Raw genomic sequence first — 121,896 nt, 5'->3', positions numbered from 1 at the left:
CTATGGTCATTTACTATAACGTAATTTATACCTAAACTACTCCACTGATCCATACTCTGTTTCTTAGCCAGTACCAGATTATTTTGATTACAGCTTTATAATACAATTTGAGACCTGATAGGGTGATATCACCTTCTTCTGCATTACTTTCATTGATTCCCTTGATATCTTTGAGCTTTTGTTCTTCCAGATGAATTTTGTTATTTTTTTCTAGCTTTACAAAATAATTTTTTTATAGTTTGACTTATGTGGCACTGAATAAATAGATTGATTTATGTAGAATTGTTATTTTTATTATGTTGGCTTGGCCTACCTACAAGCAACTCATTTTTCCAATTGTTTAGAGCTGGCTTTACTTGTGTGAAAAGTGTTTTATAGCTGTACTCATATTGTTCCTGGGTTTGTCTTGTCAGACAGATTCCCAAGTTATTTTAAATGGGATTTCTCTTTCTACCTCTTGCTGTTGGGCTTTTTTGGACATACGTAGAAATGCTGGTAATTCGTGTGGGTTTATTTTGTATCCTGCAACTTTGTGAATAATTTTAAGAAGTTTTTCAGTTGATTCTCTAGGATTTTCTAAGTATAATATCATATCATCTGCAGTTAGTGATAGTTTTGTTTACTTATTAACATAGCTAACATTTCTGGTACTATATTAACTAATAGAGGTGCTAATAGTCATCATTGCTTTACCCCTGACTATACTGGGAAGGCCTCTAGCTTATCCCCATTACAGATAATACATGCTAATGGTTTTAGATAAATATTACTTATCCTTTAAGGTAATCTCCATTTATTCCTGTGTTGTCTAGTGTTTTTGTGGGGATGAGTTCTATGTTTTGTCAAAAACTTTTTCTGTATCTATTGAGATAATCATGATTTTTGTTGGTTTTCTTATTGATATGGTCAATTATGCTGATAATTTTCCTAATATTGAACCAGTCCTGCATTTCTGGTATAAATCCCACCTAGTCATAATGTATGATCCTTATTATAAATTGTTGCAATCTCTTTGTTAGTATTTTATTTAAAATTTGTGCATCAAAATTCATTAGGAAAATTATTCTATAGTTTCCTTCCTCTGTTTTGGCTCTTCCTGATTAAGGTATCAGCATTGTACTTGTGTCATAAAAGGAATTTGGTAGAACTCCGTCTTCACTTACATTTCCAAATAGTTTATATAGTATTGGGATGAATTGTTCTGTACATGTTTTGTAGGATTTGTTTGTAAATCCACCTGGTCCTGGGGATTTTTTTCTTTTTTAAAATTAATTAATTAATTAATTAATTTTAAATGTTCAACATTCATTTCCACAAGATTTTGAGTTCCAAGTTTTCTCCCCATCTCTCCCCTCCCCCCACCCCAAGGCACCATGCATTCTGATTACCCCTTCCCCCAATCTATCCTCTCTTCTATCACACCCCTCTCTTCCCTTATCCCCATCTTCTCTCTTTTCTTGTAGGGCAAGATAGATTTCTATACCCCATTACCTGTATTTCTTATTTTCCAGTTACATGCAAAAACAATTCTCAACATTTGTTCCTAAAACTTTGAGTTCCAACTTCTCTCCCTTCCTCCCTCCCCACTCATCCCCACTGAAAGGACAAGCAATTCAATATAGGCTATACATGTGTAGTTATGCAAAAGATGTTCATAATAGTCATGTTGTGAAAGACTTACTATATTTCCCTCCATCCTATCCTGCCCCCCATTTATTCTACTCTCTCTTTTGACCTTGTCCCTCCCCAAAAATGTTTACTTCTAATTACTCCCTCCTCCCATTTGCCCTCCCTTCTATCATCCTCCCCCACCCCACTTGTCCCCTTCTCCCCTACTTTCCTGTAGTGTAAGATAGATTTTCATACCAAATTGAGTGTGCATGTTATTCCCTCCTTAAGCCAAATGTGATGAGAGTAAGCTTCACTTTTTCTCTCTCACCTACCCCTTTTTCCCTCCACTGAAAAAGATTCTTCTTGCCTCTTTTATGAGAGATAATTTACCCCATTCCATTTCTCACTTTGTCCTCCTAATATATTCCTCTCTCATCCCTTAATTTTATTTTTTTATATCTTCCTTTCCTATTAAACTCACCCTGTGCCCTCTGTCTATATGTATATAATTCCTCTAACTACTCAAATATTGAGAAGTCTCAAGAGTTACAAATATTATCTTTCCATGTATGAATGTAAACAGTTCAACATTAGTAAGTTCCTTATGATTTCTCTTTGCTGTTTACCTTTTCAAGCTTCTCTTGATTCTTGTGTTTGAAAGTCATATTTTCTATTCAGCTCTGGTCTTTTCATCAAGAATGCTTGAAAGTCCTCTATTTCATTGAATGACCATTTTTTCCCCTGAAGTATTATACTCAGCTTTGCTGGGTAGGTGATTCTTGGTTTTAATCTTAGTTCTTTTGACTTCTGCAATATCATATTCCAAGCCCTTCAATCCCTTAATGTAGAAGCTGCTATATTTCCACAATACTCAAATTGTTTCTTTCAGGCTGTTTGCAATATTTTCTCCTTGACCTGGGAACTCTAGAATTTGGCTACAATGTTCCTAGGAGTTTCTCTTTTCAGATCTCTTTCAGGAAGTGATCAGTGAATTCTTTCAATATTTGCTTTACCCTCTGGTTCTAGAATATCAGGGCAGTTTTCCTTGAAAATTTCATGAAAGATGATATCTAGGCTCTTTTTTTGATCATGGCATTCAGGTAGTCCCATAATTTTTAAATTGTCTTTCCTGGATCTGTTTTCCAGGTCAGTTGTTTTTCCAATGAGATATTTCACATTGTCTTCTATTTTTTCATTCTTTTGGTTTTGTTTTATAATTTCTTGGTTTTTCATAAAGTCATTAGCTTCCATCTGCTCCATTCTAATTTTTAAAGAAGTATTTTCTTCAGTGAGCTTTTGAACCTCCTTTGCCTTTTTGGCTAATTCTGTTTTTAAAGCATACTTCTCCTCACTGGCTTTTTGGACCTCTTTTGCCATTTAGGTTAGTCTATTTGTAAAAGTGTTATTTTCTTCAACATTTTTTGGGGTCTCCTTCAGTAAGCTGTTGACTTGCTTTTCATTGTTTTCTTGCATAGCTCTCATTTCTCTTCCCAATTTTTCCTTCACCTTTTGTACTTGATTTTCAAAATTCTTTTTGAGTTTTTCCATGGCCTGAGACCATTGCATATTGTTTTTTGGAGGTTTTCAATGCAGAAGCCTTGACTTTTATGTCTTCCTCTGATGGTATGCTTTGTTCTTCCTTATCCAAAAGAATGAAAGAAAATACCTTTTTGCCAAGAAAGTAGCCTTTGACAATCTTATTTTTCCCCCTTTTTTGGGCATTTTCCCAGCTAGTTACTTGAATTTTGAGTCCTTTGTCAAGAGGAGGGTATATTCTAGGGATCTGTAAGTTCTCAGTTCCTGCAAGGTGGCACAATCAAGGGAGAGGAGTTTACTCCTCTTCTGGCCCGCACTCTAGTCTGGGAGCAACCACAAGCTTTTCTGCCCAGGATCCTCTCCAAAGTGTCCACCAGCTCCACCACGCCAGTACTCCTCCTCACCCCAGATGGCTACTCAGATCTGAGACCTAGATCATCTGCTCAATTCCTCCAGGGTCTTTAGGCTAAGGACTCGAAAAATGAACTCTGAAGCAGTGGCTGCTGCTACCCTGGGGCTGGGCCAGACCTTGCTCCCTCTCACCCAAGTGAAAGAGCTTTCAAGTTGTCTTTGGCATTTGTGGGTTGAGAAATCTGGGAACCATAGCTGCTGCCCATGATTCTGTGCCCTGAAGCCTACTCCAGGCCTGTCCCTGCCACACCACGTGGCCAAGGCTGGGCTGCGCTCTGCTCACAGCCTGGTGCAATTGACCTTTTCTGTTGGCCTCTAGGCTGCCTTTAGCTGGAAATCTTTTTCACTCTGTTGTTTTGTGCTTCTGCTGCTCTAGAATTTGTTTAGAGCCCTTTTTTACAGGTATTTTATGGGCCATGGGGGGAAAGCTACAGCAGGTTCATCCTTGTACTCTGTCATCTTGACTTGACCCTGGATTGTTTTCTTAGGAAGTTCATTGATGGCTTGTTCAATTTCTTTTTCTAATATTGGGTTATTTAAGTATTTTATTTTTTCTTCTGTTAATCTGAATAATTTATATTTTTGTAGATATTCACACATTTCATTTATATTGTCAAATTTATGGCACATAATTGGGCAAAATAGTTCCTAACAATTGTCTTAATTTCTTCTTTATTGGTGGTGACTTCACCCCTTTCATGTGATAATGTTTAATATAAAATTTTGGAATAATCTCTTTGTTCTCTCTGAAGCAAACTCAGAGAATGCCTCTTCCTATGTCAGCAAAAGCCAGCCAAAGCTGACTCTGCACTCCTTGGGAGACCTTTAACCTATGACATATCTTGAATAATGGGACTTTCCTTTGTATCTTATTATCTATAGACACATACTATGTTTTGACATATCTTGAATAATGGACACATACTATGTTATGGGATATTAATGGTAAAGAAAAAATAGGCATCCTGGGTTTCTATTGAACATTGTTTGCCCTTTCCTGCATCACTTATCTGTTTGGGGCAGGAAGCTTGCCACTTACTAGTGGTGGGATTTCCGAGACATATGTTTACCCAGCTTGGAATCTCAAGACTTGACTGACATTGCTTTGTTAATTGTCCTGTCTTACTGAATTTATGATTTGCTTAATTAGGAGAGTTTCTTTCTCACGGCAAAATGTACTTAAGACAGATAATTTCTGTACTAGGTAGTCAGAGTCACCTCTGACTCCATAGCGCTATGTAACTGTTTTCTTTATGGGGAATTGATCAAATAATTAATTAAATCATAAAATGTATGCATTTAGCCATGTTGCCTTTTCCTTTAAAGTTTTCAGGTCAACACATGTTTGTTACTAGTAATTTGGTTTTCTTTTTTCTTCTTTAAAAATGAAATTAACCAATAGTTTATTTGTCTTATTGATTTTTTTTCATAAAACCAGCTTCTAGTTTTATTAGTTCAATGGTTTTCTTTCAATTTTATTAATCACTCCTTTGATTTTTAGGATTTCCAATTTGGTGTTTAATTGGAGATTTTAAATTTGTTCTTTTTCTAATTTGTGTAGTTGAATGGCCAATTCATTGATCTGCTTTTTCTCTTTTATTGATGTAAACAATTAGAGATATAGATTTTCCCCTAAGTTATGCTTTACTTGCATCCCATAAATTTTGATGAGTTGTCGCATTGTTGTCATTTTCTTTAATGAAATTATTGATCATTTCTATGATTTATTCTTTGATCCACTTTTGATTATTTAATTTCCAATTAATTATTAATCTCTTTTTCCATTGCCCATTATTGAATGAATTTCTATTGCATTATGATCTGAAAGGGATGCATTTACTATTTTGGCTTTTCTGTATTTAGTTGTGAGGTTTTTATGTCCTGATACCTGGTCAGTTTTTGAGTAGGTACCATTTACTGCTGAGAAAAAGGTATATTCCTTTTTATTTCAATTCAATTTTCTCTAAAGAGCTATCATATCTAACTCTTCCAAAATTTTATTCATCTCCTTAAATTCTTTATTGTTAATGTTTTGGTCATATTTATCTAGTTCTGAGAGGGGAAAGTTGAGATCCCCCACTACTGTAATTTTATTATCTATTTCCTCCTATAACTCATTCAATTTCTCCTTCAAAAATTTAGATACTATACCATTTGATGCATATGTATTTAGTACTGATATGACTTGCATCATGTATGGTAACTTTCATCAAGATAGAGTTTCCTTCCTTATCTCTTTTAATTAAATCTATTTTTGCTTTGTCTGAGATCCTAATTGATACCCTTGCTTTCTTTGCTTCAGCTAAAGCATAATACATTCTGTTCCAACCCCTTACCTTTACCCTGTGTGAATCTCTGCTTCAAGTGTGTTTCTTGTAAATGACATATTGTAGGAGTCTGGTTTTTAATTCATTCTGCTATCTGCTTCTTTTTATGGATGAGTTCATCCCATTCACATTTATAGTTATGATAACTGTGTATTCCCTTGTGCTATTTTCCCCTCTGTTGAGGGCCAGGGTGGAATGCAGTTGACAAGATCAGGATAGACCTTCGGGGAAAACTGTTCTTTGAGACTGTGCTCATTATCATCCGGAATGGCTCTCCATGCCCCCCAGATGTTGCTGTCTCCTTGAGACAAACAAGAGAATTACAGAAAACAAGGGATATGTAAAATAGATGCCCTCTAGGCTCACAGTCTTTAAGATAAGACTGATTTAATCACTAGACAACCAGAATGTCTCACAGGCTTGCAGTTTCTGTCTATAAATACCTGGACCCTCAGACCAATAAACAAAGTTGGTCTTTCTTCTTCCACCTCCCGTGTCTTTTTTCTTCATCACATCACTGAGCTGTGTGGGGACGCAGGCTGTCTGTCCGCTACAACTTTCCACAGAAGAAAGGGTGAGCAAGGGGGAATCAAACAGGGAGAAAAGGGGGGATATGAGGAAAACATTCAAAATACAGCTGCCAGGATTTGTGAAAATGAGAAAACATTTCTTGTTCAAAGGCTAGAAAGAAGAGGTAATGAAACATTTTTATAAATATTAAAGGGAATGCAGGCCTTCATGTTGCCCAGACTAGCCCTGATTGCACAGCATAATTTTCATAAAATTAGTCACTTATGACTTTCATCTAACTGGGACCCAGGAGCTAAATCAATTAGACCGAAGATAAATGTTCCATGTTGGCCCTACCATCAATAGGAAAAGTCACCATGCTAATCAAAGATATTTAGTGCAAAGTCTGGAGTGTACTGAGACCTTTTAAAACTGTTGGCCTATGAAATCTTTGAAAGCAGTAATGCTATCAATGTGTTATGTGACTTGGTAACAGGTGATCACAGATCAAGATGGAAAACAAGCTGCTCATGTTGCCTGTCCTGTTGTATGGTGCTGCCTCTTATGAAGGGCCTGTGATTAATATAATTCAAATGAGTAAAGATCTAGCTAGAGTATGAGCTTGGACTGGAGCACTCGGAGGGCTCTATGGTGAAGAAGTCATTTACGGAGAAGCTGTTACTATTGGTAGAGTGACAGAGATGACATATACAACAGAAGATTTGAAACTATCAGACCTTCATCACCATGTTGAATCATACACATGGGTCTTTAGACAACCTTCAGCCTGGACAATGACTGCACTATTTTAGCAAGAACGTTATTTTACTGTGTGAGCTGACCGATTGAGAGATTCAGGGACCGGAATGTTTTTATATGTGGAATGTTTCTCCCACCTGGGACAAAACTTATCTGGGCAAAAAAGTTTAATGATCCTAATGATCTGCGCAAAATCCAGGTCGCTACAGAAGCAATTGGCATGGAACTGAATTTGAGCATAAAGAAAATTACTTTTAACTCTCTCATAAAGTTTAGTAGTAAAGAAAAGGAGGACAAGGAAGTGGAGTCAATCACTCCCGCATAGGCTCTGCAGATTTCTGGCACAGCTGACAGATTGAGCTCCAAGTTTAAAGGAGAGGTTACTACGATTTATCCTGAAAATCTGAAATTATTTAAGATTTTGAATGTCTGTGGAACCTATAGGAATTGTTGGCTTTCATTCTACTGCTAATCAGAATGAAATGTTCACATACTGTCTTCCAAATACCACTTTCTCCAAACTTATTGATGTCTTTGGAAGACAGTCAATGACATGCCATTTCGTTGGAATATTGCTGTTTATATTCTTCTCACTTCACTCTGCAGGTCTTCCCAGGTTTCCCTGGGGCTGTCTTTTTGTCGTCATTTCTTGTGGAAGGGTGATGTTCCATTATGTTCATGTGACGTAGTTTGGCTCGTTCCCAGTTGCTGGGCACTTCCTTGGTTTCTTTCCTTCTCCTTCCCCAATGACAGGGATTGCTGCTGTGGATGTTTTTGTGCATATGGGTCCTTTTCCTTTGATTTGGTCTCTTTACAAATACTTAACATGATAATCATAATGAAAACTCTTCCACTGAGATTTCCTGGGGTCTCTCTTGGTTCTAGTTGAACTGCTTTTAGCAGCAATTTATTTGTTTTGATCTGCTTGTCTCTCCAGACTCAGTCTATGTTTTAATTGCTGGTCTCTTTTCACCCTGTATCAAGGGATGTGTGGTACTCTTGTTCTCCCTTTTTAAATATCAGTCAAAATATCTAAATTCTGCTTTTTTGTTCCTAAATATTTAAATTTCTATTCCATAAGAAAAAAAGATTCTTCCTCTCTTTTAAGTGCAAAATATTCACAGACTAAATAACAAAATTGCAGCAAAGTTTAAAGATATAGTTTCCTCATCTGTTAAATGAGAAAGTTGGACTAGGCTTATGTGAAAAGAACAGCTGGTACTGTGTTATGTTTTAATTCCCTTAATGCTTTGCCCAAATTAGTAAAGATATTGTCAAGAAATTTCTTCACTCCTAAAGAAAATTTCTTCACTCCTTCACTCCTAAAGAAAAAGAGAGGTGTCTACAGGAACCTAGGAAAGTATGTGACTCCCTCTGGGCTAGATTTGATGACTGTGAGCTCACATGCACATTACATTTCAGAACTCTGACATAGTTTCCTAAGCATTTAACTCCTTCTCGAGTGGAAAAAAAAGTAACCCCTATCCTATTCCCGCCCTTTATACACAGCTCTCCCCTCCTCCCCCTTTTATATCCTATTACGGTTTCAGTGGGGATTTTCCTAGAAAGCTTGAGAATTCAGTTAAATTACAGGAGACCAGTTATTCTACACTTCTTTTTAGTCTGGAGAACCAAATGGGAAATCTTAGTTTGTAATTAGGCTTTTTCAGGGAGAGAAGGCAGACAGGCAAACTTGAACTCAGAAGGTATCGTCGGTTGGCACAAGACTTGATTGACAAGAACTGGCAGAAGGAAACTGGTATGAGGGGCGGGGGACTGGGGAAGAGGGAGACAAAGAGGATTTGGCTGATGTAAAACGTTATAACCAGTCTGCGGTGAGCGGTGGGGTGCTCCTTTCAGGAGGAAGCCCTGGCTAAAGGGGGTTATTTTCCACGGGTTTATCCTTCCCCTAGCCAGTAGGACAAAGAGGGGAGGGAGGAAAACTGGGGGCCCGTGCAGAGGGGGTGGGGAAGGGGGTGGGGGCAACCAGCCGAGCGTCACGTGGCAGCTCTCGGAGAACTGAGCCGATCCAGGGTTTCTACGCACTGTTCTTCCGGGTTGAAGGTACAAGCCCTGCTGGGGTTCGGAGCCTCCTGCGTTCCATCGCCGGGTCCCCTCCCGGGCAGGCTCTCTCCCTCCAAGCGAAGGTCAGTTTGGCCGCGGTGGCTTCAGATTTGCTGCAGGTGCAAGCGGGAGACCCGGGCCAGCTTTCGGGGCTGGAGCCGCGGGAAAGGGGCTCCGCAGCCCGGACCGGGCTCCTGGTCCTGTTTCTTTGCGCTGGTCAAGAAACTGATCTCAGCGCAGAAGGGGGCGGGGTGGTCAAAATCTGATACAATTGTAGCAAAGGGAACTTTGGGACCCGCTGTCTTGCTAGCCGGGAGGGCTTCGTTCGGGCGGTGGGGGGATGGTGTCTCAGAAGCAATGTATGGGCGCGGGTGGGTGGCAGGGGAGGATGATAAGAGCTAAGAGCTAGAGTCTGCGGACTTAGGAGCCAAGGATGCCCTTGGCGGAGCTGAACGAGGAGGGGGCGGGCAGAGAGACAGACAGACGGACAGACACCGAGACCAGAGGCACCCCTTGTGGAGCGCACCCACTGCGATCGGGGGCTGGCGGGGGTGTTCTTCAAGGGAGCTTGGTGCCCTTTGAAGGCCCTACCCCTCGCGACAGCTGGAATGGACTTTGGTACCAGCCCTTAGTTGAACCGATAGGGAAACTGAGGCCCAGTGAAATGACTTGCCCGAGGTCACACAGGTAATAACGTGGCAGATCTGGCGTTTGAACCGAGATGCCCCCAAATCCTGTCCTCCTTCCGCTATAACAGCTTATTCTGGTGGAGGGACGTTACTGAAGGACGTCGTGAAAGATGGGGGCATTGAGGGTTAGGGATCTGCGCCCCAAGAGTAACATTCCCCACCTCTTTGGCTTGGCCGGTGGAGGAGACCCTAGGAGGGGGCCCGAGCTGTCCTACAGGACGGCCATTTGAAGGAAGGGTACGGTCCCGAGCGGATAAAGGAGGAACCGGCGCCCGAGGAGGCCTCCCTGATAGAAGTGCCTCTTGTGTGGCTCCGACCAATCGGCGCCCCCGGGGAGATTATAAATAGCGGTTTCTTTCAGCTGTCTACGTGGTGGGAATTTTGGAGTGCCCCGTACAAGTTCGTCCTGGGAGGGACCAGCGCAGGCGGGCGGCCTTGGACTTGGTGGCCTGTGTGGGGCCAAGTATTCGAGCAGACCAGAGCTAATGTTTATTAAGCAGTCGTCCCTTCGTTGGAATGTTGACCGGCTCACTGTTTTAGTATGTCCTTTATTTGCCCTCTTTGCAAGAGGCATTCACAAGTAAAGTTCCTCAAGTGACTGGTTGTCAGGAGCCCTGGAGCCAACCTTATGCAGTGGGAGAGTATGAGGCCCTCCTCTTTGTTTTAGACTGCTGAGAGTACTGCTGGCTGTCTTCAGCTTGTTTACTGTTTATTTTGTCAGTCTTGCCCCCACTTTCTGCCTTCCCAGAACCTGAGCTTTTTATGTCTTTTATCCCGCTTTGCTGATGAGGCAGCTTTCAGTTAAGATTAAGAGATAGTATTTCCCAAAAATTCTTAGGAAGTGTCTTCTGTAGCTGTACGATCATGTGTCCATTCAACCGGCAGTTTTTTCCCCAAAGCAGGTATTAATGGAGTACCTACTGTTTGGAAAGGACTGTTTTGAGAATATAGGGGACAAAATAAGTTGTGATTCTTCTAATGGAGCTTGCAGTGTAGTAGGGAGCATTATGGGCAAAAGGAGGAATGTGAAAATGGAGTGAGTGACTGAGGAGTTGAGAAAAGGAAAGTTTTCTTGGGGTTGTGTAAAGTGCTATGGAGTACTTTAAACAATGTACTTTAAACATTTTACATAGTATTTACATAGTTATATTTTCCAAACCTTTCACACTCCACTCTTGATTTGGAGCTGGACGCTGAAAGATGGATAAGGAATGGACAGGTGGAGGGATAGAAGGTCATTCCAAGCATTGGGAACATTGTGGGCAGTTAAGGATAAAGAAAGTCATGGGGCCTGTTTGGGGAACAGTTTTGGCTGGAAGGAATAAAATACAAGGTCAGCAAGATAGGTTGGAGCCAGACTGAGGAGAGTCTTAAAGTTTGGGCTTTATGTTATAGGCAAAGGGAAACCACTGAAAGGTTCTAACAGCTCTGATATGATCAGTTAGGGGGATATATGATGGTAATTTAATAATATCAACTGCAGCCTCATAAAGTCATTCTGTGAATAACAGTAATTATATATGTGCATACATGTACATATGTGTGTATTTAGTTCAGACTTGTGATTTCACTGGCATTTACTTATCTAGATTGTTGTCAGCAAGCATTTATTATTGCCTACTATGTTCCAGGTTTATTATTGCCTACTAAGTGCTGGTGATGAGATGAAAGGCAGAAACAAACAAACAGGCCTCGCTCTCTAGGAACTTACAGTTTATTGGGGAAGACACCAGGCAAGCAGCTATATACAAGCAAGATATGTACAGGATACATTGGAGATAACTTGCAAAGAAAAGGCACTGAAATTAAGGAGGATTGGGAAAGGCTTCTTACTGAATGTAGGATTTTAGCTGGAAGTTGAAGGAAGCCTAGGAAGAGAGAAGGTGACTAGGAGGAGGGAAAGGTGTATGGCCAGGAAGGCAGCCAGTAAGAATGCACAGAATGACTTAGGAAGAGGAGGAGACCAATGTCACTGGATCACAGTATTTGGAGGGGCCGAATAAGGTGTAAGAATACTGGAAATTTATGAAGAGGTTTAAAGTTATAAAGGATGTTAAAAATTAGAGGACTTTTTATTTGATCTTGGATGTAACAGGGAGCCAATGTAGTTTATTGATTGGGGGCAGGGAGGTGGGAGGCCAGGAGTGGGGATGGGGAAGGTGACATGGTCAGACCTATGATTTCAAAAGATCACTTTGACTGATGAATGGAGAATGGATTGTAGAGGGGATCAGCAACTATTTTGCAACTTACAGTCTTAGTTGCCTGTGACACTGAGAAATTAAGTGACTTGCCCTGGGTGACCCAGATAGTGTATGACTTTAAGACGACTACACATTGCAAGAAGAATACTTCTGTAGCAATGTGTAGGATGAGTTGAAGAGTGGAGACTCTCACTGTACGTAGAGAGAATAGAAGAAAACTGCTTAAGTAGTCCAGGCTAGGTGTAATGAAGCCCTGAATTAGGGTGATTACTGTGGGAATAGGAAAGAGGGGATACATATGATTTTCAGAATTCTTTTATTTATCTGTATATAAGGTTTTTTTCCCCTCAACAAAATTTAAATTCCTTGAGGGTAGGAATGGTTTCGTTTTGTGTCTTTATGCCAGAGCCTGCACATGGTAAATAAATACTTATCTGATTGCTTAAAGTAACCTTTCCAGCTTTATTTAACATTTTTACATTTAACATTTAACATCTTCTTCAAATGCTCTCCATTCCAAACTGGCCTGTTTTATGTTTCCTGTATGAGACGTTACATATCCCATTTCTGTGCTGTTGTCTCTCCCATGCTCTGTTTCTCTATCTCCCCACTCCTTAGAACCTGTAGCTGCTTTCAAAGCTCACTTAGGCTACTTCACCTCCTTTCCTGGTTATTCCTAGCCCTAGTTGTTAGGGCTTGTACCCCCATATTATTTTGTTCTTTTTTGTTTACGTACTTTTAAAATGATCAGTGTACATTGTCCCCTTTCACCACCCCCAGCTTCCCAGTACAGTGTAAGTTCTTGAGGGTTGGTGATTTTTAACCTTGCTGCCCTTCCAAATAGTTTGGTGGCTGGATCATAGTAGGCACTTGATAAATATGTGAGTCAGTGAATGTAAGGTACTGGGCTAGAGGCTACAAGAATACAACAGTGAACAAGACATGATTCATATATAAAGGAGCTTACTTACACTATAGTGAAGGAGAGAAGACATTTTCATAGGTAAGTACAGTATAACAAATTACATGATGTATATCATAAACTCTAGCTGAAAATGGTCTATTGAATTATAGTTGGAGAGAGAGAGGGAAAGGGAGAGAGAGAGAGAGAGAGAGAGAGAATGAGAGAGAAATCTGAAAGACCAAATGGTGTTGACCCACTCTTCTTAAAGTCCTACTTGCTAGAGCCATATACCATAACCTGGAATTTTAAAAATGTGAAATGCATACTCTTGGGATTACAGCCCTTGGCAGGTTGGCTGCCAAGGAAACTCTGGGACAGTAGCAAATCTCAAGGCTTATGTTCAAGTTTATTGAGGAGGATGATATAGTCAGACTTTCAGTTTAGGAAAATCACTTTGGAGATCGAATGGAGGATACAATGGATTGGGGAGAGACTTGTGCCAGACAGACCAGGGGTTGTCTAGGCATGAAGTAATGACATCACAATGTTGGCAGAATTAGGAGAGTGAAACCTACAGGCCTTGGCCAGATATGATATGAGGAGTAAGAGACAGTGAGGAGTGGAGGATGATACCTAAATTATGAGTCTGGGGAACTGGGATGATTTTGGTGCCTGTGACAGTAATAAAGAAGTTTGAATGGGGAGAAAGTTTAAGGGGAAAAATAATGAATTCATCTCTGGAAATGTTGAGTTTAAGATGTCTACTGGACATCCAGTTGTCTTAAAGGTAGTTAGAGATGTGAGACTGGAGGTCAATAGAGAGGTTAGGGCTCGTTAAGTAGATTTGAAAATCATCAGATGGCAGTTAAATCCCGTGGGAGCTGATGAAACCACCAAATGAAGTAGTTTAGGGGGAAAACAGAAGATAGCTAACATAGAGCCCTGTGGGACACCCAGAGTCAGTGGGGTGAGACTCTAGCAGAAGTGATTAAGAAGTTCTTGATGATTCAGTGTCATAGAGGTCTCCGGTGAAGTACCCCAAGGATTTGTGCTTGGTTGTATTCTGTTTAACATTTTTATCAGTGTCATTTATCAGTGACTTGGATAGGTACAGATGGAATGCTCATTAAATTTGCAGATGATAGAAAGTTTCTAGGACTAGCTAACACAGTGGATTACAGTGCGTGGATCCACAGGATCTTGATAGGCTAGAGCATTGGGCTGAATATAATAAGATGAAATTCAGTGGGGATAAATGTAAAGACTTGCATTTTTGTACAAAAACCCATTTCAAAAGTATAGGATAAGACATGGATGGTTAGGTAACAGTTGTTATGATAGATAGTATCAGTGTATTGCAAGCTCATTATGAGTCAGTCTAGGATATGGTTGCCAAAGAGCTAATGAGATTCTACACTACATTAAGAGGGACAGAATTTCCAGAAACTAGCCCTATTGTATTCTGCCCTTACCTGACCTAATCCAAATATTGTCACTTCTGGGGATTTGAATTTAAGAAAGACATGCATAAATAAGAGAGTGTACAGAGGACATTAACCAGGATGATAAAAGACCTTGAGGCCATGTTATATGAAGTTGGAGCAACCAGTCATGGCTAGTCTAGATAAGGAAAGACAAAAAAGAATAGGATAGCTGTCTTCAAATGTGGAGTGCTGTAACAAGGAGGAAGGGTTGGATTTATTCTCTTTCAACCCAGAAGGCAAAAGCATAAGCTGAGGGTAGAAGCTGTGGACAGATCAATTTGGGCTTGATATGTAGAGCAATGAGACCCCTTTTTCTTGAGATGTCCCTGACCCATGAGGTACACAGATATTTTATAAAACATTTAATGATTATGAAGATCACATGACTCAGATTACAAATATGATATGAGTAGAGTGAGTTTATTTTCAATTTCCTCTTTTAGAACATGACACAGGATGGATTAAGAATTTGTTTAGCAGCACTGGTGAAGTTGAATCTGTAAAACTTATTTGTGATAAAATAGCAGGTGTTGTATGCTTGACTAAGCTCAGAATTTATCGTAGATACCAATTTTTACCTATGTGGACTCCCAAGGACAGTGAAACAGAAAGATGTGGAGCACATATGTTCAAGATTTGGATGCGTTATTAATGCCCTTGTAGCTGTGGATCAGACAACAAGTTTGTCCGATGGGGTTGCATTTATTTGGTTTGACAAAAGGTCAGGAGAAGAATCAATTACCAGTTTTAATTGTTATAAATCCCTCTTCTGTTCCTCCAAACCCATTACAACAAAACTGTAGCCCACCCTAACCAGGTATTGCTCTCTCAGACATGTCACTCACCAGCTAGACCATTTGGAGGGCCAGTTCATGATCAGGCATAAAGATTCTGGTTCTCCCCAGTAAATGTAGATCACATGACTGGGGATGCCAATGGACCCCTGCTTCAGGGCTCTTCTGGACCCTCCTAGCTTTAGAGTAATTATCATTAGTAACTGTTGCTGTTTCCCACCCAGCCTCATGTTTTTTTTTTCTTGGTCTCATTAAAGGGGCCATGCCCTGGCTGCTTCTTAAACAGGCCTATTTGATGAATGGGTGTTGCCTCACCCTAAAGGAGTTCTTGCAAAGACCTTGGCCTAAAGGGCCCAGGGTCTCTCAGTGCATCCTGGGTCATCTCCAGTCATCCTGATGAATATCTGGTCACTGGATTCAGATGGCTCTGGAGAAATGAGGCTGGTGACCTGCACAGTCCTCCCTCACTCAAAACAAAGTCAAGTGCAAGTCATGTCATCATTTCTCTGATGGCATGGTCTTCTTTAGCAATGAAGGACGAACACAATCTCAAGAAATGCGTTTTCTGGCTAGTGCATTCTTCATCTACAGTTTAGGCTTGATGTTAGGAAGAAAAAGTCCTAGCAGAACTGACCAGAAATAGAATGGGTATCTTTGAGAGGTAGTTGCGTCTTACTGCTTGGTGTAGTACCTTTTTGTGTGTAGATTTGATTAGATGGCTGTTAAGATTCCTTCCAACTCTCAAATTGTGATTTTTGGGATCTATTAGATTCCCACCATAATCCTGTGAAATAGGTACTACAGGTGTTAATTATTTTACAAATGAGGAAAGTGAGGCTCCGGTAAAATTACTTATCCATGGTCCCACAATTAGTATGTATTAGAGGTGTGATTCAAAACCAAATGTTTCAAAATCAACACTGTTTCATCATGCTACCTCTCTGAACATCCACAAAGGTGGTAGAGGGGTAGGTGGTAAAGAAATTCTTTTGGTGGTGCCTGTGCAATCTTCCTTAACATACTGTAGTGCTTAAACAAGCCTTTTTCAGGTGGGTGGGTGAGTGAACTAAGGCACTGTTTAATTAGTATTTCTCTGGGAGCAGGTGCTGATGTTTCTCTAAGCTTCTTCAATTAGGTGCTGTTTTATTTAGTGATTTCTAGGTACCCAGGCCCTCCTTTCACTTTTACCTTCAAAAGAGTGGGAAAGAAGAAATAATCAGATCCAGGACAATGGTGATCTATTTTATACTGCCCCTAGGCACCTCCTCTGGTTACCTGGGAGGGCAGTGGCTGAAGGTGTCCCAGCAGTGCACCCTCTTCTCCAATAAGTCTAGGTATTCTTTGAAAAAGTGGTGGCTAGAGTGAATGCGTTGATAGTATCTAATTAAACTTGCTTCTTAAAAACCAGCATTTGAGATATATTATAAAACTATTTTTTTTTGTTTTTGAAATTTAGGATTGTAACTTTTTATTTTTTACTCTTTCACTATTTCAACTCCCATAGTATCCTAATGAAAATAGGAGAGAGGAATAGGCAGGTTTTCAAAGGGGATTTTCTATAGCAAACTATGTCTTTATGATCCTACAACCTGAATGAAGAATGTAGAGTATAAAGCTCCTCTTGCTTGTTGATTAAAAAAAAAAAGACTCAGATGAGCAAAATGCAGCCTTGAAGACTATCAGATAAAATGATTCTCATGTATTTACATGAGAGAAATGTGGAATTTCACCAGAGAAATTAAACAAGAAGATATATTCACTGTTGTCATTGAACATGTCTAGCATATGACTCAAATAAAAGAATTTCTGTCTGTTGAATGAGTTTTTTTCAAATATTTGAAGATGATGTTGTACTAATTACACAAAATTCTGGTTTACGGAAAAGTCTCTTTTGTGAAATTCACAATAATGTAAAAAGAAGAGCTTAACTATCCCCACTGGAAGAAGAAAGTGACTTAAAAATATATGCTAATAGCCCAGATTATGTTTTCCGAGTTAGATGAGTGGTCTGTGAAATTAATTAATGTGAGTATCTTGGATAAACATTCTAGGGGATAGCAACGTGGGCCTGGAATTGAGCAGGAAAAAAAACAGAACTGAATTGAATTTGAGAAATTGGGGAGTATACTTAGTGACATCTTTGTTTCCTGCAAAAGTGCTCCTTTTGAACACTAATATTTTCCTGGTAATTTTATAAAAAGGCAAACCTTGAAGTGCCAGGAAATCAGAAAAGTTAAAATGACAAGTAATCTAAAAGGCAGTGATTGATGTAGGCACACCGCAGCATGTTAGCCGTTGTGACTCGTGTTTAAATGGTATGATGGAAAGAGTGCTGAATTTGGGGTCAGGAATAGCGGAGTTGAGATCCTGCCTCAGACACTTATTAATTATGTCACCCTGGACAAACCACTTAATCACTCTCTCTGTTACCTCATCTGCAAATTGGGGATAATAAGCGCACCTCCCATATAGGGCTGTTTTAAGGGTTAAATGAGGTAACATATGTAAAACACTTTGCAAACCTTAAAGTGATGTTTAAATGCTAATAATTAGTCCATTATCCAGATTCTGTATCACCAGAGAAGGAGATAGGCGTATCACATAACATGGCAAGAGTGGGAGACAGTGCTTGGATTGCTCAGTTGGTACATCTGTCTCCCTGACATACTAAGAAAACAAGGTCATTCATTTATTTATTCATTCTTGTTAGCTCTGCTAACAATATACAAAGATACAAAAGGTACAAAACCCCCAAACAGCCCCTTCTCTAAAGGAACTTGTGTGTTGCTGGTTAGAAGCATTATACACCCAGAAAGGAAAATACAAAATATATATCAAGTAAATAGAAAGTAATTTTTGAGAGAAGTGTGCTTAGCTAGGGGAATTAGGGTGGGCTGATTGTAGGAGGAGGTGGTTCTGGTCCTTGAAGGAATCTAGGGTAGATTTCTTTGGGAAAATGTGGACAATAATCACACAGGATTAGAAAGGGGGAGGGGATACCTGCAGGGGTATATCTTTAAATGGGTGACTTTGGTGAACGACTTTGGGAATCTCCCTACTACTTTAACTGTATTCTGTGTGATGTGTCATTTGAGTTCCCAACAACCAACCTACAGACCAAATTCTAGCATACAACTATTTTAAAGTAGGAGGCTTGCTGTGTATGAATTTGGTGTGCACCACCACATAAAATGACATTTTCTTATGTATTTTTTGAGAAAAAAAGATTTTTCTCCTGTTTCTTTATTAGACTCATGTGCAGTGCATTGGAGGGGATCATTACGTTAAGACCAACATGGCAAGCATACTGAAAACAGTGGTAACAAGCTACTCAAGTCCTCTACTCATTAATTTGGGATCATTTAAGGTGCTACCTGGGAAGACAGAAGTTTTACGAACTTTTCACACCCGTCAGACACTATGGTGTCAAGCACCTGTAAAACCAGGTAAAGTTCAAGTTTCATGTGAATCAGAATGTGAAGTAGTTTTAGAAGATTCCTAAAAGAGAATTAAGAATTGTGATACAAAGAACAATAATGTACCATCTTCAGTGGATTCTGATTCCCTTTGTTAACCATCTTTAGATAATGAGAAAGGGGTGACTTATCAACTTCATTCCTTTCTGCTAGTGGAGAGGAGCCCTTGCAGAAACGTGTATATATACCTATATATATGTAAATGTGTTTGAATGTATGTATATGTGTGTATGGATGTGTGTGGGGTGTGTTCAAGGAGGACCAGTACCTTGGTGTGATGGCTGCCGAGCCCTTTTTTGGGGCTCTTTCCGCCTTTGGCGTTCACCTGTTCCACTCAACTCTCACCTGTGGTTCCAAGAAGCTGCAGCATGCACAGTGGCCACACGCCAGTAAACTCTTTAGGCAGACAGGCCAAACCAGGTTGAGGGTAACCAAGGGGTCTCAAACCCATTGGTGAGTTAGGGGGGTGTCTACCCCAAGCATTTGAAGACTTCTTCTGGTGGAATGGGTGGATGAGAACAATTTGTTCCAGTGGCAATGAAGGCAGCTGAAGCAGGCAATGTGGAGTGCTTAGAGCTTGGTTAGACACCAAAGACTCCAAGACCATCCACTGCAGCCTGAGTCATCGCCAGCTATCTTGACTTTGTCCTGCCACTGGCTCTGAAGAAGAGACTGAGGCTGATGACTTCGTGCAACTCTGCCTCCCTGAAATCCAGTTTATGCATGAATCAAAAGACAAAAGAAAAAAAAAGACATGGGTGTGTGTGCGTATACACACACAGAGGGGGGGAGAGAGAGAGAGAGAGAGAGAAAGAGAAAGAGAAAGAGAAAGAGAAAGAGTAAGTGAGTGAGTTGGGGTCCCTTCCCCACCTGAGATGTGAGAAATCTGAGCATTTTCCTAACCATCCTCATCATTCTATCATTTTTATTACATGGCAAATAAAAAGACATTTCTTAGGTTTGGCCCATTGCCCTTGGTAATATAGGATCTGGACCTCTTCATATATGCCTGAAAGGAACTTGAAATTGTGGTAATGGTTTGTTGGGAAGTTGGCATGTTAAGAGTTTTCCATGTCTTGAGAAAGACTGCCAAATAGAACATTTACATTATTCAGTTTAATAAAGTACTTAGGGAAAACAATAGCCTTTCGCAAGTGGTACTTTGAACAAGAAAATAGCCTTTCTCCCCAACAAAAGTCTGTTGTTCAATCATTTTTCTTTTTTCTTGAACCAAATGTGTTCTTTCTCTTTGTGTGTTACAGGAATTCCATATAAACAATTGACTGTGGGGGTCCCCAAGGAAATTTTCCAAAATGAGAAGAGGGTAGCTTTGTCACCAGCTGGTGTTCAGGCCTTGGTTAAACAGGGTTTTAATGTGGTTGTGGAATCGGGTGCAGGTGAAGCCTCCAAGTTTTCCGATGATCACTACAGAGCCGCAGGAGCTGTAATCCAAGGGACACAGGAAGTATTAGCATCTGATTTGGTTGTCAAAGTAATTACCTTTTTGCCCCCTCACTCACTGAGTATAGCTCTATATCTGTGCTTTATTTGATATGAAAATGTATAATGTCTTTTAATTTAAATAAGTGATTCTTTGCTGTAAATTTCCTCCAAATTCTTACATAGCTTTTATGAAGTGGGTTTCCTTTTAGTGGTAAGGAAAGGAGAGGGAAACTTCAGTGATTACTCCTATACAAATGTGAGGTATTTTTTTTTTAGATAACTAGGGAAATTTTGCATGCCATCAGATTCCATCTCAAATATTTAGAGTAAGTATCTGAATTTGGAGTGAAAAATGGTGCAGATTGAAGGATGGACCTTGCTGTCCCATAATCTTTTAATAATTAAAAGGCATGAGGACTTAAGGTATGACAGCTGCTATTTGTAAAGTAGGAGGTGGTTATGCCAAAGAAAGGAACAGGAAGTTCAGTGACAGTTTATATTGTTAATACACCACGAAGGAAGTGTTGCAGAAGCCCTCGATTTTAGAGGTGGCAAATCATTCTAACCTTTTCACATTACCAAATACGGAATCTGACCTGAGGTTTAGAACCCATTAAAAATTGATACAATAGCAAGCTTCTCTAACAAGCTTAAAAAAAAGTAACATAAGTAAAATTACTTTCCTCATAGGAGTACTTGTAGATTTATGGAATTTCTTAGAAATTATCTAAAGGTGTGAACAAAATATACTAAGGTCAGGACTGTTAATGAAGCTAGTAAGCAAAATTTGTGATTTTTCTGGTTCTTGGTGTTACCTAGTTGTAATTTTAAAATTATATGAATCCCAATCACCAATTTAAAAGTTTAAAATTTAGAGTACTTGTATTTTTTCCAGTTCTTCAGGGTAAAGGACTAAATCTGATTTTAGTGATATAGGAAATTCCCTCTATCTATGCAGACTGACACCTTCTCTGCACCTTAACAGTCTTTAGAGAGTTGCCTAGGCTAATGTGTCAAACTCAAATAGAAACAGATCCCTTAAGGCCCCATATTGACTTAAAAAAACACCAAAGTATGTATTGTATTTTTCTTTTGTTGAACTTTTTCCAATTGTATTTTAATCTAACTGGACTGTACAAGAATCCATTACTTCTCATGACTGAATTTGATATTCCAGCTCCGTGTTTGTAGCCCATATGGGAATATAGGTGAAGAAAATTTCTCAGCTTTCAAATTACTTTAAAAAGTAAAATTTTCATTGTCATCATAAAGTAATAATCTTCATTTGTATAGCACTTGCTGTTTGTCAGGCACTGTGTCAAATGCTTTATAATTATTATCTCATCTGATCTTTATAGCAAACCTGGGAAACAGGTGCTGTTACCATCTGTATTTTACAGTTGTGGAAACTGAAACCAACAGAGGCTATGTACCTTGCCCAAGGTCACAAGCCAGTGAATTCCTGAGACTGTATTTGAACTCAGGTCTCCCCAATTCCAGGCCTGACACTATCTACTGCACCATCTAGCTGTCTCCATTTAAATACAGAAAAGCCTCTTTTGGTAAAAGACTTAAATTAAGGGTCAGAACGTAGAATAAGCTCTAGAAAGAGGTTGGAAGCTACGATATTTAAAGGATACTCTGGGTACAGCTGTGATTAGCTGAAGCATGATACAGTGTGATGATAAAATATTGACAGTTTGTATTTGTGGCAGTACTTTTTAAATGAAGAGTTCTTTTTATCTGAGCTTACCCACCCAAAGCCACTTCATTAATTCCAAAATATAAGCTTTATTTCCAAATAATTATGAATAAATTTAGGTTGCTGTCTGAAACATCTTAAATTGTCCTATATGGCAGGGTTTTTTTTTTCCCAAAAGAAAAGATTACACCATTATACATTTCAACATGTGTAAATGGTAAATTGAAATAGGAAACAAGTTTAATATTTCTTACCGTATTTGAATGTACTGGAATCTCTGTCTTTGTCTTTCTCTATCCTAATTTAATTCAATATGACTATGACTGAATTCTGTATTCATATTTCTAAGAATATGTATGGGTTTTTTATGTGTTTGTATGGAATACAGATAAGCATATACAAATCCTCCTTACTTTGTATTTAATAACACTTTGTGCATGGAACCCCAGTATCTAAATTTATGTACCCTTATTTTCCCATGCTTTTCTGCCATTGAATCTGTAATAAAAGGATTGAAATGGAGAGAGCTCTTTGAAGCATCCTCTGTTTGCTCAATATAATTGATATTCTTACCTTGAGATTATATTTTCTAATTGTTTTCTAAACATTAAGAATTGAAATAATATAATATTTTAATATAAAATAAAATAATAAAATAAATTAAAAATTAAAATAAAATAAATTAAAATTAAAAAATTAAGAGAAGTTCAGACATCACCAAGCAGTGGCTTTTTAAAAAAATATATACTTTATATAATCCCACTCAGCCATTTATTGGTGAAAAGACTTGGGCTAATGCTTTAGTTATGTCCTTATTGCTGTTTTTTTGGTGAAATATGAAAAAAGATATGCATATATTTTATATGTCATGGTTTTTAATTTTAAAACTGTTGATCTTTTCCTTCAGGTTAGAGCTCCCATGCTCAACCCTGTATTAGGCACCCATGAAGCTGATCTTTTAAAGAAATCTGGCACACTGATTAGTTTTATCTACCCAGCTCAAAATCCAGACTTGCTGAGCAAACTTTCTGAAAGACAAGCTACAGTTCTGGCAATGGACCAGGTTCCAAGAGTCACCATTGCTCAGGGATATGATGCTCTAAGCTCAATGGCCAACATTGCTGGGTAGGAGAAATATATATTTTTCAAATTAAAAAAAATTCAATTTAAATTAAAACAGAGATGTATTATGAAAACACTTTTCATTATAATTCCAATCTTATATGTTTGATTTTTCTGTATAGTTGTTTCTGATTTTTGGCTTTTTGTAGATAGTTGCAAGATATGTCTTGTTTCATTTTATCTTGGTAGGTAAGTGATCTATATATCTTTCTCCTTTTATTTTATTGAAGAAATGACTTTTTCATGTTCACATCATTTCTGCTACAATTGCCTTTCAGTTTGTTTTCATTAATGGATGAGTATAGATTATCTGAATAGATACTAATAATTATTTGAAACTCATTATATATATGCATATGTAATTTCAAAAGATTTGCTTCCTTAGTTATGTTTCACTTAATGAACAAATCAGACGGGATTTCTTGAGTGTTTGCTGTGTCCTCATAGTATCCTCATTCCCTCACCTGGATATGGTGCTTTAGGAGCATGTTGGGTGACAGGGCAGGGACTAAGGGACAGACTGAGGGAAAAGTCCATAACTGGGTGGCCTCCATTGATACTTAAAGGTTAACTTGAGGTTCTGTCTTCAGATAATCTCTAAAGTATCTTGTGTAAATAAAGTATGAATCATTCTGGTTTTAACTGTAGCAATGGTAGTAGTTGCTGACATTTATATAACGCTTCAAAGTTAGTAGTAGCGTATTGTTTATTTTGTATTCTGTTCCCCCTTCCCTCCCAGTTACAAGGCGGTTGTACTAGCAGCAAATCATTTTGGACGTTTTTTCACTGGCCAGATCACAGCAGCTGGAAAAGTTCCTCCAGCTAAGGTAATTAAAAAAATTCAGTATTTACTAACAAAGATGATTTCTCTGCTACTGAGGTTTTGAGGACAGGTTTCTCTTAATTTAAGTTTGCCTAATGGTATAAAAGCGTGAATATTTTTGAACTCATGTACTCAAATGTCCTTTATACAGAATTTCCTTTATGAGATTCTTTGATGGTTTCTCACTGATATATTCCTCTACCTCTCCTGAGATGTGCTAGGCCTTACAGCTTGAATAATTAAGTTTTTGCCAGGTGTGATGGTGAACACTTATAATACTCTATTGGGGGTGAAGCTGAGTCTGGTAAATCTCTTGAGTTCAGGAATTCTAAGCTATAGCAGGGCTAAAGCTGATTGTCTATGGTAGATTTGTCACCAGTATCAAAGCCCCTGGGAGTAAGGGGCCCATCAGTCTGTCTAAGGAGGGACAAAGAACCCAGATCAGAAAAGTAGATCAGAATGGAGGACAGAGCTTCCCAGGTCAATCAATAGTGGGGTTGGATCTATGAGTAGTCCCTGTACTTCTATCCTCAGAGAAACTGGGAGACCCAATCTACATCCCCACTCCTTCCCCTTAAAATGAAGAATTAAGACAGTGAGCTGCAAAACTCTCTTTGCCTCTTATTTTCTCTGTCCCTTGGTTGTTGTCTTGAGTTTCTCTGCCTCCAGTCTCTCCTTTATTCCATTACTTTTCTACATTCATGCCAAAGTAATTATCCTAATGCAAAGATCCAGCAATGACCTAGCATGTATGGCAGTGTGCAATTGTAGTTTCTCCAGTGAGCAGCTTAGTGCCAGGATTGATCAGTTATGACTGGCATCATTGTGAAGGATGGTTTGGAGAAAGGAGAACCAGCTATGGTAGTTCAGGTGCTGAAAGGATGTTGAGGACCTGAACTGGGCTGCAGGCAGTGTGAGTAGAGTGGAAGGGAGAGATGCTGGGAGCTATTTTGAAAATATAAATACAACTGGCCACTGACAGGATGGTATGGGGAGGGATGTAAAAGGGTAAAGGAGGAGGAGGTCATAATCAGCATTGTCGGGCACTAGAGAAATATGGAAGAAGATAAGCACTGAGAAGAGGTCATCCATTTTGACAGGTTGCATTCATTACCTTGGAAAGAACAATTTTGATAGAAGTGAGTATTAAGAGTCATGTTTCAGGGGGTGAAAGATGGGCAGAATGATGAGGTGTAGGGGCAATGAATATCAATCACTATAGAAATTTGTAGGAGAAAGATAGTGTGATAGATTGAAGGGATGCAGGGGTCAAAGAAAGGCTTTTTCCCCCCTAAGGATAAAGAGATGAGTATATTGGTAGGTAAAATGGAAAGAACCAGTAGAGAGGGAAATAAAGGGAGAAAGACAGTGGGAAGGAAGCGAGATTCCAGAGGAAATGGGAGGGGCATGCTGTCGAAGGAACAAGTACAAGGGTTGGTCTTGGCAGGAAGAAGGTGCCATCTTACTTTTTGAGTCTGGAGGACAAGGAACGAAAAAGGGAGAAGACAGAGGAAGCAGAGTGTTAAAAGAGCTCAACATCAGATGATCTGAGCCTTTTCAGGAAAGTGAGTGAGTAAGGTCATATGAGAGAAAGCGGGATTGTGGGGTTGGGAAAAGAAAAGAGAAATTCTGGGACAGTTGTTGGGGGGGATATAGAAGAAGGGAACATACGACATCATTGTGAAGTGCTGTGAATGTCTGCTACTACATGGGAGATGAAAGAAAGGATTACCATGTAGCAGCAATGGGCCCGTTGAGGTTTGATTTCATAAATTTGGAATGGACTCAGACAGCGTTGTTTCATGACTTTCTCCAGTAGCTTCACAGTTCAGGGATAGGAACAAGTTTGGATTAGATACTAAGAGATCAGGAACATAGGAAAATGAGTGAATTTAAGAGTAAAGCAGAGCAGTGGCTAATCATAGAATCCAAACTGTGAAGGGGAGACAAGTGAAGCTAGGCTAGGGGAGCAGGGGGAAATTAAGTGGCTGAAGGTTACGTATCTATTATGATTATGGCTGTGATTATAATTATTTTAAGACTGGGGCTTCCCTATCTCACCCGGGCTAGAAGTATAGCTGCCACTCACATGTCTTATCCTAATACTGATTGGCATAGAAGCTGTAACCTGTTCCATATTTTCCATCCTGGGCTAGTTTATTCCTTCTTAGGGAGCTTGGTGGCTGTCTGTTCTGAGGGCTCACCATATGAGTGCTAGACTTAATGTGGACAACTGATTGGCTTTAGCTCCGTTACATCTTAAAATGATCAAACTCAAGGAAGCCACCAGGTCTGCTTCCCCCAGGAGCAGGGATTGCAGTGTGTGTACCACCATGCCTGCCACTGTATTTTGTTTTTAGAACCCTATTTAAAAACAAACAACTTTTTTTTTCTTATGGAATATTTTTTTTTTTTAAAGTGTTCTATTGATATCTTGTTTTTACATTTTCTAGAATTGCCTTTATATCGTTGTCCTTCCTCCCAGGGAACCATTTTATGTAACAAAATTTTTATAAAAAATGAAAACTAAAAAGAGGAGGGGAAAAATCAGCATAATTAACACATAAAAGATATATGTTTCACACTCCCATTTCTGTAAATAAGTAGAAGGAAATGTTAACTTTTGTCTTTACTTTGGGACTATGTGTGTTCTTTCTTACATGACATTTTCACTAGTAACTGGGAGAGGTCTGTGCTATAGTCACAGGAACACTGACTTGGCAGCTGTAGAGAGTTGGATTCTTATCTTGCTTTTTCCGCTAAGTAACCTCTGCTGTTAAGTGACTACACATGATCTTGGGTTAAGGCTAAACTGTGGGCTTCAGTTTCAGCAAAATGAGAATATTGTACTGGAGGAATTTCCAGTTCTAGAATTCTGTGATTCTGAATTTTCTGGTTCGTGTAATTGTTAGCTACATGTACTTGTGGAGGACCATGATTTTGTTTTTAGGATCATCCCTAGAGTTATTAGTGGGGTGAAGTTGGTGAAGTAGACCTGGAATTATTCAGCATTTGCTAAAGGTATGGGGATCATGTAGCTTGGAAATGAAAAGTTGGAAATGTGATCTGATAATGGTGAGTTGTTTTTTTTTTTGAGACCAAAACAGTATTAAAAATGTTTAGCTGAAGCATGAAGGATTTAAGTAAGATGCAAGAAAAATTTCCCGACAGCAAAGTAAGTTAGATACTCAAATAAGTTACCAAAAGATAGGATCATTCTCAAGCCTGAATTCTTTCACAAATAGGAATAATTCTCATCCGTTGAGTTTGGTTTTAAATGTAGTCCTTTCTATAGTCAGGGAATTGCCCAGATAACCTTTCTAGATTCTGTCCTCCTTTAGAGATAAGTGATTCTACTTTGCATTTGCTGGGTCCTCTACTTCTTTTGTTATTTCTGAATGCCATGCCCAGAATGACTAGGATTGAGGAAGTTTTTGACCTTTGTGGGTTGTTATATGTTTATAAGCATCATTAATTCTCTGAATGCCAGATACTTCCTGAGGAACATTCCTTTGCCTTTAATTGGACAATGTATCTACCTATGGCTTTCTTTGCAACAGTGCTCAGGGAAATTCATTTCTAAGGTTCATGGAATGTTGCTTCTCCTTGTTTTTGGGAGAATAGGTAGGTTTTTGTATCAGAGGAATTATAAATTCTTGTGATCTCTTGAATTATACTCCTCACTAGTCAAGCAGTTGCCATTGTTTTAGGCTTTAGGGGCATATTTAGTTCAGTAGTGTAGTAATGCTAACACTATATTTGAGGTAGGCAGTGAGGAGACACCTGACTAAAGTTATATTCATATTAAATGTCTTAATATTCCTTGAACTTATAGGGGCAACCAGGTGGCTCAGTGGATAGAGCACTAGGCTTGCAGTCAGGAAGATTCATCTTCCTGAGTTCAAATCTGGCCTCAGACACTTATTTGCTGTGTGACCCTGGGCAAGTCACTTAAACCTGTTTGCCTCAGTTCAATTTGCGTGGAGAAGGAAATGGCAAAACACTCCAGTAACTTTGCCAAGAAAAACCCAAATGGGGTCATGAATCAGAGTTGGACATTCCTGAAAGACCGAACAACCACCAAATTCCCTGAACTTAGGAAATGTGGGATTTTGAATTAGGAGAGGTGACTAGGATGTCCACAACTAAGATTTTTGTGGAAGTCGCTTTTACAAGGTAGGAACTATTTGTCAATTTTTAGATACTTCATAATAACAATATTGCATTAGTTTGTGGATTTGAATGCTAATTGTTAGTCTGAATGGAGAGAAGTAGTTGAACAAGAAGTTTTTATTTTGAAAACTGGTTTAAAGAAAAAAAAGTTGACTTAACTACCTCATGGAGAATACCAGGCTAATGCAGTTCCATTTGCCATTCCAGTGCAGTTCTATTTGTGGTTCCACGCAGTTCCAATAATCTTACAAACACTTTGATAATGAATTTTGTTTTTAAAATAACAGATTCCACTTCCCAATCTAGATTCTTATCATTGGTGGTGGAGTTGCTGGGCTCGCTTCTGCTGGAGCAGCTAAGTCTATGGGTGCAATTGTTCGAGGGTTTGATACCAGGTGAGTATTTCACTAGTGGTTCTGTTAAGAGGACAGACTTTTATTTCATTTAACTATTAGAATACTTTATTCTTAGATGATATCTGATTGCTTAGTAAATTGAAAAATTTTCTTCTTTATGAAATAGCATATTGAAAACTTTTTCCTCCTAAGCTCCTTATATTCAAATAGATTTGGGTTCTCATAAGGTTTGTAATTCCCTTCATAATTCACATTGTAACACATCCGTACCTTCCTGTTCTCTGTTGCTCTTGTCTGGTATCTTTGCAAAAATTTACTCCAGAGGGGTCCGCCCAATGTTTTGGAGGTCTCCCTCATTTTTTTTCCTATGTTGCAAGGGCAACTTGTATGTGTATTTATGTGTCTATGTACATATATGTGTACATCATTTTATTATATATTAGAGAATAAATGTTACCATATAGAAGTTTTTAAAAATTCTCCTGGAAAAAATAAACATTTTCAATAAAGATCAGATAATGTACATTATAAGGAATTGAAAACCAGCCAATTGAAAAACAACCAACCTTCCCCCATTCTGTTCTCTTCCAAACCCCACACCTTATAAAGTTGGTTTTATGTAGGTTGATAATGGGACCAGAGTTGCATGGCACCTCAGAATTTCACAGTTGTAAGAGAGCTCAGTGACTGTGAAGTCCCAAAATTCTACCTTCCACAACAAACCTGGAAAGTGGTAATCTAGTCCTGTTCATCTTAAACTGATTGTGACCCACAGTTTAAGAAGTGCTGAAGGGGTTGCACGGGGATAAAGTGTAAGAAGCCCTGAGTTTCTAGTCTTTCCTGAAGCCTAGGGTTGCCCAGTGTCACATAGACTGTCACAAGTTGTTAATAATATAAGATCAGCACCCAGGTCTCCTAGTACTTAGACCACTGTACTTTTCCTCTACTGAACAATATTAGGTCTGGCATAAGGCTTTTCTTTTTCAAACTACATATCATCCCTTTCAGATGATCTTCAATCATATGTGTTGTCTCCCCCTCTTAGAAAGTGATCTAGACTAGAGACGGTCTTGTTTTTTTATTTATATCCCCAGAAGCTAGCAGAATGCATTCCAGAGAGCAAATGTTTATAACCAAGTGTCTCTTTGTTCATTTGTTTGCTGGCCACGTGGCTCAAAGTGCTGTTACTATTCTGTCCACTCTGCTGATCACACTAAAGTGTCAATGGCTTGTCAATGACTTTCAGAAATGTGCCCACATCTGAACATGGCATTCCAGGCTGTGATTTGACCAGGGTGGTGGAATAAAACGATGCCTGTCTCTCATTCAGTTAAATGTGGGGCAATTCCACAAAAGGAAAGCAGTTTTTAAACTTTAAGGCACCATATAAATGTTAATGATTATCATCTCCCTTATTCTATAAACTCTACTTTTAATGTGCCAGAGATTGCGTTGGCTTTTTCATTTAGTCATCCACTCTCATTCTGGTCTCTCATATTGACCTTGAGTCGGCTTCCTAAGGTCTTTGTCATGTGAGCAGGCATCTAGCCACATCTTCCCCATTCCATTCTTGTGTGTTTGATATTTTTAACCTAAGTGGAAGACTTTGCGTTTGTCCCTATTAAATTTCATCTTGTTAGATTTGTCCTGTCATTGAGGCCTGTAGTGTGTTGTCTTTGTGTTCAGATCTGTTACGCGCTATTTTCTGTCTCATCTCTACAAATACATATTTCTTAGAACACTGTCGAAGATGAAAAGCTCAATTAAGGAATTCTGTTGTAGGCACTGGGTTTTTTATGAAGCGCTTGGATTAAAGCAGTGTTGATACTTATATTTCAATCATTTAAAAATTGATAAATATCATTCAGATTAGACTTTCCCAGCATTAAAGTGACAGCTGTTGCTGCGTTCGTTTGAGGAAGGAAAACCAAGAAGTAGAGTTGGAGAGAATATCAGCCTCAGAGCCAGGGATTTTGCCCTAAAAGTTGTTTGCACAGTTCAGATACTGGGATTGTTAGTAGAAGTGTTGTGGCTAATAAAAAGTCAGCTGGCTGAAGTGGACAGATAAGTCATTTTTTTGAAGTAAATAGGGCTCGTATCAGATAAAACTGAAATTATGCATATGCTATTTCTTTTTTTTATAGCTCGTCTTTAAAGTTGTGTAAGTATTACTGATAAGCATTTCCTCCAGAACCTCCAGAAACCTGAAGGTTTCCTTCAAAATCAATGAAAAAAAGTTTTGATAAGGTGTATCGCTACATTTATTGTGATTTTATTCTGATAATTATTCTAGCAAAATTTATATAAATAACATTATAGAATTATAAACTCTAGCATACGTGCTTTAAAGTTTAGAAAGCACTTTACGTTTCATTTGACCTTTATAGCTATCCTATAAAGTGGATACTACAGCTGTTTAATGTGTTACAGATAGGGAAGTGAAAGTTCAGAGAATTTACACTATTTGCCCATAGTCATATAGATAGAATGTGTCATTGGTGAGGTTCAAGATCAGATATTCCGGACTCCAGCACTATATCCATTATGTCCTGTTACTGCCCAGTAGATAGCAGCGTCTGAGCACTAATGAGTATTTTGACTTAATAATGATTTTGAACTTTGGATAGTTAAAGGCTATTAATAATAATAGGTGGAATTCTTATAAATATTTTATTATTTTCATTGTTTTGAAGAGATTCAGGCATCCATGATTTAAGTGCTAATCATTTTTTAGTTATTCATTGAGTTTATAGTCTAGTTTTGTTGCCAAATTCCTATACATGTCCAGTGAAGCAAAGCTTGCTTTTTAGGGATGGCAAATAGAATATATAATTGATGGAATAATGACATGGGCATTGGACAGTAATCCACTTTACTAACTTCAGGTTGGGGATAAGCATCTAGAAGCATCAGTGATAACTGAGATTAATCTATCACTAAAATTTTCAAATCTCATTGGAGTCTCACAACAACCCTGTGAGGCAGGTATGACATATATTATTACCCCCGTTTTACAGATGAGGAAATAGACTAAAAGAGGTTAAATAAGTTGTCCATAGTGACATCAGGGGTAGGGGTTGAACTCAAGACTTCCTGTCTCCAAATCCAGCACTCTGCTATAAGAATGTATTAGAAGATAGTTACTATAAGATTTTTTGGGGACAAAACTCTACTGTAATATTGAATATTATACTTGTGCCACTTAAATAACTGAAAGAACAGAGATCGTTGCATATTGGCATCAGTTCAAAAGGTGTGGCTTATCCAAAAAAAAGGAGAGTCTCACCTAGTACTTATTATTGACTAATGCTTGTATTGTAATATTTTGACTAGAGTGATCTGAGAAAGGAAACTGCCGCAGTGATGCACACTTCACAAGGTATTTTAAGAGCTTATGTGGTTGCAGGAACTTTTATTTTAGTGGAGACAAGATAAAGAGGTTTGGAAGTTCTTTGTTTTTGTTTTTTTTCTGTATGGTTTGATTTTTGTTTTTGATAGCTTCCCTCATAACTTGTCTTAAGAGTTTCTATTAAAACACCTAATTCAGTGAAATCCAGATAGTTTATGGATATAATAAACACTTATATATATGATAGTAGCAAAACAAGGAGAACCCTAGGTAATAGGAAAGTTGACAGATTAAAACTCTGCTGTCAGGAGCTCTGAGATAAGTTGAATCTGACTCTAACCATCTGAATGAGGCATGAGTCTTGTTTACAACATTCCTGCCATCTGCTTATCCAGCTCCTTGTTGAAGGCTTCCAATGTGAGGAACTTTGCTGCCCTCTGAGGAAGCCTTTTACATTTTTGGAAACTGATGCCTAGTAGTTCTTCCTTAAATTGAGCTGAAATGTATCTCCCTGTATTTTCTACTTATTCATTCTATTTCTCTCCTTTTGGGGTCAGGCAGAATAAATCGAATCCCTCTTTTATGCTATAACTCAACAGATGGGTCATCTCCCTGAAATAAAATGGTAATGATGATATGTACCTAAGTTAAGAGGAAAGAACTTTGTAAACTTCTAAGTGCTATATAAATAAGCCATTATTTTGACTATATTTGACGATATTAGTAATGTCTTCTGAAGTCTCTCCTTATCAGAGCTTTAACTTCAGTTCTTCTACGGCAAGATTTTGACTTCCTTCTTGGTGACCTTGGTTGTTTTCCTCTGGATGTACTGTACTTTATCAGTATTGTTCCTAAAATTTTACTCCCGTAAGTCGGTATACTATCGAACTGATCTGGGTAGAGCAATAGCAGGATTTTAGGTTGCAGCTTTTTTGCCACAACTTAAGACTGAAATAGCTTTTTAGACTACCGTCTCATATCGTTAATTCATAATTGAACCTGTTGTCTTATGGATGTCAAAGAAATTCTAGCATGGTTCAGATGTTTTTGTTATTGTCAACGAAAATTCCTTGTGTAAGATTATTTTTCTTCTTTTTTGGCACATATTTTAAACTTCCAGTAATTATCACTCCCCTTTTAGAGAGTTACGGAGGGTACCTTGTCTGAATATGTTTATATAACACAACAGTTTCTGTGTTAATGGTGCAGATTTCCATGCCAAGGTCCTCAGATACAGCTTTTAAAATATCTCGAAAGCTTGCTTGCCTTGTTCAGCAGTGGTTTGTTTTTGGTTTTTTTCTTTAGAGCTGCAGCTTTGGAACAGTTTAAATCTCTTGGGGCAGAGCCTTTGGAAGTGGACTTGAAAGAATCAGGAGAGGGACAAGGAGGGTACGCCAAGGAAATGTCCAAAGAGTTCATTGAGGCAGAAATGAAACTCTTTGCCCAGCAGTGTAAAGAAGTTGATATTCTCATCAGTACAGCTCTTATTCCAGGTAATTAATTTGTCTAATTGTATTTATTCCCTTTCCTGAACCTGTTTTTTCATTTATAATCTTTTGTTCTTGACAAGCTACTGGTGATATTGTGTTATAGAACTGGTCAGTTTGGATCACAGATTCTTCAAAGGTGATTTAGATATTTCCTTAGGGACGGGAAGAAGTGTATATACCTTGGACCCTATTTCTAAAGTGAAGGTTAATTGATTTTCAAGAAACTGGTGAAAATGTAAATTTAGTTGTTTTGATTTCTCAAAAAAGTATTTTTTGGAAAGTAAGTATGCATCTGATATTTTTATGAATGTGTGTCTTAAGTGTATACATATTTATAAATACTTTTGTAGATATATGTATATGCACACATATTTATCAGCACATGATGATGCTTCCATGGGTCACAAAATAAGAAGCCAGTGTTGCTATTGCCCATGTTGGTCCTTGGGTAAAGGAGAAATGCCGTGAATGGGGCCAGGGAAAGGCCTCCACATTGCTTATTAGTCATACTATTTGCCCTAGGTCTTCAGATAAACAATTATTTTCTTATTCTTAATTTTATTTATTTCTTAAAACTTTATTGATACTTTTTTTGTGTTTTATATCACATTCATTTCTGAATATATCCTCTTCCCCTCCCCAACAGGCACTTTTACCCCATGTGCAGATGAGCAGGAGCTTTCATATAAGGGGAAAAGCTATTTTCTGGCTAGTAAAAATGAGATGGTATGAAAGTGGGGTTGTCTTTCATGTCTGGTTACCTCAAGATATGGCCCATTTCATATCAGATATCTATGAGGAGAGTTTCTATTTTTGAAGGGAATGGAGAGAAAGAGGAATGAGTTGTGGGGGAGATTTTATTTTAGATTTTAGTAGATGGAAAGAGGAAGACTTACTCTAGCCCCAAAAGAAAATTAGGATGAGAGTCTTTTTCTTTTATGGCTTAGAACCATGGTTATCAAAGGATGAAACTATGGGAGCGACTTTTGCTGGGTGTGCTGCAAAATTTTGGCCTTTTTTTTTGTAAATTTTTTTTATTTTACTCTTAAATATAAAATGAGAAAAGAAAAAAAATTGCCGTATACATAGCAGACCATAAGAGGGAATTCCATACAAAACAAATTTCCATTTCAAGAAAACCTATATTGTTTTCAAAGCTGTCTACCTTTTCTTTGCTTCCTTGTTGGTTTTCTTTTTTCTCTGCTATGCACGTTTTACTTATTTTCCCCTCTTCCTCCTCCTCCCCAAGAAGACTACAATTAAGCATGGATGTATATAGATATCTATAGACATATCCGTATTTACACATATACACATACACACTCATACTGTAAGACCGATAGCACCGATAGCATCTTTCTTCACAAGTCCAAGTCTTTGCGTGTTTTTTGTTCAATCAACCAGCTCATCATTTCCTAATACACAGCAATATTCCTTTCTGGATTCAAACAGCATTTTCCTTCATAGGCTTTTTTTTTTTTTTAATTTTGTAATGTTTAACAATCACTGCTATACAATTGTGATTTTATCCCCCCCACCTACCCCCCACTCCCCCCCTCCCTCCCCACGACTGCATACAATTCTGTATAGATTCTACATATACTTTCCTATTGAGTATATTTTCACTATAGTCATGCTATGTAGTCAGACTAAGATAAATGAAAGAAATCGTATAACAAATCAGATCATGATACACAAACACATACACATACACAAACATGATCTGCTACAATATGTGAGTGACTTCCATATTTCTCTCTCTGAGTGTGGCAGGCATTTTGCCTTGAGATCCTCCATTGGGATTTTTTTTTTTTTTTGGTAAGAAGTTCTTGTGTTATTACACAAATCTAAGTCTACCAGAAAAAACTCTCACACACTGTGGTTGTTGCTGTACATAAAGTTCTCCTGGTTCTGCTCCTTTCACTCAGCATCAGGTCATATAAGTCCTTCCAGGCCTCTCTGAAGTCTTCTTGTTCATCATTTCTTATGGCACAATAGTACTCCATTACATTCATATACCATAATTTATTCAGCCATTCCCCAATTGTTGGACATCCCCTTGACTTCCAGTTTTTGGCAACTACATAGAGTGCTGCTATAAATATTTTTGTACATGTGGGACCCTTTCCCATTTTTATGATCTCTTGGGGATATAGTCCTAGTAGCGATATTGCTGGGTCAAAGGGTATGCACATTTTTGTAGCCCTTTGGGCATAGTTCCAACTTCATAGGCTTTTTGAGATTAATTTGTCTATTTATAATAGAATAACTTGGTTGTTCAAAGTTGTTCTTAAAATAATGCTCTTGTTACTATATATAATATTCTCTTGGGGGTGCTCATTTCACTCTTCATTATTTTGTGGATGTCTCTCCATGATTTTCTAAAATAATTGAGCTCATCATTTTTTATAGCAGAGTAATTTTCCATCTGAACATCTGTCACAGTTTGTTTAGCCATACCCCAATTGATGGGCATCTCTGTAATTTCCAGGTTTTGCTACCGTAAAGAGAGCTGCTGTAAATATTTTAGAACAGATTCTTTTCCATTTTCCCCTAATCATCTTGGAAAACAGACATAATAGTAGTATTGCTGGGTTAAAGGGTATATGGGCAGTTTAATAACTTTTTGGGCATAATTCCAAATCTCTCTCCAAAGTGGTTGGATCAGCTGTGTAGTACCCCATCAATAAAAGCAGTTGTTTTTGTTAAGTTTCCAGAGTTCACAGCTCCCACATCCACCAACAACGAATTAAGGTTCCAATTTATCCACATCCCCTCCAACATTTGTCACTTTGCCTTTAAATTATTTTAGTCAATCTGATAGGTGTAAAATAATATCTTAAGGTTGTTTAAATTTGCGTTTCTCTAATCTGTAATGATTTTGAGTATTTTTTTCATACGACTATAAATTGTTTTTGTTTCTTCATCAGAAAACTGCCTGTTCATATCGTTTGACCATTTGTCAATTGGAGATGACTCACATTCTTATAGATTTGACAAAGTTCTTTATATATTGAGATATGACACCTTTGTCTGAGAAACTGTCCATAAAATTTTTTTCCCCTCAGTTTTCTGTTTTCCTTCTGATCTTGACTTCATTTGTTTTATTTGTACAAAACCTTTTAAATTAAAGTAATCAAAACTATCTGTTTTACACCTCATAGTACTCTGGGATGGAGCCAGGAGGGGGAGCTAAAAGTCTGCCAAGAGAGCTTAAAGGGAGTTTTTGTTAATCCGTGGTCTCTGAAGATAGAATCTGATAAGTGGGACATATATAACAGTATATAACAATATCATTATTGATATTAAAAAGTTAAAAGTAAATAACGCTACTTGATACAGGTTCCTGGCATGTTATAATGTAATGTAGATTGTAGACTAAAGGGGAGTAGCTTTAATTTTTAAACTATTACATAATTTTAACTTTTATTAATTTGAATGTCAGGCCTCTTGCTCATGCCCCTTACTTTAGATTAATCAGGTTTTACTATAGAGTACGTAAACCATGCCTATAGTGTATGACCATTAGAGGGACCTAAAGATGTGAATAGGATCATTCCTCCGGTACTGCAGATGCCAGCTTTTCCATAGCTGTGCAGTTATTATGCTTGACTTCAAATCTTTCAAAGATCTCAACGTGCTAGCACCTTTTCTCAGGGTTTCTGAATATTCTGCAGGTACTAACATAGTACTTCAGCTATTTACCTGTTATACCTTGCTCTTGCTGTGTGAGTCGCCCATCTTCCTTTTCAGCTAGCTATATATTTTCTGGATGTCTCTTTTTGTGTCGGGTCATCATCTGGCCACCGACTTAAACCTGCCACATCTCTCATTTGGCCTTTAGGTCAGCCTGAGTTTTTGGTTTGTTAGAGAGTGTGGAATTCCATGACTTGCAGCCATGTATTATTACTAGAGGAATACTTTTGTTAGAAAGATGAGTTTTTGTTTCAGGGAGCAGTTTGGAATTATTTGAAAGTGCTCTAATATTTCTCAAAGACATTTTAGCCTTTTGTTTTGCTCCTATTCAATTCTGGGCATTCCAGTTCATTTTCTGTCTGCCGTGTCTGTCCAAGGTACATGCTGGCATTTATTGACTGACTGACTCATTGCGCTTTCCTTCAGATTGTACTTCATAGTGTATTCTGGCCTTCTTTTCACTGTAAGGACCGAAGCTCCTTTGGTAGTCAGGATAGCAGTTGGGAGACAGCAGTAATTCTTTCCTCCCTTTTCCCCTCTGTACTGTTATTATCATTATTCTTAAGCATATCTCTTTTAAAAATGTATTCTTGATATAGTTTTTATATCACTCATTTTCTAATATATCCTTCTCCCCTTCCTTACCCAGCAACCATCCATTGAAACAAAGAATAAAATAAGAAAGGAAAAAAAGTAGTTCCCTGAAACCAATCAGCACATCCCCTGAGAATGACAGTATGGTACACACAGTAACTCACATCTGTAGCACTTCAGCTTTGCCAGTAAGGGAGGGGCCATACTTTTTTCCTTAGTTTTTATCTAGGGCTAGACTTTCTGGTCAGTACAGTTATGCAGCATTTAGTTTGTTTCTCCCTATCTTTGTCCCTGCCTCTCCTCCATTTTCCTTTCCATTAACAATGCTGTAGTTCTGGTGTGTATAATTTTCCAATTACCAATAGCTTCACTTCTACATCAGTTCACATAAGCAGATTTCTTGAGCTGTAACTAATCTCATTAAGGAGTCTAGTATTCTAGATCCTAATGCAATCAGCAGTATGTCATCTGTAAACAGAAGCATCTGGAGGACCTCACTCTCCACAGGGAACCACAGTATGTCTTCCATGATAATGGCAAACATCCTTGGCAAGTATATGCCTCCCTGTTTAATATCTATCTTGATGCTGACAATCATCTTTGTGTTTTTTTTGACAAGGAATCTTATGTGATTTTTATATATGCATGGGAGTCAACCTTTTGGAGGAAAGCCTTTAAGTCTGTATTTTGTTCTGTGTCAGATGATTTATATAATCAGAAAGAAAGCCAAGTTTTTCCTTGAAGCAAAAACTCACCTATTTAGCATCAATATTTCTTCCAGTGATGTTGTGTGGCTTTAAATCATGGAAGACCAGAGACTCCAAAGAACCAGACACTTCTGGGTTAATATATAGACTTGTGGTGGGTCTAACTAGTCAGTAGCTTATTCAATAATTGTTCACTTGAAAAAACATTAAAGTTATAAAAAAGATGAATGATTGGGAAAGCAGGTGTCCATTTCATGTAGTGAGAGTGAATGATACCACATAGACAGCTGGTGTATTCCATTTGTGCCAGTATAATGTTAAGAGACCCAAAGGAAGACCCTCAGCATATTGGCTGATCCCCTGTGATGAACAGGAGTTGTACAGGAAATAAGGCAGGGTTAGGTTGTTATGAGTACTCTTGGAGGAAGTATGTCTGTTGACAAAAATTGAGATTTTTGTACTGTGGCAGAAAGTACCTGGATTTGGAGTAAGAGAAGAACGTCTCATTTGTAATGTTGACTCAACCAGGCACTACTTGTGTGACCTTAAGGAAGTCACGTAGGTGACTTTTAGGTCTTAGTTTCTTTATCTTTGAAATGAGGGGATTGGCCCATATGACCTTTAAGATCCTCTAAATCTGTGTGTGGGAGAGAATTCCTGTTAACTTTTAAGATTGTGCTACGTTTGGCATGGATTTCTTCTCTATATGCTTGCCTGTCCTTGCCCTTCTCATCTTTATTTTCAGTGCTATTTCCACTAGTTCATATGATACAGTTTTGGACTCAGGGGCTAAAGTCCAACTATGCTAATTCGCTGTCATCAAAAAAATGGTAATTGTTTGTTACAGAAATGCTGACAGCTATTTTTGTTTCAGTTTCATCTGAAAATGCTGTTGAGATGATCGGGCTCAGTTTGGTTTCATGTGAAGAGGCCTGATTTCCTTTCCTCTTGCACTTTTTTTCACAATTTTGGGAGGTGATACCTCTTGCAGTCTTCACTGTAGTTTTCTCTAATGTTTTGAAAATGGGAAGAATTCTGCATGGCTTACTCTCCATCATGCTTCTTCTTCTTCTTTTTTTTTTGCTTATTTCTGCTTCATTTCTTTAATCTTTCCTGCTTCTTCTCTCTCTTAAGCTACGTTGTGACTTTTCTCTTTACCTCTCCCCTATTTTGCCTTTTCCTCTACCCAGGGAGAGTTTCGGTTATATTTAGGCAACTCAGGGAATCCAAAAACCTTGTTTAGCTTTGATAGTAGAACTCAGGGCTAATGTACCTGCTCTAAGCAAATTCAGACATTCCCAGGGCTTATTTGTTTAGAAGGAAGTGAGCTAATCTACTCACATCTTCAAAATCTGTGAAGTACCTGTATACCTGCGTGATTCAGTTGCTTGTTCTAGATTATCTGACAAATGAGTTTTTATAGAGTAACGGGGTTTTTTTTTAACTTCATTTCTCCAAAGATTTTTTTTATAACATCCCATATCTTTTTTATTACATGAGACAGTGATTTCTTCAGTGTTTCTTTCCAAAAAAATCTTTAATTTTTTGTCATATTGATGAATATCCACAAAAATGTAATACTACTTTATAAAGCTTAGGGATTTTGGCAGCACTATTGAATTCACCATATTTAAACATTCCCTGTTTCTTTTCAGTGGTTATTTCCTATAACCATAGTAACAGTATAATTTACCCCAAATTAGCATATCTGCTTGATTTGGACAAAGATAGTTTACTTTACACACACACACACACACACACACACACACACACACACACACACACGGAGAGGATATACCTAGCCTAATGTTAATGTTCATCGGATTGTTTTTAACAAAGATAAAGTGTTTATTAGGTTTTGTTTCAAATCCTATTCAAATGGAAATTTTTAGTAGTTTCTATGTCAACATTTCTTGCTTTTGAAGTTCTGGGGCAATAAATTGGTCTTTGAACCATTTAGAATTTATTTTTTTCTCTACTTCATAGTATTTTATTTTTTTCCAGTTACATGTGAAGATAGTTTTCAATTTTCACTTTTATAAGATGTTGAGTTCCAAGTTTTTTCCTCCCTCCCTCCCATGTGTATGACTTATGTGTACAAAAGAGATTTATTAGAGGGTACCCTTTACAGCCTTCTGGAGATGGGAAGGGGGTGCTTTGGTCTTCTACATATCTGTTCAGGTTAAGGTAATAGTTTTTTTCAGCCCCTTCTAGTTTTCCCTTTTTTATAGGAAAAGTTTCATCTCTGACACATGTTAAGAAATTTCCCCTTTTAGGGGTGAGTTCTAGGATGGTTAGTGGTAAGGAGGAAGGTAGGAGCTATTATCTTCCCTTTCAGATCTACCCTTTGAGAGCAGAGTTAGAGGTTGCAAGGGTGGAGAACTTGCAACCTCCAGGCCACATGTGACCTTCTAGGTCCCTGGGTATGGCCTTTTGACTGAGTCCAGGTTTTACAGAACAAATCCTTTTTATCAAGGGGATTTGTTCTGTGAAGTTTGGTTTCAGTCAAAGGGCTGCACTTGAGAACCTAAAGGGCCATAGGTTCTGTACTCCTGGTTTAGGGGAATGAGGTTGTGGGTTTAGAATGTTCCCCAGTTTACTCAAGGCTGGCTAACAAGGTGGGGATATGGAAGATTTTCTCTGATTTGAGGTGATTTGGGGCCATTTTTTTGTTCAGATGAATTATCTATAAGGTTTTAATTGAGGGAAATGAGAAAACAAAAATTTAAACTAGATAGATTAAACACTTAAAGCTAGAGAAATATCCGGGGTGGTAGCCACATTCTATATTGCCTGGCAGGTGCCAGGAGAATGATGTTGCGTTGTTCGCTTAAGTGAGGATCACAGGTCTCCTGAAAGTGCTTATCACTCTTCTTTGTGGGCCTGTCTGTATAAATGCTATTAGGGGAATAATCTTGTAACGTACAAGTATCTTAACTAGGGGAAAAAGGACTTAATTACTAATGTAACTTCGTATGTGAATATATATACATATATATATAATTATTTCAGCAAGAAACTTCAGTTCATTTATCTCTCAGAGGAAAGATAACATATTTACAAAATTCTAGGGAGTAGGCATATCCCTGTACAAATCATAAGAGGATGATAGGATTATGCATAGTGATTAGATCACTTATTTAATTTGTGTGGAGAGCTCCCAGGTGAGAAAATTCCCTCTATCAATGGAGGATAGTTCCTTCTCTTCAACTTAGAGTCTTAAATTGTTGCTTAGAGCTTGGAGAGGCTAAGTGACAGGGTCGCACAGCCAGCATGAGAAGTCACAAGTAAGGTTTGAACACAGACTTTCCTGGCTCCGAAGCCCTTTCTTGAGCTACCATGTCATGGTGCCTTTCTGAGAAAGGTTCATAGGTACCAAGATTAGATAGATAGTATGAAATGAGCAAGTGGTGAAAAATGGAAGTTATGTTATGAGCATGTTCAATAGGACTTAGCAAATAATTGGATCTAGGGTAGTGAGGGAGGGGAAGAGTTTAGAAAGACTTGAGTTTCAGGTGTGGGAAGATGATTGTGCTATCTGCAGAGAGAGTGAAGTTGGAATGGAAGGCAGGTTTACAGGAGAAGCTTTGCAGAAGTTCAGTTTTGGACATGCTGAGTTTGAGGCGCTGGCAAGACATTTAAAGGAAATTATTCAGTAAGCAGTTGGAAACGTAGAGCGGGAGTTCACAGGAGATACAAGTATTTGGGAGTCAGTGACATAAATTGTTCAAATAAATGTTTTGGTTCATTCACTCTTCATAACCCCATATGACAAAGATGCCAGACTGGTTTGTCTCTTCTCCAGCTCATTTTACAGATGAGCAAACTGAGGCCAGTAGAGCATGGAGAGCTCTGTCACACAGGGTCACACAGCGAGTAAGTGTCTGAGGCTAGATTTGAACTCAGAGAAATTCATCTTCCTGATTTTGGGCTGGGTGCTTTATGCACTATGGTGCCACCTAGCTGCCCAGCAGTGCCATAAGAGGGCATAAATATTAGTGAATTCAATTGAGTCAAGTTCAGTTTAATTCACTTAGCTTCTTGGGGTCTTACCATTAAAAGAACATTGGTTCTAGAGTCAGGACCTGGCTTCATATCTCACCTGTAGTGCTTATTATCTGTGTGACCTTGGGCAAGTCAATTAATCTCAAATGGCGTCTGATGTCCCTTCCAGTTCTGGATTCTCCTCATTTGTAAACTGAGAGGGAGTTGGACTGAAGGATTTTTGAGAAATGATTTTTTTCCTGCTCTAATAATTGCTATAGGAGGGAGAGAATTTTCTGTTCCTTTGTAAGATTGCTTGCAGATAGTATTTCTGCTTCTTGTGGGTTGGGTCTAAAGGTTTTCACTGTTGAGCTTTAACTTTTGCAGCGATCAGAACTTCCTTGTCTCTCATTTCTTTGTCATCACATTTTTGATGCTTTATGTTTAAATATTATGATATATTTATTCTGCTGTTGTAAAAACCCCCAGTATCTGATTCATGTAGTATTTTGTTTTTGATTCTTCTATCTTTAAACTTTATCATGTCCTCTGGAGATGGCAAGAGTTTTGCAAAAAAAAAAAAAGCCTCAATCCTGTTTTTGTCGACCATCATAGGAGCATCTCTTCTACTTGCAAAATTTGTATAAATCTTCTATATTTGTATAAATTTATGTGAAAACTCTACAGCTTTGTATAAATTATAATAATGCTCATTGGCATGCAGTGCTTTGCAATATAGTATCTTATTTCATGCTTAAAACATCCAGGTGAGATAAATGCTGTCATTCATGTTGGCAGAACCTCAAAGGGTGTTGCTCAGTTACATGCTTTGTGGTAGGATTTAGGCTTGGGTCTTTCCAACACACTCTGTCTACTATGTCATGTTGCCTCTAAAAATCCCTGTATTTAACAGAAGGGGACAGAGATAGGAAACATTCTATTGTATGTTTTTTAAAAATAATTTTTTTGGTGCTACCTTGTGTTTTACTTCCTACTTTATGTTTGGTTTTCTCCATTACCACATAGTTAATATGTGGCAGAGCTGATATTTAAATCCATGCTTTCTGGCTACAATTTCAGTGTTATTTTCACTGGTTATAAATCTGTAAGATCCCCAAATGCAAAGGACTCATGCCTTTATGGTTTTTAAAAAAGAATCCAGTGTAGTTTACGTCTTTGTTCTTTCAGCCTAATAAAGCAGAGTTCTTTCTTAATTTATCTTCGTCATCTACTCTTTCTATGGTTAAATGGAGCTCTCTCTTTTTAAGCTAGTTAAGGCCCACTTTTAAACACAGTCTTCATTCCGTAATCTCAATATGTATTGCAGTCATGGTTAGAATGTTTAATCTGTCATTTATGGAGTTATTGTATTGAGTAGCTACTAATATTTGGTGTGGAGGACATCTCTAGCCAACCTGATCTATGTCTTACCACTGGTCCCAGATGGTTTCAGAGGAGAGAGTGAGGCAGGGTGACTTTGCACAACCCTGCCTCTCAAATCCAATTCACTTGCAAGTCAAGACATCACCTTCCTGATGTCATCAGTCCTTTTTAAGAATGAAGGACGGACAACCACAACAAACAGTGTTTGGTGTGATTACATGTGGGATTGATGCACGCTGAGTATTTAAAATTGTCATAGCTTTTGATTTCACTAGTTGAATTTGAATAAAATTAAGTATAGGTGAAATATTGCATAATTTTCATTGTATAACTTTTTTGTACTGGTTAAAATGAATATCCATTGTGGTACTGACCACATCTGTTTCTAGTTAGAGTTTTAGTTTCATATAGGAAATTTGTGCAGTTTACTAATTTTTGAAAGGTTTCAATATTCAGTGAAGATTTTTTTCTTAAAGTGCTTATGCTCATTTTTCGTTGAGTATTATTAACTACTTAGATAAATAAATAATTGGTTGACTCTTCACAGTTGTGCTAATTGTTCCCTTGTTGACCTTGCTTGAAGAGCTAGAAACGGTGCTCTAAAAATTGTCTGCTTCACCTAACCTAACCCTGACCTGTTTACCAGTTTTGTATCCTACCCTGTGGTCAAAACGTAAAAAAAGTCAGAATTGCAATAGCTCAAAAGAAACGTGATTTGTGCAAATTTAGAGACATCTCTATTCCAGATATTTGTATGGACTATTTATGCCTAACTTGTGGCATTGGTCTGATCAACCTCAGTTCAACCCATTATACGTTGACCCTGACATAGTGATGTCATTTTGGTCCTCTTTGATTACAAAGGACAACCACCACCATCTTACTGCCATTGTTTGTGGAGAGAACAGGAGTATTTTTGAATCTTCTGTTAAACCTTTTCCTTTTTTGGGTCTTTTTTTTTTTTTTGGCTATAAATTTTCCCATTTAGAACTACTTTCATTGCCACTTTTCTGTTTTTCTGTCTCTTTTGTTTCCCTTTTTCTGGAGTTCAGGCGTCAGGTATACATAATTACTGATGATATCACTTCTTCCCTCTACATTATTTTTAAAAAAGTGGTTCTCTTTGGTCAGCGTGACTACTCAAATGGCCCTGGTGGACATGAGTAGAAAATATCAGGATTTTCTGACACTGTATGATCCATCTGCCTTGAAAAGAGTACAAGCTCTAGAATTTCAGGCCTTTCAAGCATAAACCACATCAGACCAACAACTGAAAGCATACCCTAAAATTTGATGAAAAAAAAAAGCTTTCTACACTTATACTAAAAGTCCTTGAGGTGTGATGACATGGGATTGACGCACTCTAAATATTTAAAATAGTCACATTTTTTCCAGTCATTTGTGGAGAGTGAACAAAATCAAATACAGGCAGAGTACTGCATAATTTTCACTGTATAACTTTTTTGTGTTGTTTAGAATGAATATTGATCATGGTACTGATCCCATCTGCTTCTAGAGTTTTAGTTTCATATAGGAAATTTGTTCACTTTGGTAATTTTTGAGGCTTTTCAATCTTTAATGATTTTTTCTTAAAGAACTTGTGCTCATCTTTCATGGACTATTAATAAACTTCTTTTGGACAGATGTTTTGTGGTTATTTGTCTTAGAGGAAAAGTTCACTTAAAAATAGTTTTTCCCAGGTTAAAAAAATGAAAGATAGTGTTTCATTCTGGTAGCATTTGTGTATTTTTATCAAGGCTTACTTTGTGCAGATCCGTTGTGGCATCCTAAGGGCCCTAGTCTTCAGAGGCCGAAAAAAGATAAATATTCATAGTTAACTACATTATAATATGGGGCATATTAAATACGACAGATGCAGCGATCCAGAGATTTTTGAGTAAGGAAAGGCTATTTCTTACTACGGGCAGAATCTGGAAAGACTTCATGAAAGAGATAGATGGTCCCCAAGTGGACCTTCAAAGATGACTGGGGGAAGGTTCACCATTCAGACTGTAGTCATAAAAGTCTTAGGATTGAGTCAAGGACTTCAGAAGTAATCTCATTCTACTCTGACCCAAGGCATGAACCGTATATCCAGAATCTCCGACAAATGGTCATCCAGTGTTCGCTTGTAGGCTTCCTGGGATGGGGAATTCACAACCCCCTGAGGCAGCCTATTATATTTTTCAACAGCTCTGATGATGGGAAAAATTTTATTTAATTACTTTCTCTCTCTCTGTTTTTGGTTGGAGGGGTTCTGGACCTTTGATTTCGTTGATGTACAGAATTCTTAGTGGGGAGACCCCCTTTACCAATGTAGAGAAAACTGAATCTCTTCCTCCTGCTTTTCTAACTTGCCTCCAGTCCCAGCTAAAATCCTGTATTCTACAGGATGCCCTTTTCAGTTCCCCTCATTCTAATGCCTTCCCTCTGTTGAATATTTCCAATTCATTCTTTATGTAGTTTGTTTTTACGTAGCTTGGGTATTGTCTCCCTTATTAGATTATGAGCTTCTTGAGAACAGGGACTGTCTTTTGCTCTTCTTTCAGTCTCCAGGGCTTAGCACACTGCTTAGCGCGTAGTAAGAACTTAGAAAATGTTTATTGACTGACTGGAATTCTTATGTATTTTAAGAGAGTTGCCTGAAGCACTGAGAGATGAAATGATTTGCCTGGGGTCATAAAGTCATTACATGAGTAAAGATGGAAGATGAATCCAGATCGTATGGATTCTGAGGCCAGCTTTCTTTCTATACCAGTCTGGTTTCTCAGAATTTTTAATTTATTATGCATAGTTCTTTGTTTTTTGGATCAAAAAGGACAAATCTGTGTCATGTACACTTAAAACTTTTCTGACTGGGGATATACATTTGATATTCGTCACTGTAGAGGTGCCAGTTGATATTGAGTAAATGAAATTCCCAGAATGGTGGTGGGATAGGAGAAGTATTAAAATGTTTTTTTCAAGCTTAATAATAAAACATTAGAGAACTGTGACACAGAGAAGGTGAGAAGGGAGATAGAGGGAGAGAACTATTCAGAGAAACCAGAGGAGGATTTTGAGAAAGAAAGTATAAAAAGATTTTAGAATTTGTGGAACTTGAGTAGTCTGGTTCCAGGTCCAGTGACTGTCAGAATGAAAGGTTCTAGATATGTGAAATTAAAACAAATAACGAAAAACAAAATAGATCTTTATCAACTGAAGACTGGACAAACAAGTTGGAATATTACTGTGCCATAAGAAACAATGATTGTTAATAATTCAGAGAAGCATGGGAAGACTTGTCTAAACTGATACAAAGTGAAGTAAGCAGAACCAGGAAAAAAATAATATGCAGAACAACTGCAACAATGGAAATTGAATGAACAAAAAAAAGTCCCACCCAAAATGACTACTATGTTATTAGAATGCCCAGTGGCAAGGTAACACCCTCCCTTCTTTGAGAAGTGGGGAATTCTTGGGGAAGAATGCTGCATATATTCTGAGACTCAGTTGCTGTGTGGATTAATTTTGCTGAACTAAACTTCTTCCCCCATCTTTTTTATTGTTTGTTATAAGGAATGAATTTCTGATATGGAGGGAGTAAGGAAAAATGTGTATTTGGAAATGAAGGTGATATTAAAATATTCTTTAATAAAGGAAGACTTTAAGTAGTGTCAGATGTTGAGATTCAGAAAAAGCTATTTGGATTTGGCTCTTGGGATATTACTAGTAACCTTTGAGCAGTTTCCCTAGGAGTCAGGGGGGCACAAGAATGTTTGTAATGGGTTCAGTGGATGATCAGGCAGTGGAGGTAGTAATTGTGGCGTATTCTTTTTAGAACTTTGGCAATGAGTGGGAAGAGAGGGGGAAAGAGAGAGACAGACAGACAGACAGGGGAGGGAAGGAGAGAGAGAGAGAGAGAGAGAGAGAGAGAGAGAGAAAGCTCAAGGGGGCCAAAGGGTCATAGAAACATAATTTTAAGTTACCATTTTAAGCATATTTGTAGGGTAAAGGACCAGTTGAGAAGGGGAGTGGTTGATGGTGCTATATTCTGGTGAATGGGATTAAAAGCATTGGCCCCTTCATAAGGAATAGGGAACATTTCTTCATTTGACACAGTAGGAAAGGAAAAAATAATGAGTGAGAACACAGAATTTTTTAGGTCTGGAGGAGGGAAGCTGAGGATGCTCATAGCAGCTGGCCTTTTTCTCAATAAGAGGTGAGGTAGTCCTCTGTGAATATGAGGGGGCAGGGCTGCAGTTAGGGAATTGAGCAAAGGCATAGGTTTGAAACCTTCATGGAGGGAAACGTGAAAAGGAAATGAACTGGGTAATAGGCTTGCTGAGGTCTGGGAGGCCCTGCTGAGGCTTAGATAACATTTGTCCTGGAAGCAGATAACACAGGTTTTGTGATTTTTCTCCAGCATCTTTTGGTGAGTGGGGAATTGGAACAGAGGAGGTGACTGATGAATGTGACTTGTCATTGGTGGCTACAAGTGGTGGGAAGGAGTGGTGAAAGTTCAAAAGAGTTGAAAGATTTAAGTGGGAAAAATACATTGAAATTGTTGTTCAGTTTAAGATTCAGTAGGTAGAAAAGTGGAGTAAGATCAGTTGTGATGAACTGGAAAAATAGGATGAAATAATATGTATCAGAGATTCTCCGCTTTTATGGGACCATCGGATTTGGAGCTTGAAGGGATTTCAGAGATGATGAAGTGTATTGTCCTCATTTTACAGGTGAGATAACGAAGGGATAGAAAGGTTAAGTGATTAAACTAAGATTACACAACAGTGGACCTTAACCAGAACCCAGATCTTCTGAGCCATGGCATTTAACTGTTAGTGTTTTCTTCCCTTTTAAAAAATGTTGTGTTTCACAGATAACGTACAGGAGACACTGGAGGTTTCGGACTCCAACCTCTAACAGGTTTGCTCTTGATCTGGTCAGATGGGAAGGACAGCTTCGGAGGGGTTAATAATCTTACTTTATTCTAGTTTAGTCTTCTCAAAGGGTAGCTGGTGATGGGAGCTCTAACTTCTACAGCATTCTCTAATCACCCTTCTGGCAGGGCCAGCAGGAAAGGGGAGTCAACTACCCCTATGTCTCGATGGGGTCAGTTGACACAGGCACACTTTGTGCTCTCCCCTAGATCCCCTCAGACCTTGATGGGAACTGGGCAAGGCACACACACATTTCCCTATGGGTTCCCTGTAGTTTCCCCACTCATTGACCGCTGCCCACTTGCTTTACAGGACAACAGACAAAGAAAGCACCTTACCAAGAATGGCCTTACAGGTTAACTTTAGCCATAGCATCATCCGACTTAGGTGTAGTAAATATCAATCATGTCATACTATATGTGTTGGTGCAGCCTCGGTAGGACTGCCTATCACTATGATTCTAGGAATTACTATCTAGAATCCTTGGGGCTATTCTGGGAGTTATTATCTAACACCTAGAAACTAGACATTGCCATGGCCGTGGATCCTGAGAAACTAAACTCTAAAGGGATAACAAAATCTTCCTTACTTACATGGTGTATGCTTATTTTGATTAATTTCAATTTAGATTGTTAGAAAGTTGTGAGAATTTTATGGTTTAATAATAGCTCATGTTTCTAGCACTTTACATTTTACCGACTGCTTTCTTCACAACAAACCTGTGAGAGAGGAAGTATGTCATTGTATCCTCATTTTACTGATGAGAAAACTGGGACTTAGAGCCAGCTTTGAAGCCCACCTCTCTGACTCTAAGACCAGGTCACTGTCCTCTGCACCACGTTGTTCATAACTTGTTGGAAATACCCTGTGGTTTGGACTGGTGGCCTGTATCCTTAATTGTGGTGTCAGCATACAAGAGGCTATTGCCATAATCGTTAGGTGAACTCTTGGTGCAGGCTGGCTGGTTTTGACATGCATCGTTTGTTCACTTTTCCCTATGGCTTTATTTGTTCCTAGGTAAAAAAGCCCCGGTTTTGTTTACACAAGACATGATTGAGTCAATGAAGGAAGGCTCCGTCGTTGTGGATTTAGCAGCTGAAGCGGGAGGAAACTTTGCCACTACTAAGCCAGGAGAACTTTACGTCCATAAGGTATTGTTAGCAATAACGTCTTTAACAATCAAGCATTTTGCTGATGCGGTATGCCTGGGGTTCAAAATGTTGCCAGTAGAAGTCATCAGTTCAACAAGTATTTATTCAGCATTTTCTATATACTTAATCATTGTCATAAGAAATGCAAAGGAAAACACGAAACCACTCCTGCCCTTAAGAGTTTGCCTTAGATGTGGGTTTGTATACGGGGTGGGGAGAGGGCTGGAACAACACGTACAAAGATAAGAGAATTCAAAATATATACAAAGTAATTTACAGGAGATGGGGTTGGGTAGAGAGGCCTAGTGTTTCACAGATAACACACAGGAGGCACCAGAGGTTTCGGACTCCAGCCTCTATCAGGTTCACTCTTAATGTGGTCAGACAGGCCTTCATAGGGGTTAATAATTTTACTTTATTCTAGTCTAGTTTTCTCAAAAGGGAGTTGCAGATAATTGGAGCACCGACTCCTACAGTATTCCCTAATAATCTTTTTCTCAGGGGCTAGCAAGAAGCAGGGGCAACTACCCCTATGTCTTGATAGGGTTGATAGAGACAGGCACAACTTGTGTACTCCCGTAAATCCCCTCAATGTCTGGTCACTGGATTCAGATGGCTCTGGAGGAGAAGTGAGGCTGGTGACCTGCACAGCCCTCCCTCACTCAAAACAGAGTCAAGTGCCAGTCATGTCATTAGTTCTCTGATGGCATGGTCTTCTTTGGCAGCGAAGGACGAACACACACACAAGCCTCAATGGGGGTCAGTTGAGATCCACACTGATTCCCCTGTGGTTCGCCTGGTTCTCCCTATGGGTTCTCCATGGTTTTCCCCCACTCATTGACCAGTACCTACTTGCTTTGGAGGTCAACAGACAAAGTTGGCATCTTGCCACCAATGGCCTCGCAGGTTAACTTTAGCATTATTGTCAATCTGTGCAAGCATAGTAAATATCACATTATGTCACCCCATATCGCACAGTGCAGCCTCAGTAGGACTGTCTGTCACTACGATTCTGGGAACTACTATCTAGAATCCTTGGAACTATTCTTGGAGTTACTTGGAAAGTAGACATTCCCCTGGCCATGGATCCTGAGAAACTAAACTAAAGAGAATAACAAAATCCTCTTTACATACCCTTATGAACTCTGTAGTCTGCACTGTCTGGACGATTGGTAAAGTTGTCATCTGTATTTTATAACTGAACGACTGAGGCCTAGGTGGGCCTTTTCTTAAAAGCAGTTTTAAAAAATCATATTGATATAATTTGTCTATATATGAAATTACTTGGAAAATTTTTAAATATATATGAGTTAGCTGTATTATAAATTACTATTAGACTGTGAACTCCTCAAGGGTTGGGACTTTTCCTTGGATCCCCAGCATTTAGCCCTAGTGTCTGGCATAAAATAGGAACTTAATAGGTGCTTATTATTTGACTGAATGAAATTAAACTATGTTTTAAATAAAACTATGTTTTAGAATTTGGTAATAAACTTTATTAACTATTTTCATTTGTCTAGGGAGTTACTCACATAGGCTACACGGATCTTCCTAGCAGAATGGCTACCCAAGCCAGTACGCTGTATTCAAACAATATTACCAAACTTTTAAAGGCAATCAGCCCTGACAAAGATAATTTCCATTTTGAGGTGAAAGATGACTTTGACTTTGGCACAATGGCCCATGTTATTAGAGGGACTGTGGTAATGAAGGTAAGTAAGCTTATTAATTCCCTCCTGTGTTATGTGGCTTATCTTTTATGGATTTCTGTTAAAGACAGAATATTGCTTTGGGGTTCTGTGGGTGTGTTGTAACAAAATTTATGGGTGTGTACATAAAGGAAATAGCTTTTTTAGCAGAACAAAACAAAAATGACCCAGCATCATGACTGTTTAAACATTTTTGTTTTTCTGATATTTATTTAATTTTTAAATCCTCTTTTCTAATTTTTATTAGGATGGCAAGATAATTTTCCCAGCACCAACACCAAAAAATATTCCTCAGGGAGCCCCTGTGAAACCAAAGACAGTAGCTGAGCTTGAAGCTGAGAAAGCAGCTGCTGTTACCCCATTCCGCAAGACCTTGACCACAGCATCTGCATACACAGCAGGTGGGGGATAGCACAGTAGCCTCTCCTGCTCCCTTCACTCATACCTGCCCCCCCCACCCTCCATTGTTTAATTTGAGTTTCATAAGTAATGCTTTAGGTACCAAAATTATTTGTAAATCTGCTGAAAGCCTTATGCCAGATTTCACTGGCAGTTGGACCCTTTTAAGATGATTTTCCCTCAGAGCAGGAGTTCTTAAGCTGGGACCCGGGAACTTAAAAAAAAAGTTGATAACTATGTTTCTTTTGTCATCCAGTGTATGTTATTTTATGCATAGAAAAACATGATTCTGAAAATGATTATCCTTTGCTCTAGAGGAAGAACTTTGTGAAATACATCACAATAGTGAGAGTGAAATAGTTAAAGAGTTTTGACTTCTTTTGAAATTGCAGAATGATATATATGAAAATATATTATTGAATGTATGAAGATAAATCACTTATTTCCTTTTTTTCTGGTGGGCATAAAACCATCCAACTATGATTGTCTACAGAGTTGGGTAACACTGGGGAGTCCAGGTGTTTGTCTTGAAGAATAAGAACTAGGAAACAGGTATAGCTATCATGTATTTAACTAACATTCTGTTAGTTAATTGTTGTCTTGTTTACTTTACAACTTAATAGTAATTACTTGTTTCTAACTGTGACTTAGTTACAGCTTTAAATATGGTTGTAGACAGTAACACACACTCACCTTGGCTACACTTAGTTATTCTCCTTGGAATTTTTAATATGGGGAATGATTACAGATAGGCTTTTAGTTCTTTGGTCAAATTTTCCTTTTAATTAGTTAGATCTCTGCCTGGCCAGAAGCTGAAGCATAATTATTAATAATTAATAGGTAAATCTCACTTTTGTACTCTTAGATGCTTCAAAGTTCCCCAGGAAATCCTGGGATCATCCATCCATCCATCCATCCATCTATCCATCCATCAAATCCATCCATCATTTATTTATTACCAAGCTAAACCAGCCACTCTCTAAGGCTTAACCTCTGTTAAATCTCAAATTTATGGCTCCTAGTAATGAATCATCAGCATTTATTATTTCATTTAAATATGCTGGTTAATTTTTTGTTCATTTAACTTTATGCCAGGGTGTGTAGTGAAGTATCTCTTCCTAAGCCTTTTGAAATTATTGAAATCCAAACTATTGACTTTCTTGTCCTGGACCTCATTTGCGTTTTCTTTGAGTCATGGCCATTTTATTTAAATAAGCATTAAAGAGGTGAATTCCAGCTTGAAAAAGAGGCATTTGTTGAATTTCCTTTGTCTGAAGAACTAGTCTGTTTATTTTTCTCATTTGGGTGCTCTAGTAGACTTAAATCATTGATTAGAGGCTGATCAAATAGCATTTCTCAAAATGGGGAACTTAAAAAAAAAATCTATAATATGTCTTTTAGATAATCCTGGTATGAGAGGGAATCTTTTTTTTTTTTTTTTTTTTTAGTTTACCTTTTATATATCATAACATTTTAAGTAGTTTACAGTGACATCCCTTCATTTGATCTTCACGTAAATCTTGTGAGGCAGACAGCACAGGGATTAGCATTTTCATTTTATAGATGAAGGGCCCCAAGGATTGGTGAGATATAAGGCTTATTCAAGCCAGCAGATCTGGGACACAAAGGGGAAGTTTTCTGATTTCTCCTCTAGTAGGCTTTCCCTTGTATCACGCTGACTTTATGTTTACTGTCTGTGAGATCCATCAGTCTTTTCAATGTACCTTTCTTTTGTTCTTTGAAAAAGATCGAAGAAGCCTCATAGTAGAAACTGTTATAAAAACCTGCCCTGAGAGGAAAATATTTTTAAGCATGCACCAGTTTAGTAATTAGAAAGAAAACTTTCAAAATGTCACTTCATTTGTGTGAAACATGAATACGTTAGAAAAAAAAAATATTGGCTAATAAATGTAGGTACTACTTATCTGTTATGTAGCTATCCTGCAAATAGTTAAGTAGCCAGGAATTTTGAAATAGTGCAAGAAAGCTAAACTGTGCTTTTGATTCCTTATAAAGTAGTAGATTTAGAACTGAGAGGATATTAGAGGTTATTGAGTCCAGCCCTCTCATAGGGACACTATGAGAGGGTTAAGAGGTTAACCCTCTTAAGAGGTTAATGGGTTAAGAGCTAGAAGGGCTCTAGGAGGGCATCTAGTCCAACCCCTTCATTCCACAGATGACACAGCTGAGGTCAAGAGAAAATAAGTGACTAGTTCAAGGTCATGCCGCAATTATACAAGAGAGCTGGGATTTGAACCCAGGCCCTCTGAATGGAAGCTTCCTTAAATGCTCCTGTTGCTTCATCTCTAGAATGATATTTCACCTTAGGAAGATTACCCCGTTTGGAAAGTTGAGTTTGTCTGCTATCTCATTCCCCCTTCTTCCCGCTTCGCTTACCGCTAGGTAACCCTGTTCTTCTTTAGAGGAATAGATACACATATGTTTGTTATTAAGGAAGGCAATAATTAAAGATGTATGTTCAGAACTGACTGTATTCTTCTGCACATTCTTAATTTAATTTGTGTTTTTTTTCTTTTAAAATCACATTTGCTGACTTGGTGCTGAAGCTGGCGCTCATGGCCCTAGCCAACAGAACAATCCAGATTCAGGAGCAATTGCAACACTTTGGCTCCCTGGGCTGGTGGACACCATATGTTTTAGGGAGGTGCCGGCGTGAATGAAATCCTTCCTACTCTTTTTAAACCTCCTTCCCTCACTCAGCCAAATTTTAGAATGGCATAAATTGGGCTTTGTAAAAGCTATATCCTGGCCAAACTGAAAAATGCCTTGGTGCATTTTATACAGGCCTGTGATTTAGGGAATAAGATTTGTTTAACAGCTCGATGGCCCTGTCTATGTTTGATGATAACAAGGAATGGTCAGAAAGAGTGGGCTAGAGAGGAAAATGTCTAAGTTATTGTTGAAGTGACTCATAAATATTACCAACTTTGAAATTTTCTCTTTTTTTCCTGATGGTTAAGGAGCTGCGTTTTGATGGGTATCTCAGGCTCCTTTTCTTTTTAAAAATTAAATTTGTTATTTTATTTTATGGATGATAGGTATTTTTACTTTCCAGTCATTTCCGAGTATTCCCCATTCCCCTGGTTTGCCTTCCCATGTAGCAAAGAAAAACGCAATTAAACAAAACTAACCAGCATATCAAGCATACCAACAGTGTCAGCACAGGTGACATTTCAGTACCCAACATTCCGCTGAAAGGAGAGAGTTGCAGCCCTCTTCTCTTCTCCTCGCTGGCCTCCTATTATTAACTGTGAAATTTTACCTTTCATCATTAAAAAAAGTCCCACTTACCATTAGCTGTCAGAGGAAACAAATTAACTTTGAAAGCGTTGATTATTCCCCATATTTTCTTGAGTGTGGGCTTTTAACCTTAATAGATTTAATTTTGAATAACAATTTTTGTGTTGTCTTTCTCTAGGTCTAACAGGTATACTTGGTTTGGGCATTGTGGCTCCCAATTCAGCCTTCTCTCAGATGGTGACAACTTTTGGATTAGCTGGCATTGTGGGCTACCACACAGTTTGGGGTGTGACTCCTGCTCTCCACTCACCTTTGATGTCTGTAACTAATGCTATCTCAGGTATGGGACTTTTAGTCTAAATTTTCCTGGAGTTTTCCTCCAGGTTAGGTCATCGTAGATTTTTTTTTTTTTTGCTATTTCAATCCAGCAATACTTGAGCTTTAAGCAATAGCATGCTAAAACCTTATGTGAATTCATTAAAAATATTGTTTTAGAAGATCTTGGTGTCTTAGATAGCATGTTGTGTTGCTTCCAGGTAGAAATAAAATGCCATTTGGGGGATTTGGTGGTGTGAGCTTTCTTAAAGGTTTTGTTGTGATAGTTATGACAAATTTTGGTGTTCCAGTGTGTTTGTGCCAAACTACTTGTCATAGTCTAAAAATATCTAGGGACCTATTGATACGGAATTTATTTAGCATTACTTAGTACCTTCTATATGTCAGATACTGTTTTAGGTGCTGGAGATTTTGTGATGTAAATGAAATAATCCCCGACTTCAAGGAGTTTTCATTCTCTTGGAGTGGGGTTTAGATATGTTGATTTACATAAAGCTACATTATATTAAAATAATATCAAATATGAAAATTAAATTGAATAGTATGAAGTAATTGGAAATATTCAACGTTCCTAGAAAAGGGGTCCTGTGTGCAACTTGTGGGGCGATAGGCACCTTCCCTTGGTATTCCCTGAGACTGAGAGTAGTTTTAGCAGTATAACGTATTTGAGGTGGATGGACCATGTCGAGATATTGTGACATGTAAGTTGGGACTTTTGTTGACTGGGACCTTTTGTGTCTTAATCCCATGGGGAAGTTGCATGGAGTGACAGAAGCCTGAATGGAAGAATCCCAGGTTGGGAAGAGTCCTCACAAGCCATTTGGTTCAAGAATCGGGGTGCGAATCTCTTCCGTGAAAAAAAGAGCTGAATTTAGGCCCTTAATAGTTATATGGACCTTGGGCAAATCGCTTATCTTAGTTTTAGTTTCCTTATCTGTGAAATGGATATGATAATAATTGCACTGTTCACCTCATAGGGTTGAGTTGAAGAAAATGGTAGTAAATCTTAAAGCATTACTGAAATGTAAGTAGTTGTTTTTATTACCTTTGTATCCTACAAAGGGCCCAACAGCACCTTACATATGGTAGGTGCTCAGGAGATGTACGTTTCCTTAATGGAAAGTAGCTGGAAAACAGCTCTATTGGTGGGTCTGTGTGCTCTATTAGAAAAGAAAATTCGAAACATATAGCTTACCTTATATAAAGCTCAGAAAAATCAACAACCCGAATGCCTTAGGACTGTCCTGCTTAAAAGAGTGAATTTGGTGATTCCTTGGGTTGTTTTTCATGATTTATGTTAAATCTTATAGAGAGATTAGTGACAACTTTAAAAACCTAATAATTTTTGTGCCTTTGAATATCCAGTTACTCTTCCTTCCCACTAAAAACCTGGTTTAGGTATTTTATAATAATCTTGTAAACTGTCTTCAGGTTAATTTTCTATCTTACAGGTGTCATCTGTCAGCCATTTTGTTTCATTCTTTAATTGTCACACAAATCATAAAGTATCTAGATGAAGTCAGTATTCTACCTTAAATAGCAATAGCTGTTAGCACCATGGATAGAGCACTGGGCCTGGAATCAGTAAGACTTAAGTTCAACTATGGCCTCAGACACTCATTAACTGTATGACTCAGACCCTAATTAGCAGGTCACTTGACCTCTCTGCCTCAGTTTCCTCAGCTGTAAAATGGGCGTGATTATACCACTTATCTCCTAGTATTGTTGTGAGGATAAAGTAATATTTGTTAAGGACTTAGCACAGTGCCTGGCACATAGTAGGCACTTACTAAATACTTATTCCCTTCCTCCCCTTTTCCCTCCCTCCCTCCCTCCCTCCTTCCTTCCTTCCTTCCTTGGTAGAGATTCCTTCTAATCATGGAATCACATTTTCACTTCAGTGAATATTTATTAGCCACATATTATGTAGTTAGGGGCTGAGGATACAAAGACAAATCATCTAGCCCCTGACCTCAAGAATATTGGGATCTGGGGGACTCTGTTAGAGTTCTTCTAATATAATCTCTAGTCATTAAATTGGTCAACAAGCTTTTGTTAAGTACCTACTATGTGCCAGGCACTGTTTGAAGTACAAGTCCATTTTATGGGTGAGGAAACTTTGGTCCAGATTGAGGCTATGACTTGTGCAAGCTTATAAACCTAGTAAGAGGAAACTAGGTCTTCAAATTTAATAAACATTAACGAGGCACCTGCTGGTGTTGCTTTCTGCTCTAAACTTGAACCCAGGTATTGACTCCTAGACCAGACTTTTCTTACATTACCATCCTGATCCTGGGAAAATGTTGCTTAGCCAGGCAACCTTAAATTGTTATTTGTATGATTTTTATGAGGTAGCCATTAGTTTTTTTGACTTTTTTTTTGAACTAGAGCATTTCTACACTTACTATATGTGATTGAAGTGAGACCGAAGCATTGTTTTGACTTGGCAGCTTCTTTATCTGTCACTTACGTTTTTATTCTTCCTTCTTAGGTTTGACTGCTGTTGGAGGGTTGGCACTCATGGGAGGACACATGTATCCTTCCAACATGCCTCAGGGTCTTGCTGCACTTGCTGCTTTCATATCCTCCGTCAACATCGCAGGTACTTGGACTCTCCTGTTGATGATATGGCATCTGTGAACTTCCAGTTCCCTTGTTCATCTGCTGTTATATCTAGAAAATAAGTCAAATACGTAGCTCACGCTGCTTTTAAATGAAGTTTGAAGAGCTAATAACACCAACAGGCTGTTTGAGAACTGTCAGCTGTGTAGGAATTCCATTGGAAATTAAGAAATTTTGTCCTCAAGTCATGAAACCCCTTTTGAAAGGAATGTCATACTCATCTATTTTTTTTAAAAACTATAGTTCTTGGAAGTTCCTGTGATTAAAAAGAATTTCTTGCCATAGATAAACTGGAAAATTATTTTGGACATAGCTGTGAATTAAATTGGCTCAGGCATATCATTATAGTATCTATAGATAGACTTAGGAATTTTTCTGAGATTTTACTTATTACCCTACCGGTATCAATGAATTGTTTCTGAAGATAGAAAGTCTAGCATGACTTGGTGTTTCCCTCCACTGTTTGGTAGTGGAAGAACTTTAACATACTGTGGTGCCATTGGAAAAAGTGCTGATTTTAGGGTCTTAGGTTTGTCGTTATTCAGTTGTTTATCTGTTGTGTCCAGTTCTTTGTTACCTCATTTGGGGTTTTCTTGGGAAAGATACTGGATTAGTTTGCCATTTCCTTCTCCAGCTTATTTAAAAGGTGAGGAAACTGAGGAAAAGGGGTTAAGTGACTTGCCCAGGGTTATACAGCTAGTGAGACTGGATTTGAACTGAGGTCTTCCTGACTCCAAAACCGATGTTCAAATGCTGGGTCTACTGTTTGCTACCTCTTGGAGTCTGGTCAAGATGTTGAACTTCTCCGGGCCTCAGTTCTTACATGTAAAATGAAGGGGTTGTACCAGATGACCCTAAGGCTCCTTTCAACTTTACATCTATGATGCATGAACTCCCGACACAGTGTTCTTTTGATTGTTTTTATCAGAGTTAATTGTAATATTGTTTAATAAGCAGAACAGCAAGTTAGAAATAGATTTATGACCTTTGAGCTTTTGTATTCTCATTCTGTATTTTTAGGCATGTGGAAATAATTGGTTCTATACTCTGATAACATTTTTTCCTAATTGAACTTGCTTCCTATACAACATACTTCCTCATGTTTTATATTTATAAATCAGTGTTTGAAATGACTCGTAGGTTAAGGTTCCCTTAAAACAGGACTGCCATAGCACCTACTTAAATAACTGTCTTCTTCAGTGAAACAATTTCACTAATTTCCAATGTCGTTGACCTTGATTAGGTGGTTTCCTGGTGACCCAGAGGATGTTGGATATGTTTAAACGTCCGACCGATCCCCCTGAATACAATTACTTGTATCTGCTCCCCGCTGGTACCTTTGTTGGGGGTTATTTGGGTTCACTCTATGGTGGCTACAGCATTGAACAGGTAAGGGGCCGATTCACTTTTTTTTCAGCAATATATTGTTTTTTGTTTCCAGTTAAACCTTGCATTTGGGACTATGCAACCATCTGTTGAACCAATCGAAGCCATAAAGCTGGATACATTTTGGTAGAGTAGAAAGAGCAGTGGGACTAAGAGTCACAGAACTATTCTCAGCCCTGCCATTAATTAGTTGTGTAACATGGTTAAACCACTCATCTTTCTTGGTCTAAGTTTTCCCATTTGTAAATGGAACATGATATTTTGTTGTTGTGTAGTCATTTTCAATTGCATCATATTCTTTGTAACCTTGGGTGTTTTTGGGGACAGTTATTAGAATGCTTTGCCATTTCCTTCTTAGCTTATTTTGCAGATGAGGAAACTGAGGCAAGCAGGGTCAGACAGCTGGTAAGAGTCTAAGGCTAGATTTGAACTCAGGAAGAAGACTTCTTCCTGGATTCTTTCCTTTGTAACACCTAGCTGCCCTTTTAGCATGATAGCACCATTCTGCCAATCCAACTTACCTACTTTGCAGGATTATTATGACAAGAAAAAAATGAATTTTTAAAAATGAGAGTTCTTTACAAGTGTATTTATTATCTTTAAATATAAGGCATTTGAGTTACGATTGCATTTTCTTTTCTCTAGCAAATCTTGACCATTTCTCTAATACCTTGGCCATTTAGTTTGATGAACATTTATTAGGTGCCTATTATTTGCATGATGGTGTCCTTGGTACTGTTACTGCTGATAAAGGTTGTTGTCATCATCGTCATCATCATTTACAAAATGCCTAACGATCATTATTTTACTTTGTCCTTACAACCCCCTGGGAGGTCGGTACAGTTATTATTTTCATGTTGTGGATGAGGAAATTGAGGCACAGAGAAGTTACCTGACTTGCTCAGGGTCATATATCTAGTAAGTATCTGGCACCAAACTTGAATTTAATTCTTTCTGACTCTAGGCCAGGGGGTCGGTTCAGGCCTGTTGTACCACCTAGCTAGAGTACTGATGTCCATTTTAAAGTAGTGGTTTCATGAAAAAACCAAAGTAGACCCAGAGTTAGGCACACCCTGGATAGATTTAATTCAGATTCTTAAATCTGGTCTCCATCTTCCATCTATTCTTCACATATCTTATATGTACCTATTTATGTCAATATTGTTTCCCCCTATAAAATGTAAGCTTTTGACATTGTGTATTGCACATGTCATATTTTTTTGGACCTACTGATTATTTTTACATTTTTTTCTTTCTCTTTTAAAAACATTCTTTGTTATTGGGGTGGCTCTCTGTACGTAAGGGGAGAAGGGAAGGAATTCAAAAGGAAATAAATCAAGCCAATATAAAAACAAAAGGTGGAAGTAAACATTTTTGAAAAGAATATAATCTTGATGGTGGGAACTATTTTTGAGTTCTCTTTGTACTGATAGATTTTGATTTTGAGTAAATGCCCAAGCCAGGACTTGAACAGAGGTTAAGTTCAGAATTTAAAAGAGAAGGAAGATCTTTGGGAAAAAAATATGGCTCTGATCTTCATATCCCTCTTTCAGGGTGGAAAGGTGGTGAAAGTGATTCCCTTGTTGAAATGAGAAAATGTGTCATAGTGAATGGAAAACAATAAGCCATTATAAAGGTTTACTCAGTGAGTGTTGTCTATACAGAGCTATCTTTGGGCTTAGTAATCTATATGAAACTTTTAAACTGTGACCTTTATAGAAATCATCTCAGGTCACAGTCATGGCAGCATTTTATTTAATATTCATTTAGAGCCACAAAACCAAAATGATTGGTGTGATGCCTTAATGTGGAAGTAGTCTATTAGAGAAGCCATGTTGTCTTAAAAACATCACATTTTATGTATTGTTTAAATGTTTATATTCTCATTTTCATTGGTGTAAATTTCAATACAGTAAGAAAAAATTTGTAAATATGAAAGGAGCCATAGGGCAATGAATAAAGACCTTGTTTTGGTGTGGAATACCTGGGTTTGGATCTAGGCCCTGTCACTAACTACTTGTATGAGTTTAGGTAAATTACTTAACATCTGTTGGATTGTTTCCTTATCTTTAAGATGATTGATTTGGACTGGATCAGAGGTGTCAAACATCCATTGCTGAACCAGATTAAAATGTAGTTTGAAAATATTTAATATAGTAAGTTAAAATGTAATAAAACATTGATAGTGTTAATCTGTGGTTTTCTACATCAGAATGTTGTTTAGTAGATCCCCTCTCTATGTGAGTTTGAAATGGCTGGATAAGAGCTAAAGCTAAGCTGCATTCCAGAGCTAAATTTATGATGTTCTGACTCTTTTTCTACATCAGCAGACTTCTTCAAATAAATCATCTGAATTGAGTTGAATTTCGAGGCTTTCTTTATATGGAATATCATGTACTTTTTTTTAACATTTAATTTGTTTTAATTTACATTACAGTTTATATTCTTTTCTCAATTATGTGCAAATAAAACTTTTTAACATTCATTTTTTAAAAATTTTGAGTTCCAAATTCTCTCCCTTCATCCCTTCCCTGAGAAGGCAAGAAATTTGATATAGATTATATATGTGCAGTCATAAAACATTTCCATGTTAACCTTGTTGCAAAAGAAAATGCAGACCAAAAAAACCCAAGAATAAATAATAAAGTAAAAAAAGCATGCTCCATTGTCTATTCAGACTCCCTCAGCTCTTTCTCTGGAGGTGGGTAGCTTTTCTCATCCTACGTGCTTTATAATTGTCTCGGGTCAATGTGTTGCTGAGAATAGCTAAGTCATTTACAATTCATAGTCATAAAGTGTTGATGTTACTACATACCATGTTCTCCTGGTTCTGTTCATTTTACTTTGCATCAGTTCATCCTTTTTTCCAGGTTTTTCTGAGTGCATCCCCTTATCATTTCTTATAGTACAATAGTATTCCATTACAATCATGTACTACAGCTTGTTCAGTTATTCCCCGGTTGATGGACATCTGTTCAGTTTTCAATTCTTTGCCACCACCAAAAGAGCTGCTATAAATATTTTTGTGCATTTTTTTTAGTTAATCTTTGGTATTTAGACTTAGTGCTGCTGTTGCTGGATCACAGTATACAGTTTTATAGCCCTTTGGGCATAATTCCAAATTATTCTTCAGAATGGTTGAATCTGTTCACAACTTCACCAGCAGTGCATTAGGGTCCCAATTTTCCCACACTCACTCCAACATTTGTCATTTTCCTTTTCTATCATATTATCCAATTTGATAGATGTGAGGTGGTACCTCAGAATTATTTTAATTTGCATTTTACTAATCATAGTGATTTAGAGCATTTTTTAATATGACTATGGATAGCTTTGATTTCATCCCAAACCTGCATCTTCATGTCCTTTGACCATTCTTATAAATTTGATTCAGTTCTCTATGTGTCTGAGAAATGAGGCCTTTTTCAGAGAAACTTGCTATAAATTTTTTCCCACAGTTTTCTGCTTGCCTTCTAATTTTGGCTGTATCAGTTTTGCTTGTGCAAATCCTTTTTAATTTGATGCAATCAGAGTTATTCATTTTACATCTTATAATGCTCTCTGTCTTTCGTTTGGTCATAAATTCTTCCCTTTTCCGCAGATCTGACACCTAGGTAAAAATATTCCATATCATGTTCTTTTAAAAGTATTTTGAAGTTAACTTTTATTACTCTGCCCTTCCCACTACTTTCCCCTCCTTTCCTCATTGAATGATTAAAAAAATCCAGAGATAAAACCTGGCAAAACAGTTTCCATATTAGCCATGTCTGAAAATATATGTCTCTTTCTTTATGTTACGTTCTCTGTATCAGGAGGTGAATGATGTGTTTCAATTTCATGCTTTGGAGTCTGTGTAACTTGTCATTTCATTGATCATTGTTCTAGTCTTTCAGAGTTATTTTCCTATAATGCCTTATCATTATCTATTTTTTCTCCTAGTTCTAGTCACTTCACTCTGCATCATTTCATAAAGATGTTGCCAGTTTTCTCTGAAATGGTCCATTTCATCACTTTTTGGCCTAATATTCTGTTCCATTGTGATAATAATCTGTTACATTCATATATCAGAATTTTTTGAGTTTTCCCTTAGTTTTCCAATTTTAGCTACCCTCAGAAGAACCACTAAATATTTTTATACCTAGAGATCTTTAAGGGTAGCATCATGTTCTTAAGGTATTTCCCTTTTCCCTTTATAGTACCCTGCCCATATTAATACCCTGCCATATTCTCTTTATCCTCTTCTGTCTATGTTGAATGTCTTGCAAAAGTCTGGCTATTGCATTTCTTCCCAAGGAAAATAGCGAGCTGTTTCACTTTCACTAGATTATCTGCCTATTGGACATTTTATTTACCAATTCTGTTAGCATTTGCCCTCCTCTCCTTCTCCCCAGCTGCCACACCCCCTCCCTAGAGACATCTGAACTGATATTTCCAAGTGCTTTTGAGACAGTATCATGTTATCTACACCTTTGGATGTAGCACCTCACTCAAATTTTTGTTCCTCTGTGCTTACTATGCCCAAGATCAGAAATATATGACACATATTTGTTAGTAAATTGATTTTTTTAAAAAACACATTTTTAAAAGGAAATTAAATACTTTATAGGATTTGTACACCTCTCTTTAGTAGCCATAAGGTGGTGTAGTGGACAGAGTGCTGGGTCAGGAGTCAGGAGGACCTGAATTCAAATCTGGCTTCAGATGCTTACCTGCTGTGTGACCCTAGGCAAGCCACTTAATCTTCTGCCTTAGTTTCCTCAGTAGTAAGATGGGGATCATAATGGCACTTACCTCCCAGGGTTGTTGTGAACATCAGTGGGATGTTTGTAAAATGATCAACATGGTACACAGCAAGCATTTAATAAATGTTTATTTCCTCTCTCTCTCTCTTCCTCCATCTTTTTCTTTCTTATTTTTTCTTTCCTCTTTCCCTTCCTATACTAACAAATAGAACAAATTCTTTAAAAATCAGGTAAAAAAAATCCTTGGAATATTTTTCTCTATCATTTTGGTTAAGATTAAAATCTGGCCTTGGAGACTCAAAACTTCTCGAGCAGTTCTCTCTTTTTTTAAAAAATGAAAGTTCTGATAATGTAATCCTTTTCTCCCTCTCTTTTAAAAGATGATGTATCTGGGCTCAGGTTTATGTTGTGTTGGCGCCTTGGCTGGTCTTTCCACACAAGGAACTGCTCGTCTTGGAAATGCCTTGGGCATGATTGGTGTTGCTGGAGGTTTGGCAGCCACTCTGGGGAGTCTTAATCCAAATCCAGAATTGTTAGCTCAGATGTCTGGGGCAATGACTCTGGGCGGCACTATTGGTAAGCAGTGGGATGTAAGAACTGAAGAGATGGCAACCTTTAAAATGAGAACCTCTGAAGAGGTTTTTTTTTCCAGATATGATATCACACTTATACTTAGGTAGAGAGGCACCAGATGTGAAATTTATGCTTTTAGCTTGTTATGGGATTTCTTAGTAGGTCTATGAATCTGGAGTTTTTGGATTTTGCCTTTGTTACAAAGCCTGTAATAGCCAACATCCCAAAGTCCCATGAGTGAGTACTTCTAGATGTTCCATCCCTGCCCTATGCTACTTGGGAGGACATTTAAAATTATTGGTCCGGAAAGTTCCCAGGGCAAATGGGCTTCAGTGGACTTCCCCTGGGTCCATAAAAAATAAGGCAAGTCCTGCATCTGTTAAGAAAAATGTAGGCTTCTGCTTTCCTCTGCCCAGTGAACTGATCATAGGGTGGAGTACTACAGCACTTATTTAATTATACCAGGCTTGAATCTTATTGTGCTGCAGCCAGGATGAAAATCAACCTTTAGCTATAAACTGGCAGTGGCTTAAAGTGCTATTTGAATATATTTATTCTTATATAATAATTAAAAAAAAACAAGTCTAGATATTAACACATTTATCCAACGTAGACTTTAATTTTTTTGTGGTAGGACAGCATGTTGTTTTATTTATATCACTGCATATACTGCTTGCTGGGGATTACGTTTATTTTTGTCACAGGAGTGCTTTTGGCCCCTGTGTGTGGGATAGTCACAGTCTCCTGAAGGACAATTAAAGGAACTGTAAGAAGTGTGGAGAGGAGGATGCTGATATTCTAGATTAGGCTAGGGGAGAGGTAGGCATCGAAGGGAAAAGCACATGCAAAGTGAGAAAAGGGCATGGCGAAAAGGCAGTTTGGACAAGAGAATGTTGTGATTTGGATTCTGTTTCCGAGGTAGTCTGCTGAGAAAATGTGTGCCAGGAGAGTGAGGGGCATTTTGGGAAGGTGGCAGAGTAGGTCGGAAATTTCTGGGCTCTCCAGATTTGCTCCACAAAGCCAGTTTTCCATGACATCTTTGGAATCTCCATAGAATGTGTTTCATTTATTGTAGGATGCTCAGTAAATAATTGGTGTTATAATAATGATGAGTAACTTTAAGTGCTTTTGATGTTTCAATTATACTTTGTTTTAGTTTGAAAGAGATCACGCTTTATTTTAAAATGTTCTTTCTCTTTGTCCTTGGGCCTTCCCAGGTTTGACGATTGCGAAGCGCATCCAGATTTCTGATTTACCTCAGTTAGTTGCTGCTTTCCACAGTTTGGTAGGTCTGGCAGCTGTGCTTACCTGTATAGCAGAATACATGATCGAGTATCCACACTTTGCAGCGGATCCAGCAGCAAACCTCACCAAGATTGTGGCTTATCTCGGTACTTACATTGGTGGTGTGACGTTTAGCGGCTCTCTCATTGCCTATGGAAAATTGCAGGGTAAGTGTTTACTCTTGGAGGTGAATGCGTTTATTTTCTTTTGGAGTTTTAAGTTCTTTTGAATTTGTGTAAAGTTTTGAAAATATCTTAACAAAACTTCTAAAAGCTGTTAAAGAAGCAGCAGGTATGTAACAGACAACTGCATTTTCATCTTAACAGCCTGTATCATCCATTATCATAAGTCTCATAAAGACTTGAGTTTCTATAAAGAGCAAAAGTAAAGAAATGAAAGGTCCCAAAATTTGCTTGAAGTCACAGATTTTTAAATATCAATGTTGTTTGTCTCATTTTGTGAAGATTAAAAAAAAAACAAAACCCAAGGTATTGCAATCCTTGAGACCTCTTAGAAAGTCCGTCAAAGACCAGAGTTGACATTTGTCCTTTGATCTGTTTCTGCAGGATAGAATGGATGGCAACAGAACGCGCATTTTGAAATATTTGTGTGGTTGCTGGCACCATATGTTCTGTGAAAAAAACAAACAAACAAACACAAAACTCCTACCATAATGTTGCCAAGATGGCAGCATGTGGAACTTGTAAATTCAGTCATGAGAATAATACAAATAGGAAATAAGCACTGTTTTCAGTGTTGCCTTGAGAAGGCAGCTCTCTAGAGATGACATCTAAACTGCTTTCCAAAATTTATAATTAAAAAAAATTCCTTTCTGCCTTTCGGTAATCTGTTCATTCAACTTTAGTTCGAAAGTTCCACAGAACTTAAAAATCACAAAAGAACCTCAAGCCTGGAACTCTCTCATTCTCTTACTGAGTCTTTAGCAACAATTAAGCAACAGACTTTCCCTTGGGCTCCATTGATATAATCAGGGATGCTCGTGGACTAGGAAAGTCTCATTTAAAGATGCAGTATTGAAGTTTTTAAATAAACAAAACCACAATTAACTAGTAATGTGTTGGTCATACCAGAGTAAAATTGCTTTTTAAGATTCCAAGACAGTATTACAAAGGGTAAAGAAATGGTTTGTGTTTCTGATCAAAGTAGGAGGAAAAAAACAGAGTTAAGTTAAACCAGACCCTGAATTTTCCCTGCCCCTGTCAAAGTTCATTATGAGAAAGTACTTGAATTCCCTTCTGTGTTTTCAGTATCCTGTGTCACAGAGTCAATGTTCTGAATTTTCTTATGTTAGTTTTACTATATTTTTAAGGGGAATGAAGTCTTAGCAAAATTTCTAGATTCTGAAAAATATGTTTGTTTCTAGGAATACTGAAATCTGCCCCTCTCCTCCTACCTGGAAGGCATTTACTCAATCTAGGCTTGTTGACTGCTAGTGCTGGTGGCATAATTCCATATATGCTTGATCCGAGCTACACTATGGGAATTACCTGTCTGGGTTCTGTGTCTGCCCTCTCAGCCATCATGGTAAGTAAATGGAGGAATGGAATAAGGACCATTGAAAGTATTCTATAAAATATATTCCACTCATGTCTGTTAAATTTTTCTGATAGGGCTAATTAAAAAATTGTTTATCTTATTTTCTGACCTCATTCATCATCCCTAAAGGTGTATCATGTCATCCCTGACTTGAATGTAAATAGCAATTTTTTCTGTTTTAGCCAGAAACCTTGAGGGTCTTCCCCTCCCAGATCAAATTTTTTGTTTTTGAGAGACCATTCTCTGCTTCATTTTTTATTAAGCCTTAATCACTGAATGGGCATTGTTCAGTCAGACTGAGACCTATTAAAGATCTTAGCTTGAAAAGGCCAATGTCTCTCACTCTATCCTGGGCCATCTCCAGTTGTCCTGATCTATATCTGATCACTGGACCCAGAAGACTCCAGAGGAGAAAATGAGGCTGGTGACCTTGCCCTCCCTCACTTAAATCCAGTTCACTTCCATGTCATGGCATCACCTCTCTGATGTCATGGTCCTTTTGGAAATGAAGGGCAAATAGCAATGAACTTGTAGGTATTATGGAGTCTTTTTGAATTATTTCATTGAGTCAGTAATGGGGTTTCAGTTTCTTGTGAAATCTCTCTAATTGATTTGCTATGAGGTTACAGCAAATAAACTTGAGTGCTTCCCAAATAAAGAACTGTCAAATGCTGTTGAGATCTTATATTTGAAGAGGAGAGATGAGTTTGAAACAAATATCCTGACTTTGAACTCCTTGAGAGCCTTTCTTTGTATCCCCTGAACTTTGCACAATGCCTCGCACGTAGTAAGTCCTCAATATATTTTGATTGATGGAGTGACGGGTTACTATGAAACATTTATTACACATTGTATTTTCAATTATCAGCTAAATTTAAGATGCTTTATTGGTTTTTTACTGCATTGCTGTTCTCGTGTCTTTTGTGTTGTAAAAGGAATTTGATAGGACTCTCCTTCATTTTCCAAATAGTTTATATGTTATTGGGATTAATTCTTTAAATATTTGGTAGATTTCACTTGTAAAGCCATTCTGAGGTCTCTTGCTGTCCTTTCCATTTAATTATTGAGTAATTTGTTTATTGTGTAAATTATTCTCCTAGTTCTGCTTCCTTTAGTTTCCATCAGTTCATATAAGTTTTTCCTAAACTTCTCTGAATTATTAAGATTTGTTGTTGTAATATTCCATATTATATAAAAGTTTTTTTTAGCCATTGCCCCATGGATGGGTATCTACTTTGCTTCTGCTTTTTAGGAGCTACAAAAAATGCTGTAAATGTTTTTATATGTGTGGGATTTTCCTTTGCCCCTTGACCTCCTTTCAGTATATGTCTAGCAGCAGCATCATTGTCAAGGAGTTTGCACAGTTCAGTGGCTTTTTATAAAGGACATTGAATTTCCATAATCGTTCTAAAGTTGAAGCCATTACTCATGAGGGCATTTCAGACCCAGAAAAGAATTCACTGATTGAATTGTTTTTCACTAATTCTATGTATTTTTTTTGTTTTGTTTTACTTAATTGAATCCCCATTTACTCTGAGGTAAAATATTCTATAAAATTATATTCCACTTATGTCTGTCAAATTTTCCTGATAAAGCTAATTCATGTTTATCTTATTTTCTGACCTCCTCCATCATCCCTAACGGTATATCATGTCATCCCTGACTTGAATGTGTCATATGAGGAACAGTTGAAGAATGTGCAGGACTTTAGTTTGGAAAACAGAGACTTAGGGAGGGTAGAATAATACATGGTAGTTGTCTTCAAGCATTTAGAGAGTCCATTCCTCAATGATTTTAACGATTCATGTTTGATTTTAAAATGTCCAACTTTGCTATCTTGGTTTTAGAACACTTCAAGATTTTAATCATAACTTTTTGCTATTATGTGGTCTGAGATTATGATCGCCACTCCTGCTCTTTTGGACTTCACTTGAGGCGTGCATGATAAATTTTGCTTCACTGCCTCAAAACACTTCAAGATTTTAATGGTGTCTCCATTTACTACAATAACTGAATGATGACCTCCTCTTAAAATTTCAAATAAATTTTAATTCCTTTGAAATCTATCCATACTGGAAGATAGTATTATTTCTACCATATATAAACTGTATTCAGGTTTTAGATAAGTCAGACACTAAAGTAGATGCCATTACTCATATTTGAGGTGGATATGAGCTAGAGAGAAGGATTCAAGTCATTACAGCAATTTTTGAGTAGTGAGATTTGTGACCCATATTCGGACTGTTAAAATAAAGTTATCATTGATATGTCCGCCTATCAGTGTGCTGTTGTCGAATAAGCTGATTGTCTTATATTGCTTCTTGTCTAATTAATTTGTTCTTGCTTTTCCTTTATCAGGGTGTGACTTTAACAGCTGCTATCGGTGGTGCTGACATGCCTGTAGTCATCACTGTTTTGAACAGCTACTCAGGATGGGCTTTGTGCGCTGAAGGTTTCCTTCTTAACAATAACTTGCTCACTATTGTGGGTGCTCTGATTGGCTCCTCTGGTGCTATCCTCTCCTACATCATGTGTGTGGTAAGCAAGAAGACAAGTATTTGGGGGAAGGTATCAAAGTGACATTCAGAATTTGCGTTGACAAATTAGAACATCAGTTTTTTTTCTCTTTAGGGGAAAATCTGAGTTTTGGTTTTAAATATGTTTTTCACAAATTTAAGGTCAAGACTGATCTCAAAGAATCAACACATATACTTTGAAAATTGGGTTTTCTTTTGTGATTTTATTTCTTGATGACAAAGGCATTATACTGTAAGTCACTGAATAAAAGTGAATTGTTTTCCAAAATAAGTTTTATTGCCCAAGTAGGATCATATAACCTGTGATACAAGAGAATCATATCAGTGATTAAAGAATAGTGATTTTACTTTTACAAATAATTCAGGAGGAATAATGATTCTTTATTATCTTCAGTTTCTTCAGTTCTCAATATGCCATATATTTGGGGAGTTAATTTTTTTCTTTTAAGTTAAAATTTCTTTATATTTTTTTGGGAGGCTTGCCATAGATATGCTGTGTGAAAAGTAAAGATTTCATTGCTATTTTGACTATAATGTAAAATAATTTCAGGGTTTTGATACCTCAAACTATTTACAAAAATTTGTAGAACACGAATGACTTGTTTGATTTTGATGATTGGGTTCGGATTTTCATATTTTTAATGTTAACACTGTTATATCACTTGAGATTTCTTTTTATTGATGAAGATTTATTAAGGAAGACATTTCTAATGTTTTCTTGTTAAATTTCTTTTTCTGAAAACGGATGTGATCTAAACTAAAACTAAACTAAAAAAGACTGATCTTGCTTCTTTGAAGAAATCTTAATGGCCAGCAGGGGGCAGCAGATTTGCATTAGTAATGTAACCTGACTTGTTATTTTTAAAAATTAGCAATTTTTACCTAACTGCTAATAAACTAATTTTTCATAACATCATAGTTCTATCAGTAAGTGCTAGCCTTGATGTCTCTTTAAAAAAATCTCCCCTATGAATGTTATTTGTCTGATCCCTTCCTCTTCTTGAGACTTTTTTTAGTTTGTAATAACTAGACAATCTTATCCTGTAGGATAATAGTAAGGAATCTGTAGTGCAGCTACCCTGTAATGGCTCCTGAAACAATAGTGAGAAGTCATTCCTGCTGAATATATATTTTTAATGTGTGTGTGTGTGTGTGTGTGTGTGTGTGTGTGTGTGTGTATATATATTTTTAAATATCTATCTCATGATATCTCTCCCTCCCTTTCTTCCTTTAATATCCATATTTCTATTTCTTTTGTTTTCTTTCAACTACAAGTCTTCAAACTTCCCATTGACATTCAGTATACCCATTCATTGGGCTCAAAGTATCCTGCTTGAACCCTGAAGTGAGAATATAAATATAACATTAGTTCAGATCACTCCAATATTCCATTTCTGGTAGTGTTACCAATTTGCAATTATTGGTTTCTAAATTAAAATATATTTTAATTCCTAATGTAAAATTTCTGTTTCCTGCTCTATTTTAGTGAATTTTGATGATTTTAGTTGATTTGCTTTGATTTTTATTACATATGCTTAAGTGTAAGAAATTGACCTCGCTAAGGGAGTGCTTAGCAACACATGGGAGGGAAATTGGTAGCTTAGTAGGGAAACCTCAAGAGAGGCAACATCTCTATAAGTAATTGTTTAAAAAAGCTATACCAAGGGAAAAAATACTTAGGAAGGACAGGTATGTATTGCCTTAAGCAAATCAGATATAAGAAAATTTAGATTATCTTACATTAAAAAAATCATATATATAAATGCACACATACACACATACATACATACATACATACATATATAGTTTTTGCTTTACATAAATTCAAATGAGGAAAATTCAACTTCATAGTACTAACCACAGCTCCAAATCTGGCTCTTCTTGGTAGGCAGTGGCAGTGGAGATGGCAGAGGCCATGCAGGTGAGCCCTGGGGACCTGGCTTTGGGGTTCCAGGCACTGAAGCCTCTCTGGCTGCAGGGACCTCAGAGCTGCAGAGGGTGTGAAGCCCCCACAAAGCACCATGAAGGGAGGGGGAGTTCTGCAGAATGGTCCTTAAGCGAGAACTGTCTATGTATTGAGACTAGGTCTCTCTATCTTGCCTAGGCAGGAACAGGAAGTACACCTCCCACTCATGGGCCGAATCCCACCATTGATAGGTCTAGAGGCTTTAACGTACTCCTTTTCTGACCTGGGCTGGTTAATCCTTCCTTAGGCAGCCTGATAGCCTCCTGTTTTCAGGTCTCACATGTTGGTGTTGAACACTCAATCAACTTTAGCTCTCATGCTTCTTAGAACTCAGGAGCTCAAGCGGTCTGCCAGCCTCAGCCTCCCCCAGTCGCAGGGAGTATAGGAGTGCTTTACCATGTCTACCTCAAAGATATATGGAGTGTTTATTTTACAAAGAGAATCTTCACTCTGTAAAAATCCACCCTATGATTCCTTTAATAAGATTCCAGAGAGCATTTAAAATGTGATTCAGTGTACAAAAATCAGATTTATGCATAACTGGTCTGGAACATTTCTATGGGCTTAACAAATGTGTTGTGTTCCAAAAATACGTTCATTAGCTTTTAAAAGACATTAATAATTCATTTATATTTCATTATTAATGGCATTATGCATAACGTTTAGGTTCTCAGGTCAGTCCACATTAAGATCATTTAGCCTGTAATGCATCTCTGCTAAAGTACAGGAGGTCCTCTACACTTTATGTTACATTATTTCAGTGGGAAAATAGGCCAGTTCCTGCATGGCATGCCAAAAACACATTTCCCTCTGTTTTAGTGGTATCTAGGACGGCTAGCTAGGTGGTGCAGTAAATAGAGCACCAGACCTGGAGTTAAGAATACCTAAGTTCAAATCAAGCCTTTGACATTTAATAGCTGTGTGACCCTGGGCAAAGTCACTTAGCCTGTTTGCCTCCGTTTCCTCAACTGTAAATTGGAGATGATAATACCACCTACTTCCCAGAGCTGTTGTGAGGATCAAGACATGAGATAATAATTATAAAGCACTTATTATTATCTATGATTCTTTCCACTCATGAAGTTGAGAGGTAGAGATATAGGCTGATTGAGAGTAGAGATGGCTTGGGAATAAGGATCTGGGAAAAAGTATGGGACGTGTCCTCCCACTGGGACCCCTGAAGGAGGACACTTCTCGGTTTGCTTTGTGTTGTGTTTTTGTGTCTCCTTTTCTGTTATGTGGGGAGGCCCTGGCTTGCTTGCTTTCCTTCCTGCTGTTACCACCTGTTGTTTGTGATTAGAATTTTTTTCCTTTTCCTGGCCTACACCTTTTACGCTATGTTCTATTCCAGAAGTGAGTTCTTCAGAAACTTCCTGAGAGAGAAAAAGGAGAAAGGGAGGGAGGGAGGGAGGGAGAGAGGGGGAAATAGAGAGGTGGGGGAAGAGAGAGAGAGAGGGAGAAAGGGAGAGGGGAAGGGGGGGAGAGAGAGAGAGGGAGAGGGGGAGAGAGAGAGAGAGAGGGAGAAAGGGAGAGGGGGAGGGGGAGAGAGAGAGGGGGAGAGAAGGAAAGAGAGAGGGAGAAAGAGGGAGAGAGAGGGGAGAGAGACAGGGGGAGACAGAGAGAGAAAGTGAGAGAGAGGGAGAGAGAGAGAATGGGAGGGGAGGAGGGGAGAGAAGGAAAGGGAAAGGGAGGGGAGAGAAGGAAGAGAGAAAGTACATGTGTTTGCAAAAGAAATGTGATATGATGGAATTGTGATCTAGCGGCAAGAGTGTTGGAATTGGAGTCAGGAGACCTAGGCTCCAGTCTTCCTGTTCACATTTAATTTGGAAGTGTAGTTACAGGGAATCAGTCTCTCTGAACCTCAGTTTCCCCATTTCTAAAATGAGGATGGTAATTGTGTAGTCTCTATCTTATAGAGTGGTTGTGAGGTTGTGTGCTTTGTAAGCTTTCATTCTTTTTATAACTGTGAGTTATTATACATTCCCTTTCTCCATTTAGCCCTCACAATGAAAGACAGAGTTGTACATACGTGCAGATAGTATGTCTTTGCACTTACCGGACTGTGAGTATATCAGAGAAAGACCAGATTCTCCATGATCTGGTTATTTCATTATAGGATCCAGGAACAATTTGAGAGTGGGATAAAAAGGGAGGATATGGTTTTTAAACTTTTGACTGGGAGGAATTGTTTTCTCTTTTTATCCTTAGAGTCTAGTATGGAGTAGGCACTTCCTAAATGAATGAAAGTGAAGTTGCTTAGGAGAGTCATTAGAACTGGGGAGCCAGGCAAGGAAGAGTCTTTTTCTTTCCCTTTAGCCTTCACTTTTGCCCTTAGTCAGCACCCACTAAGTCAGAGACAACAGCTTTATTTTCCTTCTTTGCCAAGTGCTTCTTTTTAAGGACAGTATCCGCAGAGGTTGGGCAAAGGAAGATTTTGCCAAAATATTGCCGTGTCTTGGAGTTGCCTAGAGGACTTGGTCTATACTTTCTTATTTGTTGACACAGTCAAAAAGGGAACAAAATGAAGCATTTTGTCAGTTAAAGCAGATTTTATGCATGAGGAGACTTTTAAGATTAATTAACACTTAGGAAACACTGAAAGATGCTCATGAATGGTATTACACGGTTAAGGTCATCGCAAGACTTTGTTTTCAGATTCATTTCTAATAAAATGTGTTTGGATTTATGTGAATTAGATTCATTAATGAAGAACAATTTTTATAATAGATTATAATCACTTGAAAGGACCTTTTGCAATCATATAAATGCTTTGGTTTTTCCGAGAAGCTAAGGACTTCACTATTCAGCTCGGGGGTCACATGACATCACTGAAGTAAAAAATAATCACTATCTGTACCTAAAACATCCACTGAAAAATTACAGTGTTGCAATGGTAAATTCACAAAAATGAAAAATAACTTAACTTTTAAGAGAGCGCATGGAATCAGTCTAACAGGGCTTTAGCTGTGGGTACATGTTGACAAGTAGACTTTAAACTGCTATGGTTTTCTTCCCATTTCTCCTCCTTAAATATAGCTAGACATTAGAATATCTTATTAATTGAATACCTGTAGAACTCTCTCATTTCTTTTCCTTCAACTCCATTCAGCTTTTTTAAAAAAAAAACTCACTTTAAGTAAAATTAAAGAAATATTATCTTTCCATAATGGTGAATTGGAGTAAACTTTAAACAAAAGAATTATTCTAACCTACAATGGTGAAACAAGGCTTTTTTTGACATGACTTCTTTCCTCAAATCTTTCCCCCCAAATTTACTAGAAAATATGAACTTAAATTTAAAAAATACCTGTAATGAGAAATAGATGGGTCTGAAATTGGACCATGTGCCATGCTCTGAATGCATCTTGCACTGTCTGACCTTTCTGCCTTTCAGGCTGTTTTTTGTTTATAGGGTATCATTGTGCCCACCCCAGATCTGTTCCTATTGAAAAGTCTGTCTCTTTCATGACACTTTTCCTGATTCTCAGCCAGTTGGTCTGCACCTTTCTAATCTAATGCATTTATCGAACATAATTTCACATTGTATATTATAGTTTTTTTATATTTCCCTCTCCCCCAGATTTTGAGCTTCAAAAGTTGAAGCACAACCTCTTTAGTCTTTGCATCTCCTCAAGGATTTAGCGTAGTACTCTATATATCATAGCCACGAATAAATAAAGTTATTGAACTGTCTTTAAACTACTCCATACGGATGAAAAAAATAAACTGCTTACCCATTTTATTGATTTAATTGTAATCACAAACACAACTTCCAAGAATGTCCCTAAACAATTTAAAGTGGAATAGGTTAGAAACCTTAAACATATTCTACTTGGATTTTTGCCTGGGATTTAGTTTTAAAAGGATGATTGAGGATTTTAATCTTAGTGGCCCTTTGTGATAACTAACCAACCTTAAATAACTAAAAACAATTTTTTATGTGGCCCCTCGAGTACTTAAAATCTTTCCAAAGTATTCCAGATTTTACCTAGAATGCCATAATGTCAGAGAAATTTGCTAGAATTTTGGCTCCTGTGGAATGCACATTTGCGTGGAATGCATACGTTGACTCAAGCGATGGACTGACCTTGGAAGGCCCAAGTCCTGCCTATGACTCATTATGTGACAGTAGGCAAGTCCCATGTAACCTCTAGTGTCTAAAGCAGCTCTCTAAGACTGTGAAGTTATAGATGAGTTGTCAGTTTGTGTCAGTGGAGGGAATTTCCGCACTAGGAATGACCTCAATGAAAGAATTCACAGATCTCCACCAAAAAAACCAACCACCACTATTTTTGGCCATGCTCTGATGTAGGGTCATAAATTTAGAGCTGGAAGGGACCTTAGAAGTCATTGAGCCCAACATTCTTATTTTACAAATAAGGAAACTGAGGCCCAAATATCTGAAGTGACTTTTCCAAGGTCACTAAGTATAAAATTTTAATGCTGAGATTTAAACCCAAGGTCCTCTGGCTTCTAAGCCATTTCTCTTCCCAGCTGTACCACGCTGTATCTATCAGCTTTGATACTGGTGCTGCATGTACTCAGACTGCTTTTAATAATTTGGCTTGTCTCCCTTTTTTTTCTTATTGTTATATCTGTCAAGATCTCCTAAACAAAATAAAATGTCTTGCTAGCCTTTGGATAGAAAGCTGTCTCTTTTCTGCTATTGCAATTCTTGTATTATAAACTGCCAGATTTTTTAGAGGAAGGGCCTTTTTTTTTTTTTTTACCTTCTGAAACTCAGCTGTAAAGCATCATGAACAGGTCATGAATAGGAAAATAGGATGGGAACAATTTTAGAATTATTTATAAAGTTAGCAACTAAGTTATGGTACTGTAATGCCTTCACATAGGACCAGTAGCCTTTCACTTGTGTAATTTGTCTTCAATTAAGTATTTTAAATCCTATGCACATCCTGTCTTTTAAAAACATTTAAAAAATCTTATAGGCATTCTCTGTTATATGTTGCATAGTGTTCTAATTGAAAAATCCGTGTGTTGCGTGTTTTGGTGGCTAAAAATATATAGTATGAAAAGTGTGTATAAGCTTATCATAAAAAACAGATAATAAACATGCTTAACTTTGACTGAGTAAAAATTCTGGGAGCCCAGAAACTCCATATGGGGCCTCATGTCAGATAAGATTCCTTGGAAAAAGGGAGAGGGTTATACCTACTCTTGACGACAGGGGGCAGCATCACTCCGGTGAAACAACTTGGGCCAGTTTGCTTTTTCCCAGTGCTATTGCCTCCACTTTGCTACTCCAAGCAGTTCCTGGTGAAGGATTTACAGAGAGTCACCTTTGTAAAATTCCCATTTCCTGCGATTCCTTGCTGTCACAGTTTCACCCTGCTGGAGAATCTGTCCATAGATTAGACAAACCATGCCTAATCAGGATTAAGACAGTTAATGGGTGTTGTCTGAGCTGGAAATTTGTCACGAAGGTGTCTGGTTGCATCTTATCTTTTATTAAAGCATGCATGGAAAAAGCATATCTGTGAAGGTGATAGTATTAGCAGGTGAAAGTAACGTAGATTAAAACAGCTTGCTTCTATCTTCTGAGGAATATAATTTTTAAAGCAGAGTCAACAGTTTTGTTCAGTTTAATTTGTCATTTGCGCTGAAACTCTAATGGTTTTGGATTCCAGGCCATGAATCGTTCCCTGGCTAATGTGATCCTTGGAGGCTATGGCACTACTTCGACAGCTGGTGGGAAACCTATGGAAATTTCTGGCACGCATACTGAAATTAATCTGGATAATGCTATTGACATGATAAAAGAAGCCAATAGTATCATCATTACTCCAGGTAAAAATAAACAGAAAAGGAAATGGCTGATGGTTTATTTTTAAGAGTTCTTCAAAGTGGAGGATTCCTTTTTCTTTCTGCATAATTCAAAAACAAATTAAAATAAAAAATGAAGGATTCATTTCCTGATGGATGGCACCCAAGTTTTGAGAGCTGCACTGAGATCAAGACAAGTGTCCCTTCATGTTTCCAGTGAACAACTTGGCCTTATTTGTTTGTCTTCATTTCCTTTATTTATCTGATCAGTTTTCTGAGCCTGAACCATCTGTATACAATCTCACAGTGTTAGAAACTTTGGATCCGAAATCAAGGCTTTCTGACTCCAAATCTAGCATTCAGTCTGCTTTGTCTTTCCAAGAAAGCTCTATGGGTTGCCCACTGGAAACTTCTTTGATTTGTTCTAAGCTGCTTTGGGGTTCCACAGAAACTGTAATTTCAAAAATCTCCATGAGTCAGGAGCTGATATGGTATAGTAGAAAGAACATGGGACCCCAAACCAGGAGATGTTCTCTCTTCTGTGCTAATGAGTAGCTGCCATGTGACCATAGGTCAGTTATTTAACCCCTTGAGCTTTCACCAACTTTATCTATGTAATGTTTCTCAGGCTGTATTTTGTGGAATCTTGGGATCCTACAAAATAATTTGAGGGGTTATCCTAAGAGGACTGAATGAGATAATATTTGTAAAGTGCTTAGCATAGTGCTTGACACATGCCAGGTACTTAATTAATGCTTATTCTTTTCCCTTAATGGTAGAAAAAAATGCTTAGCAACCCCATCTGCTTAAACTTCTTGAGAGTAGGAATTGTTTCATCTTTCATAGTTGAATCTCTAACACTTTACACAGTGCTTGGCGTATAGTAGGTATTTAAGACATATAAGAAATGCTTGTTGATTATTGCCTGTTTTGGTCATGCTCAGTGTTCACTCAGTAGAAGAAAACAGTTGGAGTTGGTGTCTCACTGGCCTAGAATCAATCATTTTGCTACCCGATTATAAATGGTGCCCTATCAGTGAATGGTCGAATGTGTATAAAATAATGGTTGCCTATCAATTTTTTACTTAAAAAAGCTTTTTTTTTTCTGGTGCCAATAGCAATTATGCAATTTTAGATAAAATTCAAAGTTTGAAGAGATGAGAAGGCAGAAGTACTAATAACTAAGCTTTTATAATGTAGAAAACCTGCAGGCACCAAATTGAGGTACCATATTCCAAGTACAGAAGAAGCACATGCAGTAATAACAGATTTCTAATTTGGGCTGACTTCGAGTCATCCTGATGCTCTGTGTGTGTGTGTGTGTGTGTGTGTGTGTGTGTGTGTGTGTGTGTGTGTGTGTGTTGTGTATTGTGTATGTGTGTGTATGATGTTACCAGATTTTTAATAAATAGTTCCACAGTCCTGACAAATTTATAAAAGGATTAATGAACAAATTCCAGTTTAAAAACAAAGCTCTCAGATTTCTTAAGTGAAAATGTGATGAATGGCTTCCAAAAATACTAGCTTATTCAGTTTGACAAGCATTTCTTATGTAAGTAAAAGAGAAAATGAAAATTGTTTTGAAACATCTTACAAAGTAAGCCATCCCATATAATATCATTCCCAGTTATAAAACACAAATAGTAAGCAATCACATCCCCAGTTTTTTATGATGTTGTTTGTTTCAGAATAAAATTGTTCTGAAAATATAAGATTTTTAAAAATCAGCCCCATGCTATTTGGTAAGAGTAATAGTGATGTTAAAAAAGAGTGAAATTTCATTGCAAGGTTATTGCCAAAGTTTTATTTTTGGGGGGGGTTTAACCCCCAAAGTTTGAAGATCATTGAATTAGTTGACTTGAAGCCTCTTCTCAGGTTTAGCCTTCTGAGAAATTGTTTCATTTCATAGGATTAGAATAAAATCTTATCTACTTCTTTAATACTTTGAAAGAACTTTGTTTTCATCAATATGGGTACTCTTTCCACTGACAGACTACAGGGATCAGATAAAAATAATTTGTTATATAGTTGTCCATCCAAACAACTGTTTTAGAACTTAGCAAGGCTGGTCCTTGGATGATATCCCTGGATGAAGACATTTTGGCTTCAAGGCTTTACTAGAGGTTACAATGGATTACCATAGCCTCCAAAGACCCATAATTCCTTCCACACTGTGATGAAACATCTGAGTAGGACTTTAGATCGCTAACAAGCACTCATATATATTGCTGTTATGACATATGCGATGGTACTTTGAGACAATTTTTCTGTGGTATTTTCAGTATCCTCTTAAGGTCTGAGTTTAATAAGAGCCTATCGATTTTTCAAACTGGAAACTTTTTTTAGTAACAGTAGTCATCACTTGTATACCGATCATCTACAAAAATCAATAATGCAAAAAAAAAGTCTTAGTTTCTAGATTAGCAGTTCCAAGTTATTACCCCCTTTTTAGGTTAAAGTCTGAAAAAGACCAAGCTAAAGCTTATTTTCATTTCTCAGTAGATCTGGCATTGTTTATTCTTTGTTCAGGTCAAATAATTTTTGGATTGGAAAACGATGAATTTCTCAAATATATTAGCAACTAGAATTATACTAGATTAAAAATATTCTAGATTAAAACAGTTGTTATATATTCTTAAATGTTATAATAAATATTTCTTATAGGCTATGGTTTGTGTGCGGCTAAAGCCCAGTACCCTATAGCTGATTTGGTAAAGATGCTTACCGAACAAGGCAAGAAGGTCAGGTAAGTGATTTTATGAGATCAGGAAATAGGTGTTTTTGTATATAACACCCATATCTCTGTGTGTCCCGCTATCTATGTGGAATTATAAAAAAAGGGAAAGAGATGGCTTTTGCTGTCTTCGAGTGGAAGTGTGGGGTAGTCAGAAAGACCTGGTCTTCATTCCCACTTCTTGGCACAAACTGTCTATGAGATTTAACTTCTCAATGCTCTCCATCGAGGCAACTCTAAAACTTTTAGTTGCAGAATAGGTCCTGATATGTTGGTAGAAGGTGTTCCCTTATCTAGGGATTTCTTGTGCCAAAGAAATTAAAGATTCGATTCCTATATCCTTTGTTCTCTTTAAGATTACATTTAGGTGTGATCCCAAAGAAACTGAGTAGATTTTTTAAAAAATCCACATAATTCAATGGTTCTATGATTTTTCTGTTCATCATAATGACTGTTAATCGCTAGTAGCATAAATCTAAATATGACAGCAATTTTAAAAGAGAAATGTTTGATCATATCTAACATTAGTAGAATTGTTTCTAAAAATTGAAAGTTGTGTTTGGAGCATAACTTTTTTGGTGGGGATGTGGGGAGACAAAGCACTATAGGACTTGCAGGTGAATGATTTTCCATTGTTTCAAGGTAGAAATAATACAAGAAGTATTTGGCACAGTCATGTGCCAAAGTGTTAGACCCCACCAGGGTCCACCTTCATTGGGGAAAAGGCTGCTTTGACATATTCACAGATATGAAGAATATATCTCCACATATCTATTTATGTGTATCTACCAAGAAATCTGGGTAAGATAAGACAAATGTTGTAATTTGAAATCTGAATGAAACATCAGTAAAAAAACAAGGCTTGAACCTGCTGATGTAAAAAAAATAGTGAGTTTTGGGGGTTTAGAAGGGCCCTTGTACCATATGGTACCCCAATTTTATTCTTTTAGGGAAATATTTCTAGGATTCAACCCCTTTTCTCTAAATTCCATTGGCATCATCCATCATCCTAGGACAGGCTTTTATTTCTTTCTCCCTTGATTATTGCAGTCACTTCTTAATATGTCCCCTCCATTTAAAATTACCCATCATAACACTGCTGCCCAACTCACCTTCCTTGTATTCCCTATAACCTCATAATTATACTCATTGGAGACACTTTATGTTAATGAGAATGTAGCATATTGGCAAGCAGGTATTGGTGATCTTTTGTTTGCTTCTCTTTGGCAATAATATGGTAGATAATTTTTTTGGGGGGGGGGGGGTTGGTATCTTCTTCTTTAGATTGTCTTGAGAATCAGTTTCTCTGTTTCCTCAAAATTTTGTCACCTTCACGTAGGTCCTGCTCTTTGTACACAACGTCCAGGTCTGCTTTTTCAATTTTTTGTTCTTCTTTAATGACAGTTTTGCCTTCTTTAAAAGCATATCTGAGACTGTGATTTCAGTTTCAGATATGCTAACTCCACCAAGCATGATGGTAAAAAGAGTTTGTTATAAATATCTTTTCAGATTTTTTCCATCTTTCATCTGTTTATCTCCTTCTAGTTTCATCCTTAAATGCCCCTAAGATGACTTTACTTAGTTGAGTCTCTTGCCAAGTTTCTTTAAACAAGTTTTCCCCTCCATGGTTTTTTGTTATTTTATGATACTTTACTGCTTATTATTTCCCACCATTCTTTTCTGCAGGGTTTTACAAATGAGATTACATTATCAACTGATGCTGTATTTAGGTGCAATGTCTCTACTTGTCAACTAAATCAAATGATTCCTAAAGCAGTTTTAGTTTATCTGGAGTTGATTTACACTAGTTACACTAATGAAAAAAATAGTTGTTGTCAATACCTTTTACTTGATCTGTTTCCCAAATTTTGGCATCAGTAGCTTATTTAAACAGGTCAAGTTGGAGACTTAATTGCTGCCATATCTTGATCTGCTAGAGGCCACGCAGTGACATGGTGGTTGTGCATACAAGTTGACCTTGTACTTAGGGGAACTGTGGTTCTCTTCCTGCCCCTGACATGTCTTGCATGTGTGACTGAGCAAGTCACTTAATCTGTCAGTGTCCCAGGCAACTTTCTATGGATACTGAGTCATAGATGAGCTCTTTTGGTAGAGAAAATTTCCTCACCAGGATTTTCTTATATCAGTGAAATCACAGTTCCAGAGCACAAAAGAATTTTTCCTCTCAGTTTTGTTTCTTTACTTTTTAATTAATTTCAGGTTTTGCTTTAACAAGTTAGTGGTCTGGTAGCTAATTCAGGAATGACTGTATAATCAGTAATGAGTGACTTCCTATCTGCTGAAATGAGATTGATATGATTTCTTGTGATATCATTTGATTATTATTTGTGTTTATTATGTTCAGTGCCTTCTATTTCTTTTCTTTAAAAATATTCACGATATATAGGCCTGAGGTTTCTGTGCAGACTACAAGAATTTGACATACCATTTCTTCTTTTTTTTGGAGAGACAGTTGGGGTTAAATGACTTGCCCAGGGCCACACAGTTACTAAGTGTCTGAGACTGGATTTGAATTTGGGTCCTTCTGACTCCAGGGCTTGTGCTCTTTTCACTTTGCCACCCATTTCTTATTTCTTAATTCCAAACTCTATTTTCTAACATTTTTTGCCATTCTCACATATTCCCACATTAGTGTTGAAGTTTCTACTTCTTTAGAGTGCCAAATGCCCAGCATTTCTGTAATGTAGGTACTCCTTGGTTATCACCGTGTTAGATGACAGAGAGACCCAGGGATGGTTGGCAGTGATAATTTTACATGGGGCAACCTTTTCAGTAAAGGAACTCTGTTATGTAAGGTACAAAGTTACTCTTTTCATATAGGCATGTTCTTTCAACTTAATGATTCTTTAGATTAGTAAGAAATTGACAAACCTAGAAATGGAAAATGAGTAAAGAAACTTTATTTCTCTAAAAAAAGAAAGCATATTGTTTTTTTAGTCAGTTCACATGGTTAACTACTGAATTCTATTGTAGTGTTGGAATGTTATTGAGGTAAAATAGGTACTCATACTAAAGCAAAGTCGTGCTTCAAAAAGGAGTTTCTTGCAGCCCCAGGGAATAGGATTTTGTTCATATAGCATACTTTTTTTTTCTTTCACTTAACAGCCTAAGAAATAGAAAAAAATTAATCTGCTAATGATCGTTAAATGGATAGATGGATTCAAAGTTAGAAAATGTTAGGAAAGTATTGAGCCACTTTGAGACAAGGTGGAAAAAAGCAGCAGAATAGGTAGTACTGGTAAGAGTCGTTTGGGAGGAATCAAGTTCATGTGGAGAGAAGGTGTGTTTAAGAATTACTGTTTTAAACTCATTTCACTGGTGTTGTATGGGAAAAGTAGTTGTTTGGGAAAAAAAAAAACCCATATTCCCGTGGGGATATTTTGTATTTTCTTAAGTTAAAATTTGATTTTCCCACATGTAATTTATGTAACAGTTAATCAACTATTAATTTAATTCTTGGTATTTTATACACATTTTAAGACATTCTTTGGTTTAAAGCATTTGTTTTCTAGGGTAGGAAAAAAAGGTTTTTTTTTTTTGTTTTTTAGTCATGAGAAGATCAGTAGCTCATTTTCATCGCTGAGACATATAAAAGAAGAAATAAGTGATTTGATGCTTGTCATTTATACATTGTATTTATTTTTCTTTTTGCTAGAGTATTTTTGGGCTGTCAGTGTTACAATAGATTTATGTAAATGTTGCAGCTGAATTCCGTAAAGCCTTCTCCTTGCTAATGTGGCGACAGTGCACCATCATGTTTTTATCTGGGTTTTTTTCATAGCTTCTTTGTGGGAGTTTTCCATTTAAAGGAATCAAAAATGTTTTATCTAGCAGGTCATCCTTGAATGGAAAAGATTCAGATAATCTTTAGGAAGCTTTGAATACATACGTATATTTATGAATTGGTATTTTATTTTAAAGGGAGGATGTCTGAACAAGAGATGACTGCAGCAGTTACCTCGTGTTTTAATGAAATAAATCTGTATTTACAGTTTGCGGTAATTCGGTCCTTTCATCACTTTGTGGAGCTCCCACGGTGTTCATTGAGTACAGCTGCTGGCCCTTCTGGTTTCAGGAGGTCTGCTGTGCCTCAGGACCCCAGCATGCCCAGCATCCAGATGTAATGACACACTTGCACACATCCGTTGTGGAAGAGTGCCAGCATGGACATACGATTGTCATCAATTAGTTATGCCCAGACTGTGCCAAGAAAAATTGCCTCTGTCATACAGTCTTTCTTGCTTCATGGCTTATGATTGATTTAGAGACACTGTTATTTTCCTTTACTTTAGCCCTAGCCATAACATGCTAGGGAAGAGCTGAGATTATATAATATGGCACATGACATTTTATGACTAAAGCTTATTTTAGAAAGCCAAGAGGGTTCAGGAGCTCAGATTTTCTTTGGTAGCTGAACGCATTACCTCACAGCTGCCTGAGAAACCCTTGTGGCCTGTCTTTCTTGTGTATAGACTTTAGTAGAGCTTGGTAAAAAATAGGTTTATGCTACAGGACATTTTCCCCTTTACTTTTATGCTATATGAAGATTAAACTCTAGAATTAGTTTATTGTTGAGCCAGATAGTCCATGCCCAATGAATGGATGTTTGGTGGCATACTTCAGTGATATTTATTTATTTTTAATTATGCTATTTTCCCAGGTAATAAGCATTTGTTTTCTCTCTCTCCTATCCTGCCTTGTAGCAAATATGCATAGTCTTGCAAAACAAAGTGATCAAGAGGCTATGTACTAAAATGTGTCTCGTGCTTATTTATCACCTCTCTATTAGAAGGCAGGTAGCCTTCTTCATCAGTAGTCCTCTGGAATCAGTTGATCATTGCCTTTCAAAGATGTTAATGTTTAAAATGTTCTAGCTTAACTTGTTCTACTGCTTCAGCTCAACTCTCTTTGCATTATTTCATATATATCTCCCCAGGTTTTTCCAAAACCACCAGTGAAGGGCTCATTTTTGAAAGTTAGGCTAACTCATTTTCAGGGTGTTTTTCTGAGGCAGAAAGAAGGTATTGTTTAAAGTAGTAAAAACAAATCCAAGCAAGATCAAGTATTCAAAGTTTTGAGTTGTTGAGTAAAAAGCTGAGTGTTATTTTGCTTGCCTCTGCTTCCAAGATCTGTGATTTGATTAGTGTGGCTACCTCCTCTGGAGCCCCCTCACTCCTTTGTTAGATAGTCTTCATGAGTTGTGGCCAAAGTAATTCATTACAGGTGGTTAACTCATGTTTCTCTTGCTATTTCTATCTCCATAATATCTCATATCCATCTTCTTCTCATTAGTCACATAGTTGGCAAATTATTTCAGGCCCTGTTCAGTTGTCACCTGAATTATTACAATAGCATTTTAATTGGTTTTTCTGCCTTGTGTCTCCCCACAAGAATCCATTCTGCACACAGCTGCCTAAGTGATTTGCTAGAGCAATGATCTGAACTATGTTGCTACCTTACTCGGTAAACCATTCATTCCTTATTGTTTCAAGGAGAGAATATAGATTTTTTTTGGTTTGGTTTTAAAAACCTTCACAACCTGGCCTCAGTCTACTTTCCAGTCTCATTACTAATGAATTCCCTACTCATACTCTATGAGCCAATCCATTTCCCTTCTCTGTCTATACCTTTGTATTGGTTGTTTTTCATTTCTGAAGTGTACTTTCCTCACTTCTGCCTCGTAGAATCTTTTAACTTCTTCTACCATTCATCTCAATGGCCACCTTTTATTAGCCTTTCCTGATTTCCCCAATTTTTAGTACTTTCCTTCTCTAAATTGCCTTATATTTATGTTACATTTATTTTGGGTATATTTGTATAGGTGCTTGTCTCTCCTGAGAGCATGCAATCTTTTTGATAGCAGATATTATTTTTTTTCATGCCCAACACAATGCCTAGTATATAGGACATATTTAATAAGTGCTTGCTTGCTTGCCTCAGTGGTGAGTCTTTCAAAATGCAGGTAGCATTAGATGACAGCTGTTATTGGGCCCATGCTGAAAGCCTTTCTAGCTTGGTAGGACCTCTGAGCTTCACCTCTCTTTTAGAACGTTTAGAACTTAGGGTTGCATCCATTCCATTAAGGCATTGGAGCAGTACTTGAATGTAGGCTATAGCTTATAGTTTGTATAGGGCTTTATGACTGGGCTAAGGGCCCAGCCTATGATGCTATTTGTATTGGAATGTTAGTCTAAGTGAAGAGTGAAGATTAGGAGTTTTCAGTTACCCAGTAGTGCATAATGGAAAGAAAGATACGCAGTGTCTTTCTGGGTAATGGCATGCTAGCTGAAGAGCGCCAAATAAGGTAAGGGATATCATTTGTACTCGAAGTAGTTTGTCTCATGAAGAAATATTGGATGGGCCCTGTAGTAAAGATGACAGCGAGTAGATTGTAGATCAACTGATCTCAGACTGTTCCACAGGACCACAAGCAGATTATGAAGAACTCACACCACGTTGTCTTGGAGAGTTATGTTTGTGTTAAGTTGCTTTTTGTGGCTTGGCATTTTCTGATTTGGGGAGGTGAAGAATCTCATTGTGATCCCAAATGGTAAAATTAAAGAAGAAACATAAATTTAACAGCCACTTATTTTAGTATGGCAGCAAAACTTGTTGCTTTCTTGTTTCAGTTGTGCCCAACTCTTTGTGACCCCCATTTAGGGGTTTTCTTAGCAAAGATACTGTATTGGTTTGCCGTTCCCTTCTCTAACTCATTTTACAGATGAGGAAACTGAGGCAAACAGGGTTAAGTGATTTGCTTATGGTCACACAGCCAGTAAGTATCTGAGGACAGATTTGAACAAAGATGAATCTTCCTGACTCCAGGCCTGGAACTCTATCCCCCTGTACCACTGACATGTTGGATAGCTACAAAACTAGTTCTGGTAAAAAACTAGACAACAGATTAGATAGGACTTTTAGACTTGTGAAAGAATTTAGTTACCGGAGCCAAATAATTGCTCAGGGGTTTTCTATATTTCGTTACACATATAGCAGGTTTACCCCTATATCTGTTCTTGTTTTTGTAGTAGCCGTCGGAAGTCATTGTCATTCACACTGTTAGAATGGTTTGTCAAACCACTGGATCCTCAAAGAAACTAGGAACTGGAAACCATAGAAATGTTCATTTTTATTCTTATCCACATCCAACCCAGTACTTAAAGTCTCCAGGAAACATCTAGATATCTAATTTGTGGTGAATTTTGTCCAACAGTAGCACCAATTGTCCATCTGTATTGCGTTCTCTGTGTTGGAGATACATACATCTTATTACAGATGAAGGGTGTCTTGGACAGACGAGAGTTCCTGTCATGGTGAGACCGAGTAGTCACATCAGTCTAGGAGAGGCTACCTGAAAGTGCTTGACAGGCATTTGGCTTTGTTACTTCCTTCTGTAATTTCTTTCCCTATTGCTGAAACTTAGATCATTTGATGAAAATCAGCCCTGCCGCTAACTTACCTTGTGAATTTGAACAAGTTGCTTAAATGCTCTTGCTTTCAGTTTCCTCATGTGCAAAATAAGGGAGTTGGATCCATATGATCTATAAAATTTTTCTGCTGCTCCAAAGTGGAATAATAAAGAATTCCTTTTCTTGGAAATTCATAGTATATGAAGCTATTTCACTCACTGGAAACAGCCTTGAAATTGGTAAAACTGGTACCTCTTACCACTGGAGTCAGGTTATTTTTAGATCTTTTAGTATTGAGTATTTTTTGTCTTTTTTGAGCCTTGTTTTCTTTAATGTAGTTCATGTAAACAGCACAAGAGATAAATAAAATTCTGCTTCTCAGTCCATGTTCAGATTCTTGTATGTCTTGGTTACAATAATAATTTTATTTTATGGCGCCTACTAGCCATAGCATTCGAAGAGCCATGCCATAACACTGTTAAAATAATCAAACAGATAACATTGTCTATAAATTTTACTGAATCACTGTATGTCAGAGTGTAGTATCCTGAAACATTAATTAAATGAGATAATGTATATAAAATGTTTTGTCATCCATGAAACATTATGCCAATGTAAACTGCTTATCTTCTTGATAATTATTAACTAATAATACCGTAGAAGAGGATTATTCCAAGTTTTCTTATTCTTTTCTTGATATAATGGCTTTAGGTTATGTGTATGTTGTTTAGATGTGAAGACGGTGTTTAGTCACAAGGTTTCCATTTGCTTTGAGACTTAACAAATCACCTTCCATCACAGAATCACAGAGTGTAGGGGCTTCACAAGCCATGTACTACAACCCTTAACTTTGCCAAGGATTTCCTACGCAGCATTACTGACTATTCATAAATCCAGCTTCTGCTTGAAGACTTCTTGTGGGGGTTGTTGGAAGTTATGGGAAGTCTTTCTACCTAAGGGAGCCTGTTCCATCATTCTGATAGGAAAACTCGTTAGTACAGATTTTGGACAATTTCCTCAAACAGAATTGTATAGTAGTAAGTGTCAGGTTCTAGAAGAATGTTATATTGACATATACATACATGCATAAAACACACACACACACACACATATACATATGTATATAGTCACAGTACCCCATTCTTCCTTAAATGCACATTATTGATCATTTTTCTTTTTGAGTGCCCACAATGTACTAGGTACATGTATACATACCAATAGGTGTAGGAAGTGGGTTTCTGGAAGCTATTTCTTAAGTCTGCCCATAGAACAGATTTATCTTTTCATTTCTTTGTTTTCTATGATAATTTTCTTTCTTCCTATACCTTGCACACTACTTTGGTAAACCACTTAATCTTCATGAATCCACTCAGTTTCTAAAGGGATGGCTGTGGACTCCTTGTCCTACTAGTATCAGTTCTTAAAATCTTAGAGTAACAGTACTATCTGTGTCTCTGAATTCTTAGGTGGGTAGTTTTCTAAGTAAGTGAACTGTGGGGGAATGTTCCAGTAAATTAAATCACTTTTTTCCTTTCTTTTTTCAGGATCATAGGGTTTAGTTAACCTAGACCTTCCACTAATCTAGGGAGGCTTCCATTTAAGCCATTTTGGAGAGATAGGTATCAGTCTTATTTTTAAGAGCCTCCAGGGAAGTTGGTTCTACAACCTTTCAGTAATCCATTTCAGATTTTGAAGCTTTCTATCAGTTAAGATTTTCAATTTTTCTTACTGTTTCTGTTTTAAAAATTACCCCATGCCCATCTTAGAACTAGGGTCTGTAACCTTTTTAAAAAAAGTTGATAACAGTTTTCTTTGTAACCCATTGTCTATTCTTGGTAGGTTTTTAATGTGTTGTACATCCTTGGGATCTGAAGTTAAAAAAAAAAAGGATTTTTTATTAATTAGATGCGAGACTAGACTAGTTGAATTCTTATTTTAGAAACCTGAATTGTGATTTTATAAGTATTGCTTGTCTCTTATGATATTAGTGCAACAACTCTAGGTTTTGAGAAGTGAGCCCCCTTTCCCCTTTTATTTCTCTTCTTTTGCTTAGTGAATTTGTTGGCATAGATGTTTAGAATTATTGTTTATTTGGGAACTTTGTCAGGAACAGGCTTTGGTATGGCAGAACTCTGAAAAGTTACGTTCAGTCATCTTTCAGTATACAGTTTGTTTTTGAATAGTTGAACGTAGTAAATATAGAAGATTAACCTTTAAGCCTTTAGTAAGAAAAAAAATTTACACAATGGCTCTGAAAAGATATACTGTCTTGTAGTTATATTCTAGGAAGAGTTTATTTTTGTTCTGCTTTTTTCTTAAGTAATGGTACTTTTGAGAAGTTTCCTGAATTTTTTTAACGTGTCTATATTAGGAGGAAGCTTCTAAAAGGAGAAAACATTTCAAATACTTTAGAAATGATCCCTCTAAGTTTTGTCTTTGTCTCTGAATTGGTACCCTGAAAACTGTGGTTTCTTCCCTTGATAAACTAGTGAGGTATGTCTAGATATTTCTATGATGCAAGAAGGAAATACGGTTTATTTTAATAGTCGTGGTGGGATCCATGCAGTGAATGTTTTATTCCCTTAAATAGCTATGCATTTCCAAGAACAATTGCTTCTGTGAAGCAAACTCAGTAGAACATGTTGTACCCATGACCCATGAGGGCAGAAAGTCAAGTAGCTGTGTCCTCCTCCGGAATACGTGGAGTCTGAGATGTAGCATGAGGTTGCAATAAAATTGTGAGAGAACCATGTTTATGACATTGTGCATTATAAGAAAAACTTTTGGGGGAAGTGCATATCTTCTGTGGTGTTTTTGCATTACTCTGCTTGCAGATTTTACCTTGACTGAATTTATGAGTTCTTATCTGATCTCTTCTATTTATTTATTTACTAATCTGTTTGTTCATGTTTATTCTTTATTTGTGTATCTGTTTATTATTTGTTTCCTTAGTCAGAGATCATTTCCCCATATAATTTATTGATCTTTTTCCTTTAAAATCTTTTTCTTAATACCTTTGTCTTTACATGGAACCCATTTCTTATTTATGCCCCTATCCTACCATCCATTGAACTCTTCTTGTAACAGAGAAATAGTTAAGCAAATATAGTGACCACATCTGTCAATGTGTCATTGCATCCTCGCATTGTGTCCTAGTAGTCTAGTCTCGGTCTCTACCATGAGGAAGGAAGTATGTTTCATTATGTGTTTTAGAGAGACCGTTGTTTCCTCCACTTAATTTGGAAGATTCATACGTATGCAAATATGTTGTTGGAAGCTGAGGAACTATTCTCACCTTTAATTTTCCTGGTTGACTATTTTATATCTCCTGAATGTTCCATTGAAACTGTCGTCATCATTTTTTTTAATAAGAGGGAAATGATATGAAGTGTTTACATTTTCCCACCTAGGCATAAAGACAACTTAATTAAAAAAATGATTTGTGCCTGTTCAGCTCAGTCAGCTGGACAAAGTCACTTTTGATTGCCACAGATACATTGGTAGAACTAGAAATGACTATTTGTTGATATTTGCATTTGATGCTTAAAGCGTTGTGGGTAGCGACCAAAGATCATAGCACCACCAACTGGTTTAGAAGATACTTGGATAGAATTCAAAGGATTACAGCACCCTGTCTTTAGCAGCATGAATTGGAGATCTACTTTGGTACAGCAGGAATGTGGAACTTGAGGGCAGAAGACCTGCGTCCAATCTTAAGTTTATCACTCCTGTCACAGTGATTGTAGGCAGATTATTTAACCTCTTTGTGCTTCACTTGTTCCTCAGTTGTAAAATGAGATATAATACTAATATAAAGGGAAGTACTTGGTAAACTGCTAAGTAAATTTGAGTTCTTGTTATTAATAATTATCATTGTCATTTGTAATTATAAATTGAATGTTTATTCCTGTTTAGAGGTAGAAATCTGGCCTGGAAAATGTTGAGAAGTTAGAATAAAATGTTTCTTATTTAGTGTAAAAATGCTGGTCACTATGGATGTAATAAGTATTTAAAAAAAGATGTGAAAATATGGACAAGTAATGTTATAAAAGGCACAGTGAAAATATCTAAAAAATGCTTATAGGCAATAAAGAAATTGGGAGAGTTATTTGTTAGCAAACCAGATTTTGTACTGCCAAAAAATTCCCAAAGTTCCATACTTCTACACTTCTATTTTTTTTTCCTGTGGGCTTGACTTGAACAATTTTATAGTAATGACTAGTTAGATGTTATTTATAAAAATTATTTTTCTTTGGGACATAATATATCTTGTCACACTTAGTGAAAGCTGCCGTAAGGTATGTGGTTAAGTACTCCTGCATTTAAATACAATCTCCCTCTTATCGCATTGGTGAAAACTAAGAGCTTGGTAGCCTTTCCATATCAAAATCCCGGATGATCTTTATATGCTGATGTAACATAATAATGTTGGGAAATCAGCTCTGGCCATCATTTCCTGGAAATTGCTGGTCTTGGCCAACCAGTGTCTGAAATAATTTATTTTAATACATATTTTGGGGAGTAGCCAGTTACTTTGGCCAGAATTGATAGTTTCTTATGATTACAAGTACTAATTGACTCACTAGAATGTCTGTTTATATGTATGGGTTTTTGTATGTGTACTGCTGTTTTTTTTCCCCAAACTGGCATACTCCTATAATGCTGTCTAATGTCTCAACAACTTTAGTGCTTTGAAATCTAGCAGAATAATGTATTAGACAAGCACGATCCAAGACAAAAGTTGATCAGTCCATTGGACTTCCAAGGGATAATAAAGGTAATAGACTAGCTAGTTGGAGTTTTTTATTTCTTTCTCATTAACTACAGAGCAAAGCCAAAATTGCATATTTATACAACTTGAAATTAAAGAGCTTAAAATATTTACCAGTAAATAAAAATATTTACAGTGGTTTTCTGATTTATTTCCCAGTGACCTCAACTAAAGTATATATGATTAAAAGATACATGGGATAATTTTAAAGTACAAAAATAATTCATTAAAAAATTGCCTGGTAGACTTATTTTCAGTTCATTTTCTTGCCCTGGAAAGGAATACATCTAAAACTAATTTCAGGTGACTGTCTCTCTAACTTAACTTCAGGAGAATCTTTAATAAGTCACCTAATATATTCAAACTATGCTCAGAAAGTTCTTTTTTGTATTTAAATTATTTCTGTTAGATTTAAAATTCATTTCTACAAGGTAAAAATAAGAAATACTCCATTATTCTCCTGTGTAAAATATACTTGCAAACCATGATTAGGTTATTCATATCCTTTTCTTCTAGTTAAATTATCTCAGCTTCTTCCTATTTTTATAAACCATCAAGAATCCTTTTTCAAATTATACTTTTTATAAACCATATCTTCCATTTTGATTTCAGAGCTCTAATTCTGCCAAGATGACATTGGCCCTAGTTTGACTTTGATATTTAAATTCATCTCTGATTTTACAAATGTGCTGTCCTCCCTTTAATGATGCAGATTCCATGACTTTTCCTTCTGTTCAGTTCTTAATACACATATTTCTGTAAACCTTCATAGAGGATCAGTCCAACATGCTGGAAATTGTCTTCTGGTTCTTTTTATGTCTCTAGGGATGAGGTGAGGGTTTCCAGTGTCGTTTTGGAGTATTTGTTTCTTATCTATTATTCCAACCCACTTCCTTTTTCAGTTATTTCCATGTTAATATCTCTGCCATCACCCTTCTCATGTTCAGATTGCTGTGAATAACAGGCTGAACTTTCTTGGGTCCGTTCCCATTGTGTACTTTTCCATGGTCTCTTTGATTATTTGTAATTTTGATCTTTTGAGATTGTGGCGTTTTATGATTTGTAGCCATGTAGCATCACCAGGGTAATATTGAAAAGCTTTTAGGAAGTAAGTAATTTAGGATCATTTAAAAACACTACACATTTTCACATATAATTAAGAAAAAACTATTCAGGTCTTTCACTTTTTTCTTGTTTATCATTTTGTTAAGTTTGAAAAAGGTATATTGAAGTTCTTAGCTACTCTTATTTTGAGGTCTATTTCTTCCCGTAATTTAGTTAACTTCCTTAACTACTTAGATGCTATACTAGTTGGGGCTTCTATATTAAACAACAATGTTATTTTATTGCCAGTAGTGCCTTTAAGCATAATGTAATTTCCCTTTGTAATTCCTTTCACCATATTTTTTTTTTTTTACTGTGGTTTTGTTTGAGATCATGATTTAGATCTCCTTTTAAAATTTTGTCTAAAGAATAATACATTCTGCTCCAGCCTCTCATTTTAGCTTTACGAATTTTGTTTCAGGTGTGTTTCTTTTAAACAATACATGGTTGGAGCCTGCTGTTTCAGTCCATTGCATCATTCTCTTTTGTTTTTATTTGTGAGTTCATTGATGTTTATAGCTGTGGTTCTTCATTGCATATTTCCCTCCATTATATCTTCATACTTTTCCCTCCCTTTGCCCCTTGCCCTCACTCTTTACAAAGAAGAGGGTGGGAAAAGAGCAGGAGTAGAAGCTATAACTGAAGTCATTTGCTTCCATTATATTGTCCCACCTCTCCTTGCCTAGACTCTAATAATACATACCAATCTACTCTTTCTTTCTGACCTGTCAATCACATTTTATGATCAACCATCTGATGGCAAAGTATGTTTCATTTATGTCTATTCTGTCCTTGACTCTCTCTAGCTTTTCCCCCCCAATCCTCGTCTTCCCCTGTTTTCCAGTTGAGTTTAATATATTTCTACAGTGTGTGTATATACGTATGTATATATGCGTGCATGACTTCAGTCCTCCTTTGTCTGAGTCAGGTTTGTGAGATGTCTGCTCCCTCTACCCCTTATTCCATGCTAGTAATGTCTTCTTTTTTTCTTTAATTTTTTCGTTCCATTTTAAGTTTTGAATTACCTCCTCCTTCCCCACCCTGCTCTAGAGAAGACCACCATTTCATGGACACACACATACAAGTATATGTAAACATACATACATACGTGTATATAAACATACATCTGTCCATCTGTCTATCTATCTAAAAAACCCCATACCCTGCACAACTCTATTAGTTCTTTCTCCAGAAGTAGATAGCATTTTCCTTCTTAGGTACTTTTTGGTCAATTTGAACATTTATAATATTCAGAATAGCTTAGTTATTGTCAGTAATTTTTGTTTTCTAGGTTCTGCTCATTTCACTATTATTTCATGCAAGTCTTTCCATGTTTTTCTAGAATCAACTTGCTCGTCATTTCTTATAGCACAGTACTATTCCATCATAATCACATATTACAGCTTGTTGAGTCATCCCCCAGTTGGTGGGCATCCTCTTCGTTTCCAGTTTTTTGCCACCACAATGAAAGTTGTCACAAATATTTTAGAACATACAGGTTTGTAATCTCTTCCTGTATACTCCAGTGATGAGAAATAGTGAGTTCTGTCTCATTTCATCCATGGTGCATTCCTTTTTATCTCTTTTCTTTCCTCTTTTAGGATAATCAAACCAGAGCAAATTTACCCCGAAGCCTTCTCTTTGTCTTAACTCCCTCTCTGACCCTTGAAGACATTAGATTTTCTGAAGAGACACTTGTCTCTTCATCCTCCCCCATTAGGCTGTAAGCACTTCATTCGCATTTATGCCATTCTATTTGCTCGAATATATTTATATTTCTTGCTTTCTCTTGACTCTTGTTTCTTTTTCAAAGTTCCCCCTTAGCTCTGGTCTTATTAGGAATGCTTTAAAGGTCTCTGTCCCACTAAAGTTTCCATCCCTTCTTTCAGGATTATAAGAAATCTTGAAGAGTAAATTTTTCTTGGTTATAAGCCTTTCTCTTTTGCCTTTTGTTTTATTTATTAAGGTTGAATTGCAAAATTTATCTTCTTTAAAGTGTTTGCTTCAAAGTCTTCTTTAGTCCTTGGTTTTCCAGATACTTGAACTGTATATTTCTGTTTTCTTGGAATAATTTTTCTTCCTTCTGGAAGCTCTGGATTTGTTCATTTTGGGATTTCTTTCAGGAGATGTTTTGTGGATGCTTTCTTGTTAGATATGAATAGTTTTAATTTATAATTTTCTTGAGATATGTTTATACAGGTTTTTATTTGGTCATGGTTTTCAGGAATTATGATGATGCTTAAATTATGTTACCTTGACTTTTTCCAGGTCAGTTTCTTTTGAAAGGAGGTAGCTTGTTTTCTTTCTTTGTTTTGGATCTTTTGATTTTGTTTCGATATTTCTTTTTGTCTCATGGAGTCATTGAGTTTTGAGTGGTCTGTTTTGATGTGGGGGGAGTTCGTTACTTGCCAGTACTGTTTTTTTATTCTTTATTCTAAGATTTTTTTTCTACTTTTCAATTTTTTTTTACCCCAGAGTTCTCATTATAGTTTCACCCTTTAAACTTTTGCTTTACTTATTCTAGGTAATTATATGTTTCTTATGGCTAAATCATTTTTTTCTTTTAGGTCCCACTTGTAGTTGCTATGGGGTTACTTTCAGCTTCTGAGTTTTTACTGCTTGGACATCTCTTGACTCATATTTCTTGGTTCCTGGTTTGAGACTTTGTGCCAGGACTAGGCTTTGCCCCCTCTCATGCTCCTGGATGGACTTGTTTGCTTTTGACCTTGGGGTTTCTCAAGGTTTCCACCTCCCTGGTGTTTCAGAGTGCTAAATTCTCTGGAGTGTCTGTGGACATACATCCCTCCTGGAGCTTCCATATCACAGTTCTTCTGGCTCTTGAGCCCTTGGATCAATTTCTGATCCTTCCCTGACATCCTTGGGAATTTCCCCTTCTAAGGTTTAACATGATCCTATAACGTCTTTAGTCCAAATGCTAGCAGGCTTTTGACTTGACTGCCCGGTCTTATGATAGCTTCCCTGGTTAAGAGATCCAGCAGGATTCTGTCTCTTGGTGAAGTTCTAGGGTTGAAGAGGAAGTTTATTGTTTTTCTTTGATTTCTTGATCATTTTTCAATCGGATGCTCTTTTAAGAGTTTTTCTATAACACTTGTGGAAGAGCTAGGATTCCATATGTTATATTGTGTTGCTGTCTTAACCAGAATCAAGATCATACTGTGATTGATCTTTTTTTGAACTTTTAAACTTTTTTTTGCACTTTTAAAACAAGTTATTATTTCTTGAGTATAGTTTTTCTGAAAGGAGCACTGGGATGGCATGCAAAGCTGAGACCCAAGTTCCCATTCTCTACGGATATTCTTAAGCACTGGATGGGTAGTTAGTTTTCTGGGATGATTTAGGAACCTCAGGGTGAGAGGAGCAAGGGCTTTATGGTCTTTAATAGCTCTTCACATTGCTGGTTCTGGCTCTCCCATTCACTCTCCTGGACTTCAGACTGGTTACTAACTGAAGATAGTCCAGGATTTATAATCTAGTGGTATGAGTTTTTGTTTACTTACAGTGGCCAAAAAGAAAGTTTTTGGAACAATGGGAATAAATACGAAGCTCTCTTTGTTTCAGTTTCCTTGTCTCTCATTGGCATTGTAAAATTGTACTAAAATATCTCATAGAATTTTTATGGGGAGTAGAAAGAAGACTGTAAAATGAGGTGCTGTGGATGTGTGAAAGACTATAACAGACTGGTCTCTCGGTTCAATGCTCCTTCAAAAATATCCATCTTTTGTTGTTAGCATTAGATTGCATATTGTACCTTTTCCTATAGAGATGACCTCTAACCTACTATGGTATTCAAAACAGTTTAGGGGGGCAGCTAGTTGGCATAGTAGATAGAGCACTGGGCAAGGAGTCAGGAGAGCACTGGGCAAGGAGTCAGGAGGACCTGAGTTCATATCCAGCTTCAGACACTCACTAAGCTGTGTGACTCTGGGCAAGTCAATGCTGGTTGCCTCACCAAAAAAACCCCAAAACAAAACACTTCAAAAGATTTGTTTTTAGGACTGAATGAGTAATTGTTTTATATTTAAATAAGTAGGCATTTTTTTTTACTTGCCTGGGATCACACAGCTAGTAAGTGTCAAATGTCTGAGGCTAGTTTTGAACTCAGGTCCTCCTGATTCCAGGACCCAGGCTCTATCCACTGGACCACCTAGCTGTCCCTTTTTTAAAAGCATTGATAAGTTTCTCCTAATTGACTGGGACTCATAGGAGAGAGAGTTTCATTTCTGATTTATACATGATTGGAATACTTGAACCGTATGGTAATAATTAGATTACATTGTCATTATCTTAGTAGCTGTGTCCTTAGAATTGTCTTAGGAGAGGGGTCAGTGATCTGTCTAGCCCAAAGTGTCAAAGTATAGCTTAGTATGGCTAAGCAATGGTTATGGATTAGTCATAAAAATTAGGGAAAGAAAAAGAATGAGGAATAAAAAAGGTAAAAGAAAAGAAAAATGAGATGTGTAATGATTACATTAATAGCTGACATAAGTATGTACTTCATGTACTGAAGGATGCTGTGATAGAAAGTTGTAAGTACAAGACAGAATATAAAATACATTTCCAAACAGCTTGTAAGTAAGTTTTTCCAGTATTGAATGGCCCAGTGAAAATGAAGGATTGAGCCTCTGTAACTCTTGGTTTTCATTAGGATATTTAATTATTCTTTATGTTAATTTATGGTCCTCTTCTCTCTTCTTTCACATATATTCCCTTAGTTTCCCCAGATTTTGCCTTTCACAGTGAATAAATATATTATGTGGAAACAAGTTTACCTGTTTTCAACTATAAAATTACTTTGGGTATCTATAGCACTTTAGAAATAAATGTCGATAATGTTTTTACTGTATTGATTTTTCCTGTCTTTTCCTCTTTTCCCCCTCAATTTTAACTTTCTGTTAATCAATATGCTAGATTAGATGGTTAATACTTTTCTATTTATAGCCCTCGTAGTTATTACAGAGTAGAGGTTGGTAAAACAGGGTGGCAATGCTAATGTTATGATAGAACTTTTATGTAGATTTTAGGCAGCTGCAAAATACAAGAGACTAAACATGATACTTATAAACTTTCAGTGTTTTATACTGAAGCCATGAACTTTGTACCATATTAGAGAGTAAATGGTAATAGCACATACGTGATAAAGCAGTGATTTACCCAGGCCCCAATTAACACCCCTGGGTGTCTCCATTTATCTGATGTTGGAAGTTATTCCAAAATGTTTTAAAATGAAATGAATTTTGATCATTCATCTTAGTAGAAAAATTGACATACTAATTTGTGGGTAGGGGTAAGTTCTTAGTATTCTGAAGAGTTTGATAATTGCTTCCTTAACATATTTTCTATAACTGACAGATACTACTTTCATATCTGAAGATTTTCAACTTAAACTCTCCCTCCTTATTTCTGTGTCTCTTGGCTTCCTTAACATCCTTCAAGATAAAATCTTATCTTCTCCAAGAAAACTCATTGTTCTCCCTTAATGATAGCCCCTTCCCTCTCTTCATTAGCTCCATTTTCTTGTATGTAGCATGTTTGTACAAAGTTGTTTGCATGTTGTCTCCCCCGTTAGACTATGAACTTCTTGAGATCAGGACTGTCCTTTGCTTTTCTTTGTATCACCAACACTTAGCATAGTACCTGACCCTGAGTAGGTGCTTAACAAATGCCTGTTGACTGACTGACAAGGAAAGGGAAAAATGAAATGCATGGCCACGTAGGTACAAAGAACAAAAATATCAGCATTTTTCAAAATATAAATCTTCATGTAGATGGAATTTGTTAATAAAGATTAGAAAATTATGCATCTTTTAAAAAATCGGAAGCAGTTATAATTCCATTAAAAATGATGATTTCCTTCATGTAAATACTGTCAATACTACTTTATTCTTTCATGTGATCAAATGATACGTGTAAAATATTTTGTAAACCTTAAAGTGTTATGTAAGTATTAATTATCATATTTACACATACTTACTAGAATTATATGTAGAAATTTTGGGTTGTTTTTGAGATGTTCCTTAAAGGAAACAACACACATTGTTGCTATGATGTTTCATCAGGATCCAGAGGTTTTTGCTTCCTTAAGCTTCCTGACATCTGGACGACTTATTTCCACATTTTAAACTTTACCAAGCAGTTTTAAAAAGATTTACATAAAACAAGGAATATCACTGTCTTGTGCATCTTGCCAAAAGTCTTATCTGAAACTATTTTGAGGGATGCTTTTGTTATAACAGCAAAAGAAGGTGAAAGGAAGGGCCACACGATTGGATTTTCAGACCCTTCTTTTTCTTTCCATGAGGTGCCATTCACTTGGCAGGGCATAGTGAGCTCTGGCTCGGTGGGGAGAAGCTTAGGCAGTGGTACAGGATGGGTACTGTAGTTATGTGATACAGTACTGCCTTCTGCTGCCATTACTGCTGCCACTGTAGAAACTAAACTTCTTGAGCACAGGGACAGTAGTTTTTGTTTTGCCTTTGTATCCCAGTGTCTAAGATGTAAATACCAGCAATGTGTGTGTTTTCATCCTTGGTTGCCGAAGAAGACCATGCCATCAGAGCAATAATGACATGACTTGAACTTGACTTTGTTTTGAGTGAGGGAGGGCTGTGCAGGTCACCAGCCTCACTTCTCCTCCAGAGTCATTTGAATCCAGTGACCAGATATTCATCAGGATGACTGGGGATGACCCAGGATGAGGCAGTTGGGGTTAAGTGACTTGCCCAAGGTCACACAAGGTAGTGAGTGTCAAGTGTCTGAGGTGAGATTTGAACTCAGGTCCTCCTAACTCCTACACTGCTGCTCTATCTACTGCACCACCTAGCTGCTCTAGATACCAGCAACAGGCATTTAACAAATGCTTGTTGGGTTTGATTGCTGTATGAAAGTGGCTTTACTCCAGATCTAGGATGGGGTGGGTAGATTGGGAAAATATTTTAGGGGACTGTGAAGGCCTGGCATAAGGTAAATGTGTGCCCCAGGGAATGTATGAAAATTAGTGGTCAGTGTCCTGGATTTTGAGTCAGAAGAGGTTCCAGTTCATATTCTACTTATGATAGTTATTGCTGATATGACCATGGATGGGTCACTACCTTTCTTAGCCCTAGTTTCCTCCAACGTCAGAGGAGAGTGATATGACCTGTAGTACTTACCTCATAAGTTTGTTGTGAGGAGCAAATAAGATAATCTACATAAAGAACTTTGCAAACTTCAAAGCTCATTATTAACGCACAGTTTTCTAGTGTTAAAATGTACGTCAACACAAAACAATATTAAAAACTCCATGAAGAAGAGCTAAGATGGGTGGGTAGGAGGTACTGGGAGCCCAATTTTGGATTAATCTAAGGAAAAAAACTTTCCAAGCATTAGCTGCCTAACAATGAAATAAGGACTGGTGTGGAAAACTGAGCTTTTTGTCACTGGGAGGACAACAGGTGGGAGGTTGATGAGAATTCAAGAAACCTGTTTTATACTGTCTCTCAGTTAAGTTAAGCATTCTTTAAATGGCTTCTGTGTCTGCTTGGTAGAGATTTACTGTTGAGATAAGACACAGTGTGTTAGCTTATAGCTCTGACAGTCTAGGAAGGAGATAGAACAGGTCCATAAACCTCTTAATACAGAATAATACTGTAGAAGTATATTAGAGAGGTGCCAAGTTTTAGGTGAGGTCCAAGATGGCATGAGTAAGAGAGTGCCTTGAAGACAGGTGATAGGTATTTAATAAATGTTTGGTGAATTGAATGACTTGCTGGATTTAACCTGGATGTATGCTGAAAGGCTTCCTGAAAGAGGTAGCATTTGAATTGTGTTCTAAAGGACAGGGAATTCCACCATTGAAGATGAGGAGGAAAAAAAGGAAAACATTTTAGCCATAGGTGAAAGCACAAGCAAAGGCAGAGATAGAAGTAGAAAATTTCAGGGGCCAATGTGGTACAATGGAAAGGGAACTGACTGTGGAGTCAGAGGATGTGAGTTCAAATCTGGCTTTTGATGTTTACTAGCTGTGCAGCTTAGATAAAACAAAAACACAAGACAAACTCCATGGGGCTTAGTTTTTCCATCTCAAAAATAAAGGGATTGAACTAGATAGCCTCTTCGTTTTGATCTCCATAACTATGACCCTGTAAACCTGTGGTTAGGAGAAAGCAAATATCCAGTATGCAATGGGGAGTGATGTGATGTGAAACATGACTAGAAAAGAGAGGGTGGCCCCAGATTGTGGAAGATCCTGAAACCAGCCTAAAGGATTGTGAGTTTACTCTTGAACCAACTCAGAACCATGTTTATGCAACTAGGTTTATTTATAAGGAGGATTAGGCATAGTATGCCTTTTCTGAAAGGGTCCCAGCCCTTAATAGAGCTGGTTTTGATCAGTATCATGTTTCTAGATTTTAATTCCTGTTTGGTCTGCTCTGGTGTTCAAGGAGTCTATCATTTGGGTAAGATTTACAATTTCTTATTCCAGCCTATTTATTCTCCTTCCAGATTTTTTTCCTTTTTTTCTGTCTTGCTTCATTTCTTCTAGGTATTCATGTAGTCCTTACAGAAAAATCCATCATTTTCCTTTGAATCTCTTCATAGACTTGTTATTGTCTCTTTCTTTTGGGGGATCTCAAGAACTACAATAATTTTTTATACTGGTTGGTGTCTTGGTTGGTTTATTTATCTCTCCAGCTTTAGTTTCTGTCATATTGCTTTTTGCCAGGACCAGATTTCATCCTTACGTAGTTTTGGGTATGTTGGTCATTGCTGGTTGAGCTCAACTTGATTTTCCTGGATTCTTCTGCTAACTTCCAACCTTCTAAAATTAAGCTTCCCTGAATCTTTGAGGTTCAGAGCACTGGATTTTCAGGCTGTCTGTGGCATTTCTAGGGTGAGTGCTCTGGCTCTTGTAGTTCACCCATGTTGTAATAATGCCCCTCTGTCCCTTTCATACATGCAGATTCAGAGTTGAATATCAAGTCAACGTTTCCTTATTCGTAAGTTGATTCTTCATGGGAACTTTCCTACCCCTCGGCATGCTTCTAATTGATCTTGTGCTACCATCAGCTGAGTTTTTTTTTTGCCCCGGGAAGCAAACTCATTTTAATATCAGTGAAAGTCAAACAACTAGGAAGAAAAACCTATTGCAGAAATCTATTATTACAAGCCACGGGCAAAGTTATTCACTGTTAAGAATTTTCTGTGCTACTACTGCCTTTCATGAGTATTAAAAAATAGGAGAAAGCTTTGGACCTGAGTAGTTGTTAGTATTAAATCAAATAATGTCCTTGAAAAGGCTTTGGAAAGTTTTTTAAAGTGCTTTACTGGTGTATGGCAACATTATTATTTATTTTTATTATCGAAGATTCATTGTGCTTATAACACGCTTCAAAGACAGCTCTCAAAGCCACACGTGTATTTTTCTGAGGGAAGTTATAGTTTGTATACACTCAGATATTAAATGTCCAAACTTGAATGTTAGTGAACTGCCCATGTATCTGGACTAATGGTATTTCTGCCTGTGCAGATCAGATAGCAAACATGCAGAAATATAGAAGCCAAGAACAATGTGTGCAGATTTGGAGGTGAGGTTGGGGTCCCTTTGCAAATTTTGGCCCATAGAGTAAGACCAGCTGTTCATTTATTTCATGACTAGGTTTGGAATCCATCCAGTTGCAGGCCGAATGCCTGGTCAGCTGAATGTACTTTTAGCTGAAGCTGGGGTCCCGTATGATATTGTATTAGAAATGGATGAGATCAATCATGATTTCCCAGGTAAGAAGTGGTGGTGGAAAAGTATCTTCAAAAACTTTCTTTTGATGAAAGCGTATCAGGCATTGGTACTTGGCAATCTATGAAATTTCCTTGTCTTCCTTTTATGCCAATCTGTGTTTTGCAGGATGATTTTACAAGTAGAATAGGATTTTATGAGTGTCACTGCTAGTCTATGAGTACTACTGATTTACTGTTTTGCTGTTATGTGTAGCATTACTGAAATTAAACAACTTTGCTTTTCTGAGAACTTAGTAGATAAAGCATCCTGAATATGGAGGAAGGAGTGGGAGGAAGACAGCATGTATCTGTACTTCAGTGACACACTAGAATTGTTTTTATATTTTAGTACTTAAAGATAGTTTCATTTACTGTTCTAATAATTCATTTATTTACATTTCAGTGCCCACAGAGTTTCACTTTTGCCAAAAATGGCCTTGAAAATGAAAAAAATGGTCAGGATCATTCACTTAAGTCGTGATACAGTTACAATACATGATTCACTATTATATCGTTGACCCTAATTTTTCTCTCCTAAAATTCAAAATAGGATGATAAGCCCATCAAAAATAATGCAACTGAAATATCATTTGGAAAGATAAACTTAAAAGAATTTTATCATTATCTAGATTCAGCATGTTATTGAAAAGACACATACTGTCGCTTGTCAGAGGTGGAGTTAATATGATGCACTTAAGTTTGTAGTCATTTTCTTTTTTCTTTTTCTCCTGTAGATACTGATCTAGTCCTTGTAATTGGTGCGAATGACACCGTTAATTCGGCAGCTCAAGAAGATCCCAATTCTATTATTGCTGGGATGCCAGTTTTAGAAGTCTGGAAATCAAAGCAGGTAAAGGTTCAAAACATTCTAAGCATCAGATTGCCTCTTGCTACAAACTAGTGGATCTGTTAGCTTAATTGGTTAGAGCCGAAGTGTTAAGCATGGTCTCTGATAGGCTGCATATGACCCACAATACTGCCAAGGGTGGCCTGAACCATGTTAAAGTATAGTTGAGGAATATTTATCAAAATAAACAAAATTGCAATAAAACATAGATAGAATTGCATTTTTAAAAGTAAGACCCTTAGGTACAGTTTAGCGGTCCCTGTTTCTGTTTGAATTTGATACCACTGGGTTAGAGTATGGTGTTTATTAGGAGGTTTTGATTTGGGCTTTTAATTTCTTTATGGATTTCATTCTGTTCCATGGTTATAGACTCAGGTGTCTATCTCTGGCTGTGAGAACAGTTGAGTGTATACGAGAATGTGAATGGAACAATGTGGGTCTATTACTTCAGCTGGAAGAATAATTTATATCATTTGGCTATAACTGAATGAAATTCAGATTCAATACATGGTATAAGTAACTAAGAACAATTGAATTCACTTTGTGACAGCAAATCAGTGATGTCATCTTCATATATGAAGGACAGAATGTATTTTCATCTGTTATTTTACAAGATTTTGAATGTCATTGATATATATTGTTTAACAGAAAGGGGACCCAATTTCAAAAATATCAGCCCCATTTCAGTGCGCTTTAGTTTTACTCATGTAGCTTATTTCTGAGAAGGCTAGTGAGGACAGCTTCTAGAAAGTTCAAAGCACTCAGCAAGGGTTATTCTTCCTCTTTCCCCCAAGTGTGATCTTGATAGCAATGGGCATATATTTTTAAATGGAGAAGAAAACTTTAAATTTATGTTTTTGTGAGAGGACTAAGTTCAAACAAAACAAAGGAAGAAAGAAAAACAAAAAAGTACCTTTGATTTAGAGTAGTATTGGCTTCACTCTGAGGCCATGGTGTGGTAGATAGAGAGTTGGTCTCAGAGCCAAGAAGACCTTGGGTTCAAGTATCACTTCTGACGAAAAAAAGCTTGGTGACCTTGGGCAAGTTACTTAAACTTTAAATCTCCTGGCAGCTCTCTAAGACTAAGCTGGAGAGAAGGTGCTGACTTGCATCAATAGAGGAAGTTTCTTTATCCAGGAATTTTCTGTATTAGTAAAATCACAGGTCTGGACCCGAGCCATTCCCTATCTCTTTTAAAAATATTCTCTATTTAGAAACTAGGTTACTATTTGTGTTAAATAAATATAGATGATGTCAACACTGGTATGTCTGTGTTCAAAGTTTACCGCATCATCATCAATTCATAATTGAATATCTCCTGGGGATGGTGAGAGAGCAGTATAACTTTCTACTTGGTACTGTGTGCTACAAGTGAAAATATTTTTCAGTGTCTAGTTTCTTAGAAATTATATGTCCAAGAACTACAGAAAGCTTGCTACGGAAGTGACAGTAGTAGCCAAGGCTATCCAGATTGTCCCACTTGGCTTGCATCATGTCATATGTGCATGGTTATTGTATTACACCTATAGTATATAAAATTAGAGTTCATCTTCGCCATCCCTTTTATTTTGTTGAAATTGGGGCAGCTAGGAGGTGCAACTGATTGAGCACCAGTGCAGGAGTCAGGAGGACCTGAGTTCAAATCTCACCTCAAAGTGTCACTTGACACTCACTAGCTGTGTGACCTTGGGCAAGTCACTTAGCTTCAATTGCCTCATCCTGGGTCATCTCCAGTCATCCTGATGAATATCTGGTCACTGGATTCAGATGGCTCTGGAGGAGAAGTGAGGCTGGTGACCTGCACAGCCCTCCCTCACTCAAAACAAAGTCAAGTGCAAGTCATGTCACCATTTCTCTGATGTCATGGTCTTCTTCGGCAACGAAGGATGAACACATGTATTTTGTTGAAATGTAATGTTAGAGTAACTATTTCTTTCTCTTTCTGAAAGATAGAATCTGCCCCCACAGGTCTTTTGTATTGGAATATTTTACAAGTTTGAGATCTAATGACTAAAAGGTTGAATTAGAAATCGTAACTTATTTTCCAATTAAATATACCAAAATTTTTAATAGAACCTCATGGACTCTTGAGCCCACATATATTTTTGATGTCTTAGTATTAAAGGAATGAGTGACTTATGTTATTAAAAGAATAATAAACTTGTTTTTCAGGTAATTGTTATGAAGAGGTCTCTGGGAGTTGGCTATGCTGCAGTGGACAACCCAATATTCTACAAACCCAACACTTCAATGCTTTTAGGGGATGCCAAGAAGACCTGTGATGCTCTACAGGCAAAAGTTAGGGAATCCTACCAGAAGTAGATATCAATAGCCATTGTTTAAAATAGCTCCTTCAATTATATGAACAGAAGAATATCTCTTAGGTATTAATCATGTCTTTGAGAAAGACAAAACTCTGAAAAACACAAACGAAAAGAACAGATACCATTCAAATGTGATGACTTGTCATAGTTTTTTAAAAGGAGCATCAGAGATGCTGTATCTTTTTGTGCATATATTTGATATGATGAGTCAGAAATATTTTATAAAAAGAGACTATCATCATTTTAGGTGAAATCTAGTTGAAAAATTTCTCCTCCCTTTACTTTTAGTAGTCAACAGTTTTTCAAGAATCAAAAATATGGTGTTTTAGGAACCTTCTAAGTGCATTAGACTAAAAATAGGTCATGATGTAATCATTGTTCGCATCTGTATTATTCCAAATTTTTTGTTAATCAAATGAGGATAATTTAAAGCTTCAACTACTCTTGAGTTGTCCCTGTGATGTTTAATCTTGTTTCAAATGAACAATATCAAACTTCGTTTTTTCAGTCTGTTGTTTCAAACCCTGAATTGTGGGGCTATTTTTGTATAATGTACTCTTAATGGCTCAGCTATCCTCCTTGAAATTCTGGAAAACATTAAAGTTACTAGCTTTTGTATGTTTTTCTGGAAGCTATATGTGATGAGCTATGAAGAAATATCCAATTTAAAATCTGTTCTGCTTTTAAAATCTAACTCCCTTTATAGTATCTTAAGAACTCTTTGAGTTCATATGGTAGGTTTAGTTGAGTACTCAATTTATGTTGTGTAGGGCTGTTTTATTTTTATTAAGTGCACTTGAGTGGAATTCAAATATTTGACTAATAAAATAAATTTATCATGTTTGCATAATGATGTGGCAACTGTTTCTGGTGACAAAGGCTAAATGCAGATAGTTCTACTTGTGTTAGAAAGCATTAACATCTGGGGAAGACATGCTACTATGAAGTAAATGAGATTAAGTCATCTTAACTGTTTATAAAAATGATTTTTCAAATTATCATGTCAGGTTCTTGTGTGATTGATGACATTGGAAAAAAATATGAGCACTTTTTTTTTACTACCTCTGTATTTATGCAAATGCCAGTAAAAAGAAACTGACCTTACCTTTCTGAAGCAGAAACAGATTGTTGATTGATCTTGTCTGCTGTGCCAAAACTTCTTATATTCTTGACTTTGTGGCAAAAATGTGCACAAATACTGAAAATATGTATAAATTTGGCATTAATTCCCATCTATAGAATTCAGCTATCTTCTTCAGTTAACAATATAGTCTTTAAAATCATCCTGAAACAAACCAAGAATATTTATTTTTTGTCATGCTTCACTTGGAAGGATTTGTTCATTAGGTAAACAACCTATGTTTCTATGTGCCTCATTAAGCTCAGTGTTTTCTATGAATAGAGAGGTAGCCTTTCCTTTGTATTTTTCACAACTCACTTTTCACTTCAGCACTATATTTTATCATGAAAGTTTTTTTGAAAGAATGAACAGTATTTCCTTCCTGATAACTATTTCAGTATGATAGGGAGGTATAAATGGGAAGGCAGACACACTGATTTTTTTGGCGATAGCTGCTACAGTCAGATTAAACTGAAAGCAGCCAGATTATACCTGGATTATCATTATTATTGCAGTTTGTAGTAGTAGTTTAACAAATCCCAGTGAAATTTCAAGTGATCTTGTACTTTTGCTACTTGTCATGCGTTTGTCATACAGTCCTGTTAAAGGAAATGAAAATTAAACTCAAAGTGATTTTATGTGATAGATTTATTTTTGAACACATTGCTTCTCTTATTACTATCCCTAAATTGGTGATTTAATTATGAATTATAATAAAATTATGAATTACAATAATAAATTCTAAAATTCTCAAATAATTTTGTTTTCCCATAAAAATGTCAACATTAGTAGATATTTTGTCACCCTCTATGTTGTCTTAAATTTTGTAGTAGTAAAATACTTGGTGTGCCTGTCCTATTCACCATAGATTTTTTGCTTCTTGAACAGTCATGGTGCATATTTTCCTCTCTCCCCACTGCCCCACTTCATATTCTGATATTGAAAAAAGAATGACTTAGTGTTTTATATCCTGTAAGAAACCTAGGATACATGCTGACATTCATGTAGTTTTTAGCTTCTCGTATCCACACATCCTTTGTGTTTTTCTTTTCTGCTGGAGTGGACTATTTGTTTTGAAATCAATCACCTTGCCAAACAGGCCTCCAAATGGTTTAATAAATGATGCCTAAAATGTGAATTTGTGAATTTGATTTTTTTTCACGCATCTCTACAGTCTCTCTGCTACCATGTGAAACTTCTTTGCTAACATTATCAATTTCTTTTCCCTGTTTAACAGATAGGAAAATTGGATTAGGACATGTTGGTTAATTGACTTGGTGATGAATCTGGAAATAGAACTTTCTAGAATGTAATCCCCATCAAAGCAGATACTTTACTTTTATATGTAGGTAATTTTAGATATAGAATCACCTGTACAAATCATTTAATAAGAAGCTTTAAGCTTCAACTCAATTTGTCCAACCCCATGAATGTTTTCTCTATAGCAAATTTATCAGAATCAATAAGCAGTAACCAATCCCTCAGGCAACAAAGCTGATGCATTAAAGCATATTAGTTTTGGGAAAATTGGGCAGCTCTGTTGTAAATCTAGGACGAGTGCTTCAAGTACGTAATTTATAGGCCTTGTCAGTATTTGAGAAACTATGCCAACACGTGATAGGGCTAGAAGGGTGAAAACAATTCCTCTGCTCCAATGGTAGCTATTTGTACAATCCAGCTGCTTTTGAGATTTTCCAAGGAAAGAAAGATTAGGTTAATTAGCAAAGGAAAAATCCCTCCAAGGGAAGCTTTTTATAGTCTTGCTTTAATAAAGAGGCAGAAACTGTCATATTTGTATTTCAGAAGCATTCAGGACCCCAGTGCTCCACCTGTTATCTCTCAAGTAACATCCAGACCAACCTCAGGGGGCTAAGGAACTGAGCTGGTAAAGCTCTTTGCCCCTTCCTGCCCCTCATATCTACCTGATCATTAATGCCTCACAATGGTGCATTTTTGTTTCTCTGATGCAGGAAGTGAACATTTTGGAGTGGGAAAGAGAGTCTGGCAATTGAGGGGAAATGAAGCTAATATTTTAAAGCATAATGAAATACTGTTTGATTGATTTATAAAACAACATATAAAGAATCAGAATTTTAGAAACAAGAGACTTTAACTGCCTTTTAGTTCATTTTTTTTTTTGCCTGAAAGCATGAAATATCTGTAATATCCCTGATGAGTGGTTGACCTCTACTTGAAGATTTCCAGTGACAAAGGAGCTCTTTTTTTCAGAGACCTTCCGTTCCTTTCTGAGGGCAATTCTAAGAGTTAGCTCATTTCTATAGGGAGCCGAAATCTTTGTCCCGTTAATGTCTGCCAATTGAGGCTATCTCTGAAACCAGCATCTAATGGCTCACCTCTATGCCAGTCCTTCACATTATTTGAAGATGGGAATGATGCCTCCCCTAAATATTCTTTAGGTTAAACATCCCCAGTTCTTGTAGTTTTAAGTTTCTTTACTCTCCTGCTCACCTTCCTCAGGACCTCTTCTAGCCTTTAAATGCAAATACTCTCCATATGGTCTGTTTAGACCAGAGTGTGGTGGGACTCTTACCTCTCTCTTGTTGGATTCTGCTATTACTTCAGCCTGAGATTATATTAGGAGTTTCTTTAGTGCCCCAAAGGAAGATTATAGAATTTCTACTTGTAATGGCAATTTAAGGTTAATGGGTAGGGGAGGAAGAGGTAAAGATCTTCCCCATCACCTTTTGTTAATTTCTATGGAGGTGCTGAGTCCCAGGGTCCAGCCCTCCAGCTCTGAAAAGTACATAAATACTCTGAAGTGAGGTTTTGTTTTGGGGCTGACTCATTGGAAGTGTTTGTTTGGCCTACTGAAACTCTGGGCAGCCACTAAGGACTCCCCCCCAAAAAACCCCCCAGATGTTGGTGCTTCTTTCTCTGGTAACGATGTATGTATTGCTTATGGTCAGACAGTTGGAAGCCCTGTCGATTTTTATTTCTCTGTATTTTCTCTGAAGTTTAGGGTGCTGAATTTTTCCTCTGGACTAAGTGAATGATATATGTGCTTGATCAAAGTGATTGTTGACCCCTCCAAAGTAGCTTTCCTTTTAGAAAAGCAGATCTAAGAACCTGTACAGCAGGCCCTCCTGTGTTTGCCGGGGTCCTTGCTGTTACACTACTGTATTCTACATTGAGGGGGATCAAGACGAACAAAGGCCTGGAGATGTGGAGGGAAGGGGGAATGAAAGAAAAGACACCAGCGTGCTTGAAGTGGGTAATTTCTTTGGGAAGTAATAGGAAAAAAGGTTGGATGGGTAGGGGAAAGCCTGATCATGAAGAACCTACAGAATTTGGCATATCTCTTTAGAGTGAAGCAGTGTTTAACTGAGACAAAGGTTTTTTTAGAAGGCAGGTAACATGATAAAAGAGCACTGAACTTAGAATCAGGAAAACTGAGTTTGCATTGTTACACTTGATTGTGTGATCTGTTGTAAGTGCCTCACTCGAGCCCTCTGCATCTCATATTCCCTGTCTATAAAATGGAGTCAGTAGCACCTCCCTCACAATATAGTTAGGATCAAATGAATTATGTAGAATACTTTGCAAATCTTAAAAGTATTATGTAAATGTGAGCTTTTTAAATTAATTAAATTTAATTAATTTAGGTAGAGTAGGATGGATTTACATGGGGAAATACAATAAAAATAGGGAGACAGGTAATCTAGGTTACAATTTAGGCATGGGGCAATGAGGACCTGGATGAGGATGAAGGTCAACTAAATGAAATGAGAAATCTGTTCTCACCCAGCCCCTCTCTGCTGCTAATTTTATCCACTCATTTGGGTTCTGTTTATAAGACAGTGTCTATATCTAGGCTATTCCAAAAGTCTTAGTGCCATTTTAAATTATTAGAATTTTAAAAGGCACTAAGGCATTTGGGGCACCTTGTATGTCCAATCCTAACCTTTCCCCTCCACTTCATCCCACATTTATGTCACCTCCATGTCCTCATACTCAATATATCCAAAACTCTGCCGCACCCATCCTTCACAAACCTGCCCCTCCTTCCAACTTCCAACTTGATGGCAAGATTATCCTTTGAGTAACTTTTGACAATTCCCAGATTGGTTAATTAGGTCCTTTTGGTTTTTCCTCTATAACATTCCTAGCATCTAACCCCTTCACAACACTCAAAATGACACCTTCTTAGCTCAGGCCCTCATAACATTTCACCTAGACTATTGGAGTAGTCCCTTAATTGATCTTCTTATTTTTGTGCTAGATGGTGCAGTAGATAGACACTGGGCTTGGTGTCAAGAAGACCAGATACTTACAAGCTGTGTTGGACAAGTCACTTAATCTCTTTTTGCCTTGGTTTCCTCATCTGTAAAATGGGGATAATAAAAGCCCTTATACTCCGGGGTAGTTGTGAGGATCAAATGAAATAATTGTAAATTAGCACTTAACATAGTGCCTGGCTCATAGTAATTGCTATATAAAAATCATCATCTCCCTTCAATTCAAATTTTACATAGCTGCTAACATCATCCTACTTTATCGATCTGACCATGTCATCCCCTTACTGAAAGAGCTGTGGCTCCCCATATCCTACAAGAAAATATAAACATAGCATAAAATTTAAGATGCTCCACAATGAGGCTCCAATCTACATTTTTAGCTTTATTTCATGTCCCTCCCATTCATATGTTCTGCTCTGTTCTAGACAAACTGGACTATTTATTTGCTTTTTCCCAAAGTTGACCGGGATTTGCCATCACTATGTTCATGTAGGCCATCATCTAGGCCTGGAATACACCTCCTCGATAACCTCACAATACAGCTTTTCTTTTAACACTCAACTCAAATGCTACCTTTGTGAAACCTTGCTTCCTTCAGCCCTGCCCCCTCTCCAGCTATAAGTGTTCTTTTCATAAAATTTTCCTAGAGCAATTTGTCTGGATCTCTCTTTTTTCTCCCCTAACACCCCTAGCTCGCCCCTTTATAACTTACCCTATATAATACCAGGGATGTGTTGGAGCCAGGCTACAGTCACTTTTTAAGTTTCTGGTGCGAACTTTTACACCTCAGAAATCACCAAACCTACAAATCTGAGCTTGATTTATTGTTTTGTTGATTGCCTAGACTTAAAGTGGTGGAGAGAGTATTAATAATGCAGATTAAAATTAAAAGTACACAGGTATTTTTTTTAGGAGAGAGCCAATTGTTACATTTTACCAGCACACTGTTACTTATATATTGAATTCCTGTCCTCCATCCACCACCCCCCACCACTGGAGAGGCAAACTCTTTGATATTAGGGACTGTCAGTTCAACAATCTTTGTATTTCCTTAGTTTGCACAATGCCTTACAGGGGGTAGGTACTTAAATGTCTACTGAAATGAATTGAGAACACAAGTGAAAAGGTTTGTTCTAGTGAGGAGGGATACTTTCATCCAAAAGAGGCATAGCTGAATAAAGGGAAAACCTAGAAAATGATGAAATAAAATGGAAATTTGGTCCAGTTGGCTTCACTCTCCAGGCAGCACTTTCCATTCTCCCCAGTCTCTCTTAGATGACTCTTCAGCCTAGAAGCTCACTCCACCCCTGAATTTCACATCTCGGTAGTACTTCCCACCCCTGTAGCCTTTTCCTTTGATTGGTCACTTCATCCTAGAACCTCCATTTAAGGAGGAGGCCCCAGCCAGTCACGTCTTCCTTTCCCTCTAGGGTGCACTTTTGGCTGTCTGGGACTTTCTCTACAAAGTTCCATTCATCCCGTTCCGTTCTCTTTTGTGTGTTGTTTTTCCCCATTGGAACAGAAGTTTCTTGAAGTGAAGGACTGTTTCTTTTTCTACATGTAATTGTATTCTCATTGCCTGGTACAGTGCCTAGCACATAATAAGCAACTTAAAAAATGCTAATTGACTTGGCTTAGAGGGTGAGGTCATTGAGGAGGTTTGGGATTGGAATTTGGAGAAAAAATGAAGATCTGAGAAGGCCCCTGTGGGGGACAAACCTGGGAATGCATAAAAGATGATTATGTCTTGTTAATTATTCTCACATGGTAACAAAGACCAAGTTAGAGAGTATGAATTTGTAGGAACCCAAGTCTTCGTGATTTTGCATTTTCCTACAGAAAATGACCAGGAGGTTACAGGTGAGAAAGTAGACTGGAGCCTGAAGGGGGGGGGGGTGTGATCCATAATTGATAATATATACTGTGGACTTGTGAAAATTCAAGGAGAAAAAGGATTTTAGGATTATAGAGAAGTGTTTAGAGGAGCTAACTCTGAGGTAAAGAGTTAGGAAGAAATCATTTGAAAGTTGCAGTGGACAAATGATGGGGATGAAGACAGGGGTAAATATCTGTGGGTGTTGGTTAAGGTAGAGAGAAAGTATGGTGTGTATGTGTGAGAGATTAAAAATGGCAGAAAGACTGTGGTCAAAGAGAGGAAAACAAGTGGAGTGATGAAGTCCAGGATATCACCATTCTAGTATGTTGATATGGAGAGCATATGGAGAGCAAACAGTTACTGGAGTGAAGAGTAAGCAAATGTGAGTTTAAGATCTTTCAAATGCCTGTAATGAAGTTATTGAAGTCAGTGAAGATGGTGTTGGAGCATGACAGAGAAGAAAAGGTGGGCCAGGTACTGAAATAGTTTAGGATAATAAAAGTTGGTTCTTGTCAGGGAGGGGACAGTAATTCATAGTAAAGATACATGGCATAAACTTAAAATGGGAAGAAAAGATAGGATTGTAGCTATATGGGGTAGATTGAAGATTGAGGTCAACACTCTGTTCCTACCACTTACATGAGAAGAGTGGGAGACAAGATTTACATGAGAGTAAACATGAGAGTTGTTTGGACTGTCTGAGGTGAGCCAGCTTTTCACTAAGATGAGAAGATGAAGAATTAATAATACCAAATCATCATTTTCTATTTTTACATTGCTAACGTCATGGGGGAGCTGGAAAAAAATCAAGAAGGGCCATGTTGGAAGGAGTAATGAAAACTGTTAGACATTCTAGCCAATGACATTGTCAGAATAGGATCATTCTCTTTCTCCTTTCTCTATTTTTCCTTCTTGGAGGGGGTTAACAACGCAGAACAAAACCTTGTACGCATTAAGAATTGGTAAGCCAAATAACCCTTCTTACCACTACGCTAATTAATTTCTAGAATCACCTCTCTAAAATCAATGAGTTGATTGGATTCAGAGGACAGATGATTAAATTCTCTTTCCTCCTCTAAGGAGGAGAAGGGAAATTCCAAATGTGGCCTATACAGAGAGAAGTCGTCATTGTATTGGTCTGTTTTGCTTGACTGATTATTATAAGAAAGAACTATAATTGTGGGAAAAGGAAAAAGGACATATTGGGACATGACTGTGATGAAAAAACATAACATTAACAAGACAAAAAAATGAAGTAAAAGATATGTTGCTAGGCAGAGAATGAAAAAATAAATTAGTAGAATTTTTCACTTTTCATAAGATGAAAAAGGTTCTAATGCCCAGTTACATTCACCATGAGATTAATATGCCTGGGGGTCATGCTGGAGTAGATAATACTGGTGGGGACACTTTAATCCAAACCTTTGCTAGATTTTCCTCTATCAAAAGTTTAGGAGTTAATGACTTGTTGGTTTCCCTTGATAATTTCATCTATCTAAAGGTAGAATAACCAATGAGGGGAACTGCAGTTCCGGACCTGATTCTGACCAACGAGCCCTGGTTGCTGACGTAGTAGAAAAGATGGGAACCTTCAGGGAATATAATTATTGCATCTTAGAATGTATTATAGAGAAGAGGAAAGCTAGCATTGTCTGGAATTCAAGCTAGATTTGGAAGATCAGATTTAAAAAGCATTAAGAGAAAGAATATTTAGGATGTCATGGATTAAAAATGATTATCACATCAATACTAATTATTTCTGGAAAGGGTGTGACATTTGACTGCCTTATAAATTATCCTTGAGATTTGCAAGAACAAAATTGTCTTTTCTAGCCTTGACTTCCCCATTTGTGTTGTCTCTCCTACTAACATGTCTTGAAGACATGAACAATCTTATCTTTGAGATATATATGTATGTGTGTGTATATATATATATACATATGCACACACATATATTGCCAGTGCTTAACAGAATGCTTGGTACAAAGCACTCAACAAATGTTTTCATTCATTCATTCATTCATTCATTCATTCATTCATTCATATAGAGTTCATCAAGCTAAGAGGAATCAGTAGTTTTTAAGGATTAAATCCTAAAAAGCATAAAGATAAATGGTTTCTATGAGAAGGAGAAATGGAGATGTTCAAAGACATCAGTGTGGATACACAGGGACCTTAGCCTATTGAATTTTGTAAAAACAAAGGCACAAATGTTGGAAGCAAAGGCAGGACATGGAATGAATACCAAAACAAGACACAAGTCTAGTTAATTGTCAGAAAATAAAAAAAATGAGAATATTCAATGTTGAAGAGGCCATGGAAAAATTGGAACAAACATTCTAGAAAGTAATATGAAGTTATGTTAAAAAGGTGACTAAAAGCTTTTGATTCAGAAATCTCATTACTAGACATGCATCCCCAAAGAGGTCAAAGATAGAAAGATCCCATATATACCAGTGTTTCTGTAGCAGCATTATTTAAATAATAGCAAAAACCTAAAAACAAATGAAATGCCCAGCAGTTGAAGAATGCCTAAGCAAAATGTTCTACGTGAATGTAAGGGAATATTGTGTTGTAAGAAATGATGAATACAGAGAAGCCTGGGAAGACTTATTTGACCAGCTACAAAGTAAGCAGAATGAAGAAAACCATTACACTCCGACTGTAACAATGTGAATAAAAAAATAGAAACTGTTTTATAATTCTAATGATTATGCTTGGCTCCAAAGAAGAGATGAAAAATGTGCCAGCCTCCCTTTTTATCAGATATGAGGGGCTAAGTTTGGGGAACACTGAATATCCTGTCAGACTCACTTGATAGCTTTCTTAATTTTACTCAAATGAAGTTTCTCCCTGCCCCCCATTGTTATTCTTTGTTATAGGTGATGACTGCATGGCTAGGGAAGGGAATATATTTGGAAAAATGAAGATGATATAGAAGACAGATGAGATCCATAAAAATTTAAAACATGGGACATTCCATAGGAATGATGCTAGGAACACTAACTCTTAATAAGCCGAGAGTATGGAGGAAAGCTGAGAGTAACAAGCAGTCATGCAAAATATATTTCCATATTAGTCATGTTGTGAAAGAAAATAGAAAAAAAATCCTGAGGAAAATAAAGTTTTAAAAAAGTGTGCTTTGATCTGCATTCAGACTCCATCAGTTCTTCTTCTGGAGGTAGATAGCATTTTTCATCATAAGTCTTTCAGAACCATCATCAATTATTTTATTGCTGAGAATAGCTAAGTAATTCATACTTAATCATTGTATGATACAGCTGCTACTGTGTACAATGTTTGGGTTCTTCTCATTTCACTTTGCATCAGTTCATGTAAGTCTTTCCAAGTTTTTTTCTGAAAGCATCTTGCTCATCATTTCTTATAGAGTAATAATATTCTATCACAGTCATATGCCACAATTTGTTTAGCCATTCCTCCATTGATAGGTATAATGTATTTATAATATTACTTTATAGTATTAAAACAAAAAAAAGCTAGTGGAATTTTTAGGTTTCTTTAGGAATATAGTGTCCAGGATTAGGGAGATCATGTAGTCTGGCTTGATTCTGCCCTGATCAAGTCATATTTTGAAGTATTGTCTTCACTCCCCAGAATGCAACTTAGGACATTGATGAGTTAGAATTCAGAGAAGATCACCTGAAGGGCCTGGGGATCCTGCCATATAAGGGGTAATTGAAGGATCTAAGGATGTTTAGATTGAAGAAAAGTAGGCAAAAGAGAGACATGGTATGTCTTCAAGTGTTTAAAGGATTGTCATATGGAGAAACTATTAGATTTTTTCTGCTGGGCCCCAGAGGGCAATACAAGGTACAATGAGTAGAAGGTACATCAGATTTTGGTTTTGTCATGAAAAACTTCCTAATGATTGGGCTGCAGAAAAATGAGGTAGGCTGCCTTAGAAGGTAGTGGGGCAAATTCTCTAGTAGAGGAGTTGCAGGACAAGCTGGATGTCCACTTGTTGGGGTGGCATGGGGTAATTTTGTTTGGTATGAGTTGGATTTAGTGCCCTCTGAGATCTCTTTTCATTCTGAGCTTTTGTAATTCTGTGAATAGTTCTTGTTTCTTACAACACTGGGTCATGAAGGTGACCAGTGAGAGAGAACTTGGTGTGTAGTGAATAGATCAGTCAATTTGGAGTCAGAGGACCTGACTTTGACTTACAGTGCTGCTATTGGTTCTACCTGTGTGACCTAGGGCAAGTCATGTCATTCTCTGGTTCCTTGATTAACTCCACTTAACTGAAGACAGGAGTGTGTCTGCAACAGGAATGTTGCAGGAGGAGGGAGTAGCGTGGATAAAGTTTTGTTGCTAAAATGTTGACCCTAGGGAGACTGGAGTGCTTCTCTTGTAGCCTGAAGAACCATTTTCCTCTTGTCAGCTTGTGAAGGAGCAGTTGAAGAAGGTAGGACCATGAGTAATTAACCACATTTTATATTTTTTATTGGTGGGAAGAGGGACACAGTACACTTGAGAGACAGGGGAGTTAGAGAAGGAGTGGGGAGAAAATGCAAGTAAATACGGAACCAGGATAGAGAGTAAAGTGCAAAGTATTCTCTTGAGCTGTTTAGTTATGGTGGTACAGAAATATAAAGGTCATTAGTAAGTCTTGGAATTGTAGTTCTGGAAGATTTTAAATGCAATGTTGACAAAAAGAGAAATGCTGGAGTGGGGAGGATATGGCAATGTCATTTTGTGCTGGCATGTTTCTCCTTTTGTTACACATTATATTTGGGGGCGAAATTAATTTTTAAAAAATCAGTTCTGTATCCAAAAATGGACTATGGAGTAATTTTCACCACAAAAGATGTAGATGCCCCATTATTTAAGTCACTGGAAACCAAACTGCATCAAGCACAACGAGATACATGATAATGCATAATCATTTACTGGTCTCTGGAGATCAGCTAAATAATCTAAGAAATCTGTTCCAATTAACTTTGCTGAGTTGTAAAGTTGTTTTTGTGAAATGCTATTTTTTTCTCCTATGAGGAACACAATGTACTCCTATCATCTAATTTCTATTAGTTCATCTCTAGGGCTTTGGTATTAAATCTATCGCCAACATTCAAAAAGAAACACTAATTCATATTTGGAGCTCCTCCTAAATAAAAAACCAAAGGTCAAAAGATAATTTTCAAGAGTCACTAATCCTGTCTTGTTAAGATCAGGCCTTAGAAATTAAATTGTTCGTTACTTTTTTTGTATCACTGCATCAGAGAAACAAAGATCTTTTTCTAGAAATTATTTCTGCCTATATTGGAAAGACAACTGATCTTATTTTGTCATTGGAAAATAGAAAATGAAAGGTCAGCCAATCAGCCAATCAATAGACATTTAATTAAAGTCCCTATATCACCAGGCATTGTACTAGATTGGAAAACAAAGACAAGAGTGAAACATTCCCTGCCTTCCAGGAGCTTATAGTTTAGCTAGGGGGATAATATAGTACATATATAGATGCATAGAGATCATACACAAAGCAGACACAAGATAACCCTTGGGACTAGAAAAGACTTCATTGACTAAGTGTACTTGAGGTCACCTTGTTAATCAGTGACAGATTCAGGAAAATGAATTTTATGTTTTTTTAGTTAGATATGATTTTTTTCTTATTAATGACAACCCCCTGGTCACTTGAATGAACTTTATGGTTTTGTTCTTAATGCGTACATTTCTTTTCCCTTGGAATTGTATTTCTTTGGAAGCTGGGTAGGAGGGAAGACATTATTGGAAAAGAGAACAAAACATCCTTACTTGTCCTATCCACTGGATATCCAATAGAGAGCAAGGGTCTCCACAGTTTTGTGATTAGTTTATTTTCTTTACTGTATACACAAAAGTGAGTAAAAAATGTAAACTTATGTGAACAAATAAGCCATCACATTGCCTGTACAAGAAAAGACAGTTTGTGGGATTGTGAAACACTTTCACATTCACCTTGGATCTGCACTGGCTGATAACTCATGATGTTTAGATCTCCTGACCAGCCAGAGTGTGACTTTGGCTTTATTAATCCTTTCTTTAAATTCAGTGGTTGGTTCCTCCTAGGGATACTCTTCTCCACTAAGAAGTGGTTGTAATTGGGAAAATAACATCCTACTGGCCATCTGGCACCTGACTTCAGAACTCTTGGTCCACAATGTCACCATCAAACTAAATAAATGTACATTTCTTAGTATTGCTAATTGTTGGCTTTTGCTCAGTGGAAAGCGTAAGATGTTGTTGAATTGTTTTTCAGTGACCCCATTCAGAGTCTTCTTGGGAAAGATATTGGAGTGGTTTATTTTTTCCATCTCTAGCTCATTTTATAGATGAGGAAACTGATGAAACAGGGTTAAGTGACTTACCCAGGGTCACACAGCTATTAAGTATCTGAGGCCAGATTTGAACACAGGAAGATGAATCTTCCTGACTCTAAACCTAGCACTCTAATGTGCTGCCTAGTTCCCCCGAAGCATAAGAAGAAAGAGGGAGAGAGGATTTCTCTCAGTGAAGAAAACTCAGGGATAATATCAGCATTAAGGTAGTATATATGTATATCTGTGTAATATATACATATATACATATATACATATGCATTAAGGCTGACAGAGCTTTTAGAAATTTTAAAAATTATAAAATTGTAAAAAATTATAAAACCACTTACCCCTGTTTAAGAGCAGTGGATTTCTATCCACTGACAGCGCATTAATGTCCCTATTTTTCCACATGCTCTCCAACATTCATCATTTACTTTTCTGTTAGCCAATCTGATGGGTGTAAGGTGGTATCTCATAAAAATGAATTGAAAGGATTTCCTTGGGAACAGGCAAGGTTGACTCTTTTCTCAGAAGGAACAGGCAGACCATGTTGGTATTCAAAGCAGGACTCTCTCATTTTCTTCCTTGTCATTTGCACAATCGTTTCAGTCATGTCTGACTCTTCATGACCTCATTTGGGGTTTTCCTGTCAAAGATATTTGAATGATTTACTATTTCCTTCTCCAACTCATTTTATAGATAAAGAAACTGAGGCAAACAGGGTGAAGTGACTTGCCCAGGGTCACACAGCTAGTAAATATCTGAGGCCAGATTTGAACTCAGGAAGATGAGTCTTCCTGATTCCAGACCTGCCACTCTATGCACTGTACCATCTAGCTGCCCTTTTCTTCTTTACCTTCTGGATAACCTGGGGAGCATGTTTGTTGTGGACTCCTAAGGTGGAGAGGCAGAAGAGAGCTCAGAGAGGCCACAAAGACAATAGAAGGGTTGACTCTGCCTTCCTACTCATTTCAGTACTAGGCCTGGAGACAGGAAGATACGAGTTTACATATACTATACACATGCACACATGCATACATGCACACACACATACGCATACACTTGCACATGCACACTTGCACATACATGCACATGCACACACACAACATATATACACAATACACATGCACATATATGCATACACATATTCCATACACACACGCACACACCTATATACATACACACATGTATACATACATATACACATATACAAATGCATATGCACACACAGATATTTATAATAATTTTATAAATGAAGTTTTTGAATTAGAGTCCTATCTCACTTTTTAGAGAACTGCCATCAAGAATGAGTCTTGGGGTTATGACATTTATAAAAATATTTTGTTAATGCATTTCACAGTTATCTATCATTCTTGATTCTGTCTAATTTCCCTTTCCTCACATTATCTGGAGCCAAGGAAAAAAGGTAATTCCCCAACATCCTAAAAACCCCTCCTTCCCCTATTCATTATTATGGTATCAGGAAAATCATACCCATTTGTTTTGTGTCACCGATGGCC

General features: G+C 37.3%; 1 protein-coding gene and 1 pseudogene across 2 annotated transcripts; both read left to right on the top strand.

The window, feature by feature from the left end:
• Window positions 1-6,611: 6,611 nt before the first annotated feature.
• On the top strand, window positions 6,612-9,484 carry LOC140502672 (ATP-dependent RNA helicase SUPV3L1, mitochondrial-like; annotated as a pseudogene).
• On the top strand, window positions 8,839-109,059 carry NNT (nicotinamide nucleotide transhydrogenase). Of its 2 annotated transcripts, none has more exons than XM_072605681.1 (22): window positions 8,839-8,913; window positions 18,544-18,739; window positions 20,032-20,261; window positions 22,822-23,039; window positions 23,776-23,863; window positions 28,339-28,427; window positions 33,043-33,230; window positions 49,531-49,664; window positions 51,185-51,376; window positions 51,621-51,774; window positions 55,212-55,373; window positions 57,861-57,971; window positions 59,235-59,380; window positions 64,500-64,695; window positions 65,910-66,143; window positions 67,361-67,521; window positions 69,892-70,071; window positions 77,685-77,844; window positions 80,485-80,566; window positions 103,515-103,633; window positions 104,365-104,480; window positions 106,650-109,059. In XM_072605681.1, the coding sequence occupies exons 2-22, from the start codon at window positions 18,589-18,591 to the stop codon at window positions 106,797-106,799; spliced, it is 3,261 nt and encodes a 1,086-aa protein (XP_072461782.1). In that variant the 5' UTR covers window positions 8,839-8,913; window positions 18,544-18,588; the 3' UTR covers window positions 106,800-109,059. The 2 variants fall into 2 exon arrangements, with proteins under 2 accessions (XP_072461782.1, XP_072461784.1); XM_072605683.1 differs by lacking the exon at window positions 8,839-8,913 and adding an exon at window positions 9,148-9,301.
• The last annotated feature ends 12,837 nt before the right edge of the window (window positions 109,060-121,896 follow it).

Source organism: Notamacropus eugenii, chromosome 4 (genome assembly GCF_028372415.1).
Source record: "Notamacropus eugenii isolate mMacEug1 chromosome 4, mMacEug1.pri_v2, whole genome shotgun sequence".
In the NCBI taxonomy this organism is placed as follows: domain Eukaryota; kingdom Metazoa; phylum Chordata; class Mammalia; order Diprotodontia; family Macropodidae; genus Notamacropus; species Notamacropus eugenii.
The sequence above is the reverse complement of the archived record's forward strand: the minus strand, read 5'-3'. Positions and strand labels throughout refer to the sequence as shown.

Excerpts from the sequence above, each read along its gene's own strand:
- NNT (XM_072605681.1), top strand. The coding sequence starts at position 18,589 with ATGGCAAGCATACTGAAAACAGTGGTAACAAGCTACTCAAGTCCTCTA. Across the intron at positions 33,231-49,530 it reads CAGTACAGCTCTTATTCCAG|GTAAAAAAGCCCCGGTTTTG; the intron begins GTAATTAATTTG and ends ATTTGTTCCTAG. Across the intron at positions 104,481-106,649 it reads AAGTCTGGAAATCAAAGCAG|GTAATTGTTATGAAGAGGTC; the intron begins GTAAAGGTTCAA and ends CTTGTTTTTCAG.